The 142,756-nt window shown below is 43.6% G+C and overlaps 5 protein-coding genes across 7 annotated transcripts; 2 read left to right on the forward strand and 3 right to left on the reverse strand.

Moving 5' to 3' along the window:
* Positions 1–10,464: 10,464 nt before the first annotated feature.
* TDP2 (tyrosyl-DNA phosphodiesterase 2) lies at positions 10,465–16,293 on the reverse strand. The gene is made up of 7 exons (XM_054285189.1): positions 16,108–16,293; positions 15,945–16,033; positions 13,788–13,955; positions 13,037–13,128; positions 12,444–12,562; positions 11,896–12,066; positions 10,465–11,105 (listed from the first exon to the last, which is right to left on the reverse strand). The coding sequence occupies exons 1-7, from the start codon at positions 16,288–16,290 to the stop codon at positions 10,824–10,826; spliced, it is 1,104 nt and encodes a 367-aa protein (XP_054141164.1). The 5' UTR covers positions 16,291–16,293; the 3' UTR covers positions 10,465–10,823.
* A 45-nt stretch (positions 16,294–16,338) lies between these two features.
* Positions 16,339–22,464, forward strand: ACOT13 (acyl-CoA thioesterase 13). The gene is made up of 3 exons (XM_054285190.1): positions 16,339–16,461; positions 19,444–19,628; positions 21,770–22,464. Exons 1-3 carry the CDS (start codon positions 16,381–16,383, stop codon positions 21,924–21,926), a joined length of 423 nt encoding a protein of 140 aa, XP_054141165.1. The 5' UTR covers positions 16,339–16,380; the 3' UTR covers positions 21,927–22,464.
* Positions 22,465–29,235: 6,771 nt separating this feature from the next.
* CUNH6orf62 (chromosome unknown C6orf62 homolog) lies at positions 29,236–35,430 on the reverse strand. The gene is made up of 5 exons (XM_054285160.1): positions 34,348–35,430; positions 32,576–32,752; positions 31,881–32,003; positions 31,016–31,150; positions 29,236–30,523 (listed from the first exon to the last, which is right to left on the reverse strand). The coding sequence occupies exons 1-5, from the start codon at positions 34,474–34,476 to the stop codon at positions 30,398–30,400; spliced, it is 690 nt and encodes a 229-aa protein (XP_054141135.1). The 5' UTR covers positions 34,477–35,430; the 3' UTR covers positions 29,236–30,397.
* Positions 35,431–44,972: 9,542 nt separating this feature from the next.
* GMNN (geminin DNA replication inhibitor) lies at positions 44,973–51,314 on the forward strand. The gene is made up of 7 exons (XM_054285043.1): positions 44,973–45,033; positions 45,819–45,883; positions 47,548–47,646; positions 47,978–48,110; positions 48,787–48,869; positions 48,950–49,060; positions 50,641–51,314. Exons 2-7 carry the CDS (start codon positions 45,827–45,829, stop codon positions 50,842–50,844), a joined length of 687 nt encoding a protein of 228 aa, XP_054141018.1. The 5' UTR covers positions 44,973–45,033; positions 45,819–45,826; the 3' UTR covers positions 50,845–51,314.
* Positions 51,315–55,814: 4,500 nt separating this feature from the next.
* On the reverse strand, positions 55,815–108,094 carry RIPOR2 (RHO family interacting cell polarization regulator 2). Of its 3 annotated transcripts, none has more exons than XM_054284898.1 (23): positions 107,906–108,094; positions 89,844–89,970; positions 88,565–88,720; positions 87,854–87,932; positions 87,616–87,639; positions 86,574–86,627; positions 83,625–83,774; positions 82,651–82,714; positions 78,869–78,912; positions 77,500–77,625; positions 75,953–76,101; positions 74,789–74,918; positions 74,105–74,251; positions 72,098–72,787; positions 69,310–69,494; positions 67,389–67,557; positions 65,852–65,987; positions 64,799–64,960; positions 63,669–63,827; positions 62,033–62,235; positions 60,507–60,590; positions 58,496–58,586; positions 55,815–57,378 (listed from the first exon to the last, which is right to left on the reverse strand). In XM_054284898.1, exons 1-23 carry the CDS (start codon positions 107,991–107,993, stop codon positions 57,278–57,280), a joined length of 3,318 nt encoding a protein of 1,105 aa, XP_054140873.1. In that variant the 5' UTR covers positions 107,994–108,094; the 3' UTR covers positions 55,815–57,277. The 3 variants fall into 3 exon arrangements, with proteins under 3 accessions (XP_054140873.1, XP_054140875.1, XP_054140876.1); XM_054284900.1 differs by lacking the exon at positions 107,906–108,094 and adding an exon at positions 107,465–107,713; XM_054284901.1 differs by lacking the exon at positions 74,105–74,251.
* Between the last annotated feature and the right edge of the window lie 34,662 nt (positions 108,095–142,756).

The following is a 142,756-nucleotide window of genomic DNA, read 5'->3' on the forward strand; positions in this document are numbered from 1 at the left end:
TATTCAGGCAAATTGAATTAATTAAACCCACTGACATTGAATTGATAAAAAATACATTGATTTATAGGTTTTCTGACTATCTGGAAATCCACTAAAAGCATTGTATGATCCCCTGGATAAATGATTTATGTAGTCTTTTATTCAATACAATATATTAGGTACAGATTATTGATAGCTTCCAGCATGAAATAGTGCATACTGGTGCTTTCATTCAATATTGCAGACTACATACCCACTAAGTGCAAAAAGGGATGGTTTCTTCCCAGCAAAATAAGTCAGAAACTGATTTATAGAGATAATACAGAGTAGTAAATATTTATATTTTGCTATTTTTACTTAAGATGCTTATTTGTGAAAATCAATTAAGTGAAAGACACTCTTTATATACAAAAAGACATCCATAAAAAAGACATTGTATCTGAAGTATCATGGGTTCATACAGATAACACATTTTTATTTAATCCTTATTTGTAAAATTGACTACAGAAAAGACACTCACTATAGAAAAGACCCTGGATCTGAAATATTGTGGGTTCATACAGATAATACATGTAATGAATATTAGTGTCAAAGTTGGTGTTATATTGCTTCTTTCTCTTACTGCACAAAATACCTTAGCACAAATATTTAGTGCAAGACACCTAATTTCTCCAACCACTTGTGAAATCTTTATGAAAGATTTTTGCCACATTAACTCTGTCTTAGAATGATACCTGTATCATAGATGTGCCCTTAGAATGATACTTGTATCATAGATGTGCCCTGAACAGGTTTGGGGCAGCTCTTGAGTAGTCTCAAAGCTCACCATCCAATTCTTCCTTCTTTTACCATCACTCTTTCAAAAGTTAATTAAAACATCACTTGTTGCTATTAAGGAAGAAGGCCATGCCTTTATTTCTACAGTCTAATGATAAAGTAGTAACCTAGCTTTAATTATAAGCCATATAGTAAATTACAAAAAATAGCAGTACCCTGAAGTATTTATCACAAAATAAGATCCCACAGAGGAATAAGACATTATCTAATTGCATCTGTCAGAACTCTCACCCCAAATGACTTTCTGTCCCTCTGCTCCTTGGATCCCACTTCCACTGTCCCACTTCCTCTTTGCTCTTATTCAGTGGCCTGTTTTAAGTTCTGACATTTAATCTCTTTAGGACTATTTAAAAACAAAATGAATAAACAACAAAAAACCCCAACAACCAAAAAGCCCCCCTATCTGGTATCTCTGCTTGGAGCTTATACCTAGTTTAATAACAATAAACACAAAAATTTCTCTTTCTCTGGGCCAACTTTTCTGAAGAATGCATTGTGGTTAAATAAACAGATAATTTTCATTCACTAAAAGTGAAGTATTAACATGTTAAAAGAGACATTGATACCTGTGGCTTCTCAACACTTTTCATTCCTTACATAGTTTTTGATTGTCATATGCTTTCATCTTGCCTTATTTAAAAGCTTGCCTCTGTTTGCAACAGAATGAATTTTGGCTTCACTGATTGCCTCAATGTTATCAGTGCTGCCCAGATTTTTATTTCCAAAACCCACACACTGCTGGTGCTTTTTTATTTCTCTTGGGCTCAGAAAAATAAACAACATTCAACTAAAAGGATCAGACTAACATCAGTCCATGTTTTTTTGAAGTTGAATGGCATATTTATTGAAAATTATTCATTTGCTGGCAAAGCCCAACACTGCTAAAGAGACAGAAACAACTTTTCTGAATCCTCAGGTCGCTTAGAAGTCTTTACAATATTGTCAAAATTCAGCTTGGCAAAAAGATAAACATGTCTTTTCAAAAATCTCAGTGTTTGTGGAAAAGTATTCTGATGACTAGAAAAGGTAGACTGTGTGTCTCCTGTTGCTGATACATTTCCTATCTGATAAAAGAGAACCTTTTTCTTACTGAAGAGAACCTTTTTCTCACTGAAAAGGGCTGGCTATGCAAGATGGCCTCATCTTATCTTTTTACAGCCATCTTATACGGGTTCTACAGAGCAGTATCAGTCTCACTGTTACCATAAAGGTGATTGAACAATTCCTTAGGGATTAAACTCTTCTTTTTCTCTAGAAAACTGTGGTGGGAGAGAACATAATATAGAATACAATTCTCTTTTCCCTTGCCTCAGAAGAATGAATAAGAAAAATTCCCCAAATGTGACTTTCAGACATTTTGTGATGTATGAGTGCCCTTCAGAGACTGGCACTACACCAGACATATATGTGCATTCTCTGGTTTATTGACAGAAACCTAATATGTTTTCTCCCTTCTACCATTTTTTAAAATAATAGATTCACATTTCTTCTCTGCAGATCACGGCTGAAATTTGGACATCTTTTCTGCCTTCCAGTTACTCCTCCAGCTGCCATAAAATGTACTTTTATTTAATCTGAAGACTGTATCATTGTAATTTCAGAAGACATATAATCTGCATTACCAGTTTCGTAGTAGCTCACTGATAGATTTCTGAGTAAGCATGAAAATATTATAATCATTTTTATGATTGGGCTAGGGGATTTGATAATGTAATTTATGTCATCATTACATGAAGAAGTGAGGAGTTTTTTCTCCTTCTTTAGGATATCCAAGTAGTAACATTTTTTAAATCTCTGCTCTGCTCTGAAAACCTTTTCTTACAAGAACCATGCACCAACCAAGCCAAAATTGCTGTCTTGTGTATACAGATCCTCACCCCACATACACTAAGGTGAAGTTACATGACTCAAAGAAAATTGAAAAGAAGGAAAATATCTCTGCTCTGCAGGTCTAAGGTGGAGAAAAATATAAGACCTTTATGTCTTATATCTGGTTTGCCATACACACAGGCTGTTATCTAGAAAGCTAACAGCTTGTAGAGACTTCTCCCTTCACAGCCAGCATTGCCTTTGGTAAAATAAACTCAGAAACAAATTTTGGAAGTGCTTTGTGCCCAGAGGCCATATAGGATCAGGAATTCAAAGCAGCTCTAGCTGACCATCATATACATTTGTCACTGATGTGGTACAATGAAGATGACCTGACAAAGATCACACTATGACAGTTTTTCTTTTGCATTGGCTGCTGGACAGAGAGGAACTGTTTCCTGCGGCCAACTCCCTTCTGCCACTGATGCAGATAATGGTAATTCCACAGGCAAATCAAACCTACATTTTGTCTTCATTTTCATCTGAAATATGGGTTGGTCTGTTGTACACAAGGCACACATTTACTTCTCATTTTCCTTCCTTGATGTTTGGGAACTGAAGCATAAAGTGGTCCTCAAATGTAAAGTGAGGCAACAGCTGCCATTGTGACCACGACTACAGCAGCACCACAGCCACATAAATCAAGGTTTCATTCATCTCTGAGCCAGCACACAGTAGAAAGCATCCTTAAAATGGAGCTCTATTGTAGTTATAGAAATGAATTGCTTTGTTTGCATGGGGACTAACGGGGACAAAAGCTGTCCTTAGCAAACAACAACAGAACAGGAAAGTCCTTCTTACTGATTTGCATTCAAGGGCTTTTCCCCACACCATATCTTGGGAATAATTTGCAACATGGTCTTTTCTACATGCTTTTTAATATTTTTCTCACTGAATTATTACTAACAAACATAACAAAATGCTGCTATACTCAATAAGAGGAAAGCCAAGGCACTCAATTTATTTGTAAAATGGTAAAAGACAATTGATAGTGTGGGTATTTTTATATGCATTTATTAATTCATAAATTACAGTATTTCTCATCTCATCTTTCAACAACAGCTGATGTCTCCATTTTCCTCAGGAAACCCCTGCAGTTCCATTATGAGAAACATAAATAATATGTTTTAATGAGATATGGATTGATAATGTTGGGAAAGCTGACATTTTCATCCAGCATTCTAAATGTTGTTTAATGATGGATTACAAGCCTGCAATTCCTCTGATAGGAGATTAAATAAAACATCAGGCTGTTTCAGCAGACTAGTCCAGGGAGATGACAATAAATCTGCTCAATTATCGTATCAACAATCTGCTTTTCACTAATAAGGATATTATTATTTCATTTAGACTTGCTCAGGCATCACAGATTATTTTATTTCAGTCAGTCAATGGGAGCAAGTGCAGTATTTTATTCTCAGAGTTGCAAAGAACCAAGCTTTGAGAGAGTACAGTACATGCAGCTCAGCAGGCTTCAAGCAGACAGAAGAAAGCTACCAATCCCCTTTCAAACCAAAAATACATTGTGAAAGAACATTTTGTTTTCAACCTAGTTAAGTAATCTGAAAGCCTCAACCGAAGGATACTGAGTGACAAGCTGATCCATTGAAAACAGAGTTACTGGATCCTCTGTGACTTGTGCTTCATCTTGGTTCTGTTGTATATTTGTAATTAAGATCATTCAGACTATCTTTTGGCCTGAAAAATTAGATTGCAAATAACTGCAACAAAAAGAATCCCTCCTTTTTCCTTGCTTCATGCTCGTCAAGCAGAAATCATGCAAAGTTTATTAGCAGAAGCCTAACACAGAGAAGATTTTTGCCAGCCAGTCCTAATAAACTCCCCCTCCCGGCAATCTAATCAAAAATGTTACATTTCACTCAGCAGCCTTGCTTCCCTCAGAATGTTTTGTAATGGCAGATAATACTACAATATGGAGCATGTCCAGTGCCCAGCAAGGCCACACGGACATGGGGGAACTTTTAGTAGCTGAGAAAGTTTCAGTTTTCTACCCCAGACTGCAAACCAGTGGAACAGGTGGTCCATGGAAAACACATTGTGTGTATCATGTGTATGCATGAATGACCTTTTGCTTTACCAGTTACTCTTCTGAAATATTAAGATACTGGTTCCCCCACTCTCTAAACACCAGAAATGTGACAGCCTTGCAGTGGTAAGTTATAATCTGTTCCTTGCAGAAGGGAATTTTTCCAACTCTGTTCCAAAACCTATTTCCCAAGTTTTCATGGAACTGACTCCTTCCTCAGCTTGTGGGCATCCCCAGATGTCAATAAAATAGGATTTTCCTCAAAAGCAAAAGCAAAAACACAAGATCACTTATATTCTAGTTGTGGAAATTCTATACTGAAGTTGCAGGAGTGGGACGAAGAGGAGACATAGAATGTATTTCTTAGTATTACCACTTGGAGCCAGTGAAGAAGCGAAAGCTGCTGAGATGAAATGGAAAACTTGCTCCAGTAAAAAATGTTCTCCCTGGCTGTTTCCTGACTCATGGACCATCAGATAAGCCTTGACATGAAAGACCAAAACAAGGGCATGGTACAATCCACGATGGTGTCATCATGAAAGGATAACCACAAACTTCTCTGCAGTGCTGGACTAATTTAGCTTTAAGGCAATATGAGGGTGATTCTCATTAGTAGTTAAAAAGGCAAAGATAAATGTCATCTCTTCAGTATACAACTGTTTTGCCTTGTCTTTTTACTTCCCCCCTGATTCCCACCTTACCAATATTTTATAACAGTCGGCTGTATGACTTTTCCTGAAGATAGTCAAATCTCCCTTGGTGCAAGCTCTGTAAATATAGAATATGAATCTCTGAACTGTAACTCTGAAATTGTCTCACTGCATTTAAAATAATTTTCATGCTCTGTTATGTCAATTTTTATTCATCAGTTTCTGTGATTTCCATGATTAGGCCACAGTTAGGGAGGCTGAACTCTGCTTATTTGATGTAAAAATAATTGTTCTAATAATAACACAAAAAAAGATCAATGAGAACATTGTATATTTTTTGATGTTGACCGAGACTGGTCAGTTTTGAAAAGGAAGTGTGTGTAGAGAGAGGAAGCCTGGCTATCTGTCCTTGCCAAGGCAGCCCCCTTTCTCTTGCCTTCCTGCCAGCACCCAGGGGTGATGTACAGGGCCAGTGAGGGAAGATGATTGCCCTCCAATGCTTTGCATGCTCCTGAGTTCCTAATTTTACTGACTGGAAAAGCACCAGATATAGCTTCAGATTCTTCTGCAGGAAAAAATCCTCACTTGGATGCTCAGAGCTAGAGCTTTCTGAACCATCTGTGCAAGTTTGAAAAGGGCTCCTTGGTGCAGTGCAGGCTGAGGGAGATAAGACCTCTTCCTGTCCTGCCCAGAGGTACCTCCCATCATCTCAGTGAAAGCAGGGAAAAGGATGAAAGCAGCAAATGTCCCTCTTTTCTTTCTCTGCACAGCACTAGCTGGTCCAGTGCCCTTGGCTCTGTCACAAGCAGAGTTTCCTTCTCCATTGAACAAACAGGATGCAGCCAGTCCCATGCAAACACAAAGGCATCAGAGCAAACAGCTCCCAGCTGGGAACCCCAGCAGCAGCTCCTGTTGCCCATTCTCTGCCTGTGAACTCCAGAAATGCCATGAAACTGAGGAGCAGACCGAGAAAGCAGATTACTGCAGAGGGCAGAGGATAAGATGGTATTTTCCTGCTGAGCCACTTCTTGCCTTTCATAACACTGATGAGATAATAGGTTTAACACTGGTGAACTAATAGGCTGAGTGTGATGTAAGCTATCTAAAGACCATGGAAGCTTTAAAACACAGATCAATGTTGATTCACCTCCAGCTCCTTTCCACAGCAGGAGCACTCAGCTGGGCAGACAAAAGCCCTGTGAAGCTGCCATGAGCCAGGACAGGTAACTCACTGCCAGACATCCAGGGGTAGATAGGAGACCTGGCAAGCACCCATTCCATCAAGATCAAATGGTCCTTCTGCCACCACTTGGTGCTGGTGACAGGGAAGCCCTGACTTGAGGCACAGCATTACTGGGAGGTTTCTGCCATTGCAGGGAGAAACCTGGGCACCCTGAACCCTGCTCTTTCTGCTTATCTGCCTTTTCACAAGCCAGCCATCTGCTTGGAGGTGTGGAACATGCACAGGTTTGGTTACCAAACCTTGGTGAGATAGTCTTGTGCTTTTGCAGAAAGACCCTTTTGCCCCACCTTCCATCCTAAATGGAAAAAAAATCTGACCTGTTTCAGCCCAAGGAAGTGTCTGCTAACACTGAAAAGGACAACTGCATTCACCTCCAGGGCATCCAAGACAGATTTTTTTTTTCTGGTTTTTCAATAATTGGGAGAATTTTTGAAAGCCACAAGAAAGGGAGTTCCCTTTCTTGCACATATTTATCCAGCCTTGCCAGCTGTACCTGCATGCAGTATCTATTTCCAGGTCCAGGTCAAGCTTCTGCCTCAGCAAATGATTTCTGAGTAGGTTTTCATTAGCTCCTCTGTCCCACCAGTAACAGCATCAGGAAAAACTCTAGTGCAAAATTTTATAATGGCATGGTGTAGTCCTTCCTTTTTGTCTGTCATTTAAGTGTTATCACTGCAGAAACAGTGTAACTTTCATTTCAATTGTTGTAATTAAGCAGTGTTTCAGCCTCCTGTTTAAGCCTCCTACTTTCTCAAATGTCAGTGTTACACTGAAGACTTCTCAGTCACTGCGAGTCTCTTTCCCCTGAGCTGATGTCACACAACAAACCTTGTCTCCAAGAAATAAAAAGATAAAATCTATGCATCTTCATTAATGAGCATTTATTATAATCTTAGTGAACAAAACCCTGGGAAATTTACCTGCTATTCCCCCTCCCTTTTTTTCTTTTTAAATACATCTATTTATTATTTGACTCCCTGTATGTTTAACATTTCCTTATTTAGTTCTAGGTGTATCACTTCTCTTTTAGTAAGTTCAAGCTTTTTTCATGTAGGACTGTTTAAGACTGGCTGGGTTCTCAGAAGATATTGCTTCTCTTGATAACTGGATCAAAGAATTAATAAAACTATGCCTCCAATTGTGCATGGTTTCCACAAGTACAGGTTACTGTTGATTATTAACTTTTTCACATTTGCATAATTCCTTTGGGCTGTATAGATGCCATAATATCATGCTACTGAATCAAGAAAATAAATCAAATTACAAATTGCAGGCCAAGTAATGTTTCATTTGGTTTAACTTTGCTGTTTCTACCCCTTTAAGTTTTAGTTGCTGTATTCAGCAGATATTTTACCTTTTACATCACTGATTAAATTAAGAGGCAAATTAATTTAAAGACTCTGACTGCCCTTGATTGTCAGCAATTTAGATGCTTATTAAGTGGTTTAAAGTACATTTAATTAAAGATGTATTGCTTCACATCCAATAGTCAGTGAAACATGTAGTGTTTATGTCTTCTTATAAAGTATTACCACTTCTGTAGTTCAAGAATGCTTTCAAAGGATGGATGCATAATTTCCTCATTTTAAAAGAATGACTAACCACTAATTTTACTGAATTGAGTCTTCCTCTTACTTACTGTTTATAATTATAAAAATGAATTGCCCATACAAATATTGTCTTTGCTTGCTCTTATGTCCCCCCCTCACTATCTATTCCAAAGGTTAGGAAAGACTGCTGATCAAAGGACGAATCAGCCAATGCTAGAAAGGGATGTGGGGTTTAGGCATCAAGATACATCACACACTACTCTGAATGCTTTTTTTATCCCTGATTCAAAAACCTATTTCAGAACAATAGGAGTCAGCCTCTTTTATGTCTTCCAAAATAGTTCAGAAGGTGCAGCCACATAACCAAAAGCAGCCATAATACAGAAGGCCGCAGAATCTGGTATTTCTTGATGATGAAACATGAGTTAATTGTACTTTTCCCTTCTCAAACATTGTTAGAAAAGTCAGACTGCCTTGACCTTCCCCGCAAATCCTTTAGCTGGAACTACCAGGGAGGGGGAGGAGATGTAAGCCCTGACAACAAACCCCATGACATTTCTTCAGAGGCTTAGTAAGGAACAAGTCTGTCATGGAGCGAGTCATAATGTGTGCCACGAGCAATAATCTGCGCCAGCCCCATTTTAAGCCCAGAAGGAAAATCCTGGCAGTTGGAAAATCCGGGCAGTTTTGCCTATTTTCCCCTTTCTTAAAGAACTATTTATTTTGGAATAGAAAGAAAAGATTATGGGCTCAACATGAGTTCAAAATTGTATCAGTGCTTTCTCCCTCCTTGTTTTTGCAGCTGAGTTATTACAAAATAATGGGATATGTTGAAAGCAATCAATGATTGGACATCCTTGCCAAAACAGGCTGTTCTCTTTCACCTTTAATAAAAGGAATTTGCTGTTTAAAGAAGTGAAAGCAGAACAGGAGATCTCTGCAGCTGATTTCTGTGCAGATGAATTAACATCCTGAGGCTTGTTTGCTTGTTTAGTAAAGTCACCTGGGGCTCCTGCTGAATGAAAGGAAAACCACACCTACCTTAGGCCTCCCTGTTCCTGTGACAAGAGGAAGAGCTGGCTAACTTATTCAGGAGAGGTTTAGACTGGACACCAGGAATATCTTTACTGAAAGAGTGGTCAAACACTTTTACTGGCTGCAAATTTTGTAACAATGTGTGATAATGGGTAAGGTTGGAAGTGAACACCAGCAGTCATTTAGCTCCTGGCTCAAGCACAGTCAGTCCACTGGAGCACACTAGTAAGGAGTGAGTTTTGAATATCCCCAGTGAGGGAAACTCCACCCCATCTCTGGGCAGCCTGATCCAATGCTCAATCACTGCACAGTAAAGAAGTTCTTCTTCACGTTCCAGTTGAACTTCCTCAAACTTCCTTCCTTGCACGTGTTTCTAAAACAAATCAAGTCCCCCAAACAAAGTCTGTTTTGCCCATGAGGATAATTGGGAAGTGTCTTTATCTCAAACCGTGAGCTTTCCTGTTTTTTTTTTAAATTTTGATTTCTTCCTCCCACCTCTTTGGGAAAGGGGATTGAGAGAGTGGCTGGGTGGCAGACTGGCTACCAGGTGGAACCAAGGCACCACAGTAGTGCAGCAAAGTACAAGTTGTTTGTAAGTTTTGGGCTCAAGACCAAAGACAAACAACAACAAAACAACAAAAAGAAGAATTTAGGCTGTCAAACTCCATTCACTTCATGGGGTATCTCTCCTTCTTCTCCATGCCTGTGCACTGAAGTTCACATCAGAAAGTTAGGAGGCTTTCCCTATTAAATCAGCATTGCACATCTATAAAACAACAGCTTCCACAAGATTGACTACACAGTTCTTAGAGTAGGAGGCCTAGTTGATCTTCTGCAAAGAAAGTCAGCGGGGCCTTGACCTGTTCAGGCTTTGCCCAGCAGTTTATAAGAGCTCCCTAAAACACAAGAAGTCTTAATCTGAACCTCATATCTAAGCTAATAAACACCAAGTAAGATGTATATCATCCCAAGTGAACAACTTCCATGCATCTGCCTATATAATTTTCTTGTCAAATAGAAGGCGTATTTTTCTTAAATCTGTTCAACAGTAGTTTAGCTTCTACTTAAGAAATCCTCTCATGAGAAGCTAGTCATTCCTTCCTCAGCTCCTTTACTGTCTTGCCTGAAGGGGCATGTACATTCAACACAAACTTCAGAAGCTAACATAAAACATCCTACAAAAGACAAGGTCATAAAGGATGATGGGAATGGTTACAAAACAAACAATGAAGGCACAATAAAAATAGTCTTAAAATACAAAAAAGCAGCCTTTATTATGACATCATAATACATGCCAAAATAAAAGTGTCTTTTAAATCACTGTGTATGCTTATGAATTGTATTTACAGGTTTTTCCCGCCATTCTAAAACTAGAATTTGTTTGGTTTTGCAGATATTTTCAAAAATAAATATTATAAAACATGATTCAAGAAAAGACGCATACAATAGGAAAAGGGAAACCTGGCTTGAAACAAAGCCATTCCTGCAGAAACCAAGAACAAAGAACAGGTTGAAAACTTAAATATGCCCTACCTTAAACTGAGAGGGTAAAATTTTGTAAAAACAAGAATAAATCACCTAAAAACTGAAGAGGCAAGTATTTTTTTTCTTTTTCATAATATAACATCAAAGTTACACAGAATGCCCCAGTGATCACTAGGAAACCTGCCACATTCTAGTTTTTCCAAACCGATCAAGTCCATGCTTCGTGGGATGAAATGCCCCCCTTCCACGGCAGGCCGGAAGTAAATGCGGTCAAACCTCATCTTGCACTTGTAGGCTGCGTTCAGGTTGGTGTTGGACTGCGTGTCCCAAGTGTAGCGGCAGTGCTGGGGCTTGCCCAAAAACTCCCAGGCATCCTTAATGTTGTCAGGCAGATTACCAAGTTTAGTAACCTGAAGGGAGAAGAAGGGAAAAAATTCCACAAGACAGTGAATTCACAAATTCTACCTTCAAAAAATAGAACTGAGTTGTTGCAGCATTGGATTTTTTTCTGCAAAACATAAGTTGTTAAAAATCAAAGATTTTGGAGATGTTTCTAAACTATGGTATTTCTCCAGATACTCTAAAGCACAACCATTTCCTGTAGCACTTTCTAAACCCAAAATATGTTCCAAAATAAATGTTCAGCTCTGAAATGTTGAGGTATACGGGCCAACACCATGTTTCCTAAACCAACATCATCCCAGTTCACCGCAATGGAATTTCATGATAGGGAGAGGTGAAACTCTGACCTTCTAGTAATAATGCACAAATTTCCCTTTTAGTATCAGCAGCCAAAAACTACTTCTAATTTTGAATGTCTTCACTGCTGGAAATTAAGATCTATTTCTCCAGAGCACCCTCTTCCTTCACTGATTCTGAGAACTGGAGAGTTGAACAAGACCAGGTTCTCAAAATGAGAAAATGTTTTTCTAGTCAAAACTTCCATCAAATCTGCCTCCATCTGCTCAGATACAAGTATTGTTCTTAAAGCACTAAGTTCTTTGGAAGGGGTCTCCATATGTATCATCTCAGCCAAAACAATGCTTAATTCTACTTAGTCACAGTTCCACATCTTAAAAATAAGTCTTGACTATCCCTGATCTGCCTAAGCAGGGATTTCTCATAAAGACAACCGAAAAGCCTGAGAAGGTTTTGTCAAAATACCTTCACTAAATAACAAAGTTGCTTATTTCTATTTACCTCACTGTCTCTGAGGTTTGTATCCCCTCCAAATATAACAGTGGTGGACTCAGACTCCTTCTGCATTTCGTTTAACACTATTTGCAGCTGCTTTATCCGTTCCTTGGAGTGATCTTTAGTGCTCTCCAGGTGAGAAGTCATAAGGCAAAGTTCAATACCAGATATGCTCACCTGTGTGTGAAACAAAGAGGCAGTGTTGCTATCCACATCACGATAAGAAGCTCAAAGACAAAATCTAATCACAAAGCAAGTAACTGAATGTTAGAGCTCTGGTTAATATTAGTTTTACATTGAAGAAAAGTGGCTTACACAAGGACAACAGGCTTTTAGTTTTGTTTACAGAGGTTATGAGACTTGAAAGCAAAGTATGGTAAGTAACTTGCATACAAGATTTAAGTTTGTCAGTATCAAATGCCACTGGGTTCGTATGCTTGAAGAAGTTTTTCTGCTCTTTGAGACTGTCATAGAAAAAGCCAGTTCAGTTTTTTCTGGGATTTTCTGTTTGGAAGGCAGAAGTACAGCTGCTTAGTACATCCTGACTCACTCACATGCACAACTAAAAGGTTCCTCTTCATGGCAGTCGTTGGAAAAGGTATTATGTCATGTTTCAGTAGCTTCACTCTCGATTTCTTTAACATTATAGCAGTGAAATACTCATCTATGTTACCTACAGAGGACCAAGCAAAGAAATGTTTGAGGACATGTTCTGCTGTACCACAGCAGAACTGCCATAAAGCAGTTAAGGTTCTGAAAGAGACCTTTGTACCACAACCTGTGAGAATATGTTGATTTTTTAAGTCATTAGTGAAAAGTTGCATGATAATGGTCTGAATTTTCCAGATTTTTTAAATGCAAATACCTAAAAAAATTACTTATCTATAGTACTTTTTGATTACCCTTGGTACCAATCTTTCAAAATGCAGAAAGAAATAAAGGAAAACGCCAGAAAAGCAAGCTTTTCACACACATAATTTGCATCAAGCTACATGCTGATACCAAAACACAGAAACATCAAATGCTTCCTTTTTCACTTTACTCTTTATATTCTTTAAAATGGTTGGAGGTTTTGGCAAGAGAAACAGAATAAACCCAACCTTTGTTTTCTGGTTTTTGTCTTTAGCACCTGAGGATATTTTCTTACCTGGAATAATAGTGTAATTGCCTGCTTTCATCTGGAGAAGAGGGAGATGTGGTGGGATGACCTCCTGTAAAAACACAACATCCGGACTGTATCTGAAATCACCAAGGCAAGAAAAATTTCAATTAATAACTGAGTAGTACTGCAACACTCTGAGGCCAAATGGAACAAAGTCAGGGATTTCAGGGGCATCTTGCCCTCATTTTCCTAGGTTTTTTAAGAATCTGCTCTTTAAAAAAGAAAAAGCTATCTGCACTGTATTTAGCAGCAGATAGACACCACCCTTACTAAAAGGGAGGAAACAATTGTTGTTATAAACATGAAATCAACATGGTAATAAAATGCATTACTTCCTTCTACCATGACCTTGCAGGGTTACACTACATAACATGAGGAATTAATCTTAAGCAGCTGAAAAGTAGCTTTGGGACATTTTTCCAGAAGATTCTCATGTACTGGATGCTATTATGAATTATGTTTGTGGTGTATGGTAGCAACTTGAACAATATTGCTCATTATTAGACTTTTAAAAGTAGCCATCTGAAAACAACCTCTGGGATGCTGCACAGGTTCACACCTTTTACAGTCAGTATAACAACTCTCAGCTATTTAGGGTTTATAGGGTGATTGATCTGTTGCATCTAACATTAAGATAACTGGGACATGAAGATTTGTAAATTCTTAAATCAAGAAGCCTTTTTATTTTCCTGTTGAATCCAGGCACCTGACAACACAAAGAGGAGGCTGTACTTACAATGCCAGGTATGTACAGATTCCTCTGGCTCGATCTTTCACATTTCCCAGATCCAGCCCATCAATGTTCCAGGTGATCAGTGAGAAGTTGCTGTCGTCTTCTTTCTGCTGCGAGTCTTCACTGTTGACACCAGCATTACTTGTAGTTGCATCTGCAGTGAGGTCAATGCTAAAGAGAGAGAGAGTATTTGTTTGTTAACATGCATAATACTGACCTATCTGTGATTGCCTCACTTGTGTCTGCTAAAGCATGTGTGGATCTCAACATCATTTAAAAGCACAGTAACTAAAACATGCAGGCACCTGGTACACAGGTGAAGTAAGTGGTTTTTTCTCTACCTATGGATGGAAGATAACATTTACCATTCTGATGTGAGCTAATCAGATGGTAACCAACAAAATCCAAAGCACTTGAGTAGTTAAACTCTTTCCCCACAATCCCACTCTTTCCCCATGTACTTCAGGAACAGGCTGCTTCCAAGTGGCTCCCCATGGGGTCACAAGTCCTGCCAGCAAACCTGTTCCAACATGAGCTCCTCTGTCCATGTGCCCACAGGTCCTGCCAGGAGCTGCTCCAGCGTGGGCTTCCCATGGGATCAGCCTTCTTCAGGCACCCACCTGCTGCAGTGGGGAGTCCTCCCTGGGCTGCAGGTGGATCTCTGTTCCACTGTGGTTCTCCAATGGGCTTGCAGGAGCACAGCCGCCTCACCATGCTCTGCTCTGCATGGGGAATCTCTGTTCCTGCCCCTGGAGCACCTCCTGTCCCTCCTTCTTCGCTGACTCTTGGTGTCTGCAGGGCTGTTTTCAGCTCTCTCTTCTGCTGCAGATGCTGTGGTGCAGCAACTTTTTAACTTTAAGTACATTATCCCAGAGGCACTACCACCATCACTGATGGGCAGAGCATTGTTCCACAGCGGGTCTGCCTTGAAGCCAGCTGACCTTGGCTCTGTCAGACACAGAGGAAGCTTCTGGCAGCTTCTCACAGGAGCCATGCCTGTAGCCCCTCACTACCAAAACTTTGCCAAGCAAACCTGGTGAGAATAATGTTGACAACACACTGATGTTTTTGTTGTTGTTAACTAATGCCTACCTCAAAAGAAGGGCTTTTCAGTTTCCCATGTTCTGCCAGGTGCATAAGAAGCTGGGAAGAAACATGACCAGGCGAGCTGACCTGAACTGGCAAAAGGGATACTCCATACCATAGATCATCACGTTCAGTGAATGAACTCAGAGGGAATTGGGCAGGAGGAGCCAAGTGCTGCTTAGAGATGGGCTGGGCACCAGTCAGTGAGTGGTGAGCAACTGTACTGTCCATCACTTATCTTTCCTGGCTTCCATTTCTCTCTCTCTGTTATCTCAAATTTCATTACAATTCATTTTATATTATAATCATTAATGTTATTTCTGCTGTAAAACTGTTTTTACCTGAACCTGTGGGTTTTATCTTTTTTTTTTTCAATTCTCTTTCCCACCCCACTGAGAGGGTGATGGTAAGTCAGGGTGTCCAAGTGAGTGGGTATCTGGGGTTCAACCACAGCAGGCAGGGATCCAGAAAAGTTCAATTCCACATGCAGGTCAATACACTCAATACCTCCTCCAGGTGTGATATAAGATGGTGTATGTAGAACACAGATCTTACATCTTAACTTTCACAGGTACATCTAACAAAGTATGCATATACAAGCCTATTTTATTTATAGAGATAAAAACATGCATACAAATATGCATAAGTTACACACACACAAATGTGTGTATGGTAAAATCTGCCTATGTATATATATACACAACACAAGGCAATGAGAAGAAAATGTGCCTGTGCCTTCTCCAAAAGGTTCACAATCCACCGGTCTGGAGGATGCACAGAGGGAAAAGGCAGTCCAAAAGCCTGAGAGCCTCTCCATGGGAGAGAAACGTCGGGAGAAGACGAGAACGGGAGCAGAAAAGGAACAGAAGCCACCTGCCCCGCTGCACCTCAGCCGATGTGCGATGCCCGGCGGGAGCGGAGCGCTGCTCCCCAGGTTACGCCTCGGCCCCCCGATGGCTCTCCCCGGGTATGGGGGCCCCAGTGCCTTCCTGCCAAGGGGAACCTGCCTGCCCCCGGGGAGGCTCCGCTCCCCGACCCGCTCCTCCTGCCGCATCCCCCGGCCCTGTCACCTACCATGTGCCGGTGTCCGCGCAGGCCGGGGCCGACCCGCTGGCCGCTGCCTCCGTGTCCCCCGGCGGGTCGAAGTAGGCGTTCAGCGCCCTCTGAAACACAGGGGCGGCTGGCAGCGAGGGGCCGCCGCCGGGCAGCCCCGCGGCCCCGCCGGCCCCGGCCGTACCTCCATGTGCCAGTCGCTGCCGGCCAAGAAGCGGCGCGCCACGGCCTCGTCGCTGCTGGTGATGGCGGCGAACTCGGAGCACAGCACCTTCCTCCGCTTGGCGACGTGGAGCGCCTCCTCATCCTCCTCCCGCTTGTGCTCCGCTGGCGGCGGGCTCGGCGCCGCCTCGGCCCGCTCCTCCATGGCTGCGGCGGAAGGCGGGGAGAGGCGCCGCCCGCCGGGGTTGCCGTTCCGGGGCGCGGGCGGGCGAGCGGAGGTCGGCCGGGCGGCAGCATGGGGCTCACGGTGGAGAGCCTGAAGGAGGCTATCAAGTACATGGTGGAGTCGAAGGGCTTCGACCGAGTGCTCGGCAAGGTACGGGCACTTGGAGGGCAGGGCTCCGGGAGCGCGGCACCGGCGGGACAGCTCGTCTGTACGGCCTCTGTTCCGTCCCGGAATAACCGGCTGGAGCGGGGTCAGCCCGCGGGGGCTGCGCGGGGCCGAGCCTGGCGGGGCTGCGGGCACGCAGGAGCCCCCCGGTGCAGGATCGACGCTGTTTCCCCGCATTCCAGGCCTGGCGTGTGGCCGTGCTGCTAACGCGGGGTAGAAAACACAATTTGTGTGTAAGAATAATTACTCAGTTGTTATTCAGTAACTCTCGTTAAACGCTCCCGCTGCCTTCCAGCAGCTCTCTGAAGGTGGCTGTACTGAGTAATCTTCAGGAGTCATTCAGCAGGTGCCATTCTTCCCTTCGCAGTACGTGCGAAGCCACTAACTTCAGACACCGTGAAATTGTAAAATAAACTCTTCCCTGTTTTAAATTAGAAAGCTGTCTCGTTATGACATCTCCTAAGCCTGAAGTCTGGCTGAAAGGACAATGCACACCCCAGTGCTCTCTGAATTTCTACACAAGGCCTTACACTATACCTTCACTGCACATTCTGGTGCAAGGAAATGTAATTAGCTGCAGTCATGCTACATTATGCTCAAAAAAAAGTTGAAGTTACTGTTCATTTACACTGCAACTTGTGTAGCATGCAGTAGCGTAGCTGCTGTGTAGGAAAGTTCTTGTTCTAGAAGCAGTTTCAGTGTTCTCATTAAATTTTCACTTTAATTTTTATTTGGTTGTGTAACTGTGACATGGAGTGATGGAGTAAATATAGCTAAGAAAATCAGCCATGCAAAAATGGCTTTGCATTGTAGAGGAGCAAATGTTATAATGGAAGCAGTGCTTTTGTTGACAGCACCATCATCTGATACACTTAATAGAAACCAACTGTTCACAAAGTAATTCTTACAGTAGTGTTTTTCCAAGACATGTTGGTGAGTATAAAGTTTTTTAAAAATGTATAAAGCTTTAAGAAGATAGTTTATATATTTATAGTCCATTTAGTTCTTAGTCACCACTTCACTGTGATAACTTTACGCTCCTTTTAAATACTGATAAGTGGTGAACAAATATTAGCATTTCAGCTTGTAAAGGTAACTGCCTGGAAGTGAGCCTTGGGAGGCAGGTTTCCAGTCTTCCTGTGAAATTCTTTCAGATTTTTCCTGCAACCTTCTAGAATTGGGATGCTAGGAATCTGATGATAATACCAATAAAAGTACAATTTGAATTAAAAGTAACTGCTGCTTTTCTGCGAGATACCTGAAATCTCTCTTACCATAAGTAAATGACTCAAGGTTTCTCTTATTCCAGGGAAGTCACATTTAGTCTGAAACCTTTCAGCTCAAGCCTCAGACCTAGTTTCTGGTGTAAGTCCGATGTGGTATCTAGCCAGGCTCTAATGGCTGTGTGTTTAAAGCCTGGAAGCTGCAGCAGTGTGCTGTTCCCCAGGCAGACGCGGGGGAGGACAAGCGCAGCAGGATGGGAGAAGCACAGACCAGCAGCTCTAGCTGAGTCGGTCCTGGAAGTGCTCAAGTACTGAGCTGTTTTTGTCAAGGAGAGCAGGCATGTAGTGCCAGATCAGAGCCATGACAAATGGGACCAGATGCTTTCCTCACCTCGCTGGTGGGGTGCAGCACCAGTTCCTGACGGGAGCGGAAGCAATCTGCTCCCAGTGTTGAGCATCAGTAAAGTCCTCCTTAGAAATTCTGTCAGAAGCTCAGGCCTCCAGTGCAGTGCAGCATGCCTGGTTTAGGACTTGGGGTTTTCATTGATACCGGTGCTATTTCTGTATTAGGACCTTGCCTCAGTAATTTCCTCTCTGTTTAATACCAGTTTTTTCCATTAGAAGACTGTACTACATCATCATTGATCTTAGTATCATTTGTCTGCAAAATTTGGATAGATTTTGGTTTATCAGAAAGGCTGAAACTCAGCTCTTACAATGCATTATAAATAAAGAACAATGAATCTGGAAACATTTCAACCTTAATACCATTTAAGATCAAAAAATATTTTAAACTCAGCTGGTAATAAAATGGAAACATTCAAGTTTAAAAAAGCCCTTGTAAAAAAACCTGAAAATTAGTAAGAAGAAATATAATAAATATGTCCACATTTCACTTTTAATAGTCTATAGGCACTTCAAAGTCTTAGTTATACATGTAAAAATATGTGGAACTTACCCCAGTTTTGCATCCGCTTTCAGATTTTGAATACAGTGCTACTGACTGAAGAAATTTAAATAGAGATTTTCAAATACTGAGTTGCAGTAACTTCTTGGTGTCAAAATTCCAGCTTCTTTTGTGGGTTATAGGGGGAAGCATGGTACCATAGGTGAGCTGTAATTCAGGATTTACCACCTGTGGTCTGGAATAAAACTGTATATACAAATGATGATGCTGTAACATTGTGATACAGTCTTGGATACTTCTACTCATGAATATGAATTTCCAGTCAGAGAGGCAATCTGATTAGTATTTCCAACGCTTATTTCAAAATACTGATTTTTATTGAGGTTGCTCTTATGTAATGATTCATTAATTACTGGTGGTCTCATTACCATATTGTGAGCTAACAAATGCCTTCACAACTATGGTACACACAGATACTTAGAGCAGTTGTGTGTTCCCTCTAATCTGGTCTTTCACTCATGGCTTAAAGCAAAAGGAAAACTGAAGACAGTTTCCTCTTAAGGAATTCATGACAGCATAACACCTATTGAAGTTCTGTTAAGCTGTCAGTTTAAATATTTGTCTGCATTAGAAGTACAGATTTTTCTAAGGCAACAGTCTTCTGCTCAAAATCTATGGGAATATCTAATGGGACAGTTGAATTACTCTATTTTCCATCTTTTAATTTGTCTCATGAGTCCAGAGTCAGAAAAAAATTTACTTTCAATTTGATTGAGGGCAATATTAGGCGTTGGTACTACTGTCACTAAGCTTTTTGTTCCTTTTTTGGTTATACAGATGAAACTTCACTCTGCAACTCCTGGAAAAGTTGTTTGTGAAATGAAAGTAGAGGAGGAGCATACCAACAGAGGGGGCACATTACACGGAGGTTTGACAGCCACCCTTGTGGATGTGGTGTCAACAGCAGCGTTGCTGTACACAGAGAGAGCAGCGCCTGGGGTCAGTGTGGACATGAACATCACGTAGGTATCGTCCACTGTGCTACCAAAGCGTACTTTTCTTCCCCTATGGACTCCATTGTACATCTTTGCTGTGGCACTTAATAAAAATGGGTGCTTTCTTTGGTTTCAGAAGTCCTGTTTTGATAAATTAAAGGGGTTGCATGTGTGTTTTTGGAGACTGACATTTGAATTCAAATTTTGAGTTGGACCTTCTTAAGCTTTTATTTGTTACATGTGTTTATGAGACAGTGCCCATTCCTTCATAGAATGTATGTAAAAGGATGTTGATATGTCAACAGTTTTACTCCTAAGAAATTGGTTTGGTTTCAGTTTTTGCTTGTGCAGGTATGTTAATGTCTCCTCAAAACCCAAGCTCTAGGGTAAGCAGCTTTCTGTAAACCCTTTTTTAGTATTACTCCATAAACCAGAGAAAAAGCAGTTTACCTCTGTGGTGTATAGAGGGCGAATTACAGATTGAATTAGAATTTCTCAGTGGAAAAGAATCCTTTGCTCTAGGTTATTTTAAGGTGGTTTTATACTGAGAATAGTTCTTCCTGTAATGAAAATTCAAAGCACGGTGTCTTAAAAAACCAATTGTTCTGAAACTTTCTTTGATCGTGCTATTGTAGCTTGTCAGCTTTGCTTCATGACTTTTAACGAAGACATTATGACCAATTGGAACTAAAGCAATCCCACTTAAAATAACTAACACAGAGCATTAAAAATGTTAGAAAAGCAACCCAACTGCCTTAAAAAAAAAAAAAGAAAAAAAAAAAGCTTTAAAAGTGTGTGGGGAGTGATCTGTATCTTTACCAGGTTCCCTCCTTTCTCTCCCAGCACCTTCTGATTTCTCCGCTAGGCAGATGGGGGATTAAGCATTTATTTAAGGTTCATGCTACCACTGTGATGACTAGGATCTCACTGGAAATTAAAACCTAAAATTCTCCTGTCATTATGGGTTTTTTCCTGCAGTAGTATAATAAGAGGCTGACATCTGAATTATTGACACTATCAGTTATGTTCACCCAGTTACATAAGGGCTGAAATCTGAAGTGCTGTCTCTGGAGGTGATCCAAAATTACCTTTAGGCAATGCTACATGAAGCAATATTAATATCTTTTTTTAACTTGGACTACTGCATTCATTGAACAAGTGAGATTGGATATCAAATATTGTTACAAGAACTTTTTTCCTTTTTGGGAAGGAGCTTTTTAAAAAGTTGTCATGAGGAAGCTATTTCAGTAATGGAAAGAACAGAGAGAAACAGAGAAATTTTTTTTTGGTAACCACAAGAGGATCAGCAGTAGCTTCTGGAAATGAGACAGGGCTGAAATGCTGCCCTTGTCAAGCAGTGGAGCTGGTGCTACGTCAGCGTTAGGCGTGGCTGGCATTCTTGTGACATGGCGTCGTGTATAAAAATGGACTCGTTGATGAAATTTATATCAACAAGATTAACATCCAGCAATTCTTCATTTTCCTCTGCAGCTCTAACATTTGAATATTGTTCCCTTACCTCAGATCATGGTTGGATCACGTTCCTCCTACTTTGTTCCAGGGGAATTCTTTGTGCAGAAATTTCTTCCTATTCCCCGAAGAGTGTGTTTTAAAAGCACACCCTCCTGCTCATGTAAATAAAACAAAGAGTTTTCTAATGAATGGAAACAACATTTGAGGGTGCCCAGATTTCCATGACTTTCCTCTAACCAGGGAATGGGAACAGTTAACCTGTGCTTACAGTTCCATACAGAAATGACCTTCTGGAGCCTTTGTGACATTGACATTTTGCAGCTGAAGCAGCCAAACTAGTTTAGAAAGGCTGTAGGAAGCCAGCAGTGGTTGGAACAGGACTTGGATCTGAACTTTTAACTGAAGTCTTGGATACCTCATTGTTTCTGTTCCAAAACAGACTTTTCCTCAGAACCAAGCCAACGGGTTTCTTTCTAGCCTCCATTTTCTCAGAGAACTCTTACACTTACTTCCACTGCCAGTAGTTAGAGGAGCTCAAATCCATTAAGTTGGGATTTGCAAGTAGACAGGCAGACAGAGATGTTGCTTTATTACCTGCTTCTACTAATTCCTTCATGATAATATAAAATGCAGGAATATTCTTGGATTTATCCTCTGTACAATTGCTTACCTGTTCCTTTTTTTCTTCCTTGAAGATACACTTCTGCTGCTAAGATTGGAGAAGACATTCTGATTACAGCTCAGATTTTGAAGCAAGGAAAAACTCTTGCATTTGCCACTGTGGATTTAACAAATAAGGCTACAGGAAAGTTAATTGCACAAGGTAGACATACAAAGTTCTTGGGAAATTAATATGAAAAAGTATTTTAAATAAGAATGTTGGACTCCAGAATCCCATTTAGAATTATTTTCTCACTTATGCAATATCATCTGCACAAAGTTGTGATAGTCTCTATCAAGTGAATTTGTCTCACTTCTATAATAAGCGAACAGATTTCTTAATTATCACCAGTATTGCTACAAGCCTGGGTTTGGGATGAACAACAGAGTGTGACAGCACAGGGAGGCACCTGGCTTTTTTTGATGAAGATAGCAGAAGGGAAGAGCCTTTGGGCCAGCTATATGGTTAACCAGCATGACAGCATTTTAGGAGATCTGCTTTCTCTACCTGTGGCCAAAGCAACCCTGTTTTCAGGTCTGTCACTGTCACACTCAAACACTAGAAGTGCTTCCCAACTGTACTTGTTCCCTGAGGTGGTAGTACAGAGTTCCTGTAACATTGTCCAGAACTGGTTTGAAAGTATGCCAAATGTAATGCAAAATGTAATTTACTGATGCTGTAATAAATTAAGAAGTATTCAATAAAGCTTTCTGAAACTACCTTTGTAAAGATTGTTTCATAATTTTGTAGCCTCTTTGCACTAAGTAAAAGCTTGTCAGCATGGAGTAGTTGAGAGAGGGTGTGGTGGAACCCTTGTATGTAAATTCTACCAAGATGTCATCATCTCCCTCTGATCCTGGAACGTGAAAATAGTTATAGCATGTAGGCTTTTCAGCTCTCCCTAGCTGAGGCTATGGTTATATTGTTTAAAATCCATCAGCTGCATGTAACAGATGTAAAAAACTAATTTTGGTGAGCTCTCATTCAGGCTAAGGCTGTAGATTATCTGACCTGGCTTAAATGTGGTAGAGTTAAGCTGCTGTTCATCAGCTGAAGCCTGGTCTCCTCTTGCAGTGTTGTGGACAGGCTTAACTGCTTTCTTCAAACTGTTGACAAATGATCCATGGCAAGATTATCTAGCTATAATAAGAACAGCAATGCCACATATACAGTTCATGTTTTTCTCCTCTAGCAAAAAGCTGATCTACGCTAGTAAAGGGCACGTGTAAGTCCTTTTTGTTGTGGAAGTTGAGTCATTGTCTCCAGTCATTTGACTTTTGTGATGAGCAGTTAGGGTTTGCTTCTGTTCATCCCTAAACCTAAAGAAGTGATTTTCAATGAGTTAGGTGACCTGTTCATGCAGACTGATTTTCAAAACAAACTTATACAAGTTTACCAATGTGTCATTAATCTTTCCAAAAGACTTTTAAACTACTAATATGAGCAGATAACTAACCTTTCAGTGGAAGTTCTCTAAAAACATATCTACAGTGGGCTCAAGCTACCAGCATGTATTTTTGCTGCAAGTTTAGAACAGTTTTTCATGGTGTATACATTCTCAGAAAAGCTTTTTCTCTGAGGCTGCCTCAGAAGCATACAGGGCTTACATGCCTGTGGCTAGTTGAACTTTTAATAATAGCATCCTCTCTGTAGCAGTACGTCCATGATTGATTTTCCCACAGGACTTGCACTCACTCATACTCAGAATTCATCCCTGAATCCCATTTAAAGGAACACAATGCTTTGCTGAAACAGTTCTGCAAAGGTGATTACTACAGCAGGAACTTTTTTCGGTTTAAATCTTTGCTCATCAGAGCTAGATGCTGCACTGTGTGAAATTCTCACGTCACAGCTCCCTCAGCCTGGAGCACTGTTAGGAGTCTTAAGCATCTCCAGTTCCTCTGCAGTTACTCAGATGAGCAGAGAGGATCCATCAAATCAACTGGATGCACTTCCTGATTTTGGTGATTACTGCTCTAGTTTCTTCCTATTAACATGTTCTGGCATCTCCAGTTATTTTTTTTCCTCATTCTTAAGTTTACCAGTTTTCTTACGTGGATTACTCATGTAAGTAGAATTCAAGAAGATAGCTAAAACCACTCCCCTCCAATTGCTATAAACCCATTCCCCTCACTGGAACACAAGAGTGATTTTGACTATTACCTGAAATAAAAGGCAGAGGGTGAGAATGAAGGAGGTGCCAAATTCAATGTGTGACAAAATACTGAGAATACTCTCAGCTGCATGTTCTGGGGCCACTCTGTCCTTGTTTAACTGTCCCACTGCAACTTAACACGACTTCCTCAATCAGCGCTGGCTGCCTCAGGAACCTATCAGAGTTAAGTGGTCCCATTCTATCACTTAGCATTCATCATATCTCCATAATTACAGCTGAAAAGCGCCCAGGCCAATTGAGAGTGGCAAACCTCAACACGGAAACAGCAGTATCCTCCTGTTCCCATTCACGCCTGGCAAGGACTGTCTCAGGCTGAGAGGGAAACAGAAATAAACCTTCCTGAAATAACAAGTGAATTCTCTTCTCCCTTACAATAGACTATTCAGCACAGTATTTTAGAACTGCCTAATTAATGAGAGGGACATCATTAACATGCAGGCCAGTTATTTCAGAAGCAGTTCATTAAATGGATTATTTTAAGACAACCTTGTCTGTTATCCTTCACCAGCAGCGGTATGTTGACCTCATAATTTATTTCAAAACTGAACTCAGGTGCAGAGATGATCTTAGAAGGAATTGACACCATTGAGCTTGCCTAGCTTTGAGAGTAAACTGTCAAGCATCAGACTTAATACTTGGAAGTGTTCTTTACTGATTTCACTCTAACCTACATGTGGAAAAATCTGTATCTTACTTTAGCTTAATCTCAAAGTAATGGAAACAAATTACTGTAATAAGGACAAGTGGTACATGGCTCCACCTGGCATTAGAACAAACAGACCTCCTGTGGAGCTGACCTGGTTCCATCACTGCAGATTTAGGCATAATTCCCTTACAAACAAGCAAATTGTGATTTCATGAGCTCATCGTGTGAATCATAGTAGTATACCAGATTATATATCCAGTAACTGACAGACAACTACAAGTTCCTTCTTAACAGCTAAAAATGAGACCAGCCCTCCCATATTGCAGTTTGTTGTATTTTGGGGTTTTTCTTTTAAATATACCAAACACTCAAATTATACTTATGTCTAGATGTCTGTTCTTACAGAGGCCACATAAGTGGCCATTTCATGCCACATTTCAGTGGTATGAAATGTTGAGGAACAGTTGTCTCTCTCAGGAAAGTAACTTCAGCTTCCCACTTCATGCAGTACCCTGTCCAGCCAAGTGTTTCATGCTGGTTTCACATCCCTGCTATTGCACAAACGTTTTCAGACTGACACCCACGGGCTTGCACCATGTACAAGCTTTACAGATGCACCATGTGCTTTACAGATGCCTTGAGAAAATAAGGGATCAGAACAGACTTGTTCCCACTGGCATCTGAAACCAGGGGTCCAGATGCTGATCAGGGCAGATACAGATCACAGATTAAGATGCAGTGATAAGGGGTTTAGTCATTAAGGATTCCAGCTCTTGAGAAGATGTCAGTGATAAACTAGGGAGAAGATAAGGAAGGGTGTCACTGCTGAAACAAATGTTGAACTATCAGAATTCCTTCTAAGTCTTTTAGGTCAAGCCACCCATCACAGGATTCTCACAGCTGAGCTGCTGGTTCACAATTCTCAAATTCACAAACCACCACCTAATAGGGATGGGGCAGGGATGTCAGGTGAATTAGGCTGTTAAGTAACTGTTCTGAACAGCAGTTCAAATCTTTTCAGCTTCATTGACTGGCTCTGAGCCACTGCCAGGGCATATGGAACAATTTCCCACTGCATTATATCATTCACAATTTTAGAATTTCCATCTGCAAAAAAAAAAACATTTAGGCAGAACTCCCCGAACCTCTTGTTACCTCATTGTCTCCAGGAATAAAAAAAAACCCACTTACATGCCTATTTTGCTACTTGAGTTCAGGGCCAACATGATGAGAGTTATCACCTTCATGATTCTGAAATGCATTCACTGAACCACTGCTAGCACCAGACCAGGATCCCAAGCTGCCATGGCTGTGGGACACAGCAGCATACAGTTATACAGTTCTCGCTTTAAAGAGAACAAATTACCTGCCACCTTTCATCAAACAAGATACATTTGCTATCCTTCAGGAAAAACACCAAAAATAAAACTAAACAAAAAAAATACCCCTATTTTTGTTTACAAAGACAGTACCTGGGGCTTGTAACTCTAGTAGAATTCTGGATCTTCGATTTCTTTTGCTTAAAAGCAGTAGTTGCTTGAATGGATTTCCAGAGTCCAGAACAGCAATTTTTTCAGTGGGTGCTCTAGCATACAGTAATTGTGCTTAAATTAAGGGACCTTTCCATATGTAAATCCTTTCCAAGCAGAAGTAGGCCACGGATATCTTCAGCCCTAAAAAGCATTTCAGTCACCCAAGCAGAAGAGAAATTACACTTAGCTTCAGTTAACCCGTAGAGCTGACACAGCCCTCCCTCTGCAGCATCTGCACTGCCCAGTGAGCCTGGTGAGATCCCTCCCAGCTGCATGCACAAAGCAGAAAGCAGCACCTACTGCTGCAGACCTTAAGGGTTTAATGATGTTTTGTCTCATTGCTTCACTCCAGAAAGCTGTTCCAGAGTCTGCAGGCTTACACAGCTTGTGAATTTACTGCCGCAATAAATGCAAAATGAAAAATCTGAGATGATTTTCCAGGCTAATAAAAGTAAATAGCAATTAGGTAAACTCACATGGCATGTCTGTCTGCTTAGTGAATGTAAATGCACTCTACCCATTCTTGACTTCAGCTATCATGCTCAATGGCAGTAACGTTAATGCAATATTAAATGAAGCCTCCAACAGTCCATTAGACTAATCTCACTATTAACAGGCAAGAAACCCTTCAGTGACTCTTCTCACTGTTCAACCCCCCAGATCCTGATTCAACAGAAGCTGGTGTTCAGTAACTGCACGTAACCTAAACGACTCAGCACACAAGTGCAAGAAAAAGCAGAGTTCTTCTGGCAGCAGAACAGGGGTGGGAAGGGAAGGAAGCCTGCAGAGCTCACAGGCTGCAAGTAGGTGCAAGGACCAAGCGTTGATAGCATTTGTGTGATGTTTTAAAGTAATTTCAAAACTAATCCATTGCACTTTATGTGTCAAGGGAAAGATGGGGTCATTCCCAAGGATCACAGCCTCTTACTGTAGTGCAGGCTGATCCTCAGGTTTGTATTTTCCAAGTGCAATTAAATAGGTCTTTCAGAAATGTCAGTTTTTTTAAAATCTAGGTCATTTTACAAGTTCCAATTTTCATCTTTCCACCTGCTGTTTTTCTAACACACCTGCTGCTTTTTGCAATGAAAATAATGAAATTGAAATGAGAGATCAGTATCCTTGATCTAAAACTTTCAATGTTCAGAGACTAGTAACCAATCAAGTAACCAATTTTTTCCTTTTACTAAGAGAAGCACTGACTAACCCCAGTGTTTCTACTACCTAACACTTAAAATAAATTTTCATGTTTATAAAATAACACTAAAGCTATAATATAGCTTTTGAGAGGGAATTTGAACTTTGAGACACACATGACAAAGGGCATCAACTGCCAATTAACTACAGGCCTGTTGCATTTTGGCAGTACTTGTACAGCAGTTCTGTATGAGTTCTCCATCTTACCTTATTTTGCTAACTCTTGCACAGCTGAAGAAGCTTGACAAGTGCAAAGAAGCTTCATAGTCATGTACAGACTATAACATTTAAGAAGCTTCTCATCACCCAGGAAGCACCTGACACAAGCTTCCCTTCACCAGACAATTCACTGAGATGCATTTAATATTTAATGGTCTTCTGTTTACTTATTTTATCCCTGCCCCCCTGGCACTTACCAAGGTCTCATGACAAATCCTTAAGCAACAGCGCAGTTGAACTCCCATACTCAGATGCAATATTGAGTGTATTTCAATTCTTGGTAAGGGAGCCACACAAGCAGTCGACAATAAGCAGTAACTAAAATTCTTTTAAGAGAGCCTTTCTGTGTTTACAAACAACTCCAAAAATGAGGTGCACACCATCACAAACTGTGCTTTGGAAAACTAGTTTTGTGAGATAAGACCTACATTTTGAAAAAAGACTACCAAAAAGCCATTAAGCTTATATAAAGAGGGCCTGAAACCAAAAGCTAGATGTTATGAACTACTTCCATTCACTTCTGAAGGGCATCTTGCTACAGTAACTTAATGGAAGAATATTTTGAGATTGAACTGCAAGTTCCATTGACAAAGAGTGGAACAAGAATTTAATTTTTTCCCTCAAAAGCTGTCCTGTTTAAGGGAAGAGAAACTCTTCAAAGATGCCAAATGATACAAGAACAAACTCACATATCCCCCCACATTCTCAGCTCTGAAACCTGTTGATCCCTTATCTTTTTTCCCCACTACTTAGATAATGCAGATGATTCTCAACTCCCTCTGACAGCACAGCAAAAGCATAAGGTTTGCAGGCTGGGTAGTATAGACCACATTTAACAAAATTAGTTTTCCAATTTTTTGCTTCCTCTAATCCTGTGCTCTCCCAAGGAAGCACAGTATGGTTTGTCATAAGGAACAAATGAGCAGCCTGTCTTACAGACCCTGTACAGAACTAAAAAAGGAATCAAACACAACCAGTTGTTTCCTGTAATACAGAGAATAAAGTTAAAATCTGTATGATTGCTGACACTTGGAAAGCAGTGTACACAGCCACTCAAACCAACATCTTGAGGCTTTTTCTAAGAGAGACCAGACTGAAGAAAACCCAAATACCTAATGCAAGAACTGTCATTTGTTTGCTAACCAAGGTAACTATGACCCTACTCTCACTGTGGTGAGATGATGTCCAAAATGACAAATTAAGAACAAAAGATGGCACTTACTAAACAAATTCTAAAATTCAGAAACTTAAATGTTCCTATGAAACTTAGCTCAAGCTTCATGTGGACATTTTGCATTATGTCTAACAGATCATTCAAAGAAGAGCCACTTAAAGCTGAGAAATTTTCAGTACTATTAGCAGGTATGGTGGTTACTGAATATTTTAGAAAGTCTTAGCGTTATTTCTTTGTAACTTAAGGCAACTATGAAAGTGAAGTTGGAACTTTCAGGTGGCATTTTTGTAGGGTGTTTCATATTAATCTGTAGGAACTTAAACCTTGGAAGTAAAAATACTTATGTACCAATACAGTAAGATACTAGTAATGCCATTATTTCTGACCAGTACTTTTCAAAGCATATGGCCCACATTTGCAAGAACACCTTTGCCACTGATCTTTGCTAATCTTAACATTTTACAGTCTGTACATTTTCAGTGTTTGTAGTGGGTGACACTCTTAAGATGCAAGATGCTACTAAGATTCAATTAATAGGATTTCCATAAATAAAACCAGCCATCTTTTACCTAATTTATTTAATTTTCAATTTTTTCCAATTCCAAACAAAAGCTAAATACAAGTTTTAAACAGGTAAGCACTAGTTTTATCCAAAGGGAGTAGGCTTATGCAGTTTTACTCCAGTAAAACACTCAACCCTTAAGCAGAGCCTTCTTTGTCATCAAAACTATACAGTAGTCTTCCTTTTATCATTGCACAATCTTAAAATGTTCTGTCAGAACCAACTTTTGACACTCCAAACACTATTTTACATTGGTTTATAATGTCTATTCCAAAAGAAAGAAAAAAAACAACCTCAATGGGTTTTCTGTAAGAAATGTTTTAGAAACCAGTATTTCCTGCACAGTTCACCTGCAAGTTTACAAGTCTCAACTCTCAAGAAAAAATAATCCTCTACCAACATTGTTTCTGCAGCTATTATTTTACCTTTTTTGAGCTGCTTTAGCAACTTCAGACTCCAGGTCTGCCTCATCTGTATAAATGCATCCAACTCAAAAGAATACCTTCATACAGTTATACAGCAACTTGGGGAAAGAGATCCAAAACAAAAGTGCCAGTAAACTTAAGACATGGCCCAGCAAAATAAAAGAGGCAAAAAATGCCTATACATTAAATGAGATGCCTTTTTTTTTTTAGGAAGATTTCTTTCCCACACTTATTTGCTATTGTAATAGCCACTTCTTCGTTCATTAGAATGAATGATAGTGCTCGTCTATACAATCATGAACAGCAAAGCTATAAGGCTTTTATACCCGTTACATTCACTTCTCACCCTCAAATACTGATGGTTAACATTAGAGATGTTAGGGGGCATGACCAGCACAAATGGGAACACCACCACAAATGATCACCTTGTGCTTTCAGATACATTTGTTTCAATGTACAGTCCCTTCATTTCACATATCAGTAAGATGCTGATGCAGTGCAGAAGTGTGCAGAGCATCCTCTCTTTCACAAGGTCCATGCAGAAAACATCTAAAAAAAATTGCAAAGTTCTGAGATACAAATGATTAAAAAAATCCAGGATGATCAAGTTTCACAATGTATAGTGTTCTGAATATGAGTCCATTTTCTTCTAAATTCTGAAAGAATGAAGTGGTGAGGAAAGTGAAAATCCACTGCTGCATTCTGTGATCTTCCCCATTTTGCTGGCCAGTACCTTACTCTGGCATGTAGGGACGGAGGTGATCCTCTATGGTACCGACCGTCCAGTGAGTGAGCTGCTCCTGTGGCAGGTACAGGCAGATGCTGCATAACTTGAAGATTGTAGCTTTGTTTTTTGGAGTCTAGAGGCAAAAAAACCATAAAGAAAAATATTAAGCCTAGCAGTTAACTCAGGACTAGTAGGCAGATCCCCAAAGACATTTAAAATTCACTACTTCATACACATAAACAGAGCTTAAAATTAGTCTGCAAATTCTAATGCATAAGATGTTTTCACTATTTTTCACTTGAATTATTTCCATATTGTCACCCAAACCAAACCAATGCTTTAATTTTTCTTAAACACAGGCCTATTTCAGAACTTCTTAAATTTTTAATACAAGAACATTATGTGTTCTTGTTCTATGTGAACACATGTGTCCCATAGTTAGTTTTTGCACGTATGAGTTCTATTTATAGTGGAAGTTTCCCCTGAAACTGCCAAAATGCAATCATGAACGCATGATCAGTTTTTCTACTTGAGTGCCTTGCAGCAAAATCACTGATGTTCCCAAGAAGAAAAAGCTTTTTGTGATTAAAGTACACCTGTTAAAACGAGGAGAAAAGAAACTTACCTGCAAGTGCTGTCTGTCAATGAAGAGAAACACTGACTGGTTAGGGTTGTTGACAACAATTCCAGTCTTGTCCTTTCGGCTCAGAACATGCAGAAACTGTTTTTCATAGTCACCATGATGAAATTCAAACTTGGCCTACATGGTGTGAGGGAGGGAAATAAAATATTTTTCAAGACAAAGCTCATGTGTAACCCATTAATTTTCTTCAGTCTGGGGCTTTACAATCACTTTTGTTCTTTCCTTTTCTGACCTATTCTAAAAAGAAGAAACTGAGGACCATGGCAGTGTCTTGACACAATTTAAAGAATCCCCTAATTTCATTCTGTGAACACTGCCATCAGCCATTGCAATGACATATTAACAATTCAAAGGTACAACTTTACCTGCAGCATATATAAAACCCAATTTACCTTCCTATGGCAGAAGATCCCTGTGCAACAATTTATAATGCAAAGGTTCCATCCATCTCACTCTTCCATCTAATCAAATACAGCAACTTGGAATACTGACAAAACCTTAACAACACTATCACATTTAGACAAAGATTGGATGGTACTAAGAGGCACATCTAATCAGCTCCTACAAACACAAACACACTGAATGCCTTTATACACATGTGTCATTTGCAAAGGCCCTTTGGAAACTTACATTTTGGAAGGGCTAATACGACAGTGCATAAAAATAGGAGTCAGAATTTGGCATTAAGAACACTGACTGCTTTATAAATAAATTTGGCATTCAGAACACAGACAGCATATTTTTCTAACATCCACAGAACTTGCATACCTTATCAACTTAGTGGTTAAAGAGAACACTACCTCCAGGAACAAGTTAGTTACTGAAGTCAAAACCCAAAACCAAATACCTGAACAGGCCTAAAGGGCTCATCAGACCCCTTCCACCGGGAGAACAGGAGACAGACTATCTTCTCAATATCATTACGAGGCCATAGAATGAAGTCCATCTCCTGGGTACAGCCGATCACATCCTGTGAGCAGTAAAGTTCTTTAGTTACATTCCCTCCAACGGTAAAAGACACAGGTAAGCAACTTATCTATACAGGCACATACTTGAGAGGTGATACTTGTACAACATTTGTTTGATTTTCCATTTGCATTACTCATGCCACAGCTGAAGTCTTTCTTGCATGCCACTGAATTTCGTATCATTACCCACTTAATATAAACTACACCTTTAAGAAAACATTAGCAAAGACTGACTGTCTTCTAACATTCATAAAGCAACATCACTGAGATGTACAGCAGGAGCTGTTGCAAGAATTATTAACACATGCCTTCTAGAGGACAAAGACAGCAGGATGATACAATTCCCATGGCACATTTATTCAGAAATTCAGAAACAAATGAAAGGTAAAACTTAAGAACTACATATTTAAACAGTTTCAGAACTATTATTACCCTACTGCTACTCTTCAAACCAGACCACATAAACACAGGCCCACAGAGGCCTCATGCAGCAAATGAGAAAACAAAAAGGCAGGATTAGCCTTAGGATTCCCAAGGAAAAGCACAACTCAGCAAGCATAAAAAGGAGCCTTACCCTGCGCATGGACTGGTAGCGGGGTGCATGGAGCTGTACTACATCCTTCTGCAGTAGCTCTAAGGAACTTTCCAAAGAATAGCTGGAATCCCGCACACCTTTCAGGATATTTTCTTCATAGTTATTGGTCATGACTGGTATCACTTCAGACACTTCAAAAAGCGCTGACTTCTTCTTCTAAAAAAAGCACAGATTACATTAAGATTACAATCCTTTTTAGGAAACCATAGGTAACAGTTTATTTCAGGATTTGTGATTTTCTGTATAATGTATAAAATACACATCACACAGAGTAGGACTTTGACACAAATCACTCTAAAATTCACATGCAAGAAAGTTCATAAATTAAACAGAATCAGACTGACAACTTCTATAAAAGCTGAACAGATTTTTGTAGTCTCCAAAAATGCAGATTCACATATCAATCTTAAAAACACTAAGATTCTATATAAACATTAACAGAATTACTCCTTCAAGTAGAATATACAACTCTGGGATGACCAAAAACTTCTGCAAGCTTCTCTCTGAAAATCAGGTAACACCTTTTTTCTCCTTTTCAATTTTTGACAGTTGGCCTTTTATGAAAAGTGCAATCTTTCAATGCCACATTTGGTGACAGCAAGTGACTGAGATCCCCTCTGAAGTTAGCTATAATCTTCTCAAAGGAGAACTATTTTCATTTGCTATATAACTTACATAATCACTACAAATATTTCAGCATCTCTCAAGCAAGGCCAAAACATTATGAGAATGTAAAATCTCTAAAGTTTATGTCTGTTTCTAACAGCTTTCTTACAGCGCACTGGAAGTCCTGATCTGCTTGAGAGACAAAGTGTAGCTCACCAAATAATGCCCCCCTTCCCTTCCCCCCATCAGAACACAGGTAACTATTTGCTGACCACGCTGACTTGAGCTAAACTCCTACTTTAAGCAAAATGGTATGGGATGGACATCTTCAGTTCCAGAAGAAAATTTTAAGTAAGCTTTTCAAGGAAAAGCAAAATCTATACATATGAAGAGATTAAACAATTTCAGAGCTCATCTACATGTATTATGTACTGTGTTGCCATTTGCTTCTACCTTAACTTCCTCATCATGAGTTCAGCACATTCACTTCCTCCCTCCAAGTACCCACTTCCCTTAACGTTCTGTGGATAAAAGCTCTCCCACAGCTGCGGGTCTGTAGCTGGCTTTAGAAAGACCCAGCTCCCCACCCAGATGTGTGGAATTCAGCAGCAGAGGCGGCAGCCAAGCAAATGAAGATTTTCTCTCTGCCCTCCCCACTCCCTTTCAAGATGACAGCAGCAGTTCCACATGTGCCTGCGCACTTGGGCCATTTCCACATCCCATCTTGGACTCCTCCCTTCAGCTGCCGGGTCTTCCCTTCTGCTTTCACCAGATCAACACACTCGGCAATGGCCCCAGCCAGACTGCCTGCACAGTCCAACTGCTCACAGCCAGCAATGGGGCAGGACAGACCCCAATTAGGCTCAACGAGTCGCAGGGTTAACTTTGAAAAACATCTACCCAATACAGAAGTTACTAAGTAACCATTTCAACAGGCACTGGAACCCTCCTTCTGCCTTACAAAACGACAAAACCCAAGAGCCAAAATGACAAATATGAACTGAGTATGATAACAATTAAAAAAAAAAAATAAAAATCAATGGACTCTGTTAAGGATAAAACATTTGATGCAATCAGGCAGTAAGACTTTGCACAGAACACTTAAAACGCAACAAACACACAGACACGCTTTAAAACCAAGTTACCTTGTCTTTGAACACAAAGGCAATGTACATCTTGAAGTCAAACTGGTCAGCTAAAGATTCTTTTTTCTTTCTAAGCTGAGCACGAAGTCTGTTCAGAGCTTGTTTCTTCCGGGAGTTTGGGTCCCCCATTTTGTAATATAGGTGGTACTAAAGCCTTTGGAAACTGTCGCTAAACTATGGGCACCTTTTCGTAAGACTTAAGTACAACAGAAACAAGTCGTTTGATTCCTGCTAATACAACTGAATAGATCAAACGCTAATGTAACCCAGAACCGCACCTCAGGCAATATTTTACGAGAATGTCATATTGGAGGGGTCAAGAAACAAAGAAAGTAGTTGTCCAGCCATGGCTGGACAAGAGGTTTTACAATGAATCAAGAAAAAAACCCCAAAGAATTTCGAAGAGAAAAATTTGAACAGTTTAGCTGCAGGAATAAGTGGGAAAGAATGAAGGGGGAAAAAAAGAAAACAAACCCCAAACAAATCTTATCACAATTTATGTGTACAATAAAAAGCAACTGGCACAAGCCCAATCCATGGGGGGGTACTTTTGCTCTGCTTACAAAAAAAAAAACCCGAAGCTGAAATTACAAACTGCGTTCTACCCCAGCCAGATTCATGACTCTACTGATTATTATTCTCAGCCTTCCGCTATTGCTATGTTGCCTGTCTTTTTCTTTAGAATTATTACACTTGGTGGAGAGCAGAGAAAAGGGTGCAAAGGAGGAGCGCACAACCCGGGAAGTATGACATTTCTCTGCCGCCAACAACAACAAAATCAACTACAGACAACACAGCGCTGGTTTGCAGGGGAGCAAAGAGAAAAGACAGCGGAGTCATTTCTAACTTCATCCTGCTCATCACTACCCTGAGGCTACTGCTGCCCGAGAGGAGAGGGATCATGATGGCCATTGACAAGGGGCGGGCAGGGATTCTAAAAGACAGTATTATCTCACCGAGAGACTTAAACCTGAATCAGTGCCCCGAGCCCGGGCTTGCTCCCTAGCAGTGGGAGCGCCCTACATCCCCCGACGCCTCATACACTCCCTGGGCTGCTGATGCCCCGGGGATCCTTCCCTCTCTCTCTCTCTCTCTCTCTCTGCTGCGAGCACGGTCAGCCGAGGCTGTGCATGGCCGGCGCTCTTGGATTCCCTTCGGCTTCTCAGTGCGCGCAGGGCGGCCGCGCCCGGGGCAGCGGGACACCCACAGCAGCACCGCCTCTCTCCCCTCTCACTTCATGGCCACGACTCGGAAAACATGGAGTGCGTTCCGCTCCTGCTTTTCGGTGACTGATTTTTTGCGAGGTTTTTGTTTACTTTTTTTTTTTTCTAATTGCAACCTAGGTTGCAATTATAAACCTCTAAATCACCCTCCCCCGAAAAAAAAAAAACCAAATCCCCAATTATCAGGTTATTTTCTTCCTCTCTCCAGGCATTTTTCCCCCTCGCCAGGTGTTTGATTTGTCGGGGTTAAAAAGTTTTTTAAAAGTTAAAAATTCGTCGGACCACGTTAAGAAGAGGAGAGGGGAAAAAAGTATTTCTCCCCTTCTCTCCCTGGAGAGAAAGGAACAAAAAACCAAAGGAGAACAAAAACAAACAAAAAAAAAAGGAACCCCTCCCAAAGCTTCCCCCCGAGTTAAGCAAGAGACTGAGAGGCTCCGACGAGAGCCCGGGACCGTGGCCCGCTCGCTACCCGCAGCCGGCGGGCGCAGGAGGAGCAGTGGAGGAGGAGGTGGCGGCGGTGCTGGCAGCACGGAGAGGAGCCATGTCAAGATAAAGCCACGAAGCCGCGGAGCCCCCCCATCCCTGCCGCAGGGGACACGGTGACCGGGCCGCCCGCTCTGCCGCTGCTCGGCCCCGACCTGGTCCCCATAGTCTAGCTCAGCGCCCCGGGGCCGGGGAGTGGGGAAATGGTGGCGGAGAGAGAAGGAGAAGGAAGAGGCGACGGCGGCGGAAGGAGGAGGAGGAGGAAGAGGACGCTGTCCCTGCGCTAGCGGCTCCTACGGAGGAGGGCGGCGGGCATAGAGAGATCCCGGAGCGGCGTCGGAACAGGACCGGGACGGCCGGGAAGAATGATGAGAGGGCTGAGGAGAGCCTCTTTTCGCCCAGGCGGTCCCGGGACGTCCTCGAGGGCGACGACAGGAGCGGGCAGGAGGGAGCTGGAGTGCCTGCGCCTCGGCACGGAGCGAGCGCGGAGTGCAGCTGCGCAGCCACCACGGACCCCTCAAAATGGCAGCGCCTGAGTCACACAGGCACCGCCCTACCCGCACAGCCGGCGCGTACCAAGCCCTCGTGCCTCTGGGGGGGCGAGGCACTGTTGTGACTGAGGCAGTAAAGCTCAACCTCGGTAACCACTGTGGACACGCCTTGTCGGGAATGGCAGGAAGCAAAGTACAACAGCGGCTTGGAGCGCCTCCGAGCTCTCACCGCGCCAGGAATCCGCACTGCCCTGCACTTTCTTCCCCTCCACCCCCCGCGGTCACGCCTCGTGTAACCGCCCGCTCGCCCCGCGTAGCGCCCGCGGGACACGGACCCGGATGGGGCTGCTCAACGCCGTTCTCGGGGGCGGGTGGGGGGGGGGCGGGGGAACGACGACGGGCAGGGTGCGAGGCGAAGGGGAGGGAAGAGCCATGCCCCACCCCCCCCCTCCGCCCGCCCGAGGTGGTATGTGCTTGGGGCAGCTCCCCTCCGTCCCACCCGAACAACGCCTGATCCCCAAATTCCGTCACCTTGCGGGAATAGTTAAACTTAAGTACTTGTTTGCCTATAACATCACCAGCCTTAAGCGTGGTGATGTGATAGCTAAACAAGGCTTGCAGTGGCACATTTTGTGTAATTTGGTCCGTCGCGGTTTGTATTCAGCCGGTCCCACGTATGCAAAGTAAAATTGAAAATAAAACAACAATTAAAGTCCAACATGTATTCAAAGCTGACATGGCGAAGGGCGTGTCTGCAGCGCTGATCTCGCCACAGCAGCCAGTGTGACAGCCCGCGTTCCTCCGTGGCGGCCGCAGCGCTTCCCGAAGAGGCTGGCTAAGTTTGATAAATAAGTAATTGCTGTTCCAGAGACACAAACCTAATCCTTGGAGAGAAGTAAGCGGTTTTATTTCTGCACTACAAGGACAGGCTAATGCCCTCCTTCCCTTCCCGTTCTCTGGGAGGAAGGAGGAATGGCATGGAAGCAATGGACGCCAAGCGAGGAGACAGCCTGCTGTTGGGCGCTCTCCCTGTGGGAAGGCCCAGGGCGAGTAGGAGGAATCGCCATTCCCAGCATCGGGCCCGGTCGTTTGCTGGGCCATCCCTGTGTGCCAGGGAAACCTCCTCGCTGTCCGACGTGCCCCGGCCCGGGGCTGCTCCCGAGGCAGCGCAGGTTCGCAGTGCCGGGAGCCGGGAGTTGGTGTGTGCCTCAGCACGGCCCGGGCTGCCCGGCTGGGTGAGCGCAGCGCTCCCACCTTTCCCTGGAAGCTGGCGCCTGTGACTCCACGGAACAGCGGCGAGGTTACAGAGATTACAGGCAGAAGACAAGTGCGGGCACCGTCTCTCTCACTTGATCGTGTTTCAAAGCCCATGCAGCATGCCAATGGCACTCTCCAGTAATTCCACATTTCAGTGTTTGGTCCCCCAATCTCTTACATGTCCCTGCCGATCCCCCTTGTTCTCTCCTGGCCCTCAAATTAGCTCTTTTCCTTTAGCACGCCTTTCCTCTACAGACTTTCCCTCGGACCTGTTTCTCCTGCCTATCTTGTAGGCAGGAACTGTGTTCAGCCTTTGGACCTCGTTATCTTCCCTGAGTGTTACCCAGACCCTCCGATGGGAACAGTCCTCTTGCCTTCCCTGACCTGGGCATTGCCCAGAACATTCCTCTGTTGTTTGGACAAGAAAAGAGCAGAACATAATTTTTACCTACTTAGAGATTGCTGTTCAGTCCTAATGGGCAAGGCAATGCCGATGGAAAATAACCCTTTATTTGGTGTAAAAAGCAAAGCAGGTAAATAAGAGGATCACATTAGCTCCGCACTTCTGTGGCCATTTCAGACTGCCATGAGTTTTTTAACAACATCATCAGGCTGTCCTTCAGGAGAGCAGTGTTTAGATAACAGCTCTTCCAGCCAGTTCGGTCCAGTTTTGTTTTCCACGCTGCCCTGTGCGACATTTTGTGCTGCAGTCTTGCGCCCGCTGCTATTTTAAGGCATGACTCACGCTTGGCCTGTGACCCTCTTTGTGCCAGCACAGCGAGAGCTCGGCAGCGCCTGACGAGGGGATTGCCCGGCACAGAGGGCCCGCGGGGGGAACTGGCGCCCTGCCCACCTGCGGAGGGGAAAGGAAGGCGTTTTCTGCCAGCCCAGGGGCTCCAGCTGCCCTGTTGGGTGTGGGGATGCAGTCACAAGGGATCGGGCAGCTGCCCAGCCCCAGGCTGAGGAATGCACCCAAAAAAATTTGTCAAATGTAGTGCTGGTGTAAGAGCACTTTTTCTTCTGGAGGGCTTTATAGCAGAGCTATGAGGAGAGGAATATATATACTTAGATGAAATATACATATATAGATGTGCGTGTCTGTGTGTAAAGGAAAAGGGAGATCAAGTACAAAGTATTTATTACGTGTTAAGCAGCCACCACCTGTCTTCTGCAAACTCAGGCTGCTCAAATCCCTTCAGAAAGGGATGGGGAGCTGGAATCACTCCAGGTTCCTTCTGTAAAGACTGGTGCTCCTCCTTATACAGACAACTTCCTTTCTTTAGCAAGCTCAGAGATTTTTTCCCCTTTTGCTCATTGTCTAGTAAAGGTACCCTGACAACATTTAAGCAAATGAGTCAATTAACCAACCCAGGTATGTTTATTATACATTTACATGCAGAAATTTTGCACTATTAAATTAATGAGTACTGGCTGAGTCTTGTCCTACTTTTATACAGCTTCTGTTCTGCTTCTGTTTCTCCATCATGAAGAACCTTATAGGGTAGAAAAATCACATCATCTTAGTTAAAACATATGTCAAAAAGTAAAATCTCTTAATGGAGAGTTAAGACTTAGCAAAGTAAATACTTGTATGCTATTGATCCATAATTCTCTTGACTACATAATTGCATATTATTGTTATGCTTCATACTGGTTATGCAATGTTGCATCATTTATAAAAGAAGTTTGTGGCCCTGGAAGCTGGGTGTGTATTTTGCAATTATAACACTCGATCCAATGACAGACTGCCTCTCTTCAAATCTAATTTAAAACAATGCAAGGCTTATCACTGAGAAGAAAGGAATGTGCATGTTATACAAAACAAACCTGACAAGTAGGTTGTGGCATTATATGCAGTAATAGTTCTCTTTTTTTAGGCTTAAATCCCATTAACACAGCAAAAATAGTGGGTTTTGTGCATGATAAATCGAGGCTGAGTAAAACAGCCAGCAGAGTGGGTCAGCCTCTGCTTGGTTAGCATAGCACAGACAAATCAGCTGGTGTCCTTGAGGCTTTCCACTGAGCAAGGAGGACTGTGTACACCAGCACAAAGCTGCAGTCCTGTACCATTGGAGGAGGCAGGTGCACACAGACCCCTCTAAGGGCTGGGATTGCAGCAGCAGGGCTGCCATCCTGCAGAAATACCATCCTGCAGAAATACAGAATCCAGCAACATGGAAATGGCCCCTGTGAAGGTAGTCATGTACTCTACTTGTCTCAAAAATATATTCCTTGGGAGAGAAAGTGAGTCATGGAATTTTGAGAAGCAAAAGTTTAAAATATCTGTTTGACAAAAGTTTTGAAAGTTTAAACTATCTGGTTGCTGGCTATGCTTCTCTGAAAACCTGGTATTTTCGAGTCACCATGTTATCATATCCTCACTATTTTCAGTGAAACCAAGCACTCCTTTGCATAGTAACTTGTGCTTTTTCTGTAAATTAGAAACCGTTGATAACTTTATAGATACACCTTGTTGATTTGGGTTTCTTTTTCCTAAAATTTCTGTAATTTCAGAGTCTAATTCCTGTTTTCAAAATCACATATTTACTCATAAGCATGTGGGCAAGATTGTACTCTAATGCCTCTGCTCTTAATTTCCAGCTTAATTAATAATTACTTAAAATTAATAATTTCATTTTAATAAATTGTCAGCAATTGATATGTATGTTATAGACATATTTGGGAAGAGATTAGATGGATTCTGTTATCTTTCTTCTGTACATTCCACACATACTGTACTGTATGTTAGAAGTAGAATCAGCCCTGAAGCTACTTGCTTCAAAAACAGAACTATGATTAATTCAGTGCCAAATATTTATGCATCAGACAAAAATAAATACGTATTCTTTGTAAATTCAAACAAGACAAATTAGGTGGTAATTAAAACTCTTTCATATACTTCAGAAGCTACTGATTCACTCGTTTCTACATTCAGAGAAAACAGTTTCTAAGGCATAAGGGGAATGCTTTTGTGCAGAGAAATGTCAGTGTTTTAATGAGTACAACATTCCTTATATTGTGTTCTGGACCCAGTTAGAATCACAGAATCATAGAATGATTTGGGTTGTCCACCACTGCCTACTCCTTCTTGTAATGGACAGCAGTGGACAGAAGAAAATTAACTCTACCCCTGCCAAAAGCAGCACACCACTGCACACCTGTTGCTACAATATTAAGCTTCATTTGGCACTTCCTTATGTCCCACCTTCTAGTTTCAGGGGCCTGTGGTCACAAAATGGGACATAAGTTCTTGGGCACGTGAGACACTGGTTTTAAATAATGTAGGTTTTGTGTTTTAATCAGCAGATGCTTGCAAGAATAAGGGTAGAATTCAAAAAAACTTGTTTTATTTGTTCAGTCTGTAAATAATATTCTAAATACTTGCAGTCATCAGCAGCTTTAGCTTATTATTAATTTGTAGCTTTTATAGAGATGTTTAATTTTTAAATCTTAAAGCACTTTTATAAATTTTTTTTGAAGCTGTGGGTTAGGACCTCACAGTATCTTAAAGGATGTCTTTCTTAGTGGCTCACACAGTACTCAACTAGGGAAAAAATAACCAGGTGAGATGCAGATTTTTCTTTTAACTTTTCACCTCTGAGGCACTCAGGATCACGGTTCACAGGACAATCTTTTGTTCTAATACATTACATTTGTGTACTCTCTGGAGAGATCTAATTATTAACAGTGGCCATCACCAAAACCCAGTGGGCCTTATGAATTATACCTGGATTGTGCCGCGTACATAACCCACGAGTTTCACTAGCATGCAGCCTTCCGTGCCGATTAACCCAGGGAAAAGAAGACAAACCGTGAATTTCTGGTCGATAACACACGAAGCACGACGGAAAAGCCAGAGGCGGAGGGAGGGGAAGCGTGATGCCACGCTGCCACCTACTGTCACCCTGCGGACTGTGGGGAGCCCTTTCATCCCTGGAATAAATATCGGACAGGAGGGCCAAGGGAAAATCAGCGAGACACCCCGAGAGCCACGGGTCTTAACTGGGTCGGGGATTCCAAAGGCGGCCTCGGGGCTTCCTTCCCGAGCCCTTTGCGGGGCTGCGGCCGGGGCAGGACTGCGGTGACACATTCCCTGGCCCTCTCCCAGGGTGCTCCTCTGCAGCCCAAACACACATAGTTGTTTTTTACAGTAAACATGAACAAAGAGAAGCTCTTTTATGATATGTATGTAATAACATAGTCCACACAATTTTTAAAAATCACAATGAGGTTTACCTGTACTTAATGGGGCAGGTGGTAATAAAGCGTCCTTAGGCAGCCCAGAGCTGGATCATTATCTGCAGAGAACAGAAAGGGCCTTGACAAAAGGCAGTGTGACTGTCAAGTACAAATTCGTCCTTGCCAGCACTTCATTCAGATGGCCAAGTCCAGACTGTCCCTCTGCAAGGCTTAGGAAGTTTCCACACACTGGCATGTCAGCAATACATGACTCCCAAGCTGCTGGAGACTCAACTATTCCCAGGTTCTCAGGCACAAGAAGTCCTCCAAGTTGTCATTTGCTGTAAAAACTGATAACATTTATCAACAGCAATGGAATACAAAAGCTCTAGAAAGTACACATTCTCTGCTGCCGTGAATGATCTAACGAATTGGCTGAGTTCTATGGGAAACCTCGGCGTGTTTGCTTAGGCTTACTTGAAGTGCAAATAGTCATAAGTATTCATGACAGAGGGTTTTTTTTTTTTTATGAAACAAACAAGCTGAAATGCATTATATTGCACTCATTCTGAAGAAAAATATATTCTGCTAGCATTGGGTTGACAGATTTTTTGCATGTAAAAATGTCCTAATCCCTGTTCAAATTAAAACTTTGAAACTTTGGCTACAAAAGGGGAATTATTACAGTAAAATAACCTGGAAGCTTTTTTTTTTAGGTTTTTTTGTTTTGTTTTGGTGAGGTTTTTATATCATTATACTGGTTTCCCATAATTAAGGTTATGAATAAGCTTCTACTAATAAACTCTCAGTGTTCTTTCTGAGATGGTGATGGCGTTCTTTACAAACCTTTCTGAACTGAAAAGACTGAACTCTGGGACATGGTGGTTCGTAAGAGGACACGTTCTTCAGCTGGATAAATTGAAGGAGTGGCAGCTTTGTAATAAACCTCCAGATTGTATGCCTCAAGCAAGGAACAAATTAAGAGAAAAAACAAACAAGACTGTCACATCAGAACCATCTCCCATTACCTTGGACCCTTCCAATTACAATATCTCCAAAAGCAGTTATTCCACTTCTGAACTGTAAATCCAGCTGAATTTATTTTTTTTTTATGAATTAAACCTGAATTTTGAGAAGGTAATGTCTGAGAAAATTTCATTTGAAAACATAGTATTTATAAGACATCCAATTTATATATCGCAGCCATAAAATGCACACAGTGCCTCTTAAGTATGATTTATGATAGAAATTGATGCATACATCTAATTTAAATGTTTTGTATAGTTTTTATTGGATTTTTAAATTTCTGCATAAGAAAACATAAAATGTAAAAATAGGAATGTTTTTATGTTGTGCTCATATAGGCACTACCTGTATCAAGATTTTTCTGAAAGGACATTCAATGCTGGTAGGATTTGTGTGCATATATAACCAGTTACACATACCTGCTGGTGTTTTGAAACCTGGAAATTTCAAATTTCCGTCCAGAATCAACAAGAATTAAACTAACCTAAGAGCATTAGTGTTTTTTTAGTACTCTAACAGAACAATGTTAATTTAGATTATGTTTCTGCATGTGTTATTTTCATTTGCTGTATAGAAGACAAAGTTTACTGAGGTGACAGCTTGCTTATGATACTGTATTATTCAAAATAACAAGAAGGGACCTGACTGAAAAACTGCAGAAGGACATTATGGCATTGAGTGATGGGCAAATACAGCAATGAAATTCAATGCAGATAAACATCAAAGAATATGCATAAGAAAATATATCTTAATTTCACACGTTGAATGAAAAACTTTGAACTGGCCATCACTCAAGAATAAGATCTCAGAGTTACAGCAGATTTTTCCACTGAAATGCCAGCCCAGTGTTCAGCAGTGGCAAATCAAATGCCATCCAGTTCACAAAAGAGAAGGAAGATGGAACAGCTTTCATGTCTGGCATGGCCAAGTATGCCTGGGAGAGAGAACTGGAGAGCAGTCTGTGTAACAGTGGCCTAGATGAGGGCAGGTTGTTTGTTGTCCCAGTACAAGGACTAGGGACATCAAGTGACAATATCAGAATCAGGTTCAAAGAAGAAAAAAAAAAAGATGGTGTTCTTTAGACCAAAGATTATTTGAGCTCTAGAGGTACTTGCCAAAGGATATTGTGGACAATGAAAATTTCAATGGGTCAATGAGACACTGAACAAGAGAGATTAGCTTTATTTCCTGATCCTTGTTTAAAGATTTCTTAATACATCCTTTTTTTATGTTCTGCCTTTCTTGCTTTCATGGGACCGTGACATTCTACTTAAAACATTCTCATAAGTGCCACAGAATTTATTTCCAAACAGGAGACCGACAGAATGGCAGGCTGAATAAATGCTTCTCTCTGTAATTATTCTAATTTCTATTAGCTCCATCATATTGCCTGGGAAAAATGTTGATAGCTGTTCTGTGAGACCTTGATTGTAAGGAATGTGTCCCTAACTCGACAAACTGTTTATTCACAAATCAGCAGAAGATACCATTAGTATAAATAAAAGATAAATGTGCAAATATTTGCAAGAATATAATTGTCAAGTGGCTTCTAACAAATTTAACAGCACGCCTGAGGCATAATTAATAAGAGCTGTAGTCTATATCATGCGCAAAATTAGTGTTGCGTAGCAGTTATTGTGGCTTAACACTGCTAATTTCCTTCCCCGGTTTTGCAGGTTGTACCGTGTTGAGGCAGGAGCGATGAGAATAAGGAGAGATGTGATTAAATCTGATCTGGCACAACTCCTTTATCAGTAAAACAAAAACAAACAAACAAAACAAAAAAAAAAAAAAAAAAAAAACAAAGCCAGAAGCAGCCAAACCCCACCGGACAGCGTGCAGCCGCGCGCGCCCCCTCAGCACCGGCCGCGGCGCGCGGGGCGGGGGGAGCGCGGCCTGCCATTGGCTCGGAGAGTGCCCCCGAGTCACGTGACCTCCGGCGCGCTCCTTATAGCGGCGCGCCGGGCGCAAGAAGGTGGGTGTGTGTGCGAGGGCGCGCTGCGGGGTCCGCGCGGGAGCGGCCGCCGGTGAGCGGGGCCTTGGGATCGGGGGAGGGGTGGGAAGGGGCCGCTCTCCGTCTCGGCTGAGCCTCCGCCACCGGCGGCGGGTCGGGGCCGCGAGGTTCCGTGGCCGAGTTTGGTTGTTGGCGGGCTCGTGCCTCGCTGTTCCCCATTGGCCGCGGCGACGCGCGGGGAGGGAGGGGCCCTGCGAGCGCCTGGCGGGAGCCTGGCGGGGGGAGTGGTGTGGGTGAGTGCCCGTTCCCCACAGCCATTGCGGGTGTGCGCCTGGGTCAGCCCCGCCAACACTGCGAGCTCCGAGCGGGAGTAGGGACGGGGGATGGTGTGGGTGAGTGCCCCGTTCCTTACAGCCACTCCGGGTGTGCGCCTGGGATACCCCCAGCCCTGCGGGCTCCTGGCGGGAGCCGGGCTGGAAGGTGGTGTGGGTGAGTGCCCCGTTCCCCCCTCAGCCACTCCGGGTGTGCGCCCGGGACACCCCGCCAGCCCTGCGGGCTCCTGGTGGGATCGGGACTGGGGGATGGTGTGGGTGAGTGCCCCGTTCCCCGCAGCCCGGGACACCCCGGCAGCGCTGCGGGCAGGCCGCTCCGCGCTGTGCGTTCCCGCCGCTCGTGTCTCGGTGCAGCCTCCCCCAGGGAGGGGCTCTGCTGGGGCCCGCTGACCGCGCCGTGCGTGGCTGACTGCTCAAGGCAGCCATGAAGGCCGGTAATACGAAATGATAATGGTCTCTAACTAGTGTTTCCCGAACTTTAGGAGTAGAGGGATGCTGTGTTAATTTTAGTGTTTTTCTCTTGCAGTTGATCTCATGAATTCCAAAATGAAGCAAAAGTTGACCGCAGAGAAGTCCTCAGGATCTTTGCAGGTATAGGCTTTAAAGCCTTGCAGCTAGTACCTCTCTGTGACACAAGCTTCTCTGTCCACTGAAGGAATATAAAGGGATCTGTTGCAATGTGCTTCCACCTGGCTTATGTCCATTTGGCTTGAGTAACCTCCTGGCAGACATTGTGGCTTGGGAACATGCTGTCCTGCTTGGGTCTATGTGCTTATGACTACTTTTTTTCCTATTGCTCAGCAAGTCCTTTTTACTTTGACACTGAGCTTACTGTCTCTCCGTTTGGCTTTTCAGGGTTGGTTTGGTTTGTTTGTCCTGACTATGTGCCTTTGCTTACTGGATCTGTCTGGCTTATGCTTAGGGGTTGTACGGTAGGTTTTGTAGGCTGTTCTTTATGGGTGGGAACGTCTGAAGAGTTCTGTCTGCCTTGTATTGGACATGTTTTAACTGAGGTATTCAAGCAGGCAATTCACTTTCTAAAGTCACCTTTGTGAATAATAGTTGCCTTGGAATTGATGGAAATGCTTAAACAATTTAGGTTTTTAAGAGTTAACTGATTAGGTACAAACTTTAGTAACTTTTCTTGGTAAGTCTTTTAATGTAGGCCCTAATCAGACTGGTACAAAAGTGTATAAAATAGAGGCTAGTGGCTCTTGTATGATGACCCATAGTGACTGGAATGGAAGCTCCAGGTATTAGTGAGAATTGCTAATTGATAGGTCTGATTTATGGCACTCTTGTCCCATAGTGTCTCTAGGGTGTGAATTGCTCGGTGTGGCTTTTTGCACTTTCAGTGGGTTCGCTTGACTATTGGCCAATAATTTCTTGGCAGAGTATAGCTAACTCTAATCCTAAGTAACAGCAAGCAGTGTCTGCCCCACGGTGTGATTCCTGTTCCCACAGCAGTTAATGTTTGTCCTTTGGTGGAACAGTAGGATAATTGGCGGCAGGAGCTACCGTGGGAAAGGCGAGCTCTTGTCCCGTGAAGCACGGTGTGAATCGGTGACTTTCTCACGCTGGCGTGGCATTGTGTCCTGGCTGCTCTGCTTGGTTGTCTGCCATTGTTTGCTATCCCATGGTGGCAGTGTAACCAACCCAGTCAGAAAGCTTTGATGCAGGAGAGAGGCATTTATGCATGATAGCAAGGGTGATAAACATACTGGTTAGACAAAACAATAGCCTCTCTGGATGGGAGCAAGGAAACTTTTGATCCATTTTAATGGATAATCAAAGCAACACATCTATTTAAATGAACACTGTTTGCTGGTGTGTTCACAGGTTACAAAAACAGCTACTGCCTGATGTGCCTTTACCACCTAACTGCAACTGCAATCACTTTTGTCCCTGTCCCCAAGGGTCTGAGACTGCTGCTCTCAAACTCAAAGTTTGAGGGGTCCAGCTAAAGTCACTGGCCTTGAAATCTAATCAGATTTCTGCTGAAGTTCTTTTATGAAAGGTAATGTTTCCTAAGAGACAGGGATTGGTTATAGCTTCATGTGATTAACATCTATCTCTGGTAGAAATAATTAGATCCCCTTCCTTGCAAAAGCCTTAATATAGGCTACAGTGTCTTTTTTTTTTTTTTTGTCTTGAAAAGATGAATTGTGTTACCTTAATGGAAGCATGATGGATTCCTAATTTTCAGTTGATGTAAAGAAGAGTGGCTGCTGTCTGACCCATTTCTGTCTTTTCAGAAGTACCTCACAGACAGCACATGCAGTGCTGCCCGAAGACCGACTCTTAAAATGATCCAGCCTTCAGCAGCTGGTAACCTGGTTGGCAGGCATAATGAGGTATAAACTAAAAGATAATTTGGAAATATGGAATTATTTCTGGTCGTAGTGAAGTGCTTTTGAGCTGTTAACTGAAAACTAATATATTTGAAAAAAATATAATGTGCTAGCTAGAGTGACACAAGCTTACTATTGTTCTAGTAATAAACATTATTAAAACCTAGCAATTTCTGAGATCTTTGGGTATTAAGGAAGATGTTTAAACTAGAACTATAATGTGAAGAAATTAGACTTAGACACTTGCAGTCATGAGTGTGCAGGCTTAGAAGTTTGTATTTTTGTGTAGGCTGAGATGTTCCTCTAAACTTTAACCTGCCCATGTTTTATGCAGAAGAAATCTTCGGTCAGAAGGAAGCTCTGGAATAACAAATTTGCCTCAAAGGCTTCTAAAGCTGAGGTGTCTGTGGACAAGGAGCAAGAGAATGAGAATGATGTCATTCAGGCTGAAGATCTCATGATGAAAGGTATGTGGTAATTCCTGAAATGTTTTCTTGCACTTTAAATGCTATGCTGCTGTTGGAGTGCTACTTGAAACATATTTCCTTTGTCATTTAGATAAGGGCTTTGTGGGTTTTTTGTGATGTCTAGCAAGAGTTGATGATACTTATCCTCAATATTAAATAAAGTATAGATGTCTAGTATTTAAGAAGGAGTTCATGATAACCAGAAGCTGAGAAGCATTGTGTGCAGCAGTGTTAAGGAGTCTTGTAGCTTGTTATTTTGGCTGGGCTATAAGTTTTCCAGTGACTAACAATTAAGTTGAAATGAAAGCCTGTTCTGCCACAGCGTGTTTGTGCAGTTTCTCAGAACCAGTGTGGATGGTGACTTGGAACTAACACTTCTGTCTCCCACAAAGTGCACATTCAGAGCAGCATTTGCAGATGTGGCCATCTTGCAGAGCCTGCTGCCATGCTTGAGGCAGCTTCCTGAAGGCACTGTGCAGCCATTAATGCAGTGTAGGACCTGTTCCCTGTAAGCTTGTGTCACTAGTTGTAGTTCTACAGCTACTCTTTGAAAACACTATACAGAGTGAGTGCTTAGTATCACTGCTCATAGAACACTTGTATACAAGTTGGATATCTTAAGGTGCTCTGAAGAAGTCAGTCTTACCACAGACTTAATGTAGCCTCTTAAATTCAGGAGATCCTTCATCTCGCTATTGGAAAGAAGTGGCTGAAGAGAGGAGGAAGGCTCTGTATGAAGTGCTTCAAGAAAATGAAAAGGTAGCTGCTCAAGGATGTCTAACTGCTAAGGTTACCTGGCTATTGTCTTCCTCTTCTAACATTTTGTTCTTTGAACTCAGTTGCACAAGGAAATCGAGCAGAAGGATGGTGAAATTGCCTGCCTAAAAGAAGAAAATGAAGAGCTGATGTCCCTTGCTGAGCATGTGCATTACATGACCAGTGTGATTGAGGTACTCAAAGTAATTTCCAGTTAATGTTGTGGAACAAACCAGTGAGAAACCAGCCAAAGTATTTATCATGAATCATGACTTCTGTTTTATGTGCTCACATGACTTTTCATTTTAAATTGCTCTCTGACCTGTTTACTGCAGGATAGCTCTAATTCTAGAGTCAAAAAACTCCTTTTTTTTTTTTCCCATCTTACAACCTAGGAGTAGTAAGAATACGAAGATGGATATTTTCTGAAGGAGGAATTCAACCTAATCTCAATAGAATTAGGATTTGCATGTTGGAGATTGTGATAAGGGAAGGAAGAGTTGATTTTTCACTTTTTTTGGGATAACTTAAATTCATGTGCTTAATAGGTTGGTACTGGCTGTGTCCTTTGAGAAACTGAACTTAAAACAGAGTCACAAAATAGAGCAGTGAGAGGCATTCTCTTTGAGGTCAAGGTTTTCTTGTCAAGGCACAGTGCCAGTTTCACTGCCCAAAAAGGGCTGTACACAGAGTCTCTAGGGTTCATAAACTCAAATTTCCTAACAGCTCCCTCTGAGAGTTCCTTGGGGTGAGTAGTTGTCACTAATTCCATGGCTCCTTCAGTGGGAGAGGATTGTTTGTAAGAGCCTCTGAAGCTGTGATAAATACATAGATAGGTGTGGAACCTTGATGTTGTGGCTTTCAGGTTGTTTTTTGCAAGAATTAAGCTCTCATTAAGCTGGGATATGAAGCTGGGTGCCTGGCAAATACTTTGAGCCTGTGATGGCTAGACTGAGAGGTGGAAACAAAATGCAATATTATTGCAAGTAACTTGTGTAATCAAGAATTAAATTTCATCAAGTTACTTTTCAGTTAGTGCAGTTATTTAGCTCAGCCTTGAAAGATTGCTTTGCTACACTTGAATTTTTTTGAGGTTTGGGGAGTACTGCTTGTTAGTGATAAATCCACTGGCAGAAATTACATTACTTGAGGAGTTGGACTAATATAGTTGGGAACTTCTCTACTGTTTCTCAAAAGTTAGGATCACTTATTAATTGTAAGCTGCTCCCTTCTGAGGCTTAAATGAGCCTAAGGGATCCATCAAACAACCAGAAGCTTCAAAACGGTCCTGTTCACAGTCCTGTTTATCTTCCTTATGTTGGGTTAGGTGAGGAACTTCTAGGTTGATCAAGTGCTAGACACTTCTGGATCTTAAAGCTCATCTCGACTTAATGTAGCTTTATCATCTCGAAGTAAAAATGGAGTAAATTGGTTGTACAGTAAGTTTTCTAAAATTAAACCTATAGGGTACTATAGTAAATACTTAACTTGGGAACCAGTTTCCCATGTTTTGGATTGCATGAGATTAAACTTGTCCTACTGAAGAACCTAAGAAAAACTGAACAAGCAAATGTGGTTTGCAAGTTAAGAGGTAGTAATTTGAGTTGAACTTGTATCATAAGATTTTTTTGTAACTGAGGAATGTTTTGATTATATCAACAACCTCCCAAGAAGGTAATTAGTTGGCTTAATTTCATATGCAGAATCTTATTTCACTATTTCATAGTTATTAAGTAGAAAAATATTAAATTTGCTGTCTTCTGTTTCTTTGTAGAGGCTAACTGGGCAAGCACCTGACAATCTTGAGACACTGGAGAGTCTGGCTCTAGAGGAATCCCGACAGGAAAATGAAGAGCACAGCTGTGGAGATGAGGCAGACCGCCCTTCTGAGGAAGAGCCATCACAAGTATTGTCTGGTTTAAGGGAGAATAGATCAGATCTTCCTGCAAAGGAAGCAAGCCATTTGCAACTGGAATGACAACCTTTAAATAGGCTTTTGTATGTGGCTTTTAATTGCAGACTTCCTTTTGAAAGGGTATACTAAACCTCAGGTACAGAAACTCTTGTGGGAACATTGCAGATGTTGGTATTTTTAACTGGAATTATGTAGCAGTGGGAGGAGTATCTGAATACTGCATGGAAAATTTACTACAGGCTGCATGTAGTTGCCTGTAGGAAACGCAAATACTGTGTATTTCAACTGTTGTGTAAATATCTTTCTTATCAGTTGGTCTGACATGATGCATGAAAATTGATAAATAAATCTTTGCTTTACCAAAATAGTGTCTTAATTGACAGGGGAATGGTTAATCCTTGGTACAAATCAATTATGACTCCTGTAGATGGAAGCTTTCAAGTTTTTAGGGGGAATGCCTGGGCAGGTTTTAGTTCTTTTTAGATTTGCAGAATTCTGGAGAACAAAATTGCTTTTTTTTGTGGATGGGGGGGCAGGGGGGCGGGGGGGAAGTAAAAATTTGTGTGCTGTTGGTGAGGTTTCAGAAAATCTTCCTGGGTAATGAGAGTCAAAATCTAAAGGTCAGTTAGATTTATGATTTTGAGGTTTTTTAAAATTAATTTCCCCTGCCTGCTAAGGAAACATTTTGCAATCTGTGTAATGAGAGCTTAAGTAGGAAATATTAGACCATTTATTTTAGTAATACTTTAATTGGCTTATGAAGAGAAGGTGATATGTTCTTGGTCCCAGTAGCAGCTGTACTGAAAACTAGGTGGAGACAAAGCAGCCTGTACTTCAGAGCTGTTCTGAAAGAAACTAGGTGTTTTCAAGGTACTGCTCTGGTATTTACCAAGAGATGAGACACCCTTTTACCAAGGTACTTCGGTTCTGAAAGGTTTGCAGGAATAGGAAAGGTCTTTAAAACTTTGAGCACCTTATCTGGTATCTGCCTGGGCTGTGATGGAGTAGGAAAGTTGGATAGAGATTTTGCAGTACTGAGGGGTCTCCAGGCAGTTGTTCTGTAACAAGGCTTTAATGATGGGGGCTGGTGCCATATCTTGGGAGGAGCTTAAAGCTGAGTGGCTTTCAGGAGGCAGAAGTGAACAGAAGCATCCTGAGTTGTGGATCTCTGGCCTTGCCAAAGATGGCTGCTGCAGGGTATGTGTGAATGACTCTGGAGCTATCAGATTGGCACCTTTATATTCCTTCTGTTTTACTTCTGTGGCTGTTGATCAGTTAACAGATGTTTTACAAGTGATTTCTGTTGTGACATCCAGGAAATGTCAGAAGCCACTGAAGGAGGTGATAGTCCTGGCTGCCATTTTACCTCACGCATGCTAACTAGGAAATGAGGCATCACAATTTCTTGTGGGCTTTGTAAGCCCAAGATTGTATCTTCCAGCGTGTGCTCCAGGGGCTGCTTAGACATATTCCCTTCCATCACAGGATGAAGAGGTGAGAAAGGTGCGTCCTTTGTCTTGCACTGATGCTGTCTTGAAGAAGAAACAAAACTGGGTGCTGGGCAAATGCCTTGTAGAGTAACCTTGGCTTTCTGTTAAGGAGAAGTGGATAATGCTTGTCAAGTGACTTAGACCTCTCCTATCTCACATTCTAAGCAACTTTCCTAATAAAGGAATTCCACATTAGTAAATAAGGAAACATAAATTTCATTTTGATGTGATTGGTTTTTGCAGTTCAATTTAGTTATTGATTGTTAACTCTAATTTTTAGAGGTGGCTTTATTTTTAAACATCAGGCATATTGTATTTGCAGAGGCTGTAGAAGGGAAGAAAGGACTGTGGCATGACTAGCAGACCAAAATGAGACAGCAAGTGCAACTTTCCATTATTTGACTTCCTGCTGTGTCAGCTGCTGTAGTACAGGTGCTGTTGTTGGAACAGAACTGCCAGAAAGACAAATCCAGAATTTGTGTGCAGTATCTGTCTGTGTTTTTTACTTTCAGACTGATCAAGAAGAATGCTTTAGGTTTAAGTCTTATGCTTTTTCTGGATTGATTTTATTTAAATAAAAAGATGTGACAGTCTGTTGATATGCTGGATCCTTCTGTTGAAGTAGACTGTGTACAAATAAACCACAGAAGTTCTGCAAGTAGTAGATGTATGTATTGCAGCATTTGGCCCACCTCTAACAGAGTAAATTTTTACATCAAAAAGGCATGTGCCACTCAGTCACACATACTAATGCTTTAAACTATGACTATTATGGTTTTATTAAGTGCAGTTTGTTAGCAGATAGCTTGCTGTATAATTAGAAAAAAAACCCCTGATGCCCCAGAAGGTTAGGTGTGAGCTGAACTGCCACAGTAATAAAACCTCTACACATGCTTTGTCACAGATGCACTGAACCTTGACCAAACACTGACTGTACCTATTCTATCAGAAATGTTCTCAGCAGTTTTAGGATGCTGCAATAACTGCTGTTTAAAGAGTTCTAAAAGGACTGAGTTTGTTTGTTCTGAAAATTGAGTGCTTTTATGAACATGCATGCAGTAGCACTGTGCTACATATTAAGTCTAGGAACTTGGTATTTATGTGCTCACAGCTTGTCAAAGGTGTAGAAATTATACAGAGATTTGTTTGTGATTAGTTCTCTTAAAATCTGACATTTTAAGTATATAGGGAAACTTATCACTGGAACACAGCTCTGTAGCAGCTGAAAATCAGCATCACTAAAGACAGCCTGTATATCCAGCTAAGTTATAGAGAGAGCATTTTATCTAGCACAATAAAAGTATCAGTTTTGGAACCTAACTACAGAATGTGATTCTTTCCAGGAAATCCAATGCATGTGTGCTACCAGCAAAAGGAGTCCCCACTCTTTCACTGCAGAGGGTAGACACAATCTTGTCTTTCACTGAGGCAGGCTCAGGCTCTGTGGAAGTGGGATGTATCTGCAGTGTGCTTGCACTTCAGCCCTGTTCAGACATGCACATTTTATGGCAGAATTTCAGCCATGCAAGAGCAAAGGGGAGGTGAGTCATTTGCAGGTGTCACAGGTTTCAAGAATGAGCAGCTATGGCAGTGACAAGCAAACCATGGGGCAGGTGGGTTGTTTGTATGAGGAAGAACTCATAATTAGTTTACACTAAAAGTTGTTATTTTTGCTAAGCACCCATTGTACTTAAGACTATGTGCAGAGAAATTAATTAGACCATAATAGCTCCTTGTTTGGGCAGCTGAAACTCCCTTGGTGTTTGGCATGGGGTTGCTTGCGTGAGGGCTGCAGCATTGTCCTGTGCTGCAGCTTATGGTGTGGCCTCTGCATAAGTCATGATGTTAGTCATAGGCTATTTTTGGTTAAGAACATGTGATGCATGTTCATTTACTTTTCCTCAAAGGCCATCTCAGGTTGTTTTCAGAACTGGATTTAAGAATTTAATAAGATGACGTGCAAACTTTGCCAAGGCTCTGCTTTTCCAGCACTCCAACTTCTTAAGACTGAGTTGCATTGTCATCAATGTTTTTTTTTTCAGCATTTATTGTTTATTGTGCTATTCATTTATTTTTCCATTCTTGTAATAAGACAAAACAGTTTAGCAGCTGATAATGGTGTTATGAGGAACTGTAATGTGCTGCTGGTTGTTGAACTGCTGGCAGATGCCTGTAATGAAATGTGATCAGTTGTGAGGACACATCTATCCTACCCTCAGGGACACTGCTGCCATTTGAACCTGGCTGCTGTGGATCCTCTCTTCAGGACAATCTCCCTGCAAAGCAGGAGCCATACTTAAGATACAGTGTCTGGCAGTTGTTGACACCTAATTTTGAAGTTGACATTAATGATAAGCATTATAAATAAAGTATAATTTATGAAGTATATATTACAGACTGCAGGACAGGATGAAGCTATAGAGGATAACTTTTCTGAAGGTCTGATGGACACAACAGCCTTGCTGGTAACAGTGTGAAACTGGGCAGCCTAACATGTTGCTGCTGTGGCTACAGTAGTACAGGGGTGCTACAGGTTTCTATTTATGGGGCCACGTGCTGAGACAGTGACAGCATGGCAGGGGTAGTAAAAACCACCACAGCATAAGGTAAGGATACCTTTACCACCAGATAAACAAACCCCTTTCCCACGTGCTCTTCTAGCAGGCTGCCTGTCTCTTCCATCTGCACTGCTGCTGAGCTACTTTGCATGGGAACTTTTTCCTAACACACTTTCCTGGGGTAGCCCTGACCTTTGAATTTGTCCAACTAAGCCGGCTGCAGCCCTAAGAGCTTTTGTAATTACTGCCTGCTGCTTCCTTCTTTACTATTGGTAAGCATGAGCCTTGTGATGCTCACCTCTGTGCATCTGGTTTTTCCTACTCTGCTAAGGAGTGTGTTAATGTGCCAGGAAAAGGCAGCATTGTCAGCTCTGCAAGCAAAGAAATGTACAAGCTTGGAGACAAAGAAATGGTTTGGTCATTTTTCTTTGCCTTCAGGTTTTGGAAGCTTTGTCACAGCTGTCATGAATCCTGTCTGCAATGGTGTAGCAGATCAGCTTTAGGCTAGTGAACTTCTCCAAGGGTGGCTTTAAACTACAGTGAGATGAGATACACCCTCCATTTGGTGCAGGACCTCTGAATGTGAGCTGCTCCCTGCTCTTTCTGGCTTTGGCTGCTCCATAGGCAGCTCTACATTCCCCAAGGTGTGTCAGCCTGAATGTTTGAAAAGGGAAGATGAATGGAAGGAATGTCTCCTGTCTGAGGAGAGTCTGTCTTCCTAGAAGGGAGGAGTAATCAGTGCAAGTTGGGTAACAATCCTGGAGCCTCTCCAGCACATTTTCTGGTAGTCCCTGAGGAGCCTTTCTTGGTAAGTATCTTGAATGATGCACAAAACTGAACTTAAACTATGAGCCTGACAGTGAAGAGGCTGCTGATGGAAAGGGTGACTGTACATATGGACTGATGTGCTTAGTAATTAAAAATAATCTTTATTATAACTTAAATGTGATAGGAAATATGGTGAGTACACCATATTTCCAAATGCCACAAAACTAAAAGAAAAAAATTAAAAAAAAAGTAGTAGATACAAAAGGACACCTTGAAAGAATTCAACTGATGGGACAGGTGTAGTATAAAAACCATAACATGGCTATTTCACCTTCTGCAAAAAGAGTTTATATTCCTCAGTAAACAAGTAAACATTTTGTGCTGTACAAAATGTACTTCTTTAATTAAAGGAAGAATATATATATTTATAAATATACAGATATGTACATTCTTGTAACATTCACAGTAAAAAAAAACAAAACAAATGACCCCTGCCTGCCAAAGTGTTTGGCTCACAAGGTTTCCTCTTGATGTGAACTGTTTGCAATATTTTCTATGTTGTCTATGCAAATTTGGATACTTCAATTGACATCTAAATAGCATTTCATGCATAATGAACACAGTACAGGAACACTCTTCTGTTAAATTCTATTCACCTCCTCTGTTCCCTTAAGGCTTGTAATCAACAGTTTGAAGCACTGGCTGTCTTTCAGCCTTGCAGTGCAGGGAGGGGGATGCATTCACTTCCCCCTCTGTTTATTACTGCCTCCGAGGTCCACTTGAGTTTGTGCTGTTCTTTATATGGAAATCGCTCTATAGGAACTACGCTCCTTTAATTAGAAGGTACAAAATCCAATCCTGCCTGCAACTTGCAGGACAAAATGGTTTTGGGGACTCGTGCAATTACTGGTATTCACTCCTCCTTCTCAGAATAAATAAATGCACTTTACCTTTTCATTTAGTTTTCAGAAACCTACATGATTGTTTGATCCCCCTCAGAAATTGCTGGATTAATGATGGTTTGCTGCTGGAGGGCAAGAGAAGGGAATAAAAGACCAGTGGAGGCATTTAGAATGAGTCACCAAAGTGATGCCTCCCAGGGTTTACATCATGCTGTTTCTCAAGGCAAAACTTGTAGAACTTTCCTGTATTTCAATTCCAAGACACAACTGAGAAAGCTGAGCAGCGTTTCCTGCCGCTGGAGTGTTGCTGGGGACACTGCATGGCAGCAGACACTCCATTTGGGATTCAAGGGAAAACTTTGCATGCCTGCTCAGGTGGCCTCCTGATTGTCCTTGATAGATACGGTATCACATGTCTCAAGCTTTCACAACAGCTTCAAGGAAGTAAATATAATAGGAAAATATAAGGAGATGCCAAATTCTAAAAACCTCACAGAAGTCTGTTGAGCTGAATAACTGCAATTATATTATTTGTTTAGAATCAGTCAAGAAAGTATTGTTCCTCAGCATCCAACTGTTCCATCATGAACTGCAACAAGGAGCCAATAGGAATCCTTAAGCTGGATTTTAGATTTTGCTTTTCTTGAAGAAGTCTGTAAATTGCTACATTTTGGAACGTTCTCATAGCACTCTTTAAAGTCTTCCTTTTGTTCCCCACACTGAAGTGCAGCTCCATCCTACTTTAATGCCTGTTAAATATTAGCAGGTTCTTTTCCACCTAAAAAGCTGTGGCAGCTTCAGTTCCACGGCGGCTTCCAACTTTAACAAATTCCCGAGGAAATTTGTCCAGCTGTTCGTATGCCAGTCTCCCATCTTCACCTGAATGCAAAATGATAAAGCTTAATAATGCCTTATGTCATTGCCCTAGAACATTTAAATACTGTTAGAAGGTACTGATTGGCCAGTAACTTCTACCCCTTCTTAAACTTTATCTTGTGAGAAGCAATTTCAGAAATTATTTGGAAAAGTTAAACATGCTCTGAATGTTCAAACTATTTTTTTTAACTTCTCATGTAACTTGTTTGGTTATCTAAAGCCAAACAGAAGCAGATGTGGCTTACATAATGAGTTGACAGTATCTTGCACACTTCTTGTACTGAATGACCTATTGTGCTTCTCAAGGCCTCAGCTGCTGCTGTGATGTACTTGAGGTAAATGTTTATCCACTTCAGCCTTGGAAAATATAAAGTTTATCCACCTCCCACTTCCTGGCACTTTAAAGAAGTGAGTCTATCCACAATGTTACTTCTATACTGCTGAAAATGAGGAAGCAGTATGTTTGCTAAATGTTATTGTGTCTTTCAACCCCTTTTTCCTTAGCTACTGCCATCTATATGCACTTCCACTAAGACAGCATTGAGCCTAATGTGTTGAACTGGCAATAATCAACCAAAAATGGTCCCTGTATGTTGTCCAGAAGAATGGCAGAACAATCAGTTTTCAAGTGTCCTTGGGCTAGTTGTTTTATAATCTGAGCAATAACACGTCCAACAGCAGACTGAATTCCTGCTGAAGTGGTGAATGGAAGAGAGCATATTTGAAGAGTTTGCATAATTAAAATAACACAAGGACACCTCCCCCACAGAGTAGAAATTCATGCCTAGCTGAAAGGCCAGAAAAACACAATTTTTCGGTAACACTGAAGTACTGGTGCCCAGAAACTGTGCAGACTAATTATCAGTTCTTTCTGTTTCTCAACTCTCCTTTGCTATCCTTCCTTTTGCTATTTCCCCCTCCAGACTCACACAATTCAATTTCTCTTTTTAGCTCATTTTCAAAATGAATGATTTTTAAGAATCTATATTTTCTGACTTGTTAAAGTCACTCTGTAAAGTTCTATTTCAATTTACAGTCTCACATTGACATAGCTCAGGTGTCTTACATGCTGCTCTGTTCAAAAATAAAATTAAATATTGCTCTAAACCAGGCAACTCACCAAGGGAGAGCAGGGTTTCGGACGCCACTTTTCTGATCTCTTCATTGTCAGACTGGCAGAGCGTGACCAGCATTTTAATGCTCTCAGTAGCCTGGGAAGTGCAAAGAGAACTGCATCAGCACCACACAGGACACTCGGGGGTTTTTCCACAACCTTGCATGTAAATAGGAACCATCCTCTGCACTGCCCTTCCCACTGCAAGCAAAGGGCTTTGGTGGAGACAGGAGGAATGGGGTTTCCCTGAGGGGAAGCATTTGGAGGAGGTGTATTTTCTGCTGCTGGTGTGGAGCCTTCCTAATTTTCCTACCCTATGCACTTCATACATAAATCTGACAGACCACCTATGTCTGCCACTTCTGACTGTAGGACAGGTGATGGGCTGTGGACCAAGGCCATAAAATGCCAAGGCAGGGGTACAGCAGGGAAATGAACAGGAGACAGGGGTCTAGCAAATGGGTTTCCTATAAGGCATGTAAGCCTGTGCTCACGAGTATTTGCAGACTTCTGCCTTGCCTCTGCTATTTTTGGGAAGAAAGCAAGGAATAATCCTGTTCTGTGACACAAAAATGTCAGGTCTTTGGGGAGAGCAGCTGTCATAGTGTCTCTGGCTGGCTATTTAATACTACAAGAGAGATGAGTGAAAGGAAGGGCAGGTGCTGCCCCAGTGTGACACCTGGAAGGGGCACTGAGGCACAGTGTCAGCATTTGTATGAGCCCTGTCGATCCAAGGGGCACAAGGCCTGGGCTGCATGCTCTGAATGAGGGCTTTGCTGCCACAGCCATTACACCTCACCACCTTGCCTTCAGTGTGGCCACTCGTGTGTGACTCTGGTGGGGCTCCACTGCTGACTACAGCTCAAATGCCTGAGAGTGATGGGGCACAGCCACACAGAGCTTGCTGCCATCTGAAAAAAACCTCAGAGATTCACTGGGCCCTTTGCTTAATCCACAACCAATTGTGGATTAAACTGCCCTGGGTTACCCCATCCACAGCCACCTATCCATTGTAGCATTTCCATCTCTGAAGTAAAAACTTCCAGCTTCAGCTTTTGCTTTGAAGATTCCAAATGATGATACTTTCCCCTCAGCAGCTTTTTTGCCCAGCCATTCTCACTATTCAAAGCTCACTGAAGCCACATTGCTCAGGTTAAACTTGTCTAGCTCCAGTTCCCACAACTCGTTCCTAGTCTGAGTTTTCCTGAGCAATCAAAAACCCCACTGTACCCTCAGGCAGCAGAGATGTGATGTCCCTCAGCATTGCCTCTCAGGGATGCCTGCTAGCTTCTCCTTTAAGGGAAAGGTTTTTCCATATTTAAACAATACTGGATTATGTGTTGAATGGCATCAGTTGTGACTGGGATGAAGCTACAGTTTAGAGCTGCCTTCCAGGGGACAGACTAGAGGGAGAAATAGTCAGTCCAAAGTGCATCAGTCTCACGGAACACATTTTTTGCCCCAGCAGCCACGCATACCAGCCAGGCTGCTGTCTCCCATGGCTCCATACAACCAAAACAAAAGTGAATTTTCCCATCCTGTCACAGGCTGGAGTGCAAAGATGGTACCAGATGCTAGCTGAAGCTGCAGTGCCCAGATATTATGACCAGTTATTTATCACAAAACAAGCTGTGATCTCTCTTCTCTACTACTGCAGCCCACATGCATTAGAGCTCATTTTATCCTGGGAAAGCACTTTTTTATCCTTCTCAGTCAGTACTTTACGGATTAACTTTTTTTTTTTCTCTGTGATGTGGAACTGAGTCTCCTGAAGTCAGTACGAGAGGGAGGAAAAGATGATATGCAAAAGATAAAACTTTGCCAAGGTCACAGAACCCAAGTGTTTGTGGTTTAGAAGGTTCTAAACAATTTCCTTTATCTGAAAAAGGATGGAGCACAGCAACAAAACAAAAACACTACTGCTGCTGTCATTGAAATTTCTGTTTTGTTGTTTGTACCTATCAAAGGTCCTTTCAAGAGCAAAGCCAAGCACCACAGTGTATTCCTTGTCTCTTACCTTGAGGTATCTTAGAGCCAAGCAAGCTGCTTTCTGCAGCTGGAGGTTGGGCTGGGTTAGTGCTTCACAGTAATAAATCAATGCCTGAAAACAGATAAAGAAGAACAGCAATGAAAATGTCTGTGCCTCCACAGGAAGGGTGGAGCATGGAGGTATTGCTACCCTGTTAAAGGACAGCAATTGCAGCCTGCCTCCCTGGCAGGGAGCATGTGGGATGGCACAGGTGGGATAATTCCCTACAGCAGATCCAGGCCAGACCACCAGCCATAGATCAGCAGTCTCAGGGCAGCTTTTGGTGAGGAGAAGTTCACATTAAAGTGAGATGCACAATCTGGCACCTTTGAATGCCTTTTACCATACATCACCAAAGAGCTTTGAATGGGCTTTGGAGTCTAATACCTCAAGAGGTGGCCCTTGAGAGGGTCTCTTTAATGTAGGGATAATAATGAACTAGTTGGTATAGACCCTAGGGAGACTTAACATGATTACAGTGTCAGCATGAGCTGTTGACCAGTTTACTGCTTGACCCTAGAAATTAGCAGCCACTACTGAGCAGCAAATCTCAGCAGCACTCAGCTGCACAGTGAATCCATCTGCAGCATAAGGCTGCATATTGCCCTCACAGAAGCCACTCTGTCGTCCTTCCTGCAGGCAGTGGACCAGGTATCAGCTACACATGGCTGTTCCAGGAGAAGGTTATATTTGCCCTGAGATGCTGCCTCCAGGAAGCTGGGGATGGGAGAAGGATGGTATGAAATACCAAGGGACTGCAAAAATGGAAGATGAAGTGGGAGGGCAAGCACAGAGGGGACAAGAAAAGCAAAGACTTTTTCTCTTCCCTTTGCCTTCCTTCTGCCACTCTTCCTCTTCCAGTTGCCTTTTATGTTGCTCTTTCCTGACAGAAAGCAGGATGGATAGTAGGGAAAGGTCTGCCATGAAAGGGTGGGAGCCGATCCCTAATTTCTTCTCACTCCTCCTTCTCCCCTCTATTTAATTTCTGTGCTTAATCAGGCCTTGCTTGTTGCATTTGGTATCAGAGGTAGACTCAAATCTTAGTTCTCACAGCTGAGCTGTGTTTGCCCAAGGCAGTCCATCCCCTCTGGAAATGGTGGCAAGTCCCACAGATGGCAGACTCCTTTGGGAAAAAAAACCAAAAAACTGAGATCTACATCTTTGCATGTTCATGGTGCTGGGGACTGTTACCTTGAAGCCTTGGACTGAAGGCAAGTCTGAGACAGGGCAGCAGAAATGCTGAAGTGTAGAAGATAGCTGGAGAGCACAGCACTCAGTAAGTATTTGCAGTTTTGATTGGTACCTGTTTAGCGTAATGACAGGTACAAGCAGACTGGCATAAAGACAGAAACAGACCTTCACATGTGCAGAAAAATCAGACAGAATATCCCTCTGGATCAGTTTAAATCAAGCTGGATCAGTTATTTCATATGCACAGACATTTGAGACATACAGGTAGAAAAAGTCATGATGACACAGGTCTGTCATGTGACAGGTGATTTTCTGCCACTTACCTTCTCCCTGAAGTGCCTGTTTTCTGCAGTTGCTGTCAGAAGTGATGCCACAGTCTCACTGACTTCATTTTTATTTTCATTGAGAAGTAAAGCCAAAGCTCTTAAAACTTCCTGCTGTGGCGGAAGGTTATTGGAGTTTATTTTGGACACGTTGTGCTGCAGTTTTCCGTCTTTCACTGACTGCAGCACCTGAACCACAGATGCTGGAAGTGCAAGAAAAAGGTCTGTGTTATTTACTTTATCCTCTCAGCACTTTGGATTGATCCTTTCCTCACTAGCAATCCTTGATTTATACTACACACACTGAGGATACAAAAATATTCCCATCTGAGCAACTGCAGCATGGCAGTGTGTCTGCATGGGGAATTGTCTGGGCTTTAAGCTGGACCAGTTTGTCAGACCTTCTTCAAGTGAGGAGGAGATGAATAGATGGGCCCAAGTACAGCACTTAGGCCTACCCAGAACTATAGGCAGCCCTGTTAAATTTTTGCTTTCTGCTGGAAGATGTCAATTCTCACTCTAGCAATTGAAATCAAATATCCTTGCCAGTGTATTGACTTTCAGAGCACCCTTGTGAGAGCTTTTCCTGGATAGACTGATGTCTGCCAACAAGAGCTAGGGCTAATATGTTTCAGAGGTGAGTTGAAATGCCATTTTGCTTCCAGGCTTTTGAGCAAAAGCTCCCTTATATGCCCAAATAAAAAGGAAAACTAGGCAAGGTTCCTCAAACTCTTTCTCAAACAGAGAAGAAAACTTGGCTTGCCAGGGACTGCAGTTCAGCACACTTTGTGCAGCATCTGCTTCTCTCTTTAGCTCTTGGTGGCAGGGCCTACAAAAATCTGAGGTGCTGTGATCCCTGAGAATTGCTCAGCACTTCAGAAGGTGTCTCCATAACAGGTGGTGAAAGACCAAGACATCATCTGTCACAGACATATTTTATGAAAAATCCTTTTGCTAGGATTTTTTCTCCTGAGAAGCTGAGAGGCCTCAGGAACAAAATGTAAACAATGGTTACCTGCTGCTGTGGAATGCAACAGGTGCATCTGTGATTGGTCCATTTTGGTTGTTTCTAATTAATGGCCAATCACAGTCAGCTGGCTTGGACTCTCTGGTCAGTCACAAGATTTTATTATCATTCCATTCCTTTCCTTTCAAGCCTTCTGATGAAATCCTTTCTTCTATTCTTTTAGTATAGTTTTAATATATCATTTTATTTTAATAGAATATATATAATAAAATAATAAATCAGCCTTCTGAAACATGGAGTCAAGATTCTCGTCTCCATCCTGGGACCCGTGCGAACACCACCACAATCATTCAAGCTGTGGGCACAGAAAACTTCCCAGACCTTGGGCTCAGCCCACCACATCAGCCATTCCCTGAAAAACAGTGCTTTCAAAACAGTTTTTTTCCCATTTGAATATGGAAATAGGATTGACTGAGGGTCTATCTGCATCAGCTCCTTTCCCTTGACATGCACAACTGTTCAGGTGCATTCACTTAATAGCCAGGACACTTCTTTGTCTCTTTTCTCTCCTTTTTTTGTAAAGCCAGCCTCAGGGCTGGACTGCCTTGTGTTGAGCTCAGAAGGACAGGGATGTACTCCCTAAGCGGCCAGCAGAATTTATAACCCTACCTTCTTTGGCGAGCTGCAGCAAATAGCTCCCAAGGTCACTGACGCTGTGGCTGGCAAAGTAGCTGTAATACTGAAAGACAGTGATGGTCTCGGAGGACATGCTGGAGTAGAGGACAGGCTCCGTCCGGTCCAGGATCTGAGACACCAGGATCCTGAAGACTGCAGGAGGCCAAAGGCACAGGTTAGTGAGAGCAAAAGCTGCTGGCAAAATTACACAGTCCACTTCAAAACCAGAAAGAAAGAACCTCATCTGCAAGGCCAGATAAGTAATGTTTCTAAGCGATGTTCCCAATGTTTCCAAGCTCAGCTGTGGTTAGGTGAGAAGCTGGACAGGCCTTCTCCCTGTGTGGGTCTCATTGCTAGAGAATTTCTTTGTAAGGACGAACCTCTGGCAGTTTACAGATGGCTAGTGCACCTTCCTGTGCAATCAACAGAGCATCATTTCTAGCAGAACAATATCCTGCATTGTAACCCCCTCTCCACATGCACTGCCTGTACATCCCCACAGTGCCTCTGAGGCAGGATATGGCTTTGCTATTTTTCATGTTCCTGCACTAGTGTGGCATGCAGAAAGCTAGTCGGAGGCACTGCCTGTGAGAGCTGCAGCATGGAGCAGGAAGGAGAACACTGCCCTGTGTAGGCACCCACAGTGGCCACACCTGGGCAAATCAGCCTCCATCCCCATTCTGTCCAAGGGAGAGCTAGTCAGTATAGCTGGAGTTTGAGGTGTGGCACATCACCCACAATATAAGAACCTGTGCTCAGACAAACTCACTTGAATGTGGATTAATTTCATCCCAGTGCACTGTAATGGGGTGTGGGAATAACACAGATACACAATGTTAAGTGCAAGGATTCCTGATTCACTGAATCACTTACAAATCTGTATTTGGAAATAGACTTTCTTTCTGGTTAGCTCATAAGCCTTAAAACATTATTTTCTTTTCTGTTAACCTCGCCTTTTGTTTTGTTTCATTATTTGGGGCCAAAACTGTTTCAAGAGTTGTAGCATTAGTTTTCAAATGAGATCTTGGAACTGTGGCCAAACAGATCTCCAAGGGGTTGGAAAACAAAGCTCGGTAAAAACAACTGTTCTCCATTTTGACACATTTTTTTGCAGCAGTTTGTACCTGTTTCTGCAAGTCCTGGACACTCCTCATTCACAGTGGTGGCAAAATTGATATCCAACTGCTTCATCATCTTGTCTGCAGAGGTGTGATACACTCCTGCAGGGCCAGTACACTTCATCCAGAAAGCCAGCAGTGACAGCTTCTTGTGGAACTCTGGAATTGCTGGGGAAGACAAAATGAATAATGAAACAAAGCCATGCTAGAAACATCAGCTTTGAAAAAAGAAGGTAAGAATAAAGGACATCTCACCCAATCCCACTGATAAACAGTTACTGTTTGCTGGGTCTCCCTGAGCCATTACCTTCATGAGAATGACCAGGTGCTCACCCCAAGTTTGTAACATGTTTTTTCTGTTTCCCATGGTAATGTGAGAAAATTTGCTCCTGATCCAGTTCTTGGCATTGATGCCCCTTCTTCTTAAATAGCACAAATACTAGGGGAACACCACAAATGGTCTGGACAAGTTTGGTCCCTGTCCTAGCACTACACTATGGCTTCAAGTAAGTCACTCAATTTTCGCCTCAATTTTCTGATATAGCAAATACACCTTGTAGTATTTACCCATCCTGCCAGAGTGTACATGAGGGTAACTATGTGTTTGTCAAACTCTTCCAAGTATTAAAATAGATGCAAAAAGAAAAATAACTTAGAAGTTCTCCATAGAGACGACTAAAAATGAAAATGTTCAGGAAGTTGTATTATGCCTTTGATATTGTAATGCAAATTGTGCCTTTCTTCAGGAAAGAAAGGTGGAAGAAGAATTTGGGTCTTCAGAGGTGGAAGTATCCCTACCCCATAACACCAATGACATCTGTCCATCTTCTGCACATCAGGTTGGATAAGTCCTTTCTCTTCTCACTTGCATTTCAGCACTGAGGACAAATGTAGGTGACACCTGCCTTGCCTGCTGCACCTCCTGGTGACCCTGAGCCAGCCCTTACTACAGTGGCCCCCTCCTGCACTGCTGGTGAGCTCTGCACAGTGATTATTTCAGCAGACACACATGCCCAGGCAAATCCTTGTCAGAAGGAAAGCCCCTAAGCTGTTTCTTACCATCTGTAAGAGAGGTGATGTTTCCCAAGTTCTCAGTGCTGATCTCGGCAATATTCTCCACCACGAGGATCTGCCTGGACAGCTTATCCAGGAGGTCTCTTGTCACAAATGGTGTTTTACTGGAGAACACAATTTGCTGGTGAAGACAAATAGGAAGAGGCAAAAAGGTGTCATTGAACCAAAAAGAAACCCAGCCTCAGAAAAAACAAAAACCTCCAAAACACCTGAAGTGCAACAACAAATTCATTGCCTCGAACCACAGGATCTCCTTAACTTAAAAATTTTTTTGTTGTTGGGATATTTTTTGGTCCTAGTTGATATGCATCACTGCTTGTACCTTCAACATCTACATTCACATCCAGACACCTGAGAATCCAAGTAGCCATTTGTGTAAGTAATTTCTGATTTACACACTCCACAAAGCTAAAGAAACCCATCACCACGAGACTTAAAGCCAGGCAAGAATATTAGTCTTTCAGGACAACCCTGCACAGGGGAAGACCACAAGTTGCTCTTTCTCTATTCCATTTCAGCTTTGATCAATTACTTAGGTGCCTTTATTAATTTTATTAATTAATTAATCCTTGCTAATACTCCCTGCTGCTGCTATCTACATCTTCTTCAGCAGTTTATGTAAATAATATTCATATCAGATCTGCTTTGTGTGTGGATGTGGTTCAAGTTCACCTTGCTCAGCTGCATATTTACTGTATACTCTTGTATTGAAACCAAAAAAACCTCCCTTTTTCTCATACTGTGAGTCAGCAGAGTTTCCAGCTCAGCACTAAGGGTGCTGGAATCAGGCTCACGCTCTCCTGCTTCAACGAGCCTTTGGGAAAATAAAGCTAATTATAAATAAGATGGAAGAGTAAAATCATTGTGAAGAGGAAGTTGCAGCATGTTTTAATTTGTCAGGAAAACCCTGATAACCTCACTTATTGGATGTTTAAATTTGCATTTGCCGTGCATGGGCTCTGAAAAAAAACCTACAGAAAAGCCCCTCTAGTTGTGAGCACGAACTGACAACTTTGATGTCCCAGAGGAGCTGCCTCATGCTGCCTTCACCATGCCTGTTGGAGACAGATTCTCTCTGCCTCATGTGCAAAAATTTATCTCTATTCTGGAACACTGCAAGCTCATCTCAGTTAAACAGTGGAGACAGGGTTCCTGTTTTACCTCTGAAGACATGGGCTGCTTTAACTGGAAACCCATTCCACTGAGGACCTGCCAGCAAAGCCAGCAGGAGTTTGTAGCCCAGAGCAGGGGATGCCCCTGTTCCCCACTGCCCTGCCCCTCAGCCCTCCTGGGCATCTCGTGCCAAGCCCCCCTTAGTTCACATGTCAGGTCTGCTCCAAAACCAGCCAGGATGGAAATGATGGAGGCACCTCTGGCTGGGGTCAGGGTGTCACCATCCAACCCCAGCATGGTGTCTGTGCCAGCCCGGAGCTCCCACTGCCTCGCAGGAGCAGCGCTGACCTTGCCAGCCTGCAGGCAGGAAGGATTTAAAATAAATGCCCAAATGAGGTGGGGCTGGTACCTGAATGAGCTGGGTGCAGTACTGCAAGTGCTTAACTATGGTTATATCCAGGCTGTCGTTGCCTGTGGTCAGGGGCAGAGGGCTGCCAGCCACGCTGGTGCCCACGCCCGTGTCCTCGGTGAGAGCTTCGCTCAGGTGGCCTCTGGCTTCTGGGTGCTCCGTCCTGTAACTGGGGAGGAGGCAGGGAGGAAGAGGAGGTCAGTGCAGGGCCAGCAGCTGCCACAGCAGACACACACCCGCACCCACAGCCCCACTCACACACAAGGGGATGAGCAAAGAGCACGGCAGAAGAGCTGAAAGTGCACAGAAACCTGGTGATGGGCACATCATATCACAAAGGAGCAGGGCTGCCCTGCCTGGGAACAGGAGGGACGTGCCCATCTAGGGGACAGACCTGTCCCCTGACTGGCTTGCCCTGAGTGATGTGATGTTCTCAACAGCAAGGTTTGTTGTGGTTACTGTCCCTTGGTGGTGACAGTTTTCTCCCATCTGTGACGAATCACCTGCCCAGTCACTCTGGATTAAGAACCATGACAATTTGTACCTTCCCAAGCACTGAGCTGCTAAGAACAGCTCTGTGCTTGCAGAGTCCTCCTGCTGTCAAATTTAAGGTTCATTGCAGAAGGAAAGGAAAACCACTGCTGAAGTAAGAGACATGATGTTTTCATATGCAGTTTTAGACACAATGTGTACAGCTTACTTTGCCAATTGTTTCTGCAAGAGTGTTGAGCTAGTCTTACTGTGTTTTAAATCATTATTTCCAATATTGTCTTGCTGCACAAATGATCCTCCCCATGTTTAAATGCAAAGCCTGAGGTCAGTCCCCAGATGGCAAGTGTGTTTGGCTGCAAGTTCAGAAGTTTCAACACTTGCAGTCTTTACACTGAGTCACACACTTACACATCTAAAAATGGAAGCGGGAATCTGCACTGTCTGGGGATGAGCCAGAGGGGAAAAAAAGAAATTTTAATTTCTATTTTAACGGGTTGAAGCTAGATCCTTAAATCAGCACAGACCGGACTGAGGTCAGGGTGCCAGTTCAGCAAGCAACACAATTTCCCAATTTTTTTTTCCCACCAAGTCTTATTCTGGAATGAGGACATGATGGGAACAGCACGGTGGTTGCTCATTGCACTCAAACTGCTTTAAGCAAGCTGTGAGTAGTACAGCTTCCCGGCTGGAGAGCACAGGCAGGGAGGGAACCGTGTTCCTTTCTCTTTTTCCAGCTCTAGTGCCGCTTACGTGCCTGCTGGGCATCGTGTCAGCTCAAAGGAGGCAAACATGCTTTCAAGATCTAATGATTGAAGCACAGCATCTTAAAGTCACACAACAATGGCAGGCCACGGCACAACACCACAGCTTTTTTTGTTTTCTCTTTTTTTTGCTTTTTTTTTCTCAGAAAGACCAAAAGTGATGAAAGAAGGGCAGGTGACACGCAGGGCCATGAACAGAGTACCAGTCATCACTCTTACATTCCAAAGGCAACCTACATCATGCTGCTTAAATCTGGCCCTGTGTTATTGTTACTGACAAGCTTAATCCACTGCAAAGACTCATTCGGCTAGAGAGAAAAGACAAAGGGAGGGGGGAAAAACCACAGAGGAATTAGTAATTACATCCAAGGAAAGCCAGGTCCAAACCTATGTCAAGGAAGAGGCTCTGCCAGTATTGATATCAGCCTAATTTAATTTACCCTTCTCCTCTGGAGGACAGATTGCATATATTTCAACAGAGGAAAAAAAATGGTCCTGGAAACTAAAGATTTTGTATGCAGCATCCATGGGGAGCCCTCTGACCCTAAAACTCATCAAGGATTAGTCAGTCTTCCTTGAATAAATTGTGCACCAGGATCCCCTGTTAGTGACAAAGAGCCAGGGTGTCAGTTTGGCGTAAGCACAGCTGGCAGGTACTACAAACTTACCTATTCTTCTCAATCTCAGTATCTGAAAATACCGAGTCTGCACCTCCTCCACCATTACAAACCTCCACACCACCACCATCCTCATCATCAAAGTCAGAGGTGTTCAGGAAATCAAAGCTTTCTAAAGCACTTTCAACTGTTAGACTTAAACTGGAGGACCTGCTTCGGCTTACTGCTGGCTTGCACTGCAAAGGCAGAACGAACCAATGAAAACCCCAGGTATTAGCTACTACAAGAAAGATAAGAAAAAAATTGATAAAGTTTAAAACTTCAAATTCTTCATTTTATTTTTAAAACTTCATTTTATTGGGTGTTTCATTTCAAGCCTTCATATTCATAGCATATACAATCAAAGCCTGAGAACTGGAGAAAGCCTTTCATTCCTCCTCCCCTCCTCATGCTACCCACTCTCTTCCCCAAAGGAAAACCCTCAAAGGCAAAATTCAACATGTTTTATAGAAATGAGAAGAACTTCTTGAATCCAAGTTTCTCAGCCCTTGGCATTTTCCAAAAGGAACGACGAGAATTAATGCAATGGAAGTTGAAAGGGGAAGGCACATTCCTTAATTGCTGTTCTAGCTACAGAAGCCAATTTATACATATCCAATGGCACTCCCTGATTTATTCCAGACGTAACTCTAACAGACCTTAGCCAGGAATGAATTTCATCCCATAGCTGCACATTTATTAATGGAATGAAAGGAGTTTTGTGGCCTTTGAAGCCAAATGGATTATCAAGGAAAAGTCAATAAAGTATCAGATTCCTAGGTGACAGAGAAAGGCAGTATTGTAACTCATAAATTAACAGTGCTAGAGAGAGGGTAAACCATCCCCACCTCACCACAGGGAAGAAACGCAAAGGAACCTTGCTGTTGCTGTAGGAAGTATGAAATACCCTGGCCCCATGCGGCATTTCATCCACATGTGCCCTCAGAATTTCTTCCAGGGTTATCCTGAAGAGTCAGATGTAACTTGAGGGATCACCTCCATAGGTTGGCGCAATGACTTCCAACATCTTTCACACCATGTGATTATTTGATCAGAAACAGTCGTGAGCCACTGGTGCCATTACACAGGCCACATCCTCCAGTCCCAAGCAGGAGCCATGACTTTGTCTCAGCTCACAGAAAAATGCACTGGCCTCTGAGGAATTCAGATCCAGCACCAGCTGCTCTAGAGCTGAAGGCAGCTGGAGTTCCATTTGTAATTCATTTGCACACAATACCAATGGTCATACATTTGCACTTAGGATGTCTGAGTCCTTAAACTGACTGTACAGTCAATAGCTGATCAGACACAATTCCCAACACATCTGTGATGAGGATGAGTGCTGTATCCTGCTTCTTGTGCAGCACCAATGGTTTCAGCTTCCATTTCCTTCAGGGCTTGGTAGTGCAGCTTCTTCAAGCAAACAGGAACAGCAACATGTGGGCCATTTTCTCTGCTCATCCAATAAGGCCAAGAGAGGTTTCTTCAGCCACAGCTGGATTCCAGCTCAACCCTTCTGCAAGAGGAGCCCTTTTCTGCATGGCTGCTGGTGATGCTGAGTGCCAGTCTGTGAGCTGACCACCAGACTTCCACAGGTCTGAAGAGGCATCCATCTCGAGTGTGCAGGAATCCTGTCTGCACACATCCATCCTCTCACCCCCATCCCATGTCTGTCTGTTTGTAACTTCTGATCAAAGCAGCCTAAATAAACAGTGTCTCTCTGCCCTTTGGATAGTCATCCTCTTGTACCAAGTTAGAAACTAATAGTAATGGTACCTTTGCCTGCTCAAACCTCTCTAGGAATAAATAATGCAAGGAATGGAGGCTGCAGGCTGTCAAAAAAAGATGCTTAATTTGGAAAAGTACCATGCAATGGAAATAAGGGGGTTAACAAAGTTTCTTTTAAAAAGATAATGCAGAAGAATAAATGATTCCCTGCTTCTTCCTCAGCCATATTTTTGAATAATGAGGCTTAAATGACTAGCAGACCAACTTGCATATGAATATGAAGCATTTGAAATGATTATTTCCCATATAATACTGTTTGCAGAGTAACGTGTCACGAGTTGTTATTCACAGGGGAGATACAAGTAACAGTGACCTCCAGTAAACATATTAGCAACACACATGCAAACCACTTTTCTTCTGATTTTTAACATTATTCTCTGCATCTTGATGTGATGACAGGATGTCTTTCATTATGAAAATGGATGAGGGGAAAAAGGAAAAGGCCATGCCGAGGTGACATGGGGACAGCAACCTTCAGTGACACTTGTGCTTCTAAATCCCTTTGGCAATTTAGAAAATTCAGCTTGTATGGCTACAAGGCCTGATCCTCAGCTGGTGCAGTTTTGCACAGCTCCATGCAGTTCAGGGGCAGTATGCTAAAGTACACCCACTGAGGATGTGACTCATAGATTTCAAAGGCAGAAGTTTGGCTATATTTGATCCCCAGTATGGCACAAGCAATGGGTTCACAAGAGGTGATTCACAATGGTTCACAAGGCATTCAGGGAAGGGTATAATTTAATTACCCTTCTGTCACAGCACCTTTTTCTCTTTCCCCCAGGTTTTGATAAAAGATCTGTTGCTTGAGGACACAAGGCTATGACAAGCACGTTGCTGACAAAAGTTTAAAAATGCAACATTGTGAAAGGATGCTCCAAGCAGGAGCAAATCTACTGCTACCAGGGAATTCTACTATTCTCCAGAAAGCCTACTTTGATGTTTGCGAGGCAGGCAAGGAGTTTGTACCTGCTCAGATTTTCTTTAGGGTAGCATTTTCTGAAATTGTACTCACTTTTAGGATGTCATCTAGATGCATGACTTCTTGATCCAGGTCCTGAAACTCTTTATACTGCTCTTTATGTGGCTCAAGAGCTAAGAGAAGCCCTTGCAAGGCTTCCTCAATGCTTCCATCGAGATAAGACTTATATCCTTCTGATTCCCCACTAATGGATCCCTCACAAGGCAGCCTCTCTGGGGTCAGGGGTGTCTCTGCTGATGTAAGCCTTTTGACCAGCTGCTTTGTGATGTTGCCCTCATAGGTATCCAGCTCCACAGGCTTGAGTTCTGAGCCTTCATCCGTGTCCTGCAGGAGAGACACCGGGACGCTCGTTTCCACAAAGATATGATCACTCCCAGCATCAGAGACCTTTTGGCAAACTTCAGGAGCTGCCCTGGGGGTGTTCTTGCTCTCAGCTACCGCTCCCTCTCCGTGGGACAGCAGGTCCTTTGGCTCAGCAACAGAGTCTCTGTGGGAGTCGCTGCTGCTACAGTCCAGGCTGGAGCTCTGGGAGGACCCCAGGGCTCGGTGCTGGCTGGGGGTGGCAGTGATGTCAGGGCTGGAGCTGATGTGAGCACAGGAGGACTCTGCTGAGTTGGCAGGGGGCACAGCATCTTCATAAGGCAGGTCACCAAAAGTGAAGGAGAGAGGCCGCTTCTCAGTGGCCGCTGTGCCATTTTCAAAGACTTCATCTGGCAAATTTGACTGAAAAGATAATAGGGAGAAAGAGTTTATCAATGCAGCATTGGAAAGAGGAAAAAAATAACAGCATGTGCCCAGGAAAGAAAAAGGCAAGGCAAAAGATTAAAGAAGCATTCAAGACTTGAGAGATGGAAAGAGTATTTCAAATCAAACTTCCGCTTTCATCTGGCACAGGTCCTCAATTTCAGCATGAAAACTTCTGGAAAACCTGGGCTCTGCCATGCCTCTGCTAAAAAGAGAGCTCTAGGAAATGATCTCCAGAGAGTCATGAAATCTGCTCACCCTACTATATCCTCTCAAACTGCATTTCCAGTGCACTGCTCTAGTTCCTGTATCATAGCTCTTTTTAATAAGATTGTACATAAACCACCTTGTCTGCATTTTCCTACTCATTACAGATGTCTGTTCTACTTATTTTCTGACTTCTAAAGTAGCAATTTGTAAAATGTAACACAGTTTGCTCCAAGTTTCTCTAGTGTCATGGTGGTTAAATGGTGATAGTATTGTGCTATTTCCTTTTATTCAATGTCCTGCACGTGGCATGGATGTCTGTAACAATTGTTGAACCAGAGTTATACAGGAGTTCTCTCCAACATGAGTTTCTGTTGAAATGAGTCAGCCAGATTGGTGGTGTTTCATTAAAGAAGCAAAACCAGCCTATGCAGACTCCAGACTTATCAGGGCAGATATAGATATAGATACATATGCTCATCTCTGACTGACACATGGGGAAAAATCACTATAGGAGTCACCTGCCTATCTAACCTACAAACCCTGCTTTGTAATGTGGCCAGCTCATGGAAATGCATGGCACAGATGGAAGGCAACTACTATTTTGCTGACAATTTGCTGGAAAGAACTGTAGGCATCCACTATTGTTAAGCTTAAGGGTTAAGTGTCCAAAACTTGAAATTTTTTTCTAGTATTATTAGCAGCTTTTGTCCCTAAACATAATCATAGCCAAAGGTTTGTTTCTTCTTTTCTTTGACATGGGTGTGCTTTTAGCTTCTGAAAGTCATGTTACTAGGTAAATGTAGAGCGTCAATCAGTGTAGCAGGTGATCTTTAAGAACACTGGTGGCTTGTACTCCTGCCCTGCTCTCTGCCCATAGACAGCTGACTTCTGATCATTATCTCTGTAGAAACCAAGAGGAATTTTGATTTAATGGGAACTGCATGGGCTCACAGTTATGTCCTGCCCTCTAATCAGTCAGCAAAATGAGCGAGTTGCAACAGAGAGCGACACACAAAGCATGCGTGGGAACAGAAATGCCACACAGGAACTGAAAAAATCCTTCACCAAACAAAAACCAGGACTCACATATAGCTCTAGCCCTGCTTTGGGGCTTAGCCTGAGCGATGGCAGGTCACTAAAAGAGCGACTGCGGCGAAGCTTGTCAAAGAAAGTGTCTTGAAGAGCATCTAAGATTGTCAACTTTGGCCTGTCTTGCAGGGGATGCAGCCATTTCTTCAACAGTTAAAGCAAAGAGGGTGTGAGGAAGGGCAAGTTAAATGAATGCTTTGCAGCAGAGTACTAAGTTACAGGCATGGGATGCAGCACTTGCAAAGTTAATCTCTGTACAGATGGCCTGATTAAGCATTCAGAATTCGATTCATGCAAAACGCAGGAACACCCTGTGAATATCTTCAGTACAGGGGCAAATTTTATCACAGGATACTTAAAAATACTTGTGCTATAATAATTGCTTAACTACTGGTGCAAAATGAAAACACATTTTTTAAAGATTATTCAAGCATCACAGCAGTCAGGCAGGAAGGATAGGTATGCATTAATTGGCCACATAGTTTCAAAGATGCCAGGATCATAGTCACCTTTTTTTAGGATTAGCAGCTAGGAATGCACTTGCTTTATAAGTATTTGTAAGGGTAACCTGCTGGAACCAGGGCAAAAAAAGCTTAGACATGTAAAGCAGTGAAATGTTTGCAGTGTTTGAACTGCTCTAAGGTTTCTCATTACATAAACACGAAGCCAAACAGAGCTTACAAAGAATGAGTGGTCCTTGAAGGTTGGTGTTTCAGGAGTGCCTTGGCTGTACATGGACATTCTCCTCTGGAGAGCAGATGCCTTGCTCACATTTCCTGTGGATGGGGTCAAATCCTCAACATCAAATGGGCTATGGATACACAAGCAAGAGGGGAGAAAATAAAAGGTTGTTAGGCTTAGCAAGAGGGACTTTCAGGTCCATAGAAAGCATTTTTGAAAGGGTGGTTTATTAGCACATCAAAACCCAGAGGTAGCAAGTTTTTAAACTGAAGTGTTTAAAGAAAATGTTGTTAATTAGACAGCAGTCTCAGAAGTGTGGTTTTCAGTTCTGATAAAAGTGTTCCCTCAGAAATAATTTCTGTAGTGTAGTCTGATGTTATTCTTCTCACATGAAAATTATTCTTGAATTTGAGTTGCCAAGTGTCACACATACTAATGAGAAAGGTGCTCAACTATTAATAGAGCTGTTGCATTGTAAAGGAAACCAGGAGCTGTTATTGCTGGCTTCATGTTTATTGCATTACAAGAAACAGCACACATGATTGTAAAAAGTTAAATGCATCAATGCTTCTTCAGAAATGACATTTACTTATTTCATTAAAATGCAGTGAGAATTGGGTTTGTATCCTAAGGCTACCAGCTCACCTATGCTGACCAATGTGAATAGAAAACACCAAGACATTTTACCATCACTCTTGTGGTGTATGAAGCCCTTAAAAGCCAGCTTTTCAAGATGGGCCAGTTCCTGAATTTTGCTATGGTAGTGTGAATCCATAATCCATAAAATGATTTTAAAAAATAATAATAAAAAAATATATATATATGAGCACTCAGTTATATCCCATTTTCAAGCTTTGAAGTAAGCTTTAGGCAATTCTGAGATCTATCATCACTAAGCAGTTCCCATACCTTGTAATGTCAGTTCTTACCAAACCTAATTTAACAGCTGAAACTAGGCACAACCCTCTTTACCACAGGAAAAGCAGGCAAACTGTGGCTGACCATGAACTATTTCTCATACACCAAACTTGGGCCACAGTTCCTTCACAATCTTCCTCGGCAGGGAAAAATATCGAGAGAACTACCCACATGGATGAACCATTTTTCTTTGGTTGCAGTTTTACAGCTGATTGATTGATTGATTGACCAAGGAGTTCTACTTACTACCAGGTGATCTCAAGGTTCAGCTTTACTGTACCAAGGTCATTAATGTCTACTGCAACCACCTGAGGCCGGGCTGCAAACAGGTCTTTTGTCTCACAGGTTACACTTCCCACAAGGATATGAGTAGCAAGTCCTTTAACTTCTGTGACCTGTAAGAGATGAGAACAGGATATTTAGGACCACAAAAGGCATTGCAATCCTTAATCCCAAGATAATAGCTTTGATTGTCTGGCCTGGCCTCCTTGCCAAAGAGCTTCTAAAATATGATTGTCTGTTGCATTACTTAAGGAAAAAATCTGGGTTTGGTGGTGGGTTTGTTTTGGTTTATTTTTAGGAAATGCATAGTTGCATATGATCATGATTCCATGTTTTCTTTATATTTTTTATAGGGGTCAGAAGAGGACAACCACACTGGCTCAGACCAAGGGGCTGTCTAGTCTTGTATTTGATCTTTTGCACTAATGATAACCAGAGCCCAAGGGAAGAGTGAGAACAGGGAGGCCATAGAGTGTCTCAGCAGCTGACAAATTCCTGACTGGGAATCTCCTGATGTAACTTGCCTAATTAATAATTCCCAAGGGAGCTCTCTTCTAGGTATTTCTCTCTTGTAACTCTGAAGCCATGTAATTGTTTGCACCAAGGATGGCCTTTGGTGAGGACTTCCACAGATCTACTGTTGAGGAACAACCTCTGTGTATGTTGTTACAGTAGGAGGAGAGCACTATTCATATTTAGAGATATATTTGCCTGGGAATTCAGAGTGATAGTTCCATATGCAGCTCCTACACAAATCAGCCTTTGGCTGTTTGCTTGAAAGTCAGTTCTTGAGCCTTTTAAGTGAAAGTGTTTGGACAGAGTCCAAAAAGGGAAGAGAATATACACATTAACCTTAATAATACTGGGATTCTTGTGTACTATAAAAAGGGGTTCTCTCCTAACTTTCCACCTTAAACTTGTGTGTTAGATTGAGGAGAGTGACTCACCATGTGTCACAACTTGCCTTTCATTGAAAACCTACTGTCTCACACATCTGGGATTATTTTGGTAGTGGGTTTTGTAATCACCTGCATGTTTTTTCATAAAGTCTTTGCAGTGTCTAAGAGGGCCATTTCCCCTAAGACTTCCAAGACATTCTTCTATTTAAACTTCCTAACCAGGGACATCTGGAATGCTTTCTAGGAGCAATTTCTAGACAGGGATGAGAGAATGGGTATCTCTAGGTTGAAGGCTTATGGAAAAGAAAGCATATGGACTTCCAGACAGGAGAAAACTGTGTTGGGACACTGAGGGTAATGAAGATATGGAACAGTGATGAAAAGACTCCAGTTTGGGAAGAAAATCTCTCCCACAGCTCTCACATATGGATTAGTCTTGTAGTATCTAAACTGGACAATACTGCAGCACTTTAGTAGGTGTGTCAGAAATGCTAATTATGGCTCGTTTCTAAAGAGCTTAATGATCTGCTTCTGTGTTTTTGCTGATGGTGCATGAGAAGGCAGGCTCTTGACTCCTGCCTTGCTTGCAGGCAAAGCAGTCAGCATGCATACCTTAATGGAGATCAGTCCAACAATGAGAGGGAGGAAAACCATCTCTTCTCCATCCCAGCTTTGCTTGCCATTCACTTCTATCTTGCCTTTCAGTTTCCAGCGCTGGCGACCGTAACGCATGAAAATCTGAAAAAGAAAAATCCTCTCATTTTCTTGAGAAATCTGTTCTCATGATGCACAAATATCAGAAACAGAACTGGAGAAAGAGTCTGAGAAAGGCTGGAAGAGTTAGATGGTGTAGGTGCTGCCCTTCTACCTTCCCATCGAGTCAGAAGGAAAAATCTACTGGAGGATCTCTATCTCTCAGCTCTCCTAATTGCTCCTTTTGGTAGTGAACCCCTCACCCAAGTTTTTAACTTCATGTAACTTGATGACTCATAACAAAGCTGCAAGGCATTTAATTCCACTTACAGGGCAAGTGGCAGGGCAAAGGAGATTTAGGAGGGCAGGATGAAAGCACCAGTGGTCTATCCTAACATCTACAGCTTGTTGGAGCATCTGCCTTTCCAGCAGGTAAGCTTTTGGCCATTCCCCACCAGAGATCTCCCAGCTGTGAGGTTTTGGCTGTCTGATGATGGAAATGAATGACATCCATAGTGCAGTAACCCACTTTGAAGCATCAAGAGCAGGAAGATCACTTTGGGCCAGCTGGGAGACACCTGCACCAACTAATTGACCCCACAGAGGAAGCAGGAATCATTTGTCACAGGGAATGAGAGTGGGAACAAAAGAATCTATGATCGAGGCAGCTAGGAAGTACTATACTGGTTGGACGGATTCACTATCAATCCACTGCAAATTTCTTGCAAGGTTAGTTCTGTTCTGGTAGAGCTTTTATTTTAATCCATCTCTAATGAACACACTCCTGATGATCTCTATGGAAACACTTAAATGACCAGAGATCCTGATGCAGCCTCACAGCAGGTAACACCTGGGTCTTGAGAAATGGTTATTGTGTCTTTCTGGCACTGATCTCTATGATGAAGTAGAGCCTATGCAATCAGTAAAGGATGCTTGCAGGGATGTGTTCCATTTGCCCTACGTGTATGGGATGGGGCATATGATTTTTTCCAGGGGAATTAGAAACTTTTGTCAAAAATAAGATTTTTAAAAGTAAAAAAAAAAAAAGCTCAAAGTTCTTCTAACATCTATCACTCAGTTCTCTGAATGTAAAATCCAGGTCTTCTGACAGATGCCCTGACAAAAGCAGACATACAGAGAAGGCAAGGTTTTTCAGAGCACATATGGGAAAAATAATAGCTGTTCATTGAGGTGAAAAGGTTTTATCCGTCATGACACAAAGAGCAGCAGAGTTATGCCTTCCTTTTGATTCTTTTGCTATTTAATAAACAAACCAATGCAGACATACCTCGTATTGATCTCCTGGGCAGAGCCGAGCGAAGCCAGCCAGACCTGAGAAGGAAAGACACAGAGGGGCTGTGGGAGGGCCTGTGCTGCCAAGCATGGCTGAGCCCAGAAGTGGGGTGCAGTGGGGTGCCCAGGGCCACCACTGCCACACTTGGACAGAAGAGAGCAACACTCTCCTGCAGCCCCCCAGCTGCTGTTTACATACCCCCCTTACTGCTGCCTGTGCACCCTCCAAACCAAGACAACCCACCATCTTAATTTTCTATTTTCTTGTTTAATTTGTATAAAATTCATTGGGCTGTGGTTCCTTGCACATGAAAAATTTATACCTTCCAGCCTTTTTCCCTATTAGAGCCTGAAGTTTCCTTTCATTTAGGAACTGCAGAAAAAGGAGAAACACCTTCCTGACATCATCTGGCTTCAGACCCTCAGCTGAGAGCCCCTCCCATGGTGAGATGCAGGCGAGCTGCTGATCCCCCTGTAGTGCTGCTAAACGCTGTCTGAACGAGCTCCACACTTCCACGCACATCCCTTTTTAGCACATCTTCAGAGAGGCACAGCAAGCAACAGGGCCTCCTTCTGCTTGGTGTTTCCATAACATTATCATTCCCATAATAGCTGAGTGTCTTTCAACAGTAAGTGCATCACAAAATATGACTGACATCTGTAATACCAGATTAATCCCATTTTTCCCCAGAGTGGGAGAAGTAGCGCAGCAAAGCACTTGTGATCTATGTTTGGTTTTGGGGTTTTTTAAGGTAGGACATAACAATGCTATTTTTATATCAGCACTATGCATATGAAATGAAAGTTTCCTGAGGCTCCACACTGAAATCCAAGGGGAATTACCACCCCACTCCTGGCCTGCTGACCTGCTTTTCTACAAGATTCAACTGGTTGTTTTTCCCACAGAGGGAGCTTCTCCTTTCTCACAGATTCTCCTCAGTATGCAGCCATTGCACTTGTTTTGGTATAAAAACTTACCCAGCTTTGCCTGTGTGACCCTATGCCTCTAGTGTTGCAGTGCCCAAAGAAAGCATCTTGAGGCCACATACAAAGCCTGTGGCAGAGAAAGGGATGCCCCAACAGAACACACTGGGGTGTGTTAAAATCAAGGCAAGTATGAGGAGCCCTAGGAGTCCTGGCTGTATTTGCAGGGATGAACCAGTCCTGCTAGTTGTACTGTAGGAGCAACTCAATCCCTGCATGCAGTCATGGGCTGTCCCTGCTTATCTGCCTCTTCCATTTCTTTGACCAGAAAATATTTTTCTTTGCTCATCTTAGTGTTCAGAGAGGCCCTTGCACAGAGCTCATATTACCAATTCCTTTCTAATTTATTTACTGTTAATAAATAATTTAGGATTACTAGCACTCCACCACTGCTTCTCTCTCCCCAGGCACACTTTTATAAGTGAATTTGATCTCTCCTGGGACACATCACTGAAAGCATCTGAGGAAAATAAAAGGTCTTTTTTTTTTGCCCAGTGTATGGGGAGGGTGGGTGAGGAAACTCCAGCTTAAAACTCCATATGGATGTTGAAGTCTGTGAGCTGTGACTGGTCCAACCAGGCTGGCCAAGTCTTTTCAGAATGATGAAGAGGAGGCCAAATGCTGACTTGACAACAGGGCATAAGTACTTTCGTAGGAAACAACAGGGGACAGGGGGCTGAGGGAAGGAAGCAGGGCCACCTGGAGCTCATGCAGCATGTGCAGCTCTGCTGGTGTGCAGGATGCTGGACTCCTGAACTCCTGGCTGCTGGTGGTGGGCTCTGTGTAGCAGAGCCACCCGTGAGTCAGGCCAGCAAATTGTTCTCTCTTTAGTGAAACATCTGGGCTCTTCACCTCCTGCTGTCCTGGCTCTTCAAACAGCTCTAAGTAAGGGCACTTTCCTGTACATCACAACAGGACACACAGATTCCATACAGGAATTTCCACACTTGCTTTCCCTGGTAAATTTCAACAACTGATTAATTCTGATCAGTTAGCTAAGCCTGCTGGCACATTTATTATCTTGATTCTGAAAAATGATTAGGCTTTTATTTTTCTATAAATATCAGTCATAAAAGCTCTGTGCAGCTCCCCTGCTTCCTGACAGCATTGTGTAGGTTGGCTTGCTTTCAGTGTAAGTGACAGAGGGCACAAAATAAAAATAACTTTCACTGGAATGGCTAGGAACAGATAAGCTTTGGGGAGAGGAATGCTTTGATTTTAAATTAGATCCTAAAGTTAGCTGGATATGCTGCAGTATAACTTGAGGGGGAAACTTGCTGTGTGATCTGCAGGCTTTTTTGCCAGAGCTGCTGCAAGCCTTAGCAATAGCAATGGCTATATTGTCCTATAGGATTCCTATTCCTAGGGAAAACTATCTAGATAGAAATCTCAGATGCCCTAATTAGAGAATACTTAGTATGGCATTTCTCTTTGCTGTTTTCTAATTTGCGCTTCTTTACGTGATGCAAACTGTGTTCAGAAGCAGCTGCTGCTTGTGCTCTGTGCTCTGCTCCTGCACATGAGTATAGTACCTGCCTTCTCCAGAGCCCTTGAGTTCTGCCAGAGGATTTGGCATCCAAAAGAGAAGGGACCAGACCTCTTCAGACAAGACGTTTGTGACACTGTGACACCTTCTGCAACATGTCCCACTGCCAGGAACTGTGCACTGCATTTACAGCAAGTAAAGAAATGCCCCAAGGGAGCTGGAAAATCCCTTTACACACCCTGTGACACTGCTTCATTCAACATGTCCGTGCTGTGGTTCTGCTGTGGGTTCTTGTACAGAAGTATCTGTCTCTGAGTGTTCAACTAAAACCTGAGGGATGGAGCTAGGAGAACTCCAACATCTGCTGCAATTGTTTTCTCTGAGAGCACAGAGTAGCTATTTTAATTTAATCTAAGATTAATCTTAATCTCATGCAATGCAATCATAGGAAACAACTGTGACAAGGCAGGCAGAATCAAAACCTTGTATGAGATTTCTGAGCTCTCAAAACTCCACCAGCAATACTGTGGATGTTTTAAATGGCAAGATACCAAGTGAAGAATTAAGAGTTCATGAATATTTAGATGCTGACTTTGTTTTATAGAACTATTCTCATGCCAGTAACTGAAGATCCAAAAAAGATATCCACTCCTAGTATCTTTAAGACATTGAGTCTTAAAGGGATAACAGCATTAGCAATACCTGATGACCCATTGAGGCTTCAAGTAAAATTGATTTCATTGTATTCAAATCCATAAACTGTCCTGTCATATAGACAAGGAATAAAGTGGAAAAGTGGATGCCATCACAGAGTTATCCAGGAAAACTATCCCCAGCTTTTTGCTTTTTTTACATTTGGTCAAAAATGGTATTGGTCACAATTAGTAAAGGAGTTAGAAATAGCTGATGTCAAATTAAAAAGCTATTTTAAATTTTGAGTTCAGCTCCATGGAAATTCAGATAATTTCCCAGTCACCTTCTCAAAGAATTACTGAAAATAGAGGCAAAAATGACAGCAGTCTTCAAAACTGAATTGCTTTGGCTGTTGGGAGGAGTCTTTGTGGGAGGTAATTAGTCTAGAAAACAAAAAGCAGTACCTCAGAAAGCCTGTAAGCATTGGTGTTTCTGTTTCTGTAATCCTTTCCAGTGGGCAGGGGTGTGAATAGGGGGTTTGAAGGCCCAGCAATGGGTGAGAAACCCCACCTGTCATAAATGCATGTCACACAGCACGTCTCAATTCCCTCACCAATGTGTGCAGCAACTGCTACTGTTTCTGAGAAAGAAGGGAAAGGTGAAAAGGCACTTACCTTTCATCTTGATGCAGAACTCCCCCAATAGGTTTTCCAGCTCTGCTTCTATGGTACACATGTTCTGTGTTGGAAAAGAGAACAGTGAGGGCAGACAAAACTTCTCTGGGGTTTATTTTTTTAAGGTCTGTTTGTAAGGATAGATTCAAGATATTTTGCAATAAAATCAATCTCAGAGTCATCCCTCTTGTTTACCTAGGGGTAAACAAGAAGCTGCCCTAAAAAATGGCAGCTATGCCTGCTTTTTTTGACACTTCAACCCTGTGCTTCTCTGCTGCTGCAGGCTAATCCTCATGATGGCAAAAGGGAAGCTTTGACCCTTGGAGTGTAACCTGCTCACTGTTCTGGTCCTCTCCAGCCAGGACTTGTGCCACAGCAGCAGCTCTATGGCAAAGTGGCTCCCAGCATGATTTAATCTCTCAAGAAACGTGGACTACATTAAGAAAGAAGGCTGTGAGAGATGGATATTAGACCCTCTCCAGTTCTTCCTTCAGGTTTTGGAAGGTTGTCACAGCTTGTGTGCTGGGAAGTCTGCAACACTGTTAGACTTGTTCACCATCTCCTGCCTGTTTAATAAAATAGATTTTGATCACAGCAAGTACAACACACAGGATGCCTATGTCTGTAGGCACATCATTTCCAGTCAAGCTGCCATCCCTACATCTGCAGGTCAGAAGGAGGTAGTTGGAGTTTAAGTAGGTTTGGGGCAGATTGATGCTTTTGCTTTTGTGCTGCAGTTCCTAGGTATAACCCTGCTCTAATAGAGTCTAAACTGTTATTTCAAGGAACTCTTTGGGCTCATGTAACCTGTCTTTGTCAGTCATCAGGTATTCACCTGAAGAAAAATAAATACTAATTCGTCTTTGATGAGTTTTCTTTTATTTCTGGATGAAACTCTTCCTGAAATTAGTGGGAAAGTTCCCATGGCTTTCAAACAGTGTGAGAGTGAAAAGAATGAACTGATGAGGATGTACCTCTGTGTACTCTTTGTAGCTCCTGTTGATTTCAGTCAAACTCTCTCGAGCTGCTTTGCTGGCAGGAGACATTGCAAAAGCTTGCTTCATTTTGCTGGCACCATCACAGAGACGTCTTTGGATACAATAGGCTTCATAAAGCTCATCCACCTAGTGGGAACAAGGAAAGCGTACTGAAAAAACCCCAGAAACCCCAGCAAAATAAAGCCAACACAACGAAGTAATTTGCATTAAAAGAAAACTCAGCCAAACCATTATACCCAACGGAGGAGCTGAGGAAATGAAGCTGTGATAGTGTTACAGTCTGTGGAAAAGAAACACAAGATGAAAGTAACTTCCACTGTAAAAATCTCAATAGAGCAACAGCAGATGCCAGCAATTCACCTGCTTGCCCTGAATGCCTCTAAGCATTGTTACTTGTGTTCTCCCCATCGTACCAGTGAGGCAGGAATGCAGCCAGCTTCTCAAACATCTCGCTGTGGAAGAGCTCTTTAAAAGGCAACTGCAATGTCCACACTGCCAAATGCAACTGGAATTGGTAAATGGCACATTTAGCAGGGTCAGCAGTGGCTCTGGTTCCTTAATATCAGCCATGGATCAAAGCTGTTGCAATATCAAACCTGTTCCAATACTACTAATAGGTAGTATTGGAAGCTGGGAGTGATATTTTGAACTCTTACTGTCCATCCTCCAGAAACTGGGACTCATACTAGGAATCAGCACAAGTAAAGGGCTTACAAACAGCTGATGTCAAATTTTAAAAGTATTTTGAACTTCAACTCCTCTAGACACTTACATCTAGTCATTTTCTTACACTCCCTTGACATAACTTAGGGACCCAACATATTGTCAATGCTCTGAAGTTTTGCAAAGCACAGGCACACAGTTTGAAGTCACACCTGGATCTAGCTTCAGAGGAGCAATGGATTACACACCTTGTGCTTTGGTTTCCCTTTTCCCTCTAATCCCTGTACTGAATGCACACATTTACTACAACTGAGTAATATATGTACATATATACACAAGCTATATATAGTGGTTTTTTATTTTTATAAACTAAATCTGCCAGATACAGAAGATGTGGGTTTTCTAACCTGACTATCAGGGTAAGGAGAAGTACAGGAATGAAAGAAGCTGTCTCTTCTTTCTGCTTCTAGCATCCCTCCTAAAACAGGACGATATTTGGGTTTTGCCAAAAAATTGTAAAATCAAGAGGTCACTCTGGGTCCCACAGTGCTCCTGCTCAGCAATGGATTCTCATGGCAGAATTTCTCTCTATGAAAGCACCTTGGCTTCATCAGTCTGTGACTTTGTGTGCTGCATTAGAGATGGTCCTGATGTGACAATCCAGGCATGTTTCCAATCCCACTTTCCAAGCCTGCTTAACCTCTAACAAAAAGTTCTGTTGCTAATTGTTTGGAACAGGACTTGTCTTCCTGATGGCTTCAAAGCCTTGGGTCAATTTTTACAAGGCTATCTTGGATAACTGGTGGCTGAAGCCTCTGACCTGAGGGCACCCTACCCAAAACAGGGAATGCTTTGCAAAGTGAGAGTTCTGCATAAGTTAATGAAGACACAGGTAGCATTTTACCATTTTGAAGTCACAAAAAAAAAGCTTTCTGCACTCATACTCGCTCCTGTTTCTCTTGCTAGCCAGCAAGCTAAAGACAGCTACTATAAATAGATGTCACTTGGTATTTACCTCTGACATTGGAGTGGAGCCTTGGTCTGGGATTGATATCCTGCTCCTGCCCATGTGAGTTTGGCTAGGACATGCTCATCTGCTCCCCAAGTATGTGGGATCTGCTGTGGTGCACCCCATCTTCCTTGCTTTGCTTCCTTTACAGAGCAGTGGCAGGTAAAAGGCAGAGGGCACCTCTGTGTCCCTGATTAAATACTGCTGAAAAAACCTTTTCTGTCATTAGAAACAAAGATGTTTCTCCACCTGCCCAAGCCTGTGGGCTTTAATGCCACACACTTGGTTCCTTTTGTCTCTGTTGCCATGGGTTACAGAGAGTGAACTCATGCAGTTGGCAAGCCTGAGTAACACTGACCAGCGTTACCTCTCGCGTTTGGTGCTTTTCACTCTTATTCTAAACCCAGAAACCATTAGCTCTGAGCAGGCTGAAGTGGGAAGGATTTGAATGGAAATGTTCCTTAAGTACTAATTTTTGCCATTCATGTTGCCAGCAAGGGAGTAGGTGGCTTGGGGAACAAAATCTCAGTCTATCACCTCATGATTTATATTTTTATTTTCAGCTCCAAGAGGAAGAGGACTGAAATTAAAAGGTTTGGATAGGTTGTCATAATTAGAGGACTTGAAGCTGCACAAATGCTTTTTAAATTACTCTCAAAGGACATTTCATCTGTCAAAAATAATTCATTCCTTTGTCAGGCTTAAAAAAGCAACTAATCACTAGCAGATATGTTTATAAGTAAGAGAATACACGCCATGGATTTCATCCAGCTCTAAAACATATTAGTATAAATCACAAGTACCTGCACCAATATCCTTACCGATGCATTCAAATGGATGTGGGCCCCAAACCATGCAGCAAAAGCATTAGCAGTGAAATCCAGGAATAAATCCAAGCTAGATGCTGTGTGTGCTAGAGATAACTGCTGAATTAAATTGCTTTCAGATGCAACTCTCCTTCTACCTCAAGTCTGACAATAAGCATGCTGTGAGATAGATTTTCCCCAGCAGGTCTCCAACCCAATGTTCTCTCTGTACCTAAAAGTATGTGGGAGTGTCTTGGGGCATGGCTGGACCTTGGGATCTATGTGGAAACCCTTTCTTTGGCTCTGACCACCAGCTATCATGGAAAAAACAGCCAGACTGGGAGCAGCCTCCCCAGCACAAAGGGGTAGCAGGAGGCCAAGAGTTTGTTTCCTCAATAATATAGGAACAGATGCAGAAGAAAGATGATAGGAGAGAGAGCTCATTACCTTGCTAATGTGGAACTCCAGCCTTCTCATGTATCTCTCAACTGCTTTGATTTGCTGAAAGAAAGGAAAAGGTAGAGGTGAGGCACCTTTAAATAAATCAGTAAGCCACTGCCATGCTAGCTCTGCTAGTCCCCATGGGTCCAAGATATTCCTCCTTAAAACACACAGGATTTCCATGACCATGAATCCAGAATCAGTTGTCCCACCCTACTACTGTTAAGCTGCTGCTGACAATGGAGCTCCTTCACTTTGTTACCTAATGTATATTTTTAAATTACTTTTACTAATTATTTTTAATTATTTAAAAAAACAAAAAAAAAACCCAAAGAAAGCAGAGCTTTTTTTAGGTTAAAAATAATGTTTTCAGTACTTTGAAATCCCATATTAATTTTGATCAGGCTTTGCATTTCAAGATCCATTGTCTTCCTTAGCAAGCTGGTTTTGAGAATAAACTCAAGCTTGGCATTTTGACTGAAAAAAAAGTCAGACTTTTTCAGGAAATATTTTTGCAAGATTTCTTTCACCCAAATTTTCCTGCAGGCAAAATATATTTTCAATTTTTCTTTCTTCAGAACTCACAGGAGCAGGAATGAACTGGGACTTGACCTGGATCCCCCTCAGCCCCCTGTGCACTGCTATCAGCCTCTACCTGTTGGGGGCTGGCTAAGAGAATTTGCACAAGGGAATGGATTTAATGGCTGTCAGCTGACAGAACAAGGAAGTCTCTTCTCTGCTTCCTTCTTTGCTTGCCTGGCAGGGGTCTGTCTCTCTCTCTGTGCCCATCCCAGAGCCAGTCTGACCTGGCAGACCTCAGAAAAAGGGTTGGTGGGTCATGTTTGACACCAGATCAGTGAGCACACTGTGTTTGATGCTGCATTAATGGGCAATACCAGAGCCCCTGGGAAGAGGAGGGGAGTGGGACTTCTTCCTTTGAAATGCAGGTGTTGGCATGGCCAGCAGATCCCTCTGAGAAAGGTTTCCATGTACATTGTAAGGATATTAATGCTTCCTTGCAAAATGAGTGTTGAAGGGAGTAGCATACCTTATCTAAATCGTACAGGACTCCCTGCAACAGAGAACACAAAACTGATTAATTTTGCAACACAACAGCACCATGAGAAAAAGTATTGTTTGACACTCAGAAATCAAAAACAAGACAATGGCTAGAAGGGAAGAAGAGCACCAGTGCAAATTCCCTGTATCCCACACCCATCCCTTGGCTGCTCCAGCACCTCAAGAAGGACACTGTGCACCTACACATGAAAAAGCATGGCACGTACCAGGCGGGAGTTTCTTTTCATGTCTTTTAACTGAGTAGTCAGCTTATCCAGCTCTGTCTGGTGAACTTCCAGATACTCACTGCAAACACAAACCAGAGAACGATGCATGAGCTCTGCAGCACATACCAAGCTGGCTGATGACCATCCTAAAAGAAAATCTACCTGACAAATGGCTTTCCTCACTGGATGTGTTTACAGACAAAAAACTCATTTATGTTGATCTGTCGTAAAAGCAGCTCCCTGCTGCCTTTTTGGGAATAAATAGGAGCCCACTTATTTAACTGTGTAAGAGCTTGGTGTTCTCTTTACACTGAACAACCAGTTTCAAGTAAGCTAATCTGCTGCTCAGTTTATGGGCTGGTGCCTTCCAGTCGCTACGCCTGTATCTGGCTGATTAAAGCCCTGTTATCATCTGGGATGTTATCTGAAAGGCAATACAAGCCTTTGATAGGACTCTAGGAAACTCAGGGGGAAAAAAAAATCTGATGCTGAAATCCCAGACTGGGAGCTTTTCTCAAAATGTGAATGGAAATGGGATTCTGTCTCCTGTATTCCTGTTTCCCATAAAAATATTTTAGATACTAAGTGTCACAATCCAGACTTCAAGAGGTGCATGTTCGTCTCTTATGAGGAAGAATCCCTGTTTTTGTTTCTGTAAGCTCTAAAATGTCACATAATGCTTCCGTCACCAAGCAGGATAAAAGCTCTTACTCCAGGCCACTCTTCAGGGCTCGGTAGACCTCTTCCATCCTTTTAGGCTGGGGTTCTTTGGGCGTGGTGCTGTTCTTATGGCCCAAATTATGCATTTTCTTCACCTTTGCTTGGGGCTTCTTGAGCGCTGAGGAATTTTCAATAAAGGAGTTACACCTGCAAAATGAACATCAAAGAAGAAGAAATCCCTATAAATCATAGAAATCTCAAAGGAGTTTAGCTTGAAGAAATCTTGTGATATTATCTCTGCCAGCAAAAAATGAATCTGCTTCTGTGCCTGCCTGTTAAAGGTCTGCATTTCTTTATGGGTTAAGAATCTGAGCAGCCTGTGGTATTTGCTTCCCAAGACATAACTGCTTCTTTGGAAATGCAAGGCCGAGTCTGAGGCTCATCAGACATTTCTCTGTCTTACATTATGCCTGTCCTAACTCACATTAGAGAGTCCATGAGAGAGATGAGCTACATCCAGGCGCTAAGCAGAAAGGGGAGCCCAGATAATCTCAGGTATAAAGCCTGTGGGTCCTAAGGAAGATTGGGATTTGATTAAGAGAGTTTCTGGAGAACAGCATCACACCACTGGTCTTGAGTATGCAGTGCATGGCAAAGTGAGGACAGTTGGGCTGCATACAGGTGCCTCTTTGGGGGCTTTGCTTTGCCAGCATCTAAAAACCATCATTGACTTGGGCTGACAATGGGAAGCCCTTTGCCTGCTGTTACTCCTGGCACTGGGAGACTACACAAGTTAAAAGTCAATTGTAAAATAGCCTCTGGGAGCATCCAGGACTGCATGTCTTGGGAATGCCTGATTCAAAGCCCTAAGTCCTGCGTAGCTAAGGGGCAGTGCACAGAAAGGCTCCATAGCCAAGCTCAGGGAAACAGCTTTGTTTTGGATTCGTGGTGGTGCAGCAGCGAGAAAACTGTCTTTTAGGCAGCAGTGGTCTTAAACAGGAGGTGATGGCAAGTGTATATGTGCAGTGTTCCTGCACATTTCACATGTTGAAAAGATTACTGCATAAGTTAAAACTGTTCTCTGAAATTCTCTCACAGCTCTGAGGCATGTGAGGAAGCCCTGCATTAATGGGGGAGAGGCAAACAGGCCGAGGGTAACACCTTAGTTATACAAAAAATATAGACACATTTTAGCCTAGGACATTTTAATTGGCAGAGAGTCAGAAAGATAGAAGTCCTCTCTCACCTCCTTTCCCCTTTCATCCCCTAAAGCCCAGAAGTCCCTTACAGCCCGATTTTGAAATTCCCCTTAGAGAGCAAGGGCACTTGCCTGGACCGTCTTTCCTGAAGCCCGCTGAAGCCAGCAAAGGACTGACTCCTAATAATCCCATTAGGACCTCCTGGGGAGAATGAATGTGATCCTATTGACATGATGTCAGAGAGCCTTGGAGATATTCCTGAAAAACAAAAGAAAGCATGTCAGTGAGGGTGGAATTACAGTAAAAGGCAGGCAGTGAGGCCAGACAGCCTAGTGTCCATCCGTGACATTAAGGGGTACCTGAACCCCACGAGGGGCTGCAAGCCAGGGCACAAATCTGCGTGCATTTCCAAATCATCCCCACTCAAAACAAAAACAATCCTATTCAAACTTCTGACTTCCAGCCCAGGGTCTACTGAAAATGTGCCAGAGACACAAAGAGGGTCTGGATGTGGGATTAGAAATCAGATACTTCAATGTGATAATCCCAGTGCCATCCCCAATTTCTGCCAGGCCAGGCATGCTTCACCCCCAGCTCCAGCATCCCAATCTGTCCTGGGAATTATTATGGGAACATGCAGATCTCTTGGAGGCGCTCACCATCACTGCAAAGTGTGATTACACACAGTAATAATTTTAAAAAGGATTGATACATCATGAATGCCCTGCAGCTCCCCTTTGATCCTTGCTCCCATGGCTGCTCAGCCCAGGGGCTGCTGAGAAGGAAGACACAGTGGCTGTGTGTGCAGCCATGACATGCCGTGATGAGAGGGATGCCCTCCACTGTGAAGGGAGAGGAGTAAACAAGCTCCAGGCACTGTATGCTCTGCATTTCATGTGTCTGGGGGGAGCTCAGCAGGGAGGAAGCCCTTGCCCTCTGTGTGCTCATTTCCAATGCCCAGCTTGGCATCTGCACTAAACTAGGATGATTTCAATCCATCCACAAATAAATAGCAGAGAAGTGCTACGGTTCACAGCAGTTCTGTCTGCTGCCACAAGGGAAAAGGGGGACACCTTTGTCTTCCTTTTCTCCTTAATCCACTGTTTTTTCTTGTCTTTGCCCTCGGCAGACAATTAAATTGATTTTTCTGCTGGCTTGGTTTTGTGCTGCTCTGGTAAGAGGAGTGGCCCCACCAATTTGTGAGGAGCACCAAGGCCAACACAGGCCAGGCAGCAGGGCAGGGAGCAGGAGGAAAATGGGGATGCTGGAGAAGAGGGAGCTGATCAGTGGGTGCTGCCAGACATGGCTCCCCCATCCTGCAGGACCCATCCTCTCACTGCCTCCATCCTTCCTGGGATGTCAGTTCAGCTGTGAAACGGACTGAGAAACTAGGCCAGCTTAAAAATAACCTGACAGAAAATGAAAGAGAGGGGTTTTAGCAGTTCTTTTCCATCTATTTTAAAAGCTGGACCCAGCCTGCCCCATGGCCCCAGTTCATTTCACTCCAGTAGCTGGGCTGAGGGATGAGCTTGGTAATGAAGCAGGATGGCATGGCAGGGGCTGGAGTTGCCTGCAGGCAGTGGAGCTGATGTTCTGTGAAACTCTGGAGTTGCCTGCAGGCAGTGGAGCTGATGTTCTGTGAAACTCTGACCTACAGGGCTGAGGGGGTGACAGCAAGTCTAAATCGCCCTCTCATCCCCACAGGTCAGGAACGACTGAGAGTGCCCAATAAAACATCCATTTGTGAAAGCCAGACATCTACACTGTGAGCCTTCACAACTGAACATATTTATTAATGATAAGCACCAGAGCTACATGCTGCTTGCACGGCAAACATTCACGGCAGAAAGCAAATATGTGGGGAAACATTGTGCACTGCTCAGTTATATTTAATTAGGAGCATTAAACTGGGCAAATATTCTTTGGGGTGGCAGTGGGTGCCATGGCAAACTACTGTTTCTCTTTGGAGGAGACTGCATTGCCCAAGGAGCAGCTTTGTCAGGAATATTTCTGCAAGAACACTGCTAGAAACACTTCTTCCAGTCCCAGAATTGCCAGCACTACTGCTAATGAGACATTTTCTCTATTGCACAACCCAACCAGAGTACATCTTCCTGTTTTGGAAGTGAGGGCTGTCCCCCTGACTGAACAGCTTCAGAGATACCACACGGGGTGCAGTGAAAGACAGTTTCGTCCTCCCCTGTGGTCAGCAGGCAATGGTACTTCACCATTCATGTCCCTGCCTAGCCCAGATGCAGCCCACTCAGCTCAGAGAGTTTAACCACAGCAAGGATAAATCCCTGGGACACAGAAGCTGCTTTCAGGCAGAGCAGGACCATGAGCACCTGTGTTGGGCACAAACCCATGGAAAGGGGAGAGCACAGAGGAGCAGAGAGGCTCTGGAGCTGCTGCTCCTCACCAACTCAGAAGATACCACAGTGAGGATGCACTTTGGCTAACTCACACAGGGATAAACATGCTCCAGCCACAGCTGGAGGTACTTGAGTCTTTGCTCACTGAGAGCCCAAATTTGGCTCTGTACTCACCCCTACATGCATAAGGCTCTCTGCACACCTCTGCAGGGCTGAGCTGTGCTCAGGCTAGCTGATACCTGGCACAGCACTTGCCAGAAGGCATTTTGCAGCTTCCAGGGTCAAACCTCACATCCCTATAGATGGTAGAGAGTTTCCCTGTGCCAGCTTTATGCCTAACAGTTCAAACTGCACAGAGAGCCACCTCCTGCGAGACAGAGCGGAAACCACCCGACCACAGCACTCTGGGGGCTGCACAGCAAGTTCCCTTTAGGTGTGCAAATAACCTTTAGACAATTAGGCTGCAATCTGCATGCTCCCATACAAGGATTTGCATTAAAAATCTGGTCCAGAGTGCCAAGGAGCAGAAAGAAAATCCCTTGCAAGTGTTCAGTACTTGCACAGCTTGAGCGGATGATTAACACACACACCCTGACAACATCTGGAGACCTAGGAGGAGCTAAACAACACTGACAGTCAGATGAGATTTAGCAGCATAAACACCAACAATTCCTCAAAAAATAAGAGAGATAAAACAAAACTTGAACTTGGGTGCTAATCCCAACCACACTGGCTATGAAAAGGGCTTTAGATTCAAAACTGTAGTGAAAATGCTAGCATCTTCTGCATGATGTCTCTTCTCTATTAACAGGATCAGAACACTAATGGCTTTCACTCTGAACAGAATCTTAGTGTCCAAATCTGACTGTGCAGAAACAGTGGAACTGTTTTGATTTTCTTTTCCTTTGGGCAAACTTAAAAAATAAATAATCTTGGAAAAGGAATGTACTTATTTATTTTCTTTATTTTGCTCAAGCACTCAGATGGCTTTAAAAGGCTTTAGTAGCTAAGACTATCCCCAAGATACTAGAAAAATGTGCAAGAAGTGCAATTGAAATGCAAATTGAAGACCTGCCTGGAGCTACTTTTGCTTTGCTTCTGCATAAAATGGTCAGAACCCAGAGCCCAGATAGGCTTGTGGCCTCTCCCTACATATTATATATAATCTTGGTGAATAATGTATGTTTAATTTCTGTACAGAAGAAAACTGAGATAAAAGGAGGTAGCAGTAGGAACTGGTGAAATCTCCCAGTTCTGTTCAGTTATTTTCCATTTGTCAGGTTAAAGGTTGACTCTATTGTACCAACACCATCTGTTCTTAAGATTTAGACTAATATTCATAATATGACATCTCAGACACTTCCAACCAACCTCAGAAAATTGCAGACTCTGCATCAGCCCCTTGGCCCAGATTCCCAGAGACAATGGCTGCATATGGGCACTGCATCGATGGATTATTAATGATACCCATCTTACAAATACACTTTGAGTGATGAGTATGTGTCATGTTGTTGTGATACTCTCTCTTGAGAGGTGTTTCTCTTCCTGCCTCTTAAACCATTCACAGGTCTCTCTGCTATCAACTACATAAACCTACCTCTGAATTTAATAGTACAGCTGTATCCTGATGATCTGCACGGGTGCAGTTGCTAGTATAATTTCAGCAAGGCTCAGCCCCTGAGGGCTCACCCAGCTCTCTTGCTGACCTGATGGGTATCCCCACAGCTGAACACTGCTAAGGGCATTCTGGTGCTATGCCAAGGGAGTGATCAGGTTTCTCAGTCTACATTTAGCACTTATGTGATATAATGCTACTGTCTTCTACATGCAATATAAATATTGCTCTCAATATAATGCAAGTTGCACATCTAAAATGATATTAAATGCTTCTGTGATTTGAGAGGTCCACTTCAGCAGTGGATATAATGACTACACTTACACTTTTAAATCTATATAGTTAATGAACCAGGGATGTTTCATTTTAAAAAGACAGCAGTCTCCTTACTGCTAATATAAGCATGCCCTGTGTAGAAGTATAATTAATATAATTAGTACTGCCCATGCTAAGTGCACAGCAGTTGAATGATGAGCCCATCAGCGAGTCAAGGGATAAGGTGAAATCCTATCAGTACTCCTCTGCCCTATTCGCTGACAGCTTGCAGCACAGAACGGCAGACAATTGATGATGTCTCTGTCCCCAGGGAAATAAAAGTCCCCTCTCTCAGCTCTTCTTTCAGTCTGGAAATGGGGAAGCAGCTGAGCCTGAGCTAATGAGTGGGGAAAGGACAATCACTTTCACAGGGCTGCCCTCTCTTCATCACCCTCAGCATAGACCTCTACCTCCCACAGTGACAAAATATTTGATACACAGCGTTTGAGTCAAGCTAAGAGGGGAAATTCAGGCTGAAACATATTTGCTAAATCTAGTCTAACTTTTGCACAGCCATTTTTTTCTTTGCTTCTTCCCCATGACCAGTTTGGAGATGGTATTTTTTGCTCACCACATGACGAGGGGAAGTTGGTTTTGCTAGACATGTGCTAACAGCCACGTAAAGCTGCAACATACAGTGGTGAGGGGGTCCTTAATTCCTCCTGTTCTGTGTAGCAGCTACAGTTATGGCTCCAGGTCTAGAATTTGCTGTAAGGTGTAAGGGAGCTGTCTGCAGCTGAGGCTTCGAGGGCACTTTGGGATTATGTACAATCGCTGATTAAATGGGAACGTGGGATAGGGCTGAGTGACTGAACGCATCCTTGATCATCCTTTCTTCCTATATTATTTCTTGGTTCAAGGTCCATTCTGGATCTAAGGAGAGGTAATCCCTGCAGTGAAATGGTTTCTATATTGATCTATGATGGTGTGCAGGCTGCCTGTTAAAAATCAAGTGATAATTATCTAGGTGAGGGTGAGCTGAGGGGGCCCACTAACTAACGTGAGTGGATGGCTACAAAAGGCAACCAATTCTGTTTGCTGTGCTAGGAACATTTCTTACCTGCAAACCTGGGGTGTGCCTGACAAAAGAGCCGATATCTTTGTGGCTAATGAAAGAAAAAAACATTTTCCTCTCTCATCTATGCCGAGGTCTTTATTCTGCTTATTGGGCTGGCTGGCCTACAAAGGAGACAAACTTTTGAATGCAATGAGATAACAATTAGGACCACACATCTTTCCAAAAGACAACCACAATAAGGGAAGGAACTGTTATGCCCTAGTAGTCATGTCATACTCCAAAACAGCCAATTCTTTATGCTTTGCACTCGTAAGCCCAAAGAGCAAAATGAAATTCTAAACTTACATACGTTCACAGTGCCAAGCTCATTCAGTGCACCTTCAATTCATGCTGCTTGCTTTTGTAGCCTGCGTCTAGTAATTTTTAATATTTATTTTCCAACTCCTTCCTTCTGATTTAGCTGAATCACTTTGGCAATACAAGGCCAGCATGGCCAGTAGCCCAAATAACCACCTGGAATTTATGATTTCCATGCTTCCTAGGCTCCCAGAAGGTACAGAGGCATGCATCTTGGATGAGAAAATGGACATCCTTTTGGGTTTTTAAACATAAAAATTTGACAGTGCTATGTGGATAAGAGTACTCAGGAGCATTATAAAAACTTTCACAAGAAATTTAATTCTTGCACAAGACTTTTTACACTTTCAGGACAAAAACTCTTAAGCATGGGTGAGCAGGCTCATAATTTCTGTCTGTTTACAGGTGGAAGCACCTGTAGAAAGGTGTCTTCTGTTGGTCACTCAATTACACAAATTACAACCTTCATGGCACATTTTATGCTCCCAGTGATTGGCCTGCTCCTTCCTTGTGCAGGGCAGCATTTGCTAGAACTGCACAGACATGTGAGCTCCATCTGAAGAACTATTCTTGGTTGCCAGAATAAAATCATGTGCATTTGTTCCACCCAAGCCCAAGGCTTCGAGATATTCCTAAATAGTAGCATATGGCTGCACCGACAGCACACTTCCCGAGCCTACATCAGCTGGTGAAAGGCCAGCACACCCGTGAGCTCCACGCGTTAATTTTACTGCACAGAATGAGCCACGTGGGCTTCCCCACACGGCTGAAGAGCAGTGCTGCACAGAGAAGGAGCTGCAGCTGAGATGGAGCCCCCTCCTTCAAATAAGACATGTGGGAGCACATGGGACATGCTTGGGTGGGCATCAAAGCCATTGGAGTCACAGCATAGGAAGGGAAACTTCTGCCCCGCCTCTTGCAGCAGCAAGAATCTCAGCTGAGCCCACTGCAGCTCATGCTGCTCTCCCTGAGGTGGTCTCTTCCTTCACCATGGACATCCTCAGCACTGACTATCCAGCAGGATCTCTCTGAAGGCTTGAGCACACTTCTCACTGACGACTTTATGTCCATCGGGGACACCCACAGTGATTCTTGTATTAGTTGTATTTCAATACCTTCAATTCAGGTGGATTCTGTTCTTGCAATGCACAAAGAAATGTTTATGCAGCTGATGCATCTTTTATAGCTCTTAAGCCCACAGCTGGGAGCTTTACTTTTTCATGCAGAAATCCCCGCAAGTGAGCACAAGCTGCCATTCATTACCCGTTTCTAATAAATGAAATTGTAGTATTTCAGTACCAAATTTCAACTTTTGTTGCAAATTGTAACAAGCCTTAGGAAAAAGGCTTGTACTTTATGGCCTAATTTCTGTAAGAGCATTTTAAATGTTGCATGTAAGGGCATTTTCAATTCAAATGCTAGCTCATCACTAGACATCCTGACCAGAAATACAAATTGTCTACCATCTGGAACAGCCCATGCTGTTCTTCTGCTCCTCCTACCCAAACTAGATGATGTACATGAACCATTTTATTGCCTAAAAAGCAACAGTAATAGTAAGAAGAAAGCTACCAGTCCAAGTCAAGAGCAAAATGGTGAAGTGCATAGAACCTGAATAGCTGATGCTCCCACTGCAATATATTAGCTCCATATATTCAGTAAGTTATCTCTCACACCAGTCTAGGTACCAAAGTACATGTGAGGACTTCGCATTTGATTTTATGTTTATTGTAAAACATGCCTTTGGCTCTAATTCTCATCACTTCCCTAGAACACAGGAATAAGGATTGGCAGTGGCTAAGGTGAAAGCAGCACTCTTTTTGTCTCATACCACAGTCAGCCTTCTTCCTCCCATTTTTGCAGCTACTCCTTCACCAGAGCTCTCAGTGCAATGCCCCTGTTTCACTGTTTTTGTTGCCAGGGAGCCTCTGCTTAACCTCCCTTCAGAGAAAGACCTTCCCCCTTGGTATAGCTGAAAACCCAAGGAGAGGGAAATGCAAATGAGTTATTTCACTGTAATAAACCCAAGGAAAATAAACTTGATCCTAAATGGCTCTGCACACAACAGATGGGTTCGTGGCAGCTGACCTCCTTTTTTTTTTCAGCTCCAACATTTATTTCACACTGGTGGCTGGGGTGAGCATGCGCAGGAGCCACATGGAGCCCTCCCTAATCTTGCTCCCTACATCATTAGAGACATGGGGCAATCGTATTCAGCTTGCATTAGCATAAATAAGCAAAATTTGGTCTTGTACTTATGAGTGTGGCTGAGGGATCAGAATCTGACCATCTAATTACATTTGACATTCATTTATCTCAAACCCACCCCAGTATGCAGAATTATCTTTGATTAGAAGTCAACTCCAATTCTACTCATCACTGATAATTCTTTATGTCAATGTAAGATTTAATTAAAAACGAAGTCCCACTGCCATTCAAGTGCTGGCAAATAATCTAAAGAAAAAGCACTGCTAAAACCCAACTGAGAACAATCCTCTCGTGCTTTAAATCCACCTTGCACAAAATCCCTAACAAGCGGTTCAGCAGAGTGGCCTGAGTACACAATTAACCACACTGTCATTGGGGCAGCACTGCACAGTCATAAAGGTGCAAGACCCTGGGCAGCTCTGTTATCTACCCCTGCATCAGGAGATAAACTACAAGGAGCAATCTTGTGAGCAGTAGTAAGACTAGCAGGATGCAAAACAGGTTGTGGGAACTCCTCCAACCAGGAGCAGCCTGACTACTTCTCTACCTCTTTTAGCACATGCCTGGTTGACCACAGACATTAGACAGAATTTTAATTTCTTAGCTCAGACCACAAGAAGTGACCAAATGACTGCCCATTTTGGCAAGCACTAGCACTAGGGGAGGCCTAGGAACCCATGAGTGCTGTGGGTGGTCCCCCTTCAGCCTTACTGACTAACAGGAACATCTGGAGTAACAAGCCCAGGAGTCCATCTGAGCACAAGTGGAGTAAGACAGCCCTGATGTCAACAGACACAGCTCCAGTGGGAGTCCTTTGGCAAAATCCATGATGAATCTGAGCAGTGACCTAAATTTGCATGTCAAGTGTAAGCAGCACAGAGTGGCTTCACTTTCCCAGACTGTGTAAGGAATGAATACAAAAATCTTCTCCGTGACAGGAGAAAAAAGCAATGGCTAGCAAAGTTGTCCTTGAGAATGCTGATTTCTTTAATTACTTTGCACCAATATTTTTGCTGCTTTACAACCTTCATTTAATGCAGATGGTAGCAGTACAGGCAAGGTCAGCAAGCTGAGGATACCATTTCTTTGCATCTGCAGGAAAGTAAAGGCATCAAGTAAACACATGCAGGATGGTTTGGGTAACCAGTGGGCTGCTCTAGAGATTATTTGTTTTCCCTCAGCCAAGACAGACAAACTGGCTGTTCTCGGTATCTACTCCAGGTACACTCTAATATAAGCATGAGTGAGCTAAATTAAACAAGTACGCCAGGCTTTTCATCCCTGAAAGGAAAGTAAAACATCATTGTTGTCAAATCCCTTCAGCCACTAATGAGATACAAACGCTTTGCTGCTCCTCTTTAAATACATGGGATTAGGGTGACTTAAAACTCCGTGGATGTTTATACGATCATTCTATTTCCAGGAGTGTCGTAATGGCACACTGCTCCCTAAAATACTGTGGAAGATACACTGTTACATGTCCTAGGATGAAGATCTTTAAAGCTGGATGTTCTTCTCCCAGACATGAGCATTGCAGAAATGGATTTATTTAATCTTTTTGACACCTTACAAGTGTGGCCACTTAAAGAGCATTGCCATAAAAGTCCTGTGTTACTTCATTTACATTTGGCTATAGCATCTGTCTGAAGCTCTCTTGCAGTACATCAAGCAGCTGAACACTGTCCATGCACAACCAAGAATGGCTGTCTGCTCTGATGCAACTCGCTTGTCTCTTGGCTTCAGCTCATTTTAAAATTCAAAACTTCAGTCTTCTCACATACATGACTTTATGAAATTTTATTTAAAGTTATGGCAGAGTTTATTATTCTCTTGGCTACAGTAATTTAAGCTCTTCAAGGCACAGGATATAAGAGTACATATCTAATACCATCAAACAGCCTAAACTTCTCCCAAAACACCATCATTTTCTCTGGTCAGGATCATTAAAGGATTTGTAAGAAGCCTCTGAAAGAGCATAATGGGGTAAGGGTCTATGCTAGGGTCCCTCTTGGGAAAAGCTTGTGTTTGTGACACTGGAAAAAGAGGGCTGATGACCAACAGGGCAGCTGAGCAAAACAGAAAAGGAGATGGCTATGTGCAGACTGCCAGAAGACACAGCTATCCTAACCCTGTCCCACACAGTTATCTTATACCAGGTATCCACAAAAAGAGCAGAACAGCTTTATAGACACACAAGTGTTTACAGGAACCACTTGAAAAAACATCTAGAGTTTTAGGCAGACCTTCTCTCCTTGCCACCACTTTGTGAAACCACATTTCATTTCAACACTTATCAAGATGACTCAACAATGTGCAACTGGAGCCCAGAAAGCCAGCAATATTCTGTGCTGCATCAAAAGCAACATGGGCAGCAGGGTGAGGGACACTGCCCCTCTACTCTGGTGAGACCCCATGTCAAGTACTGCATCCACATCTGGGGCCCTCAGCACAGGAAAGACATGGACATACTGGAGTGAGTCCTGAGGAGGGCACAGACCGGATCAGAGGGATGGAGCACATCTCTTACAAAGACAGGCTGAGAGAGGTGGGGTTGTTCAGCTGGCAAAGAGAAGGCTCCAGAGAGACTGGATTGTAGCCTTTCAGTACTTGAAGGGGGCTCATAAGAAAGATCAAACTCCTCAGCAGGCCCTGTAGTAACAGGACAAGGGGCAATCTTTTATAACTAAAAGAGGGTAGGTTGAAACTAGATAAAAGGAAGAAATTATTTACAATGAGGGTGTTGAAAAACTGGAAAATCTACAACAGAGCAGCTGCAGATACTCCATTCCTGGAAACATTTGAGGTTGACTTGGACTCTACATTGAGCAAACCTGGTCTACTGGAAGGTGCTCACGATAGGGGCAGGATTGGAACGAGACAGCCCTTAAAGGTCCCTTCCAACACAAACCATTGTACAACTCTGAGTTTCTCAGCACAGAAAAGCTGTTCCCTCTTGTCTCTGCAATGGCTTTCTGTTCCTTGGGGCAAAGGAGGTTACGCTGAACAGTTACTGGCACAGTTCTGGTTTGGGCCAGACAGGGCTTTCTTACACAACTACTGTGCATATTTTGGGAAGCATGGACCAAAGATCATTCCCAAAGCAGTGCTGATGTACTTTCCTCCTCTGAAAGGCAGGGGAGCTTCATGCCATAGATACAGGCTGGTCTGTGCCTGCTGCTGTTTCTGCCCAAAAACATTCACAAACGCCTGTAGTTTGCTGTCACAGATAAAACCAATACAAACCCGATGAAACCCTTAAATCTACAGCAGGTATTTCTAGTCAGGGTTAATTAATAAATTTAATTTGTAGTGGACATTAAAAAAAAATCAAATCCCTAGTTTAAAATGCCATATCCTGCAGCTATGCTATAGGATTAGTTACCATTGGAGTTTTCTAGACACAGAGACATTACAGATAAATCGAGCATGAATCAAAAAGATCTGACAGGGCTTTTGTCACTGAACTACAAGGTAATTATCTTGTGTAACTTTTCATTACACAAATTAAGGCAGTGCATCTTGGCACATCCCTGCTATTCCACAGTATGCCATTTAAAAGAAAGATCTACTGGGGCCATCGCAGGTTAATGACAAGCTTTTAGGAATGACCCCACGGCTTGTCCTCTGCTGCCCTTCCTTTCTTCTTTCCTTCTCTGTTGATTTCTGCATTTTCCTATTCATGTCATATTAACAGGCCATCATTAAGGATATAGGAAAAGAAGGATATCATGGCTTTTCATGAGGATGGAAAATTATTTTGCCCCTTTGCCAATGGAGGCAATTGTCTTCCTCAGCTGGTGGCAGCACGGCATGCCCACAAGAAATACAGTGCCTGGAGGAACCTTGTGTACAGGGTTCAGTTTAAGATAGGAGTTGCTACACTGGATCCACTGCTGCCACCCTCTCTACTAGGAAGAAAGACTGGTTTCTTTTTAAGGGTAGAGCTAGGAGAGAACGGGAAAAAAGCAACCCTTTACTAGTTAACTGCATATGAAAAGCCATCTAACATTCAGAGAACTTCTGTTTTCAGTGTAGGGCATGGAAATCAAGTGTATTGACAGCACTTCCAGTCCAGCACCTGCATGATGGAACAAGTCTTTGTGGTCCAGCTGTCATCTGGGGAGATGATGACAACATCTCCCTCTGATTTCAAAGAAAGCAAAGCCCTAGTTTATGCAGGCAGAATTTTAAGCTGATTATTCTCTGGCCTCAGCTGAGTCTTAGCATTTTTAATATAGCTTTGGTTTGGTTTTGTGTAGTACAGATGACTTACTGCAGTGAGCAACTCCAGCTCCTGGCTTTATTAATCTGAACATCTAAAAAACTAAACATTCTTCTCTGTTTATTTTAGCAAAGATCTCTTCTTATACACAAGATTTTATGTATATCTAAGTAGATGTGACCTGCGAGTGTCACACTGAATTAAAGAAAAAGCCTTGTGAATCAGAGAGCACCTCACAGCCAACTCTTCCAATGCCACCAGCACCTCTTTGTGAAAACCCAAGTCCTTCTTTGAACTAAGAGAACACTGTTTTGTGGATGTACTGAATGAGACAAGGAAAGGACAGCCAGTCATGCAGGGCAACACATTACACACTTAATTGAGCATTGGCAACAGCACTGTCACCCACTGACGTGCCTCTGTGGTTGGGAAAGTGCACAGGTTGCTGCCATGATCCAGCAATGCTTACAGGGGTGACCAGAGAAAAAGGTGTGTCCATACCCATGGAGACTCAATGGCCAAAGGCTACTAGCAGGGATATTAGGGCACAGAGCTGTAACATACACTACTACTTCTGTACCACAGTTAAAAAGTTCTAAAAGCAAACATTTTAAAATTAAATATTAACTGAGGATGTTAAGCTGCTTAATTATGAAAAATAAATTTTCCTTCATGTTATACAACAAGAAAATGCCTATCAGACTTTGAATACAGAGTGACACTGTCTGCCCTACATGCCTGCAGCAATATCACAGACCACTGTCACCATCTCAACCCCAAGCACAAACCTTGATCCTCCAGGCATCCTCTAAGGCATCCTAAAGGGGTGCATTTGCTACAAGCAAAAATTTTATTCCTCTGTTCAGTTTCAGACTTCTAGCAGATGCAAGACAAAACTGACAATGAAGAAAGACACCTCACTGAGGCACAAATCAAGCAGTTTTAGCTGGCCAGACAGCAAGATGTTAATTCGGGAAAAGAGAAATTCTGGTGTTCAACCTTGCATGGTCTGTTGAAATATGAACCTTCTGCCACTATGTACAGATGCTTATTTGCCTGTCTCTTACAGATTTCACTGAAAAGGAATTCCTTTTTTTGGTCAGCTCAAATACAAATGTATAAATAGTAAAATATAAAGTTGGTTTAGACTGGTGTTTTGCAAAGGCAAAGGCACAAGCTAAAACCAAAACCTTGGTGATGACCAGATAGATTTTCTCTGCTGCAACTGCTTTTTGGAGTTAATGGATGACTAGAAGTTTTCCTGCTGATAAGGCTCTTCAGGACAAAATCATCTATGACAAATCTCTGGGCGTTGCAGCTAGATGAGGTTTTTTGATAAAAGAAAAAAATTTAATTACAGAAGGGATTATTTGAAACAGCTCTGGTGTTACTGAAGGGTTACCAGCAGGCTGCACAACCTGGAAAGCAATAGCTGCTGCTGCAGCTAATCAGGCAGTTTGAGGGCCAGGACAGAGGGCAGGCTGTGAGCAGTGGGACAGCAGTAATGAGATGGTTGGCTCTGCCAGCCAAGGTCAGCTTACTGGAGGCATCAGAGACCAGAGAGCTTCTGATGCTCTAAAAGGGCTGGAAGATAAAATGTATTATTGTGACTACTTCATGTGTTGCACTGGTTCCAGGGAACTGTCAGCTTCAATTTGTTCCTCCCATTGAAAAGAAGAAAGATGCTCGCATACTTCTGCGCTGATCCATAATTTCTTTTGTGCTGGTCGGGAAGTAAAAATTACAGGATACCCTTGCAACATAAAAAGACAGAAGAAAAAGATAACTTTTGGGAAAAAAGGCCGGTTACTTCTTATGTCATGCTTAGAGGACTCACTTCTTGAGTCCACTGGGTGCAGAGCCTGTATGCAAAGAACAAGGCAAGGTCTGTACTTGTGGCTAGCAAAAAGCAATTCAAGTACATCATAAACCTTCCCTTCTCCACATCTCCCAAATCCCATGGGGCAGCATGTATTGGGACTGTAATTTTTTATCATGGCTTGGTTCCTGGCAGCTCCCTAATTAACATGGATGGGACTGGGGAGGTGCAATCTTCTTTCTTCCAAACAACACCAGACCCAGCAGCAAAAACATTTCAAAGCTAGAGCTGAAGCGCAAAAATTCAAGGGATTTAATCCAAATCCCCTGGATGCAGGCTTGTAGTGATAGGAGAAGGGGTAATGGTTTTAAACTATAAGAGGGCAGATTTAGGCTGGATATGAGAATTTTTCTTTTTACAATTAGGGTGGTGAAACACTGGCACAGGTTGCCCAGAGAGGTGGTAGATGCCCCATCTCTGGAAACATTTAAGGTCAGGTTGGACAGGTCTCTGAGGAACCTGATCTAGTTGAAGATGTACCTGCTCAATGCAGGGAGCTTGGACTAGATGGCCTTTAAAGGTCCCTTCCAACCTAAGCCATTCTACAATTCTGTGAAGGTTGAGATAAAACTGGTGCCCACTTGCGGTAAAACAAGAGCTGAAGGTTGTCTGTCCCCAGGCTGTCAGATGGGGATAACAACAGCTCCCAGAGAAGATTACCTGGTACCCACTGCTTCCTTTCCCCTTGAAATACCTGCCTGGAGGTATTTCAGGTGCCAGAGCACCAGCTTTATGGGAAGGGACAGGACAGGATTAATCCCCAGGCCAGCCACACAGCCTGCGTGGGTGCAGACAAATGAGGGCATGAGCAGTGTTTGCACTGAGGAGCAGAAATAAAGCTGCAGAAGAGCTGTGGGCAAAAAAAATGCAGTTTCTGCTTTGATTTAGGGCATGTAGGGAAGGACAGTCAGGGAGCTCAAACTGAGCTGACTGCCCAGCCTTGGCTAAGCCATTCCTGACATTAGGCAGAGAGCTAAAATATGATCCAGTTTATTACACCCAGGGTTGGCTTTTGCTGCTGACCTCCTTCCAGCTCCCTCATGGGGAGCTGGCAAAGCCCATCAGGCCATTCCTCCTCCAGCCCTGCTCACAGACTGCCCTTTGCCCTGGTGTAACTGAACGAAGGACAGCATGGGAAACAAAGATGTTGCCAACTTAAATTCTCATTGACACTGTGATGTGTTTAACGTGCAGCCACCATGGTTTGTGAAGTCTCCCAGGGCAAAATTGATTCTGCTCTCAAAAGACTTCACATTTGACTTTAAATTCCAAGTGGGCCCAGTTCTTTCTCTCTGCCTGCTAAAGGGGCAAGCACATCTTGGAGCCAATGCAACAATCAGTTGCAAAACTAGTGGAGGAGGAAAAAAAAAAAAATCAGTGCGTGTTCTTCCTGATTAATTTTGAGAATCTCTTAGTAAGAAACTCCTCTAGCAACCTTTCTTTCAGAGAATCAGCAGGCACTGCAAGCTGAGTGAACAAAACAATGACCTCCAAGCTCCTGCTAAGTGAGAAAATAACCATTTTTCCCCCTCCCATTTTGTTAATAGAGTCATCCAGGAACCACATAGCTTCAAAGGGATGTGACAGGCCCCTATCTGATACTAATTCACATCCCAGCCCTCTCTAACAAGCCCGTGCCAGGAGCGTGCGTTCAGGCATTGCTGTCCTCACTTCCTTCGCAGTCTGCTTTCAGCTGATGCTCTCTGCAGGCTGAATGGCCACAGACACAAGCTGTCTATCTCCCAGCTGCTCCCAGCCTAGCTTGCCTGATGAAAACTACCCCAGTTAAGTGGGTTGTCTGGGAGCAGCTTGTCACTGCCACATGTATAGCATCAGGAGAAAAAAAGTGTCAAACCAGCCATCCCTTTTTTGGAAAAAGCCAATGCTGCTTATAGCTCTCACTACCACTTCTCCCAGCAGGAAAGCAAGGCGGCTTCCCCAGACCTCTTCCAGCATTGCACTTTGTGTGGAAGTTACCTTTCAGCCTTTTTGGGTTTAAAAATATCAAAAAGCAAAAGGTAACTCTGCATGGCACGTAAGCCATGCCATGGTGAGCTTTGAGGCCGTGCTTAGTACCACTCATAGCCCAAGTGTTTGCTCTGTGATACAGGTGAATAAAATGGTCATGTGCCTTGAGAGCACAAGGGAAGAAAAGCACCTTTTTCACTTACACATGCTCCTTCACAAACCACACACTCTTCCACTTACACGTTCCCAAGCATTTAAGAAATATTAATTCTGCAGCAGAAAAACCTCTAAGGTATAACTGTACTGTCATTCTAGAGAGGAGTAGCAACATGCCAAAGCTAAGTGCTCTGTTTCTTGTGCAGGATCCTGGAAAGAAATTCAACATGCTGCTTTTTAAAAACAATACAAAACAAAGAAAACCCCCAAAGACCACACTTTGTCAAGGAAATGCTGCTTGGATGCCAAAAATTAAACCAGCATCGGGTTATGAACGCTGGGATTGTCAAAGTCCACTTTGCACAAGTGCTTATCTGCACTTGCAAGCAGCACAGACACCATCTTAAGTGACTGTCCTAATCTTCAGTTGCTAGCTTAGAAAACACTGGATTTATGGGAAAAAAAGAAACTTTGCTTCCTTTAGACTCCCGCTGTGCAACATACATACCCACCCACACTCATTTAAACGTGGAACAATCTGTCACATTTGCCCATTTTGGTAATAAAGCAGGGCTCTGAACCCATCCCAGTGGATACCTTTCTGGGTCTGGCCACACAAACCACATCACGTCGTGTCTCTTCCCACTGTGTGAAGACCTCCAAGACAGCTGCGCAACCAGCACAGGAATCTTTCAGGAAATACACCTTCCTCCTGTCTCCTTCTTTAAGCTCTCTGTTTGGGTATGCTCCTGCTTTTGTTTATGCAGAAGAGGGATACTTGTGAAACCTAATTAACCACCGCAGAAGATGATTCTGTTTCGGAGCGTGTTCCCTGCCCCGGGCTCCAGCTGCGTGACAGCAGCTCAAACACGGTAATTAAAATGAGCGTGGCTGAATGCATGGCCAGATTAATGAATGCTGAAATTACACTGGGAATACACTCAGCTCTTCCCAGAGAGACGGATGAAAGGGTGCAAAGGCAGCACGGCCACAAGCACACAATTTCCAGAAAGCGTTTTGAAACTTTGAATGACAGACAGCAAAACGCTCGGCTAACACAGCAATAGAAAGACCAGTCACAGGATTAGGGTGACCTTTTGTAACCAGGGCATTCAAAGGTAAACTGAAGAGCAATGCCAGTGTGTAATGGGTTTGCATCAGTCCTTGGGAACGAGCCAGAGGACTGTAAAGGGAACTTAAGAGGGTCTAAGCTCTCCTCTAACCAGTAATACCATAAAAGCCCTCTGGAAATAGAAAGACAAGACCTAAGGAAACGCCGAGACTTTTTCATGGAAACAGGGCTAAGCACTTCCACGCTCTGTGAGAATATATTAAGATAGTTTTATGTCCCTCAGCGAACAACCACGATCAAGATTTTCTTCACAATCACAGCCTAAAACCATGCCAGAGACACCCCAAAACAGCACCTCAGCCCTTGTCAAAACCTTCCCGCTGCCGGCAGCTGAGCGGGGTCGGGACCCGCTCCCGTGAGCGCGGCTCTCCAGCCCCGCAGCCCCGGAGCTGCGCCCGGCCACGTCCCCGCTCGGCAGCGCCCCTTCCCTTCCTTCTTTCCTTCCCTCGTTCCTTCCTGCCTTCCCCCGCGGGCTCGGGCCCCGCACCCCTCGGGAGCCCGGCCGGGTACCTGTTGCTGCCGCGGCTCACAGCCCGCTCCGGGACGCCGCTCGCCCGCCGCCGCCCAGCGCTCCTCGGGCACCGCGGTGCCCCATCCCGGGCGGCAGCGCCCGCAGCTGCAAAACTAACAAACACCGAATAATAATTTCTAAAAACAAAAAGGATAAAATTAAAGCTTTAAAATGAAATCAAAAATCTAAAACGAAGAGAGGCGAGGGCAGCTCGCCTCCCGTGGCCGCGCACCGCCGCTCTGGCAGGGAGCGGAGCCGCGGCCGGCTTTTCCTTGCGGAGCGGCGGCGGGCGGGAGGCGGGGGCGGAGGAGGCGGCGGAGGCGGTGCCGCTGCCGCCCGCCCCCAGCCCCCAGCCCCCAGCCCCCAGCCGCGGGCAGTGCGGGGGTGCGGAGCCCCCCGGGCCCGGCCCCGCGGGATGCGGCGCTCCGGTGCCCCCGTACCTTTCTGGGAGACGCGGCCGTGCTGCTCTTCCTTTTTTTCGCCCGACGCGTCTGGCCGCTCAGGCCGTTTGTCCCAAAGGCGGAACATGTGCAGAATCCCTCTGACCCTTCGTGCCTGGAATGGGGCAGGGAGCGGGCTGCCGCCGCCTGCCTTCCCCGCGGCCGGTGGACCACTCGCTGCAGCCTCCGCTGCCGTCAGGAGTGTGCATGAAAGCTCTAAATTTGGATGTTGGGCGGGGTGAAGACAGCAGTTAAAGGCGAATATAAATGAAAGAACATTGCAATGAATGGACCTTGCGTTTCCTCCTTTAAGCATCTTTTCTGTTACCCCAAGGAAAAAAAGGCTGTATTTTCCCAGAGACTGTGAGCTATTTTCTTCAAATTTAGTGTTCCTTCCAAAATACACAGTCCTATTTACTATCAATATATCTCTCTAGAGATATGGATTTTGCATATATTTGTTGCCACCCTTAGGACTTCTTAGTTTCTCTTTTGTGACTTTAATACTGGACTTTACATCAGCCAACAGAAGTACCAAACACACGTTGTATTTTCTATATGATTTGCTGTTCTTCTGCCAGCATTTAAAGCTGTTGTAGGGTCCTTCAAACAAGCTCTCCCTTGTGCCTCTTAAACAGCTGCAAGTGGTTCTTTTTTGGGGGAGGGAGTAAGGGGCAGGGGGAATCCCTGGCAAATCTATGGGGTTCATAAGCAGACACAATTTGCAAGGAGGCTTGAGAAGTCAATGCTGATATCCTCCCCATATCCCTGTATCTTTCCCCATTCGGGTCAGGATAGGTAGAATCACCACTTTGTTTTCATTGAGTACACTGACCTGTCACACAGAGGCTGATATTGTATGAAGAAGTTAAGCAAATGACAAGGAAGACAGAGCTAGGTTTTGCAGAGCATTGTGCAATCCCCAAAACTGTCCCTGAATAAAAAATCCAAGCTGCCAATTCCAGATGACCTATCATCTTAAGTAATTTTTAGCAGGAACAATGAATATGAGTTATTTATATTGTATGCTGAAAATAAACCCTGCAGCCTTAGAAATAGAAATGAGACAAAATTACTCCAGATTTAGTAAAAGCAGAGAAGCATGCTCTTCACACTGGTGTGTGGACCTCTGGGGTCTAGAGGCCATTTCCAAGGTTTCTGAGTTCAGATGGACTTTACAGCAATCACGGCTGTGGTATTTCCAGAGGCACCCATTTCTCCACTAGAAAAAGTGTAGGGGCTGGTGCCAACACAGTATCACTGCTGTAGCTCCAAGGCAAAATTTTAAGGGTGACCTTTCTACATCTCTGACTGAATCAATTGTTCCCCCATTTCATGTGTGTCACACAGGATGTGAACTCTGAGGCAAAGGCAGAGGAATCGCTTTCTGGAAAAAGCAGCTGTGCACTTTGGGCTATGGAATGCCAGGAAAAGAGGAGAGGAAATATTTGTGGCAACGCTGAAAGCTATAAATGTCTCATCATGCACACTTAATATGTGTTTGAGTCCATTTCAGCCTTTTAGGGGGTGGCAGCTCTTACTGTGGAAGCCTGGTCATCTGTTAAAGGTTCTCAGTGCCATAGACTAATTGCAACATCCTACTTCAACCTGGAGCTTCCTACAGTTCTGGTCAATTGTTACCAATTCCCTCTGGCCTTTTTGATCTTATCTTGCAGAAGATTTTTAGAACTTAAGGTTGCAGATGCAAATTACCTCATTCATATTGCAGCCTCCTCTTTCAAGGAAATATCCTCTATCCTATGCAAATACATGTGGTAGGGATGTATGAGCTGTTTCTCTTGATTTCTCAATATAATTTAGCATAGCAAATGCAGAAGGCTACTCTCCTCCTCCCCATCACATCAAGCCCTACACACACTCCCACTTCTCTGCCCCCAGTGCTTGTTGAAACAGCTGGGAGACTGAGTAGGTTGATGGATGCTCTAGATAAAATCTTTGCCCCACTTAGTCCTTCTGGACATGTATTCATCCTGACACACATGCTTTTGAAAGGCTGGGACAGTCATTCCACGTGTGTCTTGTTTTGCTAATTCAGTGGAAATTGCCAGAGAGCTCTGTCTCCCTCCATCATCTGGCAGGAACTGAAGCTGCCATTGTATTGTGGCTGTGATCATGCTACTATGCCTATAAATTATTCACGGTATTGCAGTGTAATCTTCTGTTATGTTAAAAATAGGTCATCATGAGTGTCCCCAGTGAAATTCTAAGTGACAACAGCTGATTTTAGCTTTGTCTTCAGAAAACAGTGACCTTTTCAAAGTAGTAATTGACAATTTTGGTCTACTTCTGTCTCTGAGACAGCTCCAGTGCACCTTCACAAACATTAATTCTCAGCACTGGTAACCCCACATTATACTTGAGACAACTAAACCAGAGCTACTAAATTACTTGCTGAGCTTTGCCAAAGCACTTCGCTTTCTATTAGCCTTTGCTTCCAGGCCAAAGAGTAAATCAGGATTATCAGAGAAGAGATTATAGTCTGAGAATACCTAAATGCTCTGCTCCTCCCAGGCACTGGAAAGCTTCTTGAAAGGGCTGAGCAGGATTTTCTGGCTGATATGCATCAGTTACACATCCCTCTGGGGGGGTGGATATATTGAAAAGTACTTCACTTTTCCTATTGCCACACAGACTCCAGGCCACTGAATCCCCTGAATCAAGAGAGCCAGAGGCTTTCAGGTCCACTGCAGACTAGACAAACCTAGAAAGGGGGAGCACAACCCAGCAGTCTGGACAGAAGTCCAGGGGAAACTCTCTTTTCCCCATAAGATACTGTGCAGGAGGGCTCTGTGTGGAAAAAGTGGGATATTGTTGAAATTTCCCTGCTGGCTGTGGGGATGTGTGTCTGTTATGCAGATACAAAGACTTAGGCCTGGGTGACTTCATTCACCTGAAAGCAAGGACTGGTGGTGGGTGGCAATGCTCGGCAGGCCTTGCAGACAGAAATTTGCGTGGAAGTCTCTTGTTAGCATGTTCAGAGCAGCAGGAGGCCAAAGGATGTGGGGGATGGTTGGGCAGACCACAGCTTTGAGCTCTGGATGTCTGAGGTAGATCAGATCTGCCCTAGCCTTTAAGGAAGACAATTTATACCTGGTTTTTCCTGATGTAACTTGTCTTTGCTGTGTTTCTGTGTAACTCCCATGCTCAGATGGGATGCACAAGGCATCTTCACATTGCTGATGGACACCCCATAGGACATCTCCAGCAGGTATCACACCCAGGGAAGTCTTCTGTGGGAAGACAGGGTGCAAACCTGACTGCTCTTACCTGGGGATCTTGGTCCAAAAATATAGGTAAATTACCATATTTGAGAGTGGGGAACATGGCAGGTGCTGGAACCATCACTTGGGAAAGCTTTTAGGGGAGAAGTAAAAGACAAGACCCTGACCCCTGCTATGAGCAATTTGAGCAAGATGTGAGCTTTAACATTCTGACTGTATGCAAGTTTGCCATTACTCTTTCCAACTATACATATTAAAGTGTAGCCACAATTCTCCTACTGCACCCTGCCCATGCTGTTTTTTGGATTGACTCCATTCCTGTACTTAGACCTTCTCTGTCCAGTTTGTTGCACATTCATTGTCATCCTGTAACACTTCTTGCTCTCTTTCCAGAAGAGTTTGATACCCACTTGTTTTTCTCTCTTCTAACCACTGTGCAACCATTTCCCCCCTTTTACTTCCCATCACTATTTTGCTGCTCCACCCTCAAGTTCCTCATTTCTCATGATGGTGCTTTTGCAAGTCTTTCCACTCGCTGCTCTGGGGCACTGTGGGGAAAAGCTACTAGTGCTGATCTTCTGCAATGATTTGGGAACAAATTCCATTTTGGACTTTTGGCCAGATGCTCAGCACAGCTGGATCTTTGGGAATGACCGAATCATAATGCAGTGGTTATGTCCTGTGGCATGGAAGTCAGGACACACTTGGTATGTCAAGGAACAGCTATGGATACAGAGGGAGAGGGCCACGGACAGAGAGGGGAGTCACCTTTAGCTTTTGGTGTACTACAGAAACAACACTTTCCCTAGGTAATCCTTCTTTTATCTGTTCTTTGTCCCACCTGGATGCATTTGTGGTGGTCTGAGAAAGTTGCCTTCAGATCAAGAACACTTCCCACAATGGCCTGTGCTTCTGGCAGCATTTGATGTTTGGGAAGTGCATGCACAAGCATACACCCTACCTATCCTCACATATATAACTTGGGGAGCAGCACGAAGGAGCCATCAATTGCATTTTATTTTTCCCCAGAACCTGTTTCAAAATCAGCACTGATGCCTCTTCTGGGCAGGTTTTGTGTGGCAATGTTCATGCAGGGTTGGAGGGAGCAGCACATTCCAGTTTCTCAGACTGCTTAGCAACCAGGGCTGGCTGAGCTGCTCTTACGTGCACACCAAGTCTGTGGATGGTGTGTCTAGTACTGCAGCTCTATCCTTAATTTTCCCCTGTCTTTTGTTTTTGAAAATCATTCCTTGTTTTCTAGTTAAGGCACTTGAAAAAATGCTGTAAACTAATTTTTGCTTTCCTGGACAGCTGGAAGTCAGCTATACTATGAGATGATCAAAGCTACTATAGGAGGGATTGGAGACCTGGAGAGACAGGTATGGCACTATCAGCCTGCTTTTTGGGAGCATGACTGCAGGACAGTGCCATCCATGCTGCCGGTAATGGGCTGGCTTGAAGTCCTGCTGCTGGACAGCCATGAAACCAACCTGCCCAGAGGAGTGCAGGCAGTGGAACACATTGCTTTCCTTGAGTCTGCAGCATGTGAGATTCCAGCTGAGGGCTACCTGTCTCAGTACAACCAACATGCTTAAGATCAAGAAGACCCTGTTAGACCATTTCCAGGAACAGTTTCAGCTTTGTAGGCAGAAAGTCAATATGTTCCTAGCTTTCTTGCTGGGATCCTCTTGAATCATTGGGTAATCTCTTTTGCCTCTTACTTGTTTCTTGGCTCTCAAATGCCCAGACCAGTCTCCCTGCCACAACCTTCACCATCCATCATGACAGCAGGCTGAGATTCTGAATCTGTTTGGGGCTCTCTTAGGAACTGTGCCCATCTCTTCCCATGTTATCAAGCAGTAATACCTGCTTCTGAAATTTGCTGCTGACATCAGGACTACCGTTAAAATGTGACCCCAGCCCATGTTCACCTCCATACTCCCCTTGCATTTGAGAAACAAATTTTGGGCAAGCTCTAAAGCACAGAGGAGGAGAAGACCTTTCTTTATATGTGCACAGGCACTCTGGTTCTTCTCCACTCCATGATATGAAGCAGACAACTGGCCTGGAAGGACCAAGGATCATGAAAGATTGTATTATATGGGGCAAGACACTATAGGACATGTTAGCAAACATCAAAGGTATCCTCAGTCCATGACTGAAAGAGCAAGTCAGGAGCACCCAGGACTTTGGCCTGCCTTGCTGCAACCCTCAGCAGCAGCATAGAGACAGGCCCTGCCTTTCTGCTGCTCTGTGAGACCCACAGATCATGGCAAGAAGGGGAGGAGCTGCAGGGATGATGAGCATGGTCTGGGGAAAATGATGGTCAGGTAGAAGGAGGCTGCAAGGGCTGGGGTGGAAGCAGGAAGCAAAGGAACAAATAATGCCAGACATTTAAAAATCTAGTTCCATGTATGAATTCTGCAGTGCTGCATGCAGGTCTTCCTGCATGTCCCTAACAAGGCAGTTTCATAACAGAAACCCAGAAGAGTCCTCAGGTGCAAAGGCTCCAAGCAATTTCCATTCTTACTTATGTTAGTGTAACACCAGAGCTGCCTTGTAATCATTCCCAGATAAACTGCAGTACAGCGACCTGTCGAGGTCCTTGGTGCAGAGACCGTGTTCCTCTTTCCTTCTTGTGAGCCAAAATCCTGCACAGAGGACTGCAGCTTTGAGAAATTATTTTCATTTCTTCCCTGCCTCCAAGATACCACCACTTCCCTCTTTTCCTCCCCAGCGCATATTTCTGTGGCTTAAATATAGCAAACACAAAACAAGTGCAGCACACACAGAATGCCATTCGGGGGAGCGCAGTGAACATGCTGCCTCTGTAATGTAATGAGCCCCAAGTGCATCTGCCAAATATTTGGACTGAGATTCCAAGGGAGAGAGGGTGGTCTGTAGCACAGAGAAGCTCCGACCAAACCCTCAGACCAGCACCCCCAGGCATCTCTTGGGGGGATACACGTTCCTTGTTGGTCCAGCCTGCCTTCACCTGGAGGTGATTGACCATTCACAGCAGTTATTTCCTCTAGGAACGGTGAAGAGCAGCTTTGTGTGAGTGGATTTAAAATTCATAAAGAATAAGTAAAGCAAATAAGAAGTGTTTCTTTAGGGGTGTGTTCTGGCTTTGTGGCTGAGGTTAAATGACACCAGTGAAACCATGCCAGTTTTTGAACATCTGACCCTGTGTACTATTTTCAGTGCAGTGATTTTTGAAGTGATTAATGACAACAACTTGGCACTACTCAGAGGCTGGTGTTGCTGATTAAGCTAACTCTTCCTTGGCTCACAACAGGCATCAGGAATGGAGTGGGCAGGAAGCTCCCCAGAGTGACAGAAGAGGCAGAGCACATCAGGACCTCCTGAGCTGCCTGTGTTTCAATGGGGAAATTAGAAAAAAAAACTACTGACATCCAACTCCACAGCTGAGCTCAGCAGTGCTGGACTGCTCTGCTCCTCCTGTGGCTTTCTTTTTCTTTAAGAATATTTTGTATGGATTCTTTTCAACATTCCCACCCCTCTCAATTAAAAAATAAAAAGAGCCTCGCTTGTTAAGCGTGCACTGGGATTGCTATGTGGCACTCCTAGCATGTGTTTGGAGGAGGATCTCAGAGGTGCTATCTGGTTTCAAATCTATCTACATCTATAAAGTATCTCTCTTCTCCAAGACCCTCAAGAAAAGGAAATCTGTTAGTTCAGAGTGAAGGCAGTGAGCAGGACTCCAAAACTTACAGGAGCTCTCAGGTGGCAAACTGCATTTCTACACAGTCACAACCAACCACTAAAAAGAGCACGGTGTCTTATAGACAATATCCACGTTCACAACAGAGCTCTTCCACTGCTCTGAGCTACCATGAAATGAGAAGGATGTGAACAAAGCTCCAGTTATGCCATGGAGCCTGAATGCTGGCCGGCCTTGTTAGCCACTGGCATCTTAATCACAAATTTGAGAAAACTGTGGGGCTCATGCGTGAGATTTTATGATCTCATCTCCCTGAGGTCCTGCAGGAGTCCTTGAAAATTTAATGACTATGTTAATGACATATATTGAATATAGTCACAGAGCTTTTAGCCATTCTGCCAAGTCCCTCAGAGAGGCTGTTCCTCTCTCTTCTGCCACAGGTGACTGTGACACCCCTCCAGGGAACCTCCTGGATACCACTCAGCTGCTGCCATACCTGAACCACAGGTGCACTCCCTGGGGAGTGAGGAGGGTTGGGGGCTTTTCACCCTGGTGTTACACAGCATGAAGAGAGGATCAGTTGCACAAAAGCTCATCATTGCAGGTCACTTCCCCTAGGGCTGGGCACAGGGAGGGAAGGAAGGCAGGGCTGGCCTGGGGAACAGCTTGCTGTGATGAAAGGGGAGCTTTTGCAAGCCCTTGTGTGCACTGTTATAGTCACCTCACAGAGCTCTGAGTTTTTGGGGCAGTATTGGGGTTTGCTTCCCAGGGTGGTCATTTCACATGGGATTTTGGGCTGGAGCATTTATTTTGCTGGACTATTTTGAGTGTCTTTTCTTTTCTGTGGAATGGGTTGTGGTTAATTTAGGCAGGCTCACACAATGCCATGACATGGGCAGTAAATCCAGGGCAGAGCTCTGGTTAGTGAAGCTGCAGGAGCAGCCTGGGTGCTGAGCTCCCCCATCACAGTGCAACAGAGCAGCAGCAAGTGCAGGCAGTTTTCCCAGTGGGGCATGACTAAAAGCATCACTGTGCACTAGGGAAGCCTAGCCCAGGCCCATGTGGGCATTACCATAGCTACTGGATCCTGGTTAGAGGCAAAGCTCAAGTAAATATCACTTTAATGGTAAGCAACTGCTGCAGGGCTTCCTCCTTGAACCTGCTATCACAAAGATGAGTCTGCCCCACTGCTGCAGGGGATCTGCCTCCTGTTGCCCTGTGGGTGGGAATGCTGGGCTGGGGACCCCAACAGGCACCAGCCACACTTGTGCCCACTGCTGCCAGGCTAGCACCAGGGGACTGCCATGGGCAGCAAAAGAGCCCAGGTCTGCCAGCAGGGAAGGATCCCTATTTCCATGCCCTGAACTGGCACCTGGAGGGGCTTCTTGTTTCCACCCTTGCCCTCTCTTCTTCTTGAACACACTCATTATTGGCTAAGAGGAACATAAAGTAACCAGTTTGATGAGCTAGAACATTAAATCTCAGAGAAGGCTGGAATAGAGGTCATTGAAACTGCCCCAGTTTGGGTGCAGCCAGATGTGTTTATCCACTGTGTTTATCTCTTCAGACAAGGGCTGGTCACGGCAGGCTTTTCCCCAAAATACCAGGTTTTTTCTTGTTCTCCATGGCTTCATATCTTTCTACTTTACTTCTTGTCTTCCAAGCTTTTCATCAACTATTAGAACTCTAGGTATCATTTCCAAGCTCTGCATCTCTGAACTTTCCAACTCCCAGACTACCTGCAATTAAACTAGAGAAAGCCAATGCCAGCCCCCATTAAGTTATGCAGATTGAAGCTTTTTATCAGGACTTCCATAGCACTTTTGCTTCAACTGTTTTCCAGTTGCCAAAGACACAGGAATATCAGGGACTCTTTCACAGCATAAACCCCTGCTTCAAACCATTTCCCTGCTCCTGGATGCCAGATCAACAACACACTGCTTAAAATTCTGTGTGGCCTGACAACACCCCTCACCCCCACAAGCAATGCTGAGATATAGGAGAGATCCTACTATTGGGAAATCTTCCCACCGTCAACTTTTTAGGGCCTCTGTGACATTGTCAAGTGCTTGACTACTCTCTCCCTCTCTCTCCCCCCCCATCCATACACACAGACTGTTTTCACTCCTCGCCTTTTAACTCTGCACTTCCTGACCCGCTTGTTTTGTGCCTGTCACACCCATGGCGCACCGACCACAAGGCTTTGGTTCAGCATCCAGGCAGGCGGAAGCTCATTTCACAGGCGGCTGAGCTGTGCCTCGAATTATTAAAGGGGTGAAGTTGTTTACGCCACCCACTCACGTTGGCCAAGACACATTTATTTTGTGAATTTAATGACGGGACTGAGCGACAAAAAGCTCGTGTTTCTTGGAACTTTGTAAAGATGCTCTGTAAAACCAGGAGGGGGAAAATGTGTGGGGAAAAAAGGCAGCTTTGCTGCAGCCTTTGGTGTGACACTTGTTTTGCAAGCTTAGAAGGCACCCCAAGCATACCTGATCAGTGGTTTCTCTCTGGCTTGTACCAGAGAGAAGGTACCACATACCTTCCTCTTTTCTCTGAGGGCTGGTTAAATGCCACTTGTTTATTTGGCCTGGATTTTCCCCTCACTGTTGTTATTATTAGTGATCTAGAAATATCATCAACAGATATGAACAAAAAAAGCTGCCTTCCAGAAATGGAGAAGGAAGCACTGAAAAGATCAAAAGTTTTAATTAAAAAATCAGGAGAAAACAAAGCAATGAGAGAAAGGGTCTCTCATTTCAATCTTTTTTTAATATACTTTTTTTTAATTTGGGGGATCATGGGCTCAAACTTTTCTGCTTCATATATGGAGTGCAATGCCCTGTTAAAAATAACCCTCCAGCTGCCCAGGACAGCTGGAAGTTCCAGAGCACTGCGGGTGGGTCAGCGTGGGGGCGCCTGGGGTGGGGATGGGCATCTCACACAGACTCCTCTGACCACAAAAAGCTCTCGCCCCCGTCTGCATAACTCCGAGTCCGCCCATGGACCACAACCAGAATGAAGCAGCTGTGAGAAGCAGGTGAGTGGAGCATTCAGTGTAAACAGGAATAACAAAAATGCTCCATAAGGCAGCACCCTTTTGTCCTTGCCATCCTTGTCCTGTGTGTTAAAATAGGTCTGATCATGCTCTGCAGAAAGGTGCTTCAATCTGAGTTTTCAGGCCAAATATCTCACGACAATCCATCTATCTGGATGAAGCAGACACCGTTGCCTTGGTGATGGGACTTCTCATCCTCTGGGCTGCAGCAAGTACAGCACTCACTTTCTCCAGGAATATGAGATAAGCCAAAAGGACAAGTAGGGCTGCTGGGACCTGTAAATGTTTCAGGACACTGATCTGCAGTCTCCCAGCAGTCAGGAAGGTGAAGCTCCCATGCTTGATACATTGCAAGGCTGCTCATCCTTACAAAAGCCTCCTGAAGTATTGGGAACTGGTATGCTGGATAAAAAGCAGCCATGTCAAACTCTCTGGGGTGAAAACATAGGAAAAAAATTATCTCTGTATATCTCTGAGGTGGGCATCTGCTGGAATACCATACTGATATGAACACATGAGAATCATTAGAAAACAATTCTCCTGAAGTTACACCCCTTTGATGTACTCTGTGGGGAGGGGTCATACCTGAGGGGTCTTACCAAAGCAGGGCTAGATACAGCATGGAAAGAAAACTGGTCCCATGGGTCACAGACAAGCTGTGACATGGATGGCCCCATGTGACATTTGACAAGCCACTGCAGTTGTATGTCCAAGAAAAGCACAGTGTCTAGTGTTGCTTCAGGGAAACAGAAAAGTTGCTTAACCTGAATTGCTGCTGAATAAAGAGTCTCAACTATAAGTTAACATCCAAGGCTTTATCCTCAGTTTTCTCTAACATCTCTAACCTCACTATGTGCAGGCAGTGCACATAATCATATACAGCAGCTACCTTTCATTTCAGCTAAGCCTCAGAGCTGGTCCCAAACCCCAGAACTAAAGCTCTTTTCTCTCTTGTAAAGGACAGGCAGGCTTTACAAGGATGCAAAGGCATCTGCTGCATTTTTGAAGCGCACCTTAAACATTTGATGCAGTTCTGTTCTCACAGGAGCCTTGATGGGCAGCAGTGCTGGAATGTATCTGTATGCCAAAGGGAGCATGTCAGTCCTGGGCAAGGAAAGGGCCCTGGGACTCTGACTCTGTGCAGTGCACCATCTAAAATGGGGCTCTGGTCTACTGAACTGGAGCACACCCTTAATGAATGTAATGAAAAAGACAGTGTTGGTTTCTCTACCCCATTATTTGGAAACATTGATAAGATTTTGTGTGGGCTTTGACCTGAGAGGGAGGTTATGGTTACCCCATGTACAACCAGAGGGCATACACAGGAAGTGGGAAATGGAGGTGTGAGGAGAGGTCAGTGTAGAGCAGCTGCATGAAAAGATCTGCAATAAATCACAGCTTAATTTCTACTTTTCCTGTGCATTCTCACTGTGGATAGGGTGCTAACAAAATATTTGGACCTAATTCTCGAAGGAATACCAAGCAAGTTTGCCAACAACACTAAATTGAGAGGAGCTGTTGACTCCCTCAAGGGCAGACAGGCCCTGCAGAGAGACCCTGACAAATCAGAGGAGTGGGCAGTCACCAACTGTAATAAGTTCAACAAGGGCAAGGGCTGGATTCTGGACCCTGGACGGGGCAACCCTGGTTGTGTGTACAGACTAGAGAACAAGAGGATGGAGGGAAGCACTGTGGAAAGCACTTGGTTGATGGCAAGCTGAACCTGAGTCAGCAGTGCCCTGGCAGCCAGGAGGGCCAGGTGTGTCCTGGGGGGCATCAGGCACAGCATCACCAGCTGGGCAAGGGAGAGGATTGTCCTGCTCTGTTCTGAGCTGGGACAGCCTCACCTCCAGTGCTGGGGACAGTTTTGGGTGCCACAATATAAAAAAGATATTAAACTGTTAGAGAGTGTCCAAAGGAGGACTATGAAGGTGGTGAAGGGCCTTGAGGGGAAGCCATGTGAGGAGCACCTGAGGTCACTTGTTCTGTTCAGCCTGGAGAAAAGGAGACTGAAGGGAGACCTCATTGCAGTCACAACTTCCTTGCGAAGGAAAGAGGAGGGGCAGGCACTGATCTCTTCCCTGTGGTGATAAGTGACAGAACCCAAGGACACTGCATGAAGTAGAGTCAGGAGAGGTTTAGGCAGGATATCAAGAAAAGGTTCTTCACCCAGAGGGTGGTTGGGCACTGGAACAGGCTCCCCAGGGAAGTGGTCACAGCACCAGCCTGACAGAGTTCAAGAAGCATTTGAACAATGCTCTTGGGCACTTGAGTCATACTCAAGGTATGACTCTTGGAGCTATCATGTACAGGGCCAGGAGCTGGACTCGATGATCCTGATGGATCCCTTCCAACTCAGCATATCCTATGATTCTGTGATGTGCTGGCCATGTTTGCTGACTGCTTGCAAATTCTGCTCATGGATGTGTCTGCTTGATCCAGGAGCTCCTGCTGTGCTGAGCCTCTGGTCCCAGCCAGAGGCTATGCTGGTGCAGTGGCATCACAGCTCTGTGTGAGCCCTCAGCTCTCCTCCCAGGGAAACCAGAGTCTGCCAAGGGTTTGACTTCTGCTCAAATGCCCCTCACTCTCTGGGCTTGGCTCCTCATCTTAGACAGAGCCAGGGGAAATCCACACCATCACTGCAGGCTGCAGTGAGGAGGGGAAGCCTAGTGCTAGTGGAAGGGATTTCTTTTTAATGAAATATAACTTCAGAATCCTAGGCACTTAGAGTCACTAAAAATTAAACAGTATTTTGCCCAAAGTGGGTATTTGACCTAACAAAATTGTAAAAGTAACTGAAGGCACTTGCTTTGAGTTAACAGAGTGAGTAGGGCTTAAAAGAAATTAAACATATCACTCCTTGTGCTTTCAAAAGGCTAAAATAATTTCTTTTTTAAACTTTTCCACATTACAGCTGTGCCCTGTTCAACACTGACCACGTTGCAGAGGAGAGGGAGTTCTTCACTGAACATAAGCACAGTCACTTGCAAAATCTCTGCAAAACCTCTGAAGGAGAGAGCACTATGTCAATGCAAGGCACTGTTATTACAAAACAAGGGAAAGAGCTAACAAAGTTTCTTTGAGGTTGAACATTTTGAAGCTTTGAATACCTGTTGCATTTTTGTGAGGATAGTACTAGCCTATTTTGTCACATCCAGCTTTGTGACTTGCAATTTCAAGGTATAATAAGGAAAAGCAATGCCTATTGAAGCACAAGTAAAAATTGTGGCATTATGGATTATGCTGAAGAAAACACAGAAGTTTTCAACAAATGTTTTAGTTTGCATGTGGGAAAATATCAGTGCCATCTGACAATCAATATCAATGGGAAAATATTTCCCCCTTGATCTTTCCCAGAAGACAGTTTAACACTGTAATTTTGAGAAGAGTTATCCTAGGAACTTCTTGTTGATATTTCAGAAAACTTGCAACACCAGAGTAATTCCAGGGAGCTGTAAATAATGTTGTGTTACTAATAATGTGATAGGCTGGCAGTGGTCTTGGCCTCATCAAGGAATAGCTGATGTTGAAGTCATATAAGCAAAATTAAAGGAGATGGAGTACAATCAGTGGCAATCATTAGGATTTTAGAGAAAATAATTGTATTGATAGTGTATTCAGACTTTAGTTAGAAACAGAACTTGGTACCGCATGAGATCTTTACACACATAACCCAGCTGAGAAATCATCAAAGATGCCAGTTTCTAAAGAGGACATACAAAGATTGGTTCTCCTCCATGGGATTGAACTATTTTTATGCCAGTGATCTGAAAGGGAACTTTAAACAGTGATTGACTGAGTATGGCACAGATGGCACAATGTCTGGAGAAGTGGAAAATAGGCTACTTGAGGAAGTGAGGTGAATCATCTGGTTTTAGTATGGGCATAGCTGGGAGCAAGGGAGATAAGCCATCCTGACAGGATAACATTGACTTTGTCCTGAGAAATTTGAATCTGAAAGACTTGAGGATTAAAGAGAAAAATCTGAGAAGAGCAGACCCTCATGTGATGCTGCAACCTGAAAGGACTTCAGCAGATCCTTGAACTGATCCTGATATATTATACATATACTTAAGAAGTATGAGTAAACACATCACTTAACTTCTGGATTTGTCCCTGGTCTGACAGTTTTGGAGCACTGGGCTCCATGGTGGTGTCCACATCTCTCCAAGGGACTGGTCTCAAGAACCATGAAAATGCCTAACAGAATAAAACTTTATAAGGAAATAGTCATTGATAACAGTCTGCTTGGCAAAGGATGAGAGTGGTCTGAATATTGCCTGTAGATAGTTATATGGGATTTTTATATGTACAAGCAATAATGAGATCTTAGGTCTCCTGGACAGGAGGGAAACTAACTCCAAAAAAGTAGAGACAGATCAGTGCTAGAAGAATTAAAATGTAGCTGTCTTAAACTGTGATGGTAGCTAAGCCTTGGGATGAGTTAAAAAGGTGGACAGAGATTTGCCATCATCACTTTCCAAATCAAGGTGGATGTGGAAAATAATAAAAAATAGGTCAAGCCCTAAGAGCTGAGGTCTGCACTGAGCTGGGAGTTCAGTGCCTGACAAGTGCCTCCATCTGGCCCGAAAATCTGCGACTGAGTTTTGGCTGTGACTAAATTTTGGCAGGCGGCTGCGGCTGCAGCAGGAGCGGGGCGGGGCTGCCCTGGGACCCAAACGGGCCCCGCTGCTCCCGCCCGGATCCCGCCCGGCCCCAGGGAGCGCTCCGGGGTGTCCAGGGTCAGCAGACAGAAATAGCAGCCAGAAAGTTAAAGCTTCCTTGCTAACCCATTCAAGAGCGAGGAGAGGGGACTGAAGGGGAAGTCTAGCACTGTGCCTGTGTTGTTTGGGCTCTCCAGCTGGCAGCTTTGGGAGCCAACAATCCCTGTGTCTGAGAGAGCAGCTGGAATACAACTGTTCCCAGTTACACGTAGGTGAGTTGAAGAGGATGTCACCAACTCATTGACTCGTAGGATACTTTAGGTGGGTGGGACCTCAGAAAATCATCTATTCCAACCTCCTGCTCCAAGAAGGGTCATGGAAAGGTTTTTAAAATGTTCCTGCCTTTGAAAAAGCAGAGCCTCCTCTAGCTGTTTCTGGATCAGCCCTGCCAGAAACAACTTAGCTGAGAGGCTGGAACAGATTTTTGAAGTGGTGTATCATTCCCTTCAGATAACACAATATATATGTCGACTAACCTGTCCACATTTCTCTCCTTCCCTTCCACATTTCTGATCAAGAACATGAGCTAAAGGTTTCAGAAACAGCAAAGAAGCTTAAAAACCCACTGGCTCTTCCGAGCAATTGCAAATGTCCATATCAAGTCAGAGCACGTGGATGATTATCCTGGGAAGCAGCATCCACTTGTGTTGAATGCAGGATGCAGCAAATGCAATGGGGTACTTTCAGTGCCAGTTGATTTGCCCACTGGCATGAGGTGTTTCCTGGACTACTAGGATTTCTTCCACAATGCAAATGCACTGACCTCTCCTGTCAGCAAATTCATTGCCCTTCTGAGCCCAGACTGGGATACAGGGTGAGAAGTGGGAGCATAGAGACGTGAGAAATGTATTTGAGTACGGAGAGAACATCATTGAGACTGCTTTCTTTTCTGAGCTGATGCCTTTCACTGGGGCTCAGATAACTTGATTTGGCACTATTCACTGCTAAGTTTTCCATACCAACCGCAGCTGAGCTTTGTTTAAATGAGGCTTGCTGAAGCTGTGCTGAAAGTGAGTTTAAAGGTTCACAGTCTTTGGAGTGGATCCAGGCAGCTCTTTGTGCCTTCAACTCCCTTAGAAACTGTGGAGGGCTGGGGGCCGGGAGAAGATTTGCATGAGCAAGTTCTCCCCCTGGCTCAAGTGCAAAGGGGAGCAGTGAGCAACGGCAGAAATTGAACACCATGGGCCAGATTCTTCCTCCTCCTCCTCTGGGCCCTCTTATCTGTGTTTCTGCTATTTTGACTTGATAGTACTCAATATACATGTAAATGATGGTACAGAATGCAAGCAACAGGAATCAAGCACGAGCAGAAGCAGTTTTAGGGATAAGAAGTTATGACACTGGCTTTGTATCTCAGGTTGTGGCAGTTGGAGAGGAGGATGCTAATTCTGCTCAGATAATTTAAGTAGCAATTGACCCTTAGCCCCATAAAGAGCTGCTACCACTTTAACCACAGCTGCACCTGTGCTGTTGAATGCCCAATGTGCTACTTTGCACAGTGCAGCCACTGTAGAGAATACACTGGATGTCCCCCCAGCTTTCTTCTGCAGTAACTTCCTAGAAGCTGCTGAACCAGTGTGAAAGTATTTTTATTGTATCTATGGTCCCTTTGTTCTCCATTCTCTAAGGAGAAAAAGAGTCTGGTCACCCTGTGACCTTGAAGCCCACAGACAACTTCAGATTTACACAAGAAATACCACCCAGGCTAGTAACCGGTCTCTAGTCTGAGTAGGAGAAGGATTAGTTTAATAAAAGATGACTTTACCTTCCCCAAAGGAATCATCTTCTTCTCCGAGTGCAGTCAAATCTTCTTGGGAGTTCTGCATTGTGGCAAGGACGCAGCTCAGGGTGCAGCCAGAGCCGAGTGCTTGAACCTGTTCCTGTGCTACAGCTCGACTGTTTCCTTTCACCAGTTTCCTAAATATTTTGGTGGTAACAGCTTCCGCATCTGCACTTACGAAAACTATCTCATTCATAGAAATGATGCCTCCTGTTTTTACTGTCAGCCTTTGAGATGAGCTTTGAGGTGGGGTGTTTTTACTGCTGAGAGAGAAGTTGATTTTGAGAGCAGAGGAAGCAGGACAAGCTTGAAATGCACCCTGCCCTGTTGCTGAGTGCCATAGCTACGCAGCAGCAGCAGCTCTGTCAGCCCGGGGTGTTAAAAGTTTTGCATATGAATGGGAATGTTTTCTGGTGGCAGAGGTAGAGCCGGGAACGGCTCACCCTGCTTGGACTGCAGAGCAACTCCTCCCTTTCACCCCAGGGACAGTGTGAGAGGAGGAAACCCCCAGGCTCTTTCACTGTCCTGTGTTGATGGAACTAATTTTTCTTTTAGCACGGCGGCAGTGACTAAATCACTTTCTCACCCACGCTGGGGTGGCCCATAGCAATGGACACATGGACAAGCTGGTGATGGCAGTTGTCCCATGGGCAGATGCCTTGGCAGGGACATGATTCTCACAGTCACACTCACCTGAGTCACAGTCTGTGGTGCACTACCAAACCTAGGGAGCTTCCTGATCATCTGGTGTACAACAGAACACCACCAAAGTGGTGTCTGCCAACAATGGGCATATTATTTGAGTATCTCTGTCACTCCTAATTCGGCATCGTACTGGTCTGTCCTGTCACTGTGCTTCTTGAATTTTATATAGCAAGTTGACTCCTTTGTGTCAGGTCCCTCAGTTTAGGAGAGGACCTTACCTGCAAACTAATTTGCTCTAAACTTGTACAAAACCACATTTGGCCTTTAGGTAGTGTCTGAGCCTTGCATAGCCCTGCTGTCTCAGCAGTCCCCTCAGGGATATGTCTGTCCACTGTGGGGCCTAGCACAGGCAGCTCTGCTATCAGAAGTTAGAATGCTATGATGGTAAACCTCAGCTGAGCACCAATTTCTCAGTCTAGTAACTGCACGTGTCACCACACCCTTGGAAGCGAGACTGCCGGCACAGCAGCCGTGTTCACTGCAGCTTCCGGCCGATGAGTCACAGATATAATGAGCTCCTCTCTAGTTATTATGTTGGGATTTTTTAAAGCTCTCCCAGCAGGCGTCTGCAGGCCCTGCACAACTCGAACTAAAGATGGGACAAGTCCATTTGAAGCACCTGATTTCACCCTAGCCCAGTCCACGTCCATTAGCAAATCCTATGGCAGCACTTTGGCCATCATAGGAAGGTGTAAAGACCCTTCCCAGCTCAGGCACAGCTTTCCTTTGGGTGCAGGGTCCCTGGAAAGTGGTGCTGCATCCCACCCACTCATGCTTCACATCAGGTGTCTTGGTCGCACAACCTGTGAGTTGCTGCCTTGCCAGGGTTGGGAAGCTGTGTTTTCCTACGTGGGTGTGGTCAAAGCCAAGAGCATCTCAGGACTGGTTTTTAGTGGGGCATTGTGGTTTGCCCACTGGGTTCTTCCTCTGCCACAGCAGCAAGATTCCTGAAGGAACTCCGTTCCTAACAGGCCCCTCTCAAATTTGGCTTTGTTTTAAAATTACATTTGTTCAAATCCCTGCAGACATGACAGCTTGGTCCAATGGGCAAGAGAAGAGGACTTGTTTCTGGCCCTGCTGGACAGCCTTGGGGAAGCCACTCCTCCTTTCCAGACATCCTCCCTCAGTCTTCTTCTTGCTCTGTTTATTGAAATGATTTTTTCAGGCAAGGACCATCTCTGATTAGATGATACTCAACGAAAGCATCCCTCTGCTTCAGTACAGCCTCCCTGCCATGGTCCTGAGTAGATGGAGAAAGTGATGAAAAGAGAGAAACACCATTATTGGGTGATGAGGGGAAGCAGAGAATTAGAGGGAATCAATGAGAGAGAGGTATGAAAAGAGGAATAGTAAGGGACATGAAAGCTCCAGAGGAGAAGCATCAGTCTGGAGGGAAGGGATGCTGGCACAGGAGGCTGGGACCTCTCCTGGCACTGCCTCTCAGGGTCAGGGCTGGGAACCCCTGAGCTTGCACAGGCTAGTGGGGCCAGCATGTGAAATGACTGCTGGGGGTCAGGGGAAGGAGAAGTGCTGAAGGAAAGACACCCACAAGGTGCATCTTGTCTTAAAGCTTCCTGGCAATGCCTGCTGCTGGCAATGGGCAGCCCTGCCCATGGTTTCCTTGAAACAGCAGGAAGTGGTTGGCAGAAATCTTGAGCCCTTGTAAAGTCAATGGCTAACCCGCCCCAGGGTGATGTGGAGCCTGTCAGTCTCTGAGGACTGGGGCCAGAAGAGGCTTCTGCTCTCTTGAGGGAGGTTTCTGGGCTTGACTAGAATAAGTTCCAAGACAAATGATGCTACAAATACAGATATGAATACTCAAATCAGAAAGACAGCCCAGCAGAAAGAATCACAGAGAAAATACTGCAGCTTTAACCCTCCTCCATTGTGCTGCAACTGCAGGTCATTTGTAACTTGGGCATGGGAAGTTTTAGCCATTTGCTGCTTCCTTCAGAAATGAGAAGGAGCAAGCCACACTGTCCTGGTTATTGTGGCAGCTCCCTTTTATGCTGCATTTCCCTGGGACTTAAACCTATTTCCTTACCCACTGTTTTCAGTCAGCCGCTCGGGATGCCTGTTACCTTGACAGCCTTTTTTTCTTTTATTTTCAGGAATTAAAAGGCATCAAAAGCTGTCCTCTCTCCCAAAAACAACTGTCACCAGAATTAACACACCAGTCAGGGTAGTGATGAATGGTAATGACTCAGCCTCCATTGCAGATGCACAAAGAGCAGTTGCTTTGATTCCTTCCCATTTGCCACACCGTCCCTTGACAGCATCCTCACCTGCACTGCTTGCAGCATGTGATGCTCCTCCAGAGACCTGTTCCCCAGGGGAGCACAGTGCCCTTTCCCTTGAGACAAGATAAATTAACACAGACAAAAGCAGTCCACCTCACATGGATGCCCAGGTTTCCCTTCCCCCTGCTCCATCTTTGCCTGTGGGGTAGCAGGATTTTGCCCTGGCAGTTTGTCTTTGCTGCTTACTGGTCTCAACCATCAGCCTAACAAAGTGACTTCCTCCCTGCTTTGTTTTGTAGCATATCTGGGGTTTTTCCCTTCTGTACCCACAAGAAGTATTTTTTTCTCATACTTGTTGAGATGCTCTGAAACACAGTAAGTTCTTTTCACCTGTTGGCTCTTAAAGACCCACCCCACACCAAAAATAAAAGCTCCAATCAATTTTGCATCCACTGCAAAACTCTCACCTGCATATTTTTCATGTAACCACATCTGATGCTGTTCTCAGAAAAAGCCACCACCCATTTTCTAAGAACCTGTCAACAAAAAGTAGGGGAGCCTGGGGAAATGTCAAAAACAAGGGTGGATCAAGCAAAAGGAGACAACTTCTACATCAGCTTCTTCGAATTACTCCAACATTACTCTTCTTCCCCTGCAACTTAGTTTATTAAGATTTCTAATCCAGGAAAAAGTCAAGCGTTCTGATGTTTTATCTCCAAATACTAAAATCCATTCCTAATGAAAAAGAAGTGTAAAAAATGGTGCCATTTAGAAGTTTTGGGGATGTTTTAATTCAACTCTACCTTAAATTACCAACACCTCTACAAGCAGCAGGAGAGATGAGCTGCCCATTTTCTGTGTCTGAAACAGCTCTGCCCTATTCACATCTCCTCCTGTTCCAGCACTAGAAGGATTCTCAGGATACAGAAAGTTGCAGATCACAGGAGTAGTTAGTGCCCTGCTTTGAGGGCACTAAATAGCCCCTCTGAGGCTGTTTTGGGAGTGAAGATTACATTTGATGGGATAATCTACATGGAAAAAAAGGAGGGGAAGAAGTGATGAAGGAAAGGCAGGTGACTCTGAGGGGGAGACAGTATGAAAGAGAACATAGGAAAAGGTGGCTGACACTGGTCAGTTTGGGAAAGTGAGTGTTCATCTGCATTTGGAATACTTGAAAAGTTTTGCTCTGGATGTTGCTGCAGTGTCAGTCCTCCAGCAAAACATGCTCCTCAGAAACCTGATAAATAGAGTTACAATAACTTATTTAGTTATTAACTCATTTGCAAGTTACAGGGACTCCAGGGACATAGATTATGTTTAGACAGTCTGTGTCAGTGTCTGAGTGAGCTCAGTATAATTTTTTCTTTCCAGCTCTTGAAACTTTTTGTACTTTTTTTGCCAAAAAATCTAAGCACTTTTTTTTTAAATTTGTAAGTAGGGATATTCAGTTCCAGAGAAAACCTGGGAGAATTTCTCCCTTTTACTGTCCAGAAGGAGAGTCAGCAGGCCAGGCAAGTAGAAGACATGACTCACAGCACACAACTTCACAGACATTAAGAGCCCTGTGCACAAATCTTCACAAGGCTGTGAAATATACACCATGGATTTTGGAGAACTGAAAAAAGGGCTGGCTCCAGGAACCATTCCCACAGCAGACAGAACAGTGGTTCCTTAGGATCCCTGTAGTACATTAGCCTTTTGCCCAGTTCCCCAGCAGACACACACAGCAGTGAGCAGGAACCATGGCACAGTGTTGTTGGTGCTGTTGGTGCCCTACTGGTGTCCATTCATGTTCCCCACCCTGCTGTGAGCAGAGAACCCATGGCATGGGCCAGGGGTGAGTGGCATTTGTGTGCACTCAAGTGTCACAAAACTGCAATCTGCAACACCTAGCACATCCCACCAGCACATCAAAGGAGACTTTGGCTTCTTCCAAGACAGCATTTTTTCATTCCAGTATCACTTGGCCTATTATCTTCTCATAGCAAAATATTATTTCAGTTCAAAGGGAGAAAGCAAACCGCGCTGGGTGAAACCCCTACAGAATGAATACAATCTTGAAAATTGTACTCAGTTAAGTAGTTCCCAAGTGGCTCATTATTAAAAGATAAGAAAATGGTCAAGCATGATTTTGCAGGGCTCAGCCTTGGATCTGGTATTATTCAATATATGCTTTAATATCCTAGATGATATTTAATATCCCAGAACAGATATGATCACACTCATTACAATTGCAGATGCCAGGATTCCCAGAATATGTACACTGGAGGACAGAATCAAAATTCAAGCTTATAGTTACAAACTGGAGAAGCAGTCTGGAAACAATTGAATGCAGGAGAATGATCTGTGAAGTATTATGCTCCAGCAGGAATAATGCTTATAAATGCAGGCTGAGGGATGGCTACTTTAGTAGCATGTTTTCAGAAAGAATGCAGGAGACAGCAAAAGGGGGTTCAGCACCCAAAACCAGCAGACAGCTGCCATCAGGTGTGATCAAAGGCAGAGACACAAAGTATTCAGGCAGTGTTTGAGGTTAATAAGGCCTCTGCCAAGGCAGGACACTGCTCTCAGACATCTCAGTTCAAGGAGGATAGAGACTGTTGGCTGATGTTCCTGAAGGGAACAACCACTCTGTTCTGAGGGCTAGGAAATGGGAAACGAGGGAAAAGACTGGAGAAACTGTAGCTACTTCATTTGAGGGAGAGAGAACAAATACAGGAGATAAGAGCAGTATTCAAGCCCTCTTCTTCACCTTTGTTGTGAACAAGGTGTCAGGAAGTGAGGCTGCAGAATGGAGGAAGCAAATGAGGAGGCAGATTAGGTAGCAAACAAGCAGAAAATAGGAAGAAGTAAGTTTGGGAAAACCACTTTCCAACAGCCAAGACAGTGAAGCAGCAAAAGACAGTGCTTGGGTGAGTCAGTGCTGAGTGAATCAGAGTGCTGCTTTAACCTACAAAGCACATCCAAGGCTTTTGAAGAACACAGCAGAAATGTAGCTATTGGGAATAATATAAGAATGATTGATTCTGAAGTCTTAGGGGAGGGCAGTGGGAATAGGGGATCTCTTGAGGTTAGACTCAGTGCTGTGTTGCTCGAGCAGCTATTGAGTAATACTGAATTTCTACTTGTTAAATTTATTTCTCAGTGACACTTAGCCAAGTGCTAAACTTTCGCACTGCTTGAGGGGTCCAGCACATTCCAGTGGCTCTTGACTGGGATGGGAATATTTTTTGCTATTTCAAGCAATTTATCCCTGCTATCTTTCTCCTTCTGTAAGAAATCTTCATGTCTGGTTGCTTTTGTGTTCATTCTTTTTCCTAGTTCTTTTGTCACCTATTCCTCTGTAATCCAGTGAGGTCATTGTCATCAGCAAAGAAGAGAGGATGGATTTTTCATCCTTAGATGATTAAATCCCATGGGTTTCTCTCAGAAGTACCTCAGGTTATTTCTATAAATTGTTAAAGAGAAGCAGTCTGAATACTATAATAACATGGGAGCTTGCTATCCCCAGCATAACTAACAGCTTAATATGGGAGCTTGCTATCCCCAGCATAACTAACAACTGTGCTCAATCCTGCCAAGCATCACAACCTTATGTCTTAATAAAAGTCAGATATCAACTATATAATACTTTCATTAATGTGAACAAATTTTACAATTGATCTAAGAGGTCTAGACAATATTCTAGTGCCTATGCCAAAGCCACAAGGCCATCTCAATTTTCTCTACCATAATTTTTGGTTTTTTTCTCCAATACTAACCACCTTGGTTGTTGGAGGAAATACAGGAAAGCAAGTCATCTCATTGTTCAGCTGCATGTCTTCCATCCCAGGCAAAGGATAGTGAAAGGTGATTCACAACATATTTTAGTAATATTTCAAAAAATATATGAGTTCCCCTTCTTTTCCTTTAGGTAGACTATTGGAAATAGAGTGAAAGCCCCAGGTCATTTATTTTAAACTGTCAGGTCTGTCAAACAAATGATGTCTGTGGATGATCTGCCTTTCCTTCACATTAATAATCCTGCCTGTGGACTATTCAGTTGAGTAGCTTTTACTTCATTGTGTACATGATGTTTCCAGTTTCTCCAGCTACTGGAAGGAGTTCAGGAGCTGGTCTTCTCCCCTAGTCTTTGCTTCTTCCAGCTCCAACCAGCAGCGTTCTTTCTGCTTCTGGGAGATAATTCTTGAAGAACATATCTTGGGTATTTTGCAAGACAGTGTGGGTTTCTTTCCCTTGCCAAAGGGTGTTTTTTAAAGACATTCTCCCATATTTGGGCAAACTGTGGGTGAGATGGGCAGCTTCAGTTGAGAGATGGCTCAGACCCTGCCTGGGGCTGCTCCCAAAGGAGCAAGAGTGCATTTCTCTCAGGCAGCTGCTTCCATCTCCAGGACACTGCCAAGTCTCAGCATTTCCCCCTTGCCTACAACGCATTCTTCTCATCAGTCCCTAAAATGCTATAAATTACTGTTTAACATCTGTCTTGCACAGCACTTAGCAGAGACAAGTGGACATAAGGAATTGCTGCTGCAAATAAAGCTGCTGCATGCAGGAGTATAAAATTCAGGCAGCATCGAGAGTGGGTGCACAGACTGTAAGGGTATCAAAGCCCAGGAATTCCTTTGTTTGGGATCCCCCCCTGGCTTGAGCTGTTATTATGCCACAGCACACAATTAAATTACTCAAAGAAGGCAGATGTCTGGGATTTTGCTAGGGGATACTTAGGATTGAAGGGACAAGGGAAACTTGTCTGTGTGAACATGGTGTGTGGATGGGGTCAAATGGGGGACCCATTGGTTCAGTGGAACTTCCCCCTGTCCTGAAAGGGCTTTGGTCTCAGCAGTTAAATTGTGGGTAGTGGGAGTGTGACTGTCAGAGTGGCATCTGAGTGGTCAGGTGGGAAAGTTTCACTAACACACATTCTCTATCTCCAAGAGCTGAAACAGCCCTAAACCTTGAACTTCCTCTGTTTTGTAGGGAGGCATCACTTCATTGTAGCTCACACAGGTAATGGCAAAGATGATGTAACATCAGCTTCACCAGTGAGGTAGTTTGGTTTCAAGCCCAGTCTGTTTTCTGTGAAACTTTTGCTGATACTGGCCCTGACTTAGGTGCTACCTCCCAGGCCAAGTGTCCCTGACACCTGGTGCCAAGGTCCCAGGGAATCTGAGCATTTAATCCTAAATAATGGCAATTTGAGCACTCAAGCTTTTGATCCTTCCCCAGTTCCAACCCATACACTCACTGCAGGTGGCCATGGCACACTCAGCAGTAGGGCTGTATTAAAATTGGAGCACCTTGGCTTTGGTAAAACAAGGAACTGCTTCCAAAGGATGGATAAGCTTTCATATTGCCTACTGTGCATGTATCAGCAGAGGAGAACACTTTCATTAAGGACAAAAAAAAGGTTAAATTGAGATGGGCTTATTCTGTTCTGTATTTCAGGTAGCTTTTTGAGAAATTGTTCTGAAAAATGTCCCTGTTTTGTGTTTGCAGCCTCTTGGTACATTGGTAACACTCTGGGACCGAGTTCTCTGAATAATTGCAACAGCAGGATTTACTTCTCCTTTATTTGAAGCCCTAGGAAAAAGCACAGCTGGGAACGGAACCTGTGGTAAAGGAAATGGCCCTGCAAGGCATCCCCGCCCTGTTTGCCTTCCTCCTTGAGCAAGTGGTACAGGGCATGAGCAGGGGCTGCATGTGCACAGGGCTGGTAATAGCTCTCCTGGTGGGATTGCTTCATTTTTGCTCCTACAAAGTAGAGCAGAAAAGAGGATTTTTTTAAAAAAAATATTTTTAGCACACTGTCTCCCTTTTTGCAATTTGTTGAAGTGATTAGCAGCTCAGAAAAAGTATAATGACCAAGCAGACTTATTTGGCATTTTTGGGTTTTGTTGCTTTTAACCAAAGAGCAACAGTCAGTTCTCCCTTCCCTGCAAACACAGGGGAGTCAATTGAAGGAATGTGGACTTGAGGTCCTTCGAGAGAAAGTGGTTCACTACTTTCCACATCCACATCTTTCAGGAAGAGGTTCTGGCAGCTGGGTGGACAAACAATGATAGCATTTGTGGAGCATCTTGGAATGAGGAAATCTCTGCAAACATTTGCATGCATCTGCAGTTCTCTACCCTGAAAATATAAAGTAGTTATAGACAGGAAAACATTTTCCACCTTTAAATAATGACAGTTGTTGGCTATGGTATCCCAAACAGACTTCACTCATAGAAGGTACCTAAAACCTTCCATTGTCTGTACATGGCCAGGATTTTGGGTCCCTCCTGCTGCACTGCTGCACTAATGCTTAGCTGGCTCAGGGGAGGATCACCACCCACTGCATCAGTGATTCTTCAGCAGCCTTGATTTTGCTAATCAGCCTGTCTTTCATCCTGGCCCTGTTTGCTGAGAGAGCAACTTCAGAGAGAGCGGTACAACACAGAAAAAGTAAAAATAGCAACAAGAGTTTCTGCAAAATGTGGCACTTCATGCAATTACTTTTCTTCCTGTTTGCATCTCCTGAATTTTCTTTTTCTATCAAGTTTAACTCTTGTTTAGAGACTGCACACACACATTTTGAAGCCAGTATGACGTTCTTCTAAACAGCAGTGCACTGTGGAGTTAGTTTCTCACAGTAAATAGAAAATGGCTCAGTCTGATGGTAATGAATTTTAGTATTTTAAACAACAGGAAATTCAGAAATAATATTCATGGCTAATGAAAAATAACAAGCTGGCCAAAAAGAAGGAAAGCCAGAAACAAACAGCATGTCCCTGTGGGGAGGGTCTTTCTTCTAGGACAGGACAGTATTATGGTTAATCTAATAGCCTCGACACAGGTTTCAGAACAGCAGAAGAAACAAGAAATTTGTGATAAGAAAGTCTTGATCTACACTGACTGACAAAGCAGCTACTGTGGAAGACCACACCAGCATGCCCTACTTCATGCTCTCTGCACAGAGTGCTGCAAAAAACACTGTGAAAAAACTTGGGGGTGAGGGGGGAGTATATTTTATCTCTATTTGACTTCACAGTCCTAGAGATGGGCAGAGAGATGATACTGCTCAGGAAATATGGCAAGGATGGAGCAGGAGAGGACTGGCAGTGGGTGTTACCCAGGACACAGCAGCTCGCCTTTGCCACCCCTGTGGTGTGAGAGCCTCTCCCCACCTCTCACAGGGTGTCTGCCCCTTGCCACAGCACCCTTCCCTCCTGCCACACCCTGGGCTGGTGTGCAAGGGAATGGTACCCCTCCTCCTCCCTGCTCCTCTGCAGAGTATGGCCAGGATGGGAGTAAAATCAAAAGAAAAAAGGAACTTTTTTTCTCCCTCATGCATCTTAGCAACAGCACCTACACAAAGATCTAAGTATAAGATCTTTTACCCCCCACCTTTCCAAGCAATTAGCATGCTGAAATGCAGAAAGAAACAGGATGGCAATGTCAAAACTGACACGTAGGAAGACCATTTCCTTTTTGCAAGGGTTTCACAGTGTGGACCAAGCTGGCTGAGAACAATTTCTGAACCTTTCTCCTCCCCGTGGAGAATTGCCTCTGCAGCAGCTTTGGTAAGCCTCCAAAACCGCCTGCTTTTGGTGACTGGCACTCTCCTGGTGGCTGATGCCCAGAAGGTCTCACATTTTCAAAGTAAGAATCCCCAGCCCCCATGGACTGCTCTCCAGTGAAACTAGGTTGCTTAAAAACATCTGAGAAGGTGGAAAAGGAAGGCTGCCTGTTTGAAGTAGATAGGCTGTCTTTTGGAGCAGAGCAGAGAAGAAAGGCAGCTGGTGACATATTCAGTGCAGCGCTGGCTCCGTCTGAGCCTTCTTTTGTCGGCCAGATTTTAAATTAATCTCAATCTGGTCTCTGAATCTCGCTGGCAAGTTTTCTGGTAAATTTAAGACTTAGAAGAGACTAAAGAAAGATGCTAGGCAGACAAACTTATGTTAGGGTTTCCAGGTGTGGCCAGCATTGCCTGGGAAGTTATTTGTGCAAACAGAGGCTGCCGTGGGAAATGTGGGGGGATCTCCTCCAGAGCCACACAGCTCCTCTGTGCAGGGGGAGCAGGCAAAGCCCCCTGGCTGAAACACAGCCAGGCCTATGCAGCTGGCCATGAACCAAACCTGGTTACTCTCACGAGCTGATATTCAGGGCTTGCATTTTGAATAAAGAGTTGAGTGAATCCAAGCCCTTTGGTTTCGCTGTTTTCCTTCCTAAAAGCAAATAATGATGTTTTTTTCCCCTCTTAGCATTTGAGCAATGTTATTTCCACCCAAAAAGTATGCTGCTCCAGCCTGCAGATGATGATTGGAGCAGACAAGTTGCAGGGAGGATGTTGCTGGGGGCAATAGGGAACTGGAGGTGGGAAGGAAATACCTGAAGGAAACTTCTCATACATGTACGAGCCTTGCCATACATGAAACCTCCACAAGTTTTAATCTTTATTTCTTCATATTTAGTGAGATTTTCCCTCTGAGTGCCTTGGTCAGAGTGATAGCCTGGTTCTGACTCTCCCTGCACCACAAGGCTGGGACTCTGCCTATTGCCAACTCACCCAAACACCTCTTCCCAGAGCGCCCACTTGTTCCTGTGCCACACCTGGGGATTAGTGACTGATTAAAGCAAAGCAAAAGGCCTCTCTTGGAGGTTTTAATGAAATCCCCTCTGGTCCCCAGTTGCTTTAGCATTCAGTTAAGCAGTCCATCACTGCTATGTTTGCAAGCCCAGCTCTGTAAGTGTGTCTGAATACAGCTGCTTCCATTTTCTAGGCCAAAGGCAAACTTTTGAGGCAGGCTATAAGCCTCCAATTAGGACTTTAGAGTAGATTGTGTTTTAGAAAACGCAGTAACTTGTGGAATGAATCACTGAATTTGAAGTTGCTAGATGATTTTTTTTTCCTTAGTGGTCAAGGTTAAGCATAACAAGAAAGAAACTCAGTGTAGGAGGATCACAAAATATGTTAACAGCATAACAGCAACAGAAGGACTGACCCAGCCCTGAGAGTTTGTGGATTTTACTTTTTTTATTCCTTTTTGAGAGTGAGAGTGAGCTACCAGAGCAGCAATACACTGAGCTTACAGCCCATGCTCTCCTGTTCATCTCTCACCTTCAGTCACAGTCAAGTGATTCTGCCTGGCTCTAGCGAGCTCCAGCAAGTGGAGGTGACGAATCCTTCTTGCTCAAGCCCTCTTTCCTGGAAACTGGGAAGGCAGAGCAAAGCTTTGCTGCCCAGGATAGCCTCCATCTGTCAGACCTGACTGTGGGTGAGCTGTCACCCCTCAGCTGCTTGCTCCCCATGAGCAGAGCAAAGCCACCTGAGGCAGGGACGCATGTTCCTCAGTGGCTGGCTCGTGCTGGTGGAGAGGACTGCCACAAGAGCTGGGGAGCTCCTGTGATCCAGTCCCCAGCCCAGACTCTTCTGGCTCTTAGCTGGCCTTTCCTAACATATACATGACAGTAAAATTACATTCATTAAAAAAAAACTTGCACAATCCAGAAGCAAAAAGGTCACCAAAACACTCCACTGCACACATTTGTCCCTTTGGGGATGAGAGGCAAGAATAAAGGGGCTATGGCAGCTGCCAGCCACAGTGCCTGCCATGCCCCTGGAAGGTGCAATTGCCATGGGGATGAGCCCAGCTAGAAACCTCAGCAGAATACAGAATACAGCTCCTTGCAGGCTTGCACTGTATTCATTTAACCTGAATTTGAGGGAAGTATATTAAGCAAAGCACTTTGCATAGGAGTAGCAGCCCATCCTAAACATCAGGGTTCTCTTTATCTTCCATTTCATAGACAGTGCTCAGGAGATGCAGGCATACCCTCTGTGGGCAGTGCCCACTGCCTGTGGATGGCATCACCTCCTGATCTGCACGCAGGAAAGGATCACAAAGCAGAGCTGGGCACTTCTCCTGCCTGAGCTGCGTTTAAGATGTTGCTTTCTGTGCTTTGGAACAAAGAGGTTCCCAAGAGCACATAAATATATTATAAAGCAGCAGAACACTCAATAATTAATTCTCAGCAAGGAGAGGGTTTTATTTCAACTGGAATGACATAAAAAAGCCTTTTGGATTCTCACAGTGTGTAAGTGAAAAGCTGAGGTGATTCAGTCCAAAGACTGTTGTGCAGAAGGTTCAGACAACACGACCCAATCCCCATACACTGACACTCTGACTCTATTTGGCAAAAATGCAATTTTCTGTGCAGAAAATACAGAATACATCAAACAGCAAATAGCTTTTCAGTCCTTTGCTCTTACTTTGCAACTCAAATGGCCTTCCAGGTCTTTCATCCTTTTAGTCAGAGTTGCAGCATCCCAGAGGATCATCTCACTCCTTTCCACCAACAGTGAGCACTCCGCTCATATGTGATGTTACTCCTTTTTCATATCCAGTCGACTGGTAGTTGGGAAATATAAGATTTGAAGTGTATTAAGGCAGGAGTGGTTGATTTATGGTATTGCTGCTATTTTGCAAGTGTTGGGAACAGATAAATAATTCATTTGATTAATTACCCAAATACAAATGGAAGTTTGTGAAGGATTCACTGTCTTGGGACAACTGACTCAAGTAACTCTAGCTAGGGACACATAACTCTTTTCACCAGTACTTTGGGAGGCAGAGGGCAGTGAAGCAGCTCTGCTTCTGTCAGGAAGATGCCTACATGCCACAGCTACTTTAAGAGAACCAACAAAAGACATATGAGATTTGCTGAAAATACACAAAACTGTCACGATCAAGGGTAGTGCTACAAAGCTGGTTGCTATGAGAACTTTTCTGCATGCAAAGATACGTAGGATTCTCACTGAATGACTTACAAACTACTTATACTAAATTTCTCTCCTCATTTATTGTCTTTACTTGTTTCAGTGCTCAAAACCCAACATCAGATAAATGACTGCCTCTACACAATGCATTAATTTTGAGACTGGCTTTTTTAGTGCTTCCACTCTGTTGCTTTGTCTGTCATCCCTGGCAAGTCCTGCCAGAGCAGCATAGCTCAGCACCAGGGTGATGGGGCAATGCACACAGCAACTCTTCCTTGCACAGCAGCACCTCCCTGCACACCCCTTCCTCGGCTCTGCCCCACCAGACCAGCTGAGCTGCCTGCAGTATGTACCAGGGACAGACCCCCTCGTCACCTAAGGGGCTGAGAGAGGCCCAAGAAAGCTGAAACAGCTATGCAGCCCCCAGATCACAACCTAAAAATACCCATAAAAGCCAGCTGCACTGGCTCCTGGTGCCACTGTTGAGGCTGAAGCCAGAGAGTTTTCATGTGAGGTTGGCATTCCCTCACCGATTTATCCAGCAGGTGTGGAAATTAGGGATGGAGAGGCTCTCTTTTTCTGAGCACACTGTAATTAAAGTGCAGTAATAAAAGCCCAACTATTGTGTCACTGCGGGCCAGCAGCTGGGTTGGTGCCTCACAGCAAGGACTGAAGTGAGCTCGTCTCCTTTGCCCAGCAAATCCAGGAGCAGAATGGAGTGTGAGGTGCTCCTGCTGGATCTCACTGCTGTTGTTTCTGTGTTTCACTTACAGCAGCTTTTTTCCAGTTGCTCTCAGCCTGCTGATGCTTCTGGTGGGAAGAAGCCACCTCTGTATCACACCAGCCTTCTGTGAATTTTTATGGCAGCTATTTTAGAACTCATTTCAGTGAGTTTCCTCAGATTTCTTGAGTCTGAAATGTTATGTGTTCCTGTAATAAGGATGCCACTCATAGCTAGAAGCATTTTTCCTACATTATTTATTCATTATTCTATCTGATGAATGTGGGATGTGTTATGAATCCATGGTAGGAGATCTGGAGGTAAACTCATTTGCTTTTAGTACTATGTGATTAAAAAGAGACTCTCTGCTTGCGTAGGCAATGAAGGTATTGAATTTCTCTTATCACCAAGATGGTGAAAAACTTGATTCCTTTAATTTCCTCCATCAAGGAAGCAATGACTGCCAGCACAAGAACATGCAGTGTGATCTATTCAGAAGATAGAGTTGCTAGACTAGATATGTTCTCATCACTTGCAAAACGAAGAGCCAGGAAGTAGGCATTTAAAGGATAATATCAAATATTTAGGAGATAAAATCTGCACAGAGTGTAAAATGAAAGATTTAATCTGAGTCTTACCTTAAAGAGTTGGGTTTGTTTCCTCTCTAGTATCTGCTGCTCAAATTCAAATGAAATGTTAGAAGATATTACATTTGGGTACAGGCAATAATGAGTTCAAAATTTCCTGGTTCAGGAATGTTGTCACTCAGGGTTTTGTTTCTGTCTGTGGCAGAAGTACAGGCCTTAACAACCAGGTGAGGTGGTCAGAAGTTTCATGCAGGTTTAAAAGGGGTTAAATGAAGAGATACATCTTTTTGGTTTCTTTGTAGTCCTGCAGCTTCACCCAACCCTTCCAACAAAAGACCCCAAACCAAAAAACCACAAACCTCAGCCCACTTGATAAGATAGCCTGCCCTCTCTGAAGGTGAGCATGTGGCTGGCATTCAGGAACTGCAGGGTGACAGACATGTAAAAATAGAACTGGTGTTTTTTTCAAGGAGGGTATTGGTACCTGCAGGCAGTACCAAGACTTTTGCCTGGGCATGGAAAATAGAACAAACAAAAGATGGTGCTGCTTGGAGCACTGCCAGGACCTGCACAGAATCTCAGAACCATGGAGACGGGAGGAAGAGTCAGATGGGCGTGACCCAAATGGCCAAGAGATGGCAACACTCTCAGGCAGAAGGCAGTTCTTTTCCAGATGGCTGATGCATTCATTCAGCAGTCAGTCACAGGCCCTGGGAGGCACTGGAGGTATTGTGCACCAATGTCCCAGGGGAAAGGCTGTGTGAATGTAGTGCTGGGAGCAGGGCTAGGAAATGCCCTGCATGCCTTCACTGCTTGCTCAGCCCTTCTTCGCTCAGCCCTGGGCTCTCCCTCTGCTCCTCACACCTCTGCCTGAGCCCCACAGCCCTGCTGTCACCTGCCCTGGGCACAAACACACTCCCAGGGCCAAGGACCCAGTGGTAGCTGTTTTTGCCTAGAGCTCTCCTCTGCTTTGCTTGCATGGTTTCACTTCTGATCATGCTCACAATGTTCTCTTTAATGCATTGTGGCACTTTGTTTCTCAAAGTATTACTTGCACAGCTATTTTGCTGAGTATCTTCGTGCTGAGGAAAGAACTGGTACAGGAAGATCCGAGAGTATAACGTCCTTTATTCAGTTGTCCCTGGAGGCTAGGAAGCCTGCAAGCTTCACATCCCAGGTAGCACAGAAATAGCTGCTTTTAATGGCCTGATGCACCAAAAATCCATGCTGGCTGCTGAAGCTTATGTGTCTCCTCTGCTCCCAAGCCATGGACAGGCCAAGGAACCAACACAAACCACTGTAGATGGAAACTGAGCAAACACTAGTCCCACCAAGAGTAATGCGTGATGCACATTCTTGTCAGCATTTTGGTTTTTGGTTTTGGGCTAGCCTCCTGGCTTTCCCTGAGGGTGAGGAAGAAATCCTGGGTCTCCCACACTCAGCTTTTGCCCCAAGCCCATCCTGGCACTTGTGGACACTGCCAACAGCAAACAAATCCTTCAGCCAGAGACTTTCAACAAAGTGCCAGTGACATTCCTCAGGGCGGTCCAGCAGTGGTGACAGCTGGGACAGCCACCGTGTGAAGCCTCACAACCTACAGCAGAGAGGAGCAGGTAAGGCTGCCGAGGGTCATGGAAGGATGGTGGCTCCATCCATCTCTGTGGATGGTGGCTCCATCCATCTCTGCTGCTTCCAGAGTAGCTTGTGGAAAGCTACAGCATCACACCCCAGCTGCAGCATCCACAGCCACTGGGTACAGAACAGCCTCGCGGCTGCCAACAGACTGAAGGAGGGTGGAGAAACAACTCCTCTTCTTATGGCTTTCTATGTGGTGGGGAGGGAAGGAGGGCAGCAGAAGGAGTTGGGGTATATGTGTCTTCAATCACCCCAGAGAAACTGGGAACTGATGCCTGGCAATCAGCCCTATTAAAAGGAGTGAAATTTCAAACTGTGTGAGAAATAAAAGTATATTGGTACAGCTTTCTGAGCACAACTTCACCAATGGAAATCCCCTCTCCTGCTAACAAACAGTGGGAGGTTTGTTTACTTTGGTGTCAGGAATTGAACTCTGAAGACAAATTTTCAATTGTCTACACTTTGAAAGGATGTAAAAAAAAACCAAAACAAAACCAAAAAACCCCAAAAACACCACAAAAAAACCCCAAAAACCCAAAATGTCCATGGTGGGAATACAGAGCTGTACACATTTTGGCATACAGTTAATAAACTTATCTAAGAACAGAAGACATATTTTTTCTTTTAAAAAGGTCAAGTTTAGCTAGCATAAATATACTATGCTGGAGAGCAAATGCAAATCCAGTGAAATCCCCGTTAGCCAAACACCAGCTCCTACTGGCTATTCAATCTCTTAATCTGGTTATGGGCTGGAAATATTGTTTTCAGGAAGACAATTTATAATTTGTAGATAAATCATGGGACTGTAGAACTGCAGAAGCAGAGTGAGAAAGACCCACAGGTAGCACAGCAAAATCTGGATATATCTTTGCCAGATTTTTCTGCTGAAGGAGAGGATGAATAGAAAGCGGACAATGAAGGAAGGAGTTCAAAGAGCTGGTTGTGTAGCATCAGCTAAATTAAGCCCCTGGCCCAGGTAAGCCGCAGCAGCTGTGTAGGAGGCCTGAAAGAGACACCTCCTGACAGAAAGAGATGCTGAAACCCTAAATGAAAGTTGTAGTTCGCCTGAAGATGAAAATCTCTTTCTCAGAAAAGATCTCAAATAACTTTCTGACAAGACATTTTGTACCATCTCAGTAAAGTTAGGCAATTTAGCAGTAGAGGCAGAAATCACCACCAGTCATAATTTCCTCTTGATCTGAAAACTGGGGTCATGTGTGGAACTGGTAAGGGCCATCTCATCAGCAAACACTCAGCAGTCATATAACTCTTTTGTGAATATCTGAGAGTTGAAAAAACTCAGGCACAGATGAGAAACAGGTTTACCCAAAAAGGTTTGTTATCAGACAAATCCATGGTGTTGAATAGAAGAGAGTGATTTCTTGCTGAAGCTACTTGGCAAAATGTCCTCTCAGGGCTGATGCTGAGCATGGTGGTGCAGTTGCCAGGAGGTTACTGCTCGACAAAAAGTTTTTTGCCACATGCAAAATTCTTTACTTCTCCTGACAGTAAGTTGGTCTTTAAAGAAGAGGAAAAATATTTAAAGATGGCACAATGAAATAAATACAAATTATTGCATCTTGTGCTCAGTCGCCTTATGCAAATCCCAGGGTGTGTTCTACATCGTGTGCACTCGTTACGAAATAAACCCTCAGCAACTTTCCTCATCAGCAGAATTTTGGCAATTCAGGAAAATAAAGTGCACTAAAAGCTGACAA

The sequence above is a fragment of the Melozone crissalis genome, unplaced genomic scaffold, assembly GCF_028551555.1.
Source record: "Melozone crissalis strain CALT ecotype California unplaced genomic scaffold, PUWL_Pcris_2 ptg000042l_1, whole genome shotgun sequence".
NCBI lineage: Eukaryota > Metazoa > Chordata > Aves > Passeriformes > Passerellidae > Melozone > Melozone crissalis.

Coding starts and splice junctions, on each gene's coding strand:
- ACOT13 (XM_054285190.1), top strand. CDS start 16,381: ATGGGGCTCACGGTGGAGAGCCTGAAGGAGGCTATCAAGTACATGGTG. Junction 16,462..19,443: donor TCGACCGAGTGCTCGGCAAG/GTACGGGCACTT, acceptor TTGGTTATACAG/ATGAAACTTCACTCTGCAAC. Junction 19,629..21,769: donor AGTGTGGACATGAACATCAC/GTAGGTATCGTC, acceptor TCTTCCTTGAAG/ATACACTTCTGCTGCTAAGA.
- TDP2 (XM_054285189.1), bottom strand. CDS start 16,290: ATGGAGGAGCGGGCCGAGGCGGCGCCGAGCCCGCCGCCAGCGGAGCAC. Junction 13,956..15,944: donor TGCGCGGACACCGGCACATG/GTAGGTGACAGG, acceptor CTCTCTCTTTAG/CATTGACCTCACTGCAGATG. Junction 12,563..13,036: donor CAATTACACTATTATTCCAG/GTAAGAAAATAT, acceptor GGTCCTCTGTAG/GTAACATAGATGAGTATTTC.
- CUNH6orf62 (XM_054285160.1), bottom strand. CDS start 34,476: ATGGGGGACCCAAACTCCCGGAAGAAACAAGCTCTGAACAGACTTCGT. Junction 32,753..34,347: donor CCTTTGTGTTCAAAGACAAG/GTAACTTGGTTT, acceptor TGCTTTTTTTAG/AAGAAGAAGTCAGCGCTTTT. Junction 30,524..31,015: donor TTGACAGACAGCACTTGCAG/GTAAGTTTCTTT, acceptor TTTTGCCTCTAG/ACTCCAAAAAACAAAGCTAC.
- GMNN (XM_054285043.1), top strand. CDS start 45,827: ATGAATTCCAAAATGAAGCAAAAGTTGACCGCAGAGAAGTCCTCAGGA. Junction 47,647..47,977: donor TGGTTGGCAGGCATAATGAG/GTATAAACTAAA, acceptor TGTTTTATGCAG/AAGAAATCTTCGGTCAGAAG. Junction 48,870..48,949: donor TGCTTCAAGAAAATGAAAAG/GTAGCTGCTCAA, acceptor CTTTGAACTCAG/TTGCACAAGGAAATCGAGCA.
- RIPOR2 (XM_054284898.1), bottom strand. CDS start 107,993: ATGTTCCGCCTTTGGGACAAACGGCCTGAGCGGCCAGACGCGTCGGGC. Junction 65,988..67,388: donor ACTGCACCCAGCTCATTCAG/GTACCAGCCCCA, acceptor TGTCTTCACCAG/CAAATTGTGTTCTCCAGTAA. Junction 63,828..64,798: donor TCCAGGACTTGCAGAAACAG/GTACAAACTGCT, acceptor GGCCTCCTGCAG/TCTTCAGGATCCTGGTGTCT.